Source organism: Helicoverpa zea, chromosome 23 (genome assembly GCF_022581195.2).
Source record: "Helicoverpa zea isolate HzStark_Cry1AcR chromosome 23, ilHelZeax1.1, whole genome shotgun sequence".
Taxonomy (NCBI): Eukaryota; Metazoa; Arthropoda; class Insecta; order Lepidoptera; family Noctuidae; genus Helicoverpa; species Helicoverpa zea.
Window position 1 is genome coordinate 7,674,568 of NC_061474.1, and position 144,179 is coordinate 7,818,746.

At 36.6% G+C, this 144,179-nt stretch overlaps 1 protein-coding gene across 1 annotated transcript; it reads right to left on the bottom strand.

The window, feature by feature from the left end:
* Positions 1 to 15,570: 15,570 nt before the first annotated feature.
* On the bottom strand, positions 15,571 to 111,508 carry LOC124641933 (octopamine receptor beta-1R-like). The gene is made up of 5 exons (XM_047180197.1): positions 111,370 to 111,508; positions 56,756 to 57,622; positions 17,456 to 17,653; positions 16,798 to 16,965; positions 15,571 to 16,230 (listed from the first exon to the last, which is right to left on the bottom strand). Exons 2-5 carry the CDS (start codon positions 57,535 to 57,537, stop codon positions 16,050 to 16,052), a joined length of 1,329 nt encoding a protein of 442 aa, XP_047036153.1. The 5' UTR covers positions 57,538 to 57,622; positions 111,370 to 111,508; the 3' UTR covers positions 15,571 to 16,049.
* Between the last annotated feature and the right edge of the window lie 32,671 nt (positions 111,509 to 144,179).

Below are 144,179 nucleotides of genomic sequence, written 5' to 3' on the forward strand. Positions count from 1 at the left end.
AAAGTACTGTCGATGTAAAACTCGGTTGGACGCCATTTCTAATTTCAATCATCGATATCTCTTTTTGCATCTTAGTTTAGATTAATTGTAATTTTGAGCATGAGCTGTAGCTGTGTGTAAAATAATAGGTTTTAGATGAATTTGTTAAGAGTACATTAACCTTTAACTGGTGACAAGCGGTCTCACAGGCCGAGTGACATCACTGAGTCATCGTTTCTCACCCTTCCCCGCACCTCCCGCATTTTAGCGTCTAAGTAGCTTCGAGTTCAGTTGCGTCGGCGCCGTAGAATGGGATAGCTGCGTTAGACAAGCTTAATTCGGTAAGTTATATCGATCTAAAGTTGAGCGGCGGCCTCTCAGACCCCATGTCACCGCTTACGTAACTTTTTTACGTAATTTTGCTAATGGCCAATGGTGATATTTTATCGAATGTTGGACATCAGCACAGTAAACGCACATGTTTTATATCAAGCTGATGGTGCCAACACAATCGAGCGAGGAAACTTCATCAAAATATTGGCTAGAAACACAGTTTTCTTCACATGAAGCGCAGAGTTTACAATACACACGCACCACGCGATGTACGTATCAACTTGGCGCGTATTTTGGGTTCTGATTTACCACCTGAACCACAAAACCTAGAAAACACGCCAAAAATACGGAAAACCTGTGCCAGTTGTCCTCCTAAGTTGAATAGGAAATCAAATTACCAGTGTAATTCATGTAAAAAACATGTTTACATGAATTTCAATTGTGCCCTGAGTGTCTCTAAAATTACCAAAGTTTGACCAATGTCAGTTTTGTTATATCTCATTTGCAGTAAGGTTCCTATTTTTTTTTAAGTTGATTAGTTACTATAGTTTATGAAAAAGAAGTATTTTTGTTTTAATATGTTAATTAAAATTTTTAAGTCACTAATTGTTGATCTCACCTCTAGTTCTTTGATTTTAGAGACTGCAAACTTTATGATGGTAAGTTCTTGATTAAAAATTATATTCAGAGGATACCATTTTGTTTTATTTTATCCTTCAGTGTGTTAATAAACTGTTTTTATACTATGCGGTAAGCTACCATACTTAATTTCAATGCTACAGACTATATTATGGCAGCGGCCTCTCAGACCGCACGTCACCAGTTATGTTACAGAAAAACCATGTCACCAGTCAAAGGTTAAGATAATCTATACTAGTCGTAATAGAGGCAAAATTTTGGTTTGTTTGTGGGGTACAAAACATGCGAAACTACTGATCCGAGTTGAAATATTATTTCACTGTTGCAAAGGTACATTATTTCCGAGTAATATAGGCTACATTTTATCTCGGTATAGTTCTTCCTATACCGAGATACGCGCTTTGCCGCGCCGCTGCCTTGATACGCGTGCAAAAACGCAGGATAACAGCTAGTGCTTGCATTCTACCTATAATTTGAGCTAATTTTTCACAGTTTCTCAAGTTTCTCCCTGTAATTCGAGAGCCACTAGTACTTTGCTTATAGAATGAAAACTACCTTTTCACCAGTTGTTCCTAAGATAACCCTAGCAAAGTCCATTGGCCCAACCTCTTTCGAAAAAGTCACGAAGCCACGAGCCCCTCAATCTAATCTTATAGCTGTTACCACAAGGCAAATTCGCTCACTTGCCTTTTTAATTAAGCCACTCTGACCGTATTTTCCCATAGGCTATTTCCTTCTTGATTAAGAATACGCGCATACGGCAAACTTTTAGTCAGACGATAGTTTTGGGCTCATAAATCAGTATGAAGATGAATGGAAGTATACACGTAACAACAATCAGGTATTTAACCGTTTTTTTATGGGAATTCATCAAATGACCCCTCTCGCTGTGAGTGAGTGTCAGACTCTTCTTACTGACTAAAACCCACCATGTTTCTTCTTAAGCCCTTTATCTACAGAGATGTCAGCAACCCCAGCGGGGCCCAGTAGAGCCAAGGCCTGCCGGGGCTGCGGGTTGTTCGAAAGAGATACCGCGGCCCTGGTACATAAAAGACCTACGACGGAACACGACGGTTTTTAGTTAGTAAGAGTCTGACACTCCCTCACCGCTGCTAACCCACAGCGGGAGGGGCATTTGATGATTTTTGACGTCGTTAAAAAAAAGCCCTTTATGTAATAGGGCCGCCGTAACTCTTACGAACAATCCCGCAGTCCCGGCAGGCCTTGACCCTTGTGGCCCCCGCTGGGCCACCATCAGACCAACTTCCAATTTAATTGAATTCACGGTTTTCTAAAATATTTTTGTTTCTTTCTACCGGGGCAACAGTCGGCCGACTATTTAGTCTGCAGTATGTGCCTACGTTAAAGGTCAAGGGAACCTTTAAGGCAGTATAAGGCGACCCTATTCAGGCGTATTTGACATAGTATTACTAGTATTGACGTTTATTTCTATTTTTAGGATATTGGATGTTTTAGGGTTTGATATGAAGTGAAGATGTACGGACTTGCGAAGTGTTATGTTAAAAGCTACTTAAGATAGATAGATAATTAGATTTTAAAAGATGGCTAGCTGTGCTACGCGAGATAACGAGGTGTGCAAAGTCTTTGTCTACTAGTGAACAATGTACGCCTAAAGTGAATTGGTCTAATAGCCTCATTTATATCCAAGCTTAAAAACCTCAGTTCGATTCCCAGATTAGGTTATGTATTCATTAAGATATACAGTATCATCATCGTCTGCCTAGCTTTTTTTGAACTATATTGAAGAATGCAGCTTAGTAGTACGTTTTAAACATTATTCAATTAAACATGGATATTTTACTTTCTAGTTAACCAACACTCGTGCATCGGTGAGTGCAGGCAAATTCCAGGAGAGGCAGCAGCCCAGCAGTGAGCACGTTTCGGCTGTCACCACGATAGTACTTGCTATTTTGAATCAACATGTTAAGTTCTTATTTATAAGAACTTGACTCCATTGATATGAATCGTATACTATACAATAATGTACACAAATAAAAAAATGAAAAAAAAAAAAACTCTACAACATTAAATAAACATATGTACAATGTACATATAAAGTTTAAATAAAACTATGTACTTTTTCGGATTTTATCGCGGCTATATTAAATTATATAATCCCGACGTTTCGGATCCTTTACAGCATCCACAGCCACCGGCAGACTAAGGTGTAGGTCCTCTTAATAGTACAGTTACAAACAACTACTCTACATTTTGTAAATATTCACAGGTTCAGAAATCAACCGTTCAAACATTTTAAATACTGAACACAAAATATAAATACCGGCGCAACATACTCAGCGCTTTCAGCATAACTTTGCTAGCTATCTGATTATTTACGAGTTCCTTTAGAACTCCAATATAGCGGGTGGAATGTTTGTATGGAGAACAAAATGACTAGCAGAGATGTCATACCGCAATATCTCTTAAGAAAGTATCGCTCTAAAATGCGGGGCACGAGGAACGTTACTAACACCACCCTTACGCCTTCTATTTTCAAATTAAGATCACCAATCAATCAGGGCCACTCTTTGACAGACATGACAAGGAAACCAAACATCTTGTTAGTTCTAGTAACTGATCACGCCTACCGTACGTTACCCGACCTACAAGAATGCGCCTGACCTACCTTCCTTAGGCCTCGAATCTCGCGGGCAGCGGGGCGGCGGCGGCGGCGGCGGCGCGGGAGCAGCAGGATCTTACGCGTATAAGCAAATGGACCGGGCCTCGAATACAGCGGTGCAGGAGCGGCGCGGGAGCGGGCAACGAGCGGTGCACTCCAGTCAAGCGGTGACCGCCCGGGCCGCCGCCGCTGCCGCCCCGCTGCCCGCAAAATTCGAGGCAGAGGCCTTATGGCATCTCCGCTATCTTTTCTTCCTCCGTGAATGTTTGCATTAACACGTTCGCTTCGCTTTATAGTGGATTATTATGTAAGCGATGCAGCGGCTGGAAAATCATTTACGCTTGATACAGAGATTGGAATTTGTAGGTCTGTGTGCTTAGTTGAGATTACGGTGTGTGTTACCTTTATATTGGACTATGTTTCGTCATTACGTTAAGTTTATTACTTACTTGCCTACTAGATTACCGAGCGCCGAGGAAAGTATTTCAATACAGAAAAGTATGTTCCTGTCCAAGGCATCTAATGTCCATTAAAATGCATCAAAATCAGTTCTGCAGTTTCATCGTACAAGCGAAGCAAATAAAAATAAAAATCTCAGTTTAGCATTTTTTAAGAATAAGGATGTATGGTTATTGGTTACAACTTCTTATGGAATTTCAAAATTGAGGAATCCCTTGAGAAGTCTTTTGTGTCTACTATACAGTATTACGAGTATTTATAAGCAAGTTTTGATTCATTACGGATCGATCCAGAGATTTCCCTAGCTAGCTTTTAACAAGACTTATGATGATTTTTGTGTGACCTTAGTTTATACAAACCTCAGTCAAGATAATATTTTTTGTAGTATAATACCATACCTACTGAACAAAAAATAAGCGATTTTCTTTTAAATTTTATACTACTCTGTCTCTTATTACTCTTCCTACTTCAAATAAAATTTTAGTTGTTGATATCATACCAAAATGAAAATATAAAACGTCGACCATTTCAAGCACCATTTTGCAAGCAAAACTATTCAACTGCGTAACGTTGAAAGTCAATATTGTCGAATATTTTCAGGAAAATGTTCAGGTATTTTCAATCAGTTTGGGAACAGGCGCGTATACAATTAATCTTTCGAGTAATGAACGAAGCAATAATGTTTAATGAAATTGTGAAAATCAATTTTACATTACCTTTAATTGTATTCGGATTGGGATGTAATAGTTCAGATTACATAAAACTGTTATTGGCTTTGTTTTTGTAAAAGTTTTTCTGCAGATTTTATGCCAGGTTACATTATAGATGTAATTTTGAAATCACTTACTACATATTTGCTTGAAACTTTGACTCGAGATTGCTTATGATGACTCCTAATTACTTAGGTACGCTTTCTGGTTAGATAACCGTGCGTAGGCATATAACTTGGTTGCTGTTTTAATACTTAACACTGCTTTTTGAAGTAGGTAACAAATAGTGATATATTCATCATACAAACATCCGAATTTAGCACCTTCTCTTATTTTGATGTCGGTTAGTAGATAAAGACTGTTTAATGTTATTGAGATATAGTGGAGATAAATAAATGTTTATATTACAAAAGTTCCAAGTGCCCACAGACTCTTTCGAGAAATCAGTAAGCGATTAGTGGAGTCCACTCGTGACCAAAGGGCTGGCCTATACTTCGGCCAAAGGATATGCATTGCCATCCAGCGTGGCAATGCAGCCAGCCTTTTGGGCACGATCCCAGCTGACAGCGATGCGGATAAATATTTTGATACTTAGTTTTAATATTTCCCTATCATAAGATCATTTGTAAAACTATTATATAACTTACCTCACACTTCGCTCTGAAAGTCGATGCTCGTTTTTTTCATAAAGAGAATAATAATAAATCCTGACCATGAAGGTCATTCGTTATTATCATACGACCTTAATTACTTTTTGATTGAGCCATGTACCTACAATATATCGTATTCGTTCATTAGTTATCCACCTTGGTATTTTTTATTCCATTTGTAATATAATATAAGCGTCCTTATCCTGTCCTAGAATATTATCGGCCACGGCGGCTATTCTCGTATAAGGAGATCAGCCAACTGCGCAGGATATATTGTAGTGCACAAGCATTTGCACAGACACAGATGCACTCACTATTCCTTCACTCTCATAGCCCGATGGAACGGCATTCCGACACGACCGGAGAGAGATCGGACGCAGGACCGACGTGGCATAAATTGAAACAGAGATTCACGCATATAATGAATTTATTTTGCTAATACAATCCTTACAGTTTATTATTTACACTTTTCGTTTATTAAACTAATAATTCTATACTTAATACCCGTGACATGGAATGTAAAACATTACAAGATTTATTTACAGTATAGTGATGTTCTGCGCGTGATGATCTTGTATCGATATTTTTGTTTATCGATAAAAAATATTAGGCTTGTATTTTTTTTTAATATTAATAATACTTTTTTGAAAAATATTTTGAATGATGAAAAAAATGTAAAAGATATTATTACGGCAAAATCATCACGTTCAAAAATTACTTTATTTATAATATTAGTTACACTGATTCTTTGTTTCTAAAACATACACTACTTGACAGCGTTGTACATACAAAGATCACAAAATAGGGGTCTATATGATAGAATATAAACACTCAAGGTACTATGTACAAGGAACGTGAAGCCATTTTTTCTAAATTATATTATAATATTTATAATTTATTTTTGGCACTTTATTGCCGTTTTACTTAGGGATATGTTATAATTTTAAATTCACATTTTATGTCAATTTTATAATTTTGAAGGGTGATATTTTTTACTTGTAAGTATAAAAATACAAATAAATATACTTTTCTTTTTCAAATATTTTCACAAATGTAGTCGTTCAAATATAAATCAAACAATATATAAGTTTGTACAATAAATGAGATACGGTTGTTACCACCCTTCATTTTTTAAATTTTAAGTCTAAGTACAATACAAACATTTAAATACATAAAATTCTTTACAGTTATATATTTTTAATCTTATTTTAATAAATATCTTTTTATAATAATTTATATTTATTATTTTCATAATTGCTCGATTTTATTAACATTCATTTAAGTATTAACATATACATATAATTTTAAATTACATACCAGTTTATTAACGTAAAAAATAAAATAAATATACAATTCGGTTTTACAAATATTGTCTATTTTTGTTGTACTTTTTCATGTTACTGCATATATCTTTAAATCTTTTGTGCTCATGACAGCAAAATAAAAATTAATGATTTTAAACATATTTTCACTATACTTTACATACTGATGACTAATCACTTCGATTGAGACAGTTGCTTACACAATATTTAACAATACAAATACAAAATAAAAATAGAGTTTCCAAATCCCTGAAAGGAAAAATGCATTTTGCTTGACCTGGAAATGAATCTAAAACTTTGTATTCAATAATCGCGCTTATGATCACGAAACCAATGGGTATGGCAGTTTTTTGACGATTAAAACAGTAGATATTGCGTGGATCCGTAATTTTATAATACTGAAATTTATATTCTTAGAGAAGCAACGACTATAGAAAAAGCATTGTTAATGACGTGCTCATGATATGAGTCATACTATTCAATACACATTTTTAACACTTAAAGTGGCGTATTACGCCAGATTTCAAAAGGTTGGTAAAAGAAACTTCATAACTTATTGTTCGGTCGATTTCCCGCAGCGAACTCAGTATAATAACACGGTAGCTACCAGGTGTAATTTACTAGCACGGACTAAGGAAAGAACGGAGATGCCATAAGGCAGTTAGGTCAGGCGCCTTCTTCTAGCTCAAATACGTACGACAGGGAAAAAAAACGATCAGTTACGAGTAAACTAACGTAGCGTTTGGGTTCATTGAGACATCTGTCAACGATTTTTTGGAGATGCCATAATGTAGGTAGGTCAGGCAACTTCTTCTACGTCAAATATGTACGATGGGCGTCACTAATATGACCAGTTGGGAGTAAACTAACGTGGCGTTCGGATTCTTTGAGACATCTATCAAAGATTTTTGTAACACCAAGAGACGAGCTAGTATCGTTGTTCGTCCTCCGAACACCCGCATTTTGGCGTGCTACTTTCTTAAGAGATTTTGCGTTATGACATCTCCGCTTATTATTTTGTTCTCCATGTTTACTAGCGATTTAGGCAAGCTGCCTCATTGCGGTAAATTAGAAACTGTTTGACTTATTACATGGACATAATTATATAGTCTAGTGGTTCAAGGGCTCGGTGTTAATGTTGAAATACAGAAATTGATGGTAAAAGGTCATATGGCAGAGGTGAACGCTTTATTGTTTGGGAAATTAGGTACTTTCTAGAACAAGATTTTGGATTTTTATTTTAGAATAAACTGTTTATAGAATTGCTAGCTGTATTTTGGTATTGCAATTTAATCAAGTCACAAAAAAAATAAAACTGCTTGACATAAAAGTCAAGAGGCTGTATTTTAAACGTATCTTCACTATATTGTCTTTAAATAAATTCCATTTAAAATAGAAGGAGGTAAAATATCGAGCATCAAAATATTTCTCGTAGCAAGCTATCTGCTACGAAGATGTAGCTCGTAGCACGCGTAGTAAAACTCGTCGCGACAATTGAATATTAAACGTAGCATTTGAAACTTGAAGACACTTTTCTTGAAGAATAAAAATATCGTTTTAGGTAGAAAATATTTATGTCTATGATATAGCAGTTCTATGTAGGGACCTTTAAGGCTAGTGCACGTTATTTTGGCCTTAAGTTAATGTTAAAATGTGGCTTATTTCTTTGTAAAATCTGACGTCATGATAGCTTTTCACAAAATCCAGTGTTACACATTATAATTTTAGATGTATCCTCACCGACCCGATAAATCACCCTGTATGTAAAAATAGGTATTGATTTTGTAATTTTATTCGCCCCGTCTGGCTAAGTATAGAATGTTTTTTTTTTTGTTTAAAGTGAATTCTCCTGAAATTACCCCGCTTCAATATGTTGAACCAGAAAAATAAAATTGGATTCGATCTAAATAAAATTAAAGTGAAACATGAATTATAGAGTAATTAATACAATACATCGTTCGTTATTCGTTAATTTCTATGAGAGCTAAAACTTACAAAAAAAGATCTTGTCTTTGGCCCGAAAACTCCACCTTCTATAAAGTATCTCTGTCTCATCTCATTCAAATACTAAGTATATTATAGTAACATTCATACTCCTAAATTATAAAGACAACTCATATAATAAACAATCAATTTACCAAATTAAACAGAGGTTCCTTTGTAACTGTCCCACCAATCTTTTAACTAAACAAAAGCAAATTGGGGCGGTAATCCAAAACAGCCAGATATCAACCACAAAGGTACTGATTGCTAACGATTACGACTGGCCAATACGAAGTATTTTGCCTAAATAAACTCAATTATTACAACCAAAGGATTCACAATAGGAGCATAAGCACACTGCAAACTTTCAGTCGGCTGATAGTTTATTTAGGCTCATAAATCAGTATGAAGATGAATGGTAGTACGCACATTATAAAAACCAGATATTTAGCCGGTATCAGACCGACTTAAAACTTTGATTCGAGTCAAGATTTTCTTTAAAAAAAATGACAATTATCGGATCAACAGTCAGCCGACTATTAAGTCTGCATTGCGCGTAGGCTTACTGAACAAAAAAGCAATTTGTGTAATCCAAAATAGCTACACTCGCGAGCAAAAAAAATGGAATCACCCCCTTGCGCTATACAAATTCAACGATTGCCAATGACACAATATTTATTTACATTTAAATGTTTATGGTCTCCTTTGGATTCCATTTTTTGCTCGGGAGTGTATAGTGTGTACTGATTGCTAACAATTACGACTGGCCAATCCGAAGTATTTTGACTAAATAAACTCAATCGTTATAACCAAAGGTTTCACAATGAACCTTTCTCTGTAATCGTCGGAGGTTTTATTTCAATTATCATGCCTTTTTGGGCGGTTTTTGTTGTTATTTGTTAGGTGTTTTTGGAAAGAAAAGTGTTAAATTGGTAGTATTTTTTTAGTAATTGTACAAAAACAGGAGAGGTTGACGATCTGCTGGATTTTAAGAGATTCGCGTACTGTGTGAACTTTTAGTTGAAAAATTCTTACTAAATATATTAAATCCTGTTGACAGTTGAGAAAAAAATAATAGAGTAAGTTCTCTTAATTAATTGAGTATTATGAGAAAAAAACATACTTCACAACTAACAGCCGAATTTTAAGAAACGTCACCCAATTTCAGGGACTTTTCAAACATCACTTTATTATCGGTCAATGTATTTGCTTTTTTCCCTTTTTGTATTGGCCTCAGTGGCCTAAAAAGCAAAAAAAAAGCAGAGGCGCAAATACTGTGGAACTTAAAGAATTTAAAGTTAACTAACTTTTGAGTGTTTCAAGGTAAACACGCCAAAGTTGATAGAGCTACCTACAAAATCTAAAAAGGAAAATAAACCGGAACAAAATGCCATGCTATTTACATACAGACGGTTCCAGCACTCTTAGTGAACCGGAATCGTGCCGGATGCCTGCCGGAACTTGCACGCCGAATGGAAATAAGGAAACACCCTATATTTCGTTTTGCACACTTCAAAAAATGTGAAACAAAAATTTTGTATTCGGTTTGTGCATTTCAAATTGTTTGTGTAAACCATTTTTATTGTTGTTGTTGAAATCGGTTTTCGATTGACAGTTTAGTAGTGAAAACTTTAGGATTTATTGATAAAGTGGTATACCTATCAAAAATCAAACTAATTTTTTTATTGAATTATGTTTTAAACTTTTAGGTATTGATGCAGATGTTCCGTATTCCACCCTTTTTCGTGAGACTATGCAAATGGATTCTAATCTATTCATGAATTTTTCATCCAATCTGCATTTAGGCATCATTAACGGTAATTGTTGTTTTTCTTGTTTATGATACCTAATCATTTGGAACCAATATGGTACTGCAATACCACTTCTGGATACCATTTTTATTATTTAAGTAACAAAACCGTTTTTATATTATTTTTTTACTTTTGTCCATTTGTGATACAATTATTACTAGACTTTAGACCTACTCTGAGACTAGAGTTTGTTTCGATGGTTTTTCTCAACAAACTAAATAAGTATCACGCTCATGTGTTAACCGAAAAACCTAAGAGAAACAATAGGGAACCTAACCAAATAAAACAATAGGGAAAGCTATAATGACCCCTTCGTACCCATCATTATTAAAACAATATTAGTACAAAGTGCATACCCCCGGGGAATTTTCATTAAACCACTCAAGCGTCAACATAAATTTTGAAACGCAACATGACACAGTCTCATAAATACGGTATTCCAATTAAATTGATAATGCCTTCCTCGGTAAATTATATCCGATTACTTGGTAATTGTTTTAATGGGATCTTAATGAGATTCTTGTTAATTTGCGGATTTCCTAATAAGGTATACGGAATTCGAGTTTACGTCAATTATACTTCGGCCGTTCAGAGAATGCGTTCCTGACACCTATCAGTTAGTCACGACTAGTGATGGGCACAACATAACACTGAGTTCGTTACCGTTCCTTCAAAATGAACCGCCGCATTATTTTAAGATTATTTTCGTTTTAAATTGGCGGAATCATTTGTTTTATATTTTAGTTATTTAAGTGGAAACCAAAAAAAGGTAATATTCATATAATAAAATTGTTTTATTTATTCTTTGTTACAAGTACATTGAATTGAATGTGCGAACAGAATATTAATCAGACTCCGATTTGCTTGAGGAGGTGGTGTCTTCATCATCATCTTCGCCTACATGTATAATTATATTATTATCAATAACAGAATCAATCCTGATATCTCGGTCTAACAAAAGCCGGGTAATCAAATAAAAACAGATCGAAAACACTTGAAAAACGTGGTCTATGCGCACGAAACGACAACGGACGACTGTTTTAGCGTCACAAAATGGCGGCCCATAACGCCATTTGGGGTTACCATTTTTAATCTAAGTATAAAAATGCGGTTTGGTCATAGTTTTATTTTTATATTTCATAAACGTTATAATTAAGTCTTATAGTCCATTATTTTCCAATTCTTAAAAAGAAAATCAAAACGTATTATTTTATATTATAACTGTATAAGAACAGATTACGATACTTGCCTGTTATTTTTAGCACAGCACTACAAAATATAAACCGCTGACATAACCTTGTAATAGCGCAGTATAGATTTAGAAAAATATTGTTTACCAAGTTATTTGACACTCAGTTTGGCACAAAATTATAACATTCATTGATTATTGATATAATAATGTTGTTTTAATGCTCCTCAATTGTTAAAACGGTAAACAACCAGCAAAAATATTTTTATCGTAACTGCAACGCCATTGCAAAGTTACGTCGTCAGTTCAATCGCGACGTGTCAGGAACGCATTCTCTGAATGGCCGAACTATAATGTAAATTATTCAGTGAAGTATAAGCAGCTTGCAATAAGTACTTGGAATGCTTGAATTTTGATTCATTTCCATGTTTCAATCTATTGTAAACAATTGTTTTTTTTTAAAGACAACCTAATATTTTTATTTAGGTAACTCCATAAACACGAAGGGCCTTACTACAAAAACCTTAAACCCTGTTTTACACTTGTCTAATAAAATTTTGGCTGCAAAATGAACCATATGTCAACGTCATAATTTGACATTTTTTTAGACAAGGCATAAACTGACGTTTAAAAGTTTTTGTGGAAAGACGGATAGGGTTTCTTGCCGGTTCTTCTCCACGAGACATACTTTTGGAACCATGCAACTAGCTGGAAATTTCTAAATAGCTTTCATAAGCCTATTTGAAAAATAATATTGACTTTGACTTTGAAAATGTGTATTTTTTATACATGCCTCCTTTTAAATCGATATGTATATTTGACCGCAAAATAGAAAAACAAAAATATTTTTTATATCATAAGTAGGTGCAGATATTCTTTTGTTTTTTATTTAAGAATACAGCTCCAATTGCAAGAAAATTACGTATGTCTTGTTTAAGTCCATCTCCTTCTTTATTCATGTAATACGCTCATAGTTACGGTCTACAACACTATTAGCGTACAGATCAATACATTCATGAATAACTACCTCAATTTCTAATACCAACTGACCAAGTAATACTTACGTAAGAAGCAAAGATCGCTCCAATAATGCCTCCTACTAAATATTTCGTGAAGGTATTTTATGCTATAGTAAACCCAACTAGTGTTGGCAACGCTCCCATTTCCCCGGGACGCTTTTTATAACCCCGGGATTGATTCCCGCTATTGCATTGATCAGTCGACTCAATATTCTGTGAATAGCCCATTCTTTAGTTCGAAAGCTAGTTCATTTGTTTTCGGAGAATCCATTGAAATTTTCTATTTGTTCTTTATTTTTGGTAGTGACGGTGAAAGTTTTTGTTTTTGACAAAGGAGGTCGTCTGTCCTTTGAGTTTTGGCGTTACAATGAAGATTGATTGATAAAGGTTAAATTGAACACTGTCTGGAGTTTTTAAGAGATCATGAACCTCTGTTGGGCACTTCAAAATCCCAAGTTTGTTTGAAATCCTTCAGGGCAAAAACATGTCTTTACCAGATGAATTATAAAATTGTGTGCTTTTATTAGCATTATAATTAATGAATATTTCATTTCATTCAAAAGAACACAATCAAATTTATTGAAAAATAATCCATCTTGATCAGACATTTCAAAGTTTAATTACAATATCTCAATAACCAAAGTACTTTTTTGGGTCTATCAAATTATACTGCAGTAAAAAAAAATATCATAAATTGACAGAATGTGTCTCAATCAATCAATTATACATAAAAAACCAACATACGAAAAATACCTTAAACTAAACTAAAATCACCACCAATAGTCCCGCAATTTAGATTTCAAATCCCGCATTTCGCCCACACACGACATCACTATTCTACTTTATTGAGATACCTCGAAGGGGAAAAATGCCATTCGGAATATGAAAGTGATTACGTCATGCTGACATGAAATATTGAAGGTAGAAGCATGAGGAAGAATTCTTATGAGTATAAAGTTACTCTACCGTCTGAGAAAAGTTCGTAAACTTAAAAGATTCATGTAATTTTGCAGCGTTTAAGAAGATTGTGAATTATTTTGGGTTTGATTTTACCGTTTAAAGCAAAGTTCAAAAGTGCGAGTCTACTAAAATCCACTTAGAACCTGTTTAATAAAAGAAATGTTCACAGTAGAGAATTTCACCTTCATCTATAAACATTCATTTAAGGCGGGAAGATAATAATGCTTTTAAAATGGTCTTTAAAAAAAAATAGAACAGAATATGGGATTTCAGGCATTTCGTCTATCTCATAGGCCTCGTGGTCATTAGCGCTAATAAATACATTCAACTCGAGTAAACAAAGATTTCATTAAACAATGTCCATTTAAAGAACCTGGGGTTTTTTAATTACACTGCCTCTTCGCGATAAATACAGTTTAAACTGAGAATTATGACTTCTTACATTTAAAGTTTAAAACAAAAGAAAGTATAGTTCTAATGTCACATTTACGATCACACACATAGAACATTGATGAACATTCGAAAAATATTATGGTTTTCAACCATTCACTTTAAACTAGGTGTTTAAGCGTTTTCTGCTTATTATTTAAATAATCTAGAGCCCAAATACTTACAATGCCATATAAAGGTATTTTTATCATAATCAAAACATCGAGACAAAATATGCTAAACAAAAAAATTTCTTGTTGCCAAATCTATCTATATCTTCATAAATCTGTGGCAAAAATATGATCATGTTGTGATACCGATCAATAAAACTACTAGACTTGACAATTACTGCCGCCATAATGGTTTTATATTTCTCTTTTTATGCGTAATTTACGGTTGAATATACATAACTGTTCGTGTCGTCTCTTTCTTTTGTTTTTATACTATACTTACGCAAGTGATAACAGAATGAAAGACAAAGACAGCATGATATTCAGAGTTGCGTTTAAGTGACATTTCAGTATTTGGGCATTAATAATAAATTTTTCTTTGGTTTTTTACTATATAACTTAAAATCTATGGAACATAAATAAACAAAAATATCTTTTCACAACCATTCTAATCTATAAACCATCTTCACAACCAACTATTAATAAACAAAAATATTCGAATTTTTTGAAAAATATTTTTTATATAATTTATACTTTCTACTTTTACTCTGATTTATAAACGTACTTAGTACGTTTCTATTACATAGACACCTAGAAATACAATTGATTTACACACATAAATAAGATTAAGGCTAATTAATGATTTTTTTGAAAAATAAGTAATATTATTTATATAGGTAATTTTACAAAATAATACATAGTTCTTACATTCTTTCAGACATTGTTAATGTAGCATTCAAAAACAAATTGGACTTAATTAATTACGCCAATGCTTCTTATTAGTTGTTATTACTTAAATCAGTCAAACAGAAGAGACGCAAATACTTATCAAAGATCAAAGCCCGATTAGAGAAATCAAATAAATCAACGTTTCTATTGCAAACTCATTCATCCTCCGAGCCTTTTCCCAAACTATGTTGGGGTCGGCTTCCAGTCTAACCGGATTCAGCTGAGTACCAGTGCTTTACAAGAAGCGACTGCCTATCTGACCTCCTCAACCCAGTTACCCGGGCAACCCGATACCCCTTGGTTAGACTGGTGTCAGACTTACTGGCTTCTGACTACCCGTAACGACTGCCAAGGATGTTCAATGACAGCCGGGACCTACAGTTTAACGTGCCATCCGAAACACAGTCATTGGTGTCTAAGATATACTTAGAAAGTACATACAAACTTAGAAAAGTTGCATTGGTACTTGCCTGACCTGGAATCGAACCCGCGCCCTCATACTCGAGAGGTTGGTTCTTTGCCCACTAGGCCACCACGACTTATTGCAAACTCATTATTAGCAATAATTAACCGATAATTAGTTGAAACGGTATCTCCGGCTTAGAAGAATATAGGCTTTATTATATTTCTAGTGTACTCTTAACACACAATGATACTATTTTAATGAGCTCATCAATACTTAATTCAATATAAAAAAATGTAACTAGTAATTCCATACTTGGCAACAACCAGCTATATAAAAACGTAAATAATGATTTGCAATTAAAATCTTTCATTTAAAAATAAACCTAATCTCTATAAACATATTGTAGCAATAAACACGAAAATAAGACTTTATATTGCATAAAATATCTTAACAATTGCTTTACAAAAAACAATCTTATTCTGTTGAACATAACGACTATTACGACAAACTCAACATTTGAGACCTAACATGGCATAAATTAGATCATCAGCAGTCATTCAAAAATAAACCTAATGGTTATAAAATATTATGGTTATAAATAAACATAGGTCTCTAACAGATTACGTCGCGAACACAATCTCCTCGGGTCGCGAACACGACGCGTGATGGGCGCGTAACACATCAGCTGATGTGGACTTGACGCAATTGTTCATGTGTATGTCTGATGAGGCGTTCGAGTGATGCTGTTCACGGCGCGTGCGTTGACAACAGTAGCGACGGGCAATGTCACCGCAAAGTGACCTGGGTTAGAAAAAAAAGGGTTATTATGTATTGGTTGAAAAGTTCTTAAATACAGCTGGGTTGTTCTAGCTGATATTTGTGATAGGTATGCTGACTAAAAGATCAGTGTATGCCCAATTAAATCTACTGTTGTGTTTAAAAATTAGGTCGTTCATCACAACGGTATCCACTGCTGGAGAAAGGACTCCGCCAAGCTGAGAAGCATGTGTATTGGTGAGAGAAAAAATTAGGCACCTATCAGATTTAAGTCTATGTTTCGAATGTGATCATCGTCACAGCCGTATCCACTGCTTCATAAATGCATGCCAAGCTGAGTAGCATGTGTATTGGTGACAGAAGAAATTATATACCGATCAGATCTATGTTTGGAATGTTGCAGTAGTAGTTAATATCTACGTCTAGTAACCTAAATAGTCCCCTCCTTAGATCTTGAAGGATCCCTGTAAGATTATGATCCTATCAGACTTTGATGGTGCTATGATTTGACCTGCTAAAATTGAAAGTATCGTCTGCAATGACCACTTCAATTTGTTATTAGTTTATACGCGTTACCCTAGAAATTCATACCTGCAACAAGAATCCAGAGTTTTCCTAAAAGCTGCCCTGAAGTCCCTGTTGAAGTACGCGTAGATGAGCGGGTTCAGCGCCGAGTTGAAGTAGCCCACCCAGAAGACTGCCGCCACGACCGGCGGGGGGGAGGGGCACGCGTCGCCGCAGAGAGCTGTGATTATGTACCTGGGGGAGGTGAAAAGTATAAGGGACCTCGTTGACTGTGTAGTTTTTCGCTAATCATGATCACTTGCCTAGTCTCTCCCGATTATGTAGGGGTCTTTGTTTGGCCACACCGGATGCAACTGAGTAGCAGTGTTTCACATAGAGAGTCTGCCTGTCTGACCACTTTTACCTGTTTACCTATCTGGGCATCATTTCTTTTATACACTTTGATGACTGGATGTCGAACTTTCTGGTTTCTGCATACCCGTATCAACTGCCAGAGATGTTTAAATGACAGCCCGGATCCACCAACTTATCGTGCCTTCCAAAATACGGAAGAACTCGTTGCTTTATCTATTATGCTCGATCAACCCGCGCGGCTATGACTTACGAGCTCTGACGTAAGTGGAACTTTAAATATCTTTTGCAAGGAATCCATATAAGACTGCTAATGGTAAAAAGTAAAACTTTTAGATTAATGTCCTAATCAACCTTGCTAGTTTAAACATACCATAAAAAGAACGGCAGCCAACACGCCAAGAAGGCAGACATGATAATCCCCAAAGTCCTGGCAGCTTTCCTCTCCCTCTTCATCTTGCTGCTCGCCATGGGCTGCATCTGTATGCTCTGCCTCTCCCTCATGACTTCGCCCATGGAGATCCCGTTGATTTGTAGGTGCTTGTCCAGGAGTAGTGCTGCTACTTTACTCCTGGGGACAAAAGGAGGGTCATGGGTTATTTTTTGCAAGGAATATTTTATGTGTGCGAAGAAAAGAAGAATGGTTTACACTAAGATACCAAATTCCTAAATTGACTATTAGGTGTGTAGACGCTATACACTATTAGGTAATAACTGCACTGAATCGTCATGGTTTTCTTTCGAAACTGTTGATGTAATAGAAAGGTACATTTGGTACAAGGTACTTTTGAATATTCAATTTATCTGTTGTTTGCGTCCTATTTATGGAGTTTAACATTACATGTGTGGGACTAATGACAAAATTCTATCTCTCGTAAGCAACTCAACAGACAGATAGAATATTGGGGATGGCATACTTAATTAAAATTGAACAACTATTTTTATGGTCCTTAAAATGAAGATCCTCATTAGTGTCCTTTCTTGCAAAGTAGTTTATTTGGTTTTGAGCATTTTTTTATGTGTACTTTTTTAATTGAAAGGTAACTTAATTATATTTTATACAATGTACACACTATACATATATACAAACTTAAACTACTTATCTTTATACAAAACTAAAAATAAAATACTATATACAAAATATATATAAACATAAAACATAATATAAAAGAGCATCGATCAGGCGTCGAAGTATTCCTCCGCATCACTGTCCTCCGGAAACGTGCCCAGAAGACTGGCTGCATTGCCACGTTGAATGGCAATGCTAATTCTTTGTCCAAAGAATAAGCCAGCCCTCTGGTCACGCGAAGCGTCAACAGGCCTTTTGAGCATTACATTCGTACCATTTTTTAAGACGTTGCAAACATTTTTCAAAGCTGTATTATACTGGTGTGAATGTATCGCCGATGACTTGTTAAAGCTTTTTGGGGGTTACCCCTTGAGTTCGGTTCGAGTGCTCGTTTCCTTTTTGAGGATTTTTCACATCGAGGCCACTCCATGTCCCGGGGCAAGGTGTGATTCAAGTCTTAGATTTAAGGAGGCATTGTTCAATAGGTTCCGGTGTGAAAGTAAATATATTTTCGGAATATTACTGGGTAGCTTGTACATAAATGCGCTTTTCTGATTATTTTCTTTCTTTTGGCAAGTTTGTTATACAGGGTTACTTGTAAGTAGACCGCATCCTTTCATGAGGTGATAGTATAGGTCAATACGGACAAATTTGACCATGGCATACATTGGGCAAAAGTTAACCCGTTTCAAGATAATCGAATTTCAAGATCAGTCGTCTAGGTACACGTATATTTTTTTTATTATTAGTCAAAAGTTTCGTTTTTGTGGATTTTTGTGTGTTTATGGATAGAAGATGAATCACTTCATAATAACAAACCATAAAACTGTACAAATCACAGAGGAAATTATAGCGAACAGCAATTACTTTTTTAGTAGCTATTTTCCCAAAAATATTAACTCTTCATTTTTTTGTGCAGAATACTTAAAAAACATCTACATTTATTTAGCTATCTAAAAGGCACAAAACACACACAAATCCGCAAAAACGAGACTTAACTAATAATAAAAATGTATACGTGTACCTAAGACGACTTGTTAAGAAAAGATCTTGAAATTCGATTATCTTGAAACGGGTTAACTTTTGCCCAGTGTATGCCATGGTCAAATTTGTCCGTATTAACCTATACTATCACCTCATGAAAGGATGCGGTCTACTTACCAGTAACCCTGTATATTGTTCAGGGTTAAAATTGTACTGAACCAAAACACTACGTTTCTTTAGGTACTTTTAAATAAGTTTCTGGGAGATAGTGCTTTAAGTTTCTTTCATTCATCATTTCTGCTTTTTTTCTTTTTCTTTCATTCATCATTTCTGCTTTGCAAACAAATATTCTAAGTATTTTTTCGTATGATCTAAAGACTTCCAGATCACATACTAGAATAAAACAAAAACTCAATAGAAGTACCTAAGTATTAGCTAGGCAATCAAAGTTTTCACAGGCCCAGTCAATAATTTATCGCTAAAGTAGCAAAAAACATATTCAATCAAATCAATTTATATTGAAAGCTTATCTTATCAGAAAAATGCCAACCAAAAGACAAATCTCGAGATCCGTTCATTCGATATCTCGCAAATAATAATCAAAACGATCATTCGTTCCTTTCATTCGTTCATTTGGCACCGTAAGCACTATTCGAGTGAACGACAAGAAAAGCCCACTCGGATTGATAACTGGATCACGGAGGAAGGAATGATAGCGGAGATCCCATAAGGAAGGTAGGTCAGACGCCTTCTTGTAGGTCAAGTAACGTACAGTACGCGTGATCAGTTACTAGAACTAAAGAGGCGTTTGTGTTCCTAGTCAAATCACAACAAATCTGTCTTGATTGATTGGAGATATTATTTTGTAAATAATGAGCGAGTTCCATAGAAGGCGTGTAGGGCGTTCCTCATCCCCTGAACATTTTGTTTTGGCGCACTGTTATCCTGGGAGATATTGCGTTATGACATCTCTGCTAGACATTTTTTTCTCCACGAACTGGATCGATTCGAGTGTCCGATAGATTTTATCGATATCACAAACTCGATGCTACAGTCATTCGGATCGACCTTTGGGGAAAACTGATCTGTTTAAGCACTGAGAGTAACCGTTTAAATAAAAATGGCCTACTGTCTTATCTTGAGTTTAAATCTTATATGGACGATAATAAAAGGTTGTAGGAAGAAATATAAATGGGTTTGGTATTTACATCGATATATTTACATAATATTTACAAGATAAATTGAGACAATAAAAATATACATTTTCTTCCTACCAAAGAGAAAAAACCGACTGCCGACTGGTTTGACAAGTCTTCATTTTTACGAACGTAGCTGCCAAACCAGCCGGCCAGTACCAATAAGTGGCGAAAGAGGTAGGTCACCACATCACCCCCCCCCAGAGACCTTCAAGGGCGATAATAAGCTGGGAAGTGGACGCGACGTCCTGACCGCGTCGTTCTGATGACGCCATCGTCAGCCGAAGGTAAGCCTCGGTTATCCGCGTCAGGTGAGTAGTGATGAGTGTTATTGTCGAGTGGTGACTGTGGTGAGTTATGTGCGATAGTGTTGTGTGGTGAGTGTGCTGTGGTGTCAGGGTCACGCAGTATGAAGGCCGGCTTGATGCGGTCTATCGATACTGTGACCTGTTTACCGTTCACCAGTAGTTTGAACACCTTGTCACCTCGTTCGAGCACCTTGTGAGGTCCAGAGTATGCCGGTTTCAGACCACCACCAGCAGTGCAGTCCCTAAGGAACACGTGCGTGGCTGTAGCCAGCTCCTTGAAGACAAATGTCTTGAAGCGGCTGTTGTGTCTGACTGCTGGTGCTGGCTGCAAACTCCGGACAATACTCCGAAGCCTAGAAAGGTAATCGGTCATGTCGACCGTTTCCTCGACCTGCGGGTCGAAGAACTCGCCTGGAAGGCGCAGTGGCTGGCCGAACACTAACTCGGCAGCGGAAGCCTGTACGTCTTCCTTGAAGGCACTGCGCACTCCTAACAGCACAAGTGGAAGAGATTCCACCCAACTGCTGCCTGCGTGGCAGGTGATTGTAGCCTTCAGTTGACGGTGGAATCGCTCCACCAGTCCGTTGCAGGCTGGATGGTAGGCAGTGGTCCTACGATGCTGAAAGCCAGCAATGCCGGATAGGCACTTAAAGAGGGCCGATTCGAACTGCCTACCTCTATCGGTAACGATATCCGATGGGCAGCCGAATCGGGCAATCCATCCACCCAGTAAGGCCTTTGCCACGGTTTCTGCAGTGATGTCTGCCAGGGGTATTGCCTCAGGCCATCGCGTAAAGCGATCGACGGCGGTGAGACAATACCGGAAACCTTGACACAGCGGCAAAGGTCCTATGAGGTCAATGTGGATGAAGGCAAATCTCGCCTGGGGCAACTTAAAGGTCTGCAGTGGTGCAGAGACGTGCCGTGTGGTTTTAGAGCGCTGGCAAGCCAGACAACTCTGAGCCCAGTTACGACAGTCCTTCCTAACCCCAGGCCACACATAGCGGGCTGCAATCAGCCTGGCAGACGCCTTAGTACCAGGGTGACTCAAGGAGTGCAGGCTGAGAAAAATTGACCTGCGCAGCTCCTTGGGTACAAAAGGTCTAGGCGTGCCGCTGCTGAGGTCGCAGTACAGCTGCTGTTGTGAACCTGGGACGCTAACCAACTGCAGACGCAGTGAGTTGTCCCCGGCGAGCAGCTGCTGCAGCTCCTGGTCATCTTCTTGTGCTGCAGCGATCCTCTCGACGGGCACAGGTTGAGTAATCTCCTCAACCCGCGAAAGGGTATCCGCCACGACATTATCCTTCCCGGAGATGTGCCTGATGTCAGTAGTGAACTGAGCAATCAGGTCCAGGTGACGGAACTGTCGTGGGGAACAGTTTTCTTTACGAGAGGTGAAGGCGAATGTGAGAGGTTTGTGGTCCGTGTAGATCACGAAGTCACGAGCCTCCAGCATATGCCTGAAATACTTCACGCTCTCGTAAATAGCGAGCAGTTCACGGTCGTAAGGAGAGTACTTAACCTGCGCGTCGCTCAGCTTCCTGGAAAAGAATGCCAGAGGCTCCCATGCTCCTCCGGTACGCTGCTGTAGAACTGCACCTATAGCCTTGTCAGACGCATCCGTGACCAGCGCCATCTTGGCGGTGCAGTCAGGATGCGCCAACAGTGCTGCTCGACACAGACTGTCCTTGCAGCCCTGGAACGCCTCACGTTGGTCCGCTGTGAAATTGACAGGGTGCGAACCCTTCACGGAGTCGGAGAGCAGGCTGTTGAGAGGTGCTTGACAGGCTGCGGCATTCGGGATGAACCTGCGGTAGAAATTTAGCATCCCGAGGAATCTGCGCAGCTCCCTGACCGTTTTTGGCTCAGGAAAATTCTGGACAGCCTCAACTTTGGCAGGCAACGGTCTCGTCCCTTTGGAAGAGATGTGATACCCTAAAAAATTAACCTCCGACGCACCAAAGACGCACTTAGCACTGTTGATGACCATACCATACTCTCGCAGTCTGGTGAACAGCTGACGCAGGTGCAGCTCGTGCGTCTTTTGGTCTTTCGAGAACACCAAAAAATCGTCAAGATATGCGTATGTAAAGTCCAAACCCCTGAGCATCTCATCCACGAAGCGCTGAAACGTCTGTGCGGCATTTCGAAGCCCGAACGTCATGAACGGAAATTCGAAAAGCCCGAACGGAGTCGTGATCGCAGTCTTCGGGATGTCATCCGGATGCACTGGAATCTGGTTATAAGCCTTAACTAGGTCAATCTGCGAGAAGATGGTACAGCCAGACAAGCTGTGCGCGAAGTCCTGGATGTGCCGGATAGGGTATTGATCCGGGACAGTGCGTGCGTTCAGCATCCTGTAGTCGCCACAAGGGCGCCATCTATTGCCCTTTTTAGGAACGAGGTGAAGAGGCGACGACCACGGTGACTCGGATAAACGGCAGATACCGGACCGCAACATGTCATCAAACTCAGCCTTCGCAATTTTTAATTTGTCCGGTGCTAATCTGCGTGGGGATGAAGATACTGGTGGCCCTGGCGTAGTACGAATGTGGTGTACTGTATTGTGTTTGGATGTGTCGTGTATGCCGCGAGGTCGAGTGATGTCGGGATATTCCCGCAGTATGTGTGTAAACGCGGAATCACCGAGACTCACCCTCACCGAAGACACATCATCAGAGCGGCGGACAGGCGACGCCGGGGTGGAGAGCGTAGTATGGTTGTCGATGAGGCGTTGGTTCCTGCAATCGACAACCAAATTATAATAAGACAAAAAATCCACACCTATTATCGCCCTTGTAACGTCTGCAACAATAAATCGCCAGGCGAAGTCGCGGCGCAACCCTAGGTTTAATGTTAAGCTCACAAAACCGTAAGTGTTTATCACAGTGCCGTTTGCTGCACGCAGTTCATACTCTGTTTTTCCTAATCGTCGCGGAATCGCCGACCGGGGGTATACACTGAGGTCGCTGCCGGTGTCAACCAAAAACTGTATCTTCAACCTTTGGTCGGTGACGAAGAGGCGACCAGCGCTCGGACAATCATCGGCCGCCATCACAGATTGCCCCGCGCATTTCCCGACGTTGTGTAGTCGCACGGTTTAATACACTTCTTAGCGTTATCACCGAACCGCTGGTGGTACCAGCACTGCGATCTTCTGGAGCTGGACCGGTGACGTGAGCGACTACGGGAACGGCTTCTGTTGCGGGATAACCTCTCGAGCTTGAGCGCCATCTTCTGCATCTGCCGGTTTAGCGCGGCGATCTCGGCGTGCAGACCGCTGGTGGACGACGACGGTGCAGTGGCGACGGCAGCTGTTGATGCCACCTGCGCGGGACCGGTGATGACGTGGATACGGTCCGCTAACTCGGCCAGCTCGGCCAAGTCCAGCTTGGATTGCGACGCCACTATGGTCTGCGTACCTGCTGGCAGACGGCTCGTCCACATCGTCCGCAGAAACTCCTCGGGAACACCTGGACCGGCGAGGTTGAGGAGGTGCCGGTAAAACTGCGACGGCTTCCGGTCGCCGAGCTCCTCGTGCATGAGAAGCTGCTTCACCTTCTCCTCGCGTGAAGCTGACTGCCTCTTGATGAGCTCGGCCTTGAGCTTTTCATACTTATCGCTGGCGGGCGGGTTGGCGATTATGTCTTCGACGACGTCGGCGTATTTCGGGTCGAGGTGACCCGTGACGTAGAAGTATTTCGTCTCGTCGGTTTTGATGTTCGCCAGCGCGAATTGCGCGTCCATCTGCGCGAACCAAAGCGCCGGCTTCTCAGGGTAAAACGGTGGAACTCGCACGCCCACGCGGCATGCCTCCGCAGCGTCGATGCCGACTTTGCTAGTCTCAGCACCGTCAACGTCGGCTTTGCTGATCGACATTGTTGTCGTGCTCAGACGGGGTCACCAAATGTAGGAAGAAATATAAATGGGTTTGGTATTTACATCGATATATTTACATAATATTTACAAGATAAATTGAGACAATAAAAATATACATTTTCTTCCTACCAAAGAGAAAAAACCGACTGCCGACTGGTTTGACAAGTCTTCATTTTTACGAACGTAGCTGCCAAACCAGCCGGCCAGTACCAATAAGTGGCGAAAGAGGTAGGTCACCACAAGGTGTTATAGACTTTGCTAAAGCTAGCACCTTTAGTTCCTAACCTTTTAATAATACCTGTAATCCTAGGTGTGGAATAATCTGGCTTTTTTGGGATTGTGCGAAAAAGTTATCCTGGCACAAAAGTATGGAATGAGTAATGTGGGCAGTCAAAATTTAGAGGTCTATTCATTCGCCATTTTTGGAAATTTTATTTGCTGATTAAGTACACAATTTTTTTTTGAACGGAAATATCAACAAGAACAACTTAATAATCTCTAGTGAAACAATTAACATCAGTAGTTAAAAAATTGACTTAAAAAAGTCTTTAAAAACAAGCTTTTATTTAAATGCGCTAAAAATAAAAAAATAAACTTTTACTGTAACTTTACTGATTTATGTTTTAAAAGCTTGTCGCGAGATTTAAGTACTCGTATTTACTTTCTTAGTAAAATCGCGACAAGCTTTTAAAATAGAAATCAGTAAAGTTACAGTAAAAGTTTATTTTTTTATTTTTAGCGCATTTAAATAAAAGCTTGTTTTTAAAGACTTTTTTACCTCAATTTATTTTATACTTTTTAGTTTTGATTTGGTAAAGTGCACTTTATTCTACTTGCCTGTCAGTGGATACCCATATGGATGGGATTGAAAAAAATAGGTTATTCACCATTTTGTAGCGGCGGCTATCTTGGATTTTTATTTCGTAAAGTGCAATGTGTTCTACTAGTCAATCCCTTTCATTTGATACCCATATTGTATCATCATCATCATCAGCCTATCGCAGTCCACTGCTTCCCATATTGTATAGGTACTTTAAAAATAACTAGTCCGCCATCTTGTATATTTAGCCATGTTGGATTTAGGATGACGTCACATAGCTTAACATGCATTGTCATCCAAACTAAACATGTATGCAAAATTGCAGCTCAATCGGTTGAGGGCAAGTGCCTTAAAATTGAGTTGTAAAATTCCACCCGAACACACATAGTTACATACATACATACATACATACATACATTGCAAGTTAAATAAAAGCTTGTAATAATAAAAGCTTGTAATAAAAGCTTGTAAAAAACACAACATTCGAAATGAGAACCTAGTCATTTTTGGGAAGTCGGTCGGTTAAAAATCACTTCAAACTAAAAAAAGTACCGCAAAAATAGTACATTCTCTAACCACGTAGTCTCAGCCACAAGTGGTTCTAACGTACATAAAAAAGAAAATCCGTATTGTATTTTGTAGGCCTTCTATATCGAGTACTTGACCCGCCTAACGAGAGCTCTTAACATGTTGGCCGAGGTTCTTGCCTATTAATATTAATTGTTTGACGCATCTTAAAACTGGCTTCAACTGTATAAAAAGGGAATAATGAGGAAAGGTTTTGTGTAATACAATTTAAAATAAGTTGCTTATGCCCTAGAAAGTCAGGTTTTAAGATGCTCTAGATTGATCTTTCTTAAATCCGTACTTGTTTACTATAATTCTAGATGCGTAAGTAACTCTCTCTATATGTAAATAAATCACTCATCAAAAGGGCTAAATATATTAAGATAACTTTTCTTACAGATGATGGAAGTAGTTCATCCTAGAAGCGAGTGAGACCTGGGGTGTATAGTATAGATATAATAATAAAACGTGTATTATCTTTCGTATTACAGCTATTAGCAATTTTAACATAAGTCGTGTGTTTTGTAGAACAGGGCAAAAACTACACAAAACAGCTAAAAAATAATGCCCTCGGTAAAAGAAACATCGTAAACGTTTTATATGTCTGACATAAACGTGAGGAAATACATCTTGGTATTTTATATACAGAATAACATACACAATTCTTCCTCACAGTTCACTTGGAAATATGAACCACAAGATGAATACTTCAATAAACTTGAACGTTTCAAGAAATGTGATGTGAAAGATATTGACAGTTTGACACCAACATAAATGTATATTTTTAATTGTAAAAGATATTTTGTATGCAAACCAACTAAACAAATACTTTATATAGTAAAAACAGCACCCGAAATTTCCATAATGCGCCCTGGAAAAGTTTCTGGTGTCCATTTTTTGTAAAAAAAAAAAACATTTTTTTTGTGATGTTTGGCTATTTTCTGAGCCTCTTTAGATGACAATTCTTAAACTAATACTCCCCTTTATTTTACGAATATTAGAATTAAAACAAAATGTAATCATTCTAGGTTCAATGAGAAGCTTTTGACACGCTTTAATATTGAAAAAACTTTTTTTAAAATTGGATGAAATAAATATTGTTGTAATAAAAAGACGACGTAATGTTGTAGATAAAACCTTATTTATTTTAAGTTAAAGTACAATTAAAACAATAACAATTCTACTTGAAAAACAAGGATTACAGAATGTATTGTACTTATAATCTTTTGTTTAACATACATGTATTATACTCTTGGATTACATACAAAACAATTGTTGGTTTCTTTTGTAAATATTGTGTTAATCCCCTTTTAATTATGTTGAATTTCATAAAGTTTCATTTAAGTAGGTTATAATCCATCCAAATGAATGTTCTTTTGAACTTTAACTTTTATTAAAATCTATACATATAATAAATCTGTAAAAAAACTGTGTCTGTACATTGAATATATTAAAAAAATAGTAATTGGGTGGGGTTTAGAAACAGTAATGGAGCACAAATCCAAAAAAAAAATTCTGTCTGTATGTCTGTTTGTTTGTACACGCTAATCTTCCGAACTACTGAACGGATTTCAATGATTTTTTCTTTGTTGTATCAGTATTAGGCCTGGTCAACATATAGGCTATAATTTATCTTCGAAACTTGAAGACCTGATGCGGAACTCCAACAGACCAATAAAACTATAAGAGATACAAATATGGTGCTGTGGCAAAAATTGTTTCATTTGATGAGCATTTTCAGCTGAGATAATAAATTTTAAGATCTGGAACACCTGATGTGGAACCCCAAGAGCCCAGCTTCTCTGTACCATATACAGGTATGCCGTTTTAGCAAAAGTTGTTCAATTTGATATGCACTTTCTATTGACTTATACAAATTGAAGATCTTAAACACCTGATGTGGAACTCCAGGGGCCCAGCTAGACTATAGCATATAGAGGTATGACGTTTTAGCAAAAGTTGTTCAATCTGATAAGCACTCTCTATTGACGTATAAACATCAAAGATCTGGAACACCTGATGTGGAACTTCAAGAGCAATACTACACTAGAAATGTATAGAAATGAATGTTATGAAATAGGTATCAAAAAAAGAAATTAGTCCGTCTTTTAGATAACCCTAAAATAATGGACACGTATTTTTCTTTTCTCTCTCTCACAAACAAATAATAACGAAGATACAACATGCTTGAATTTCGTGTTAAGTCACTGCTTAGTACAAATTTTACATACCTAGACGTGGCGTCACGAGCCCCCACTCTCCGACTTTGTTGCGTTATATCTCATTATTATTTTGTATGTCTCTTCCAGACCTCGGGACTACAGAGTTCCGAATTTTGGGAGGCAAACGTGGGGCCGAAGCCAACACGCTGAAGCCCTTTTGAGACAACTTTAATGAAATGGTGACACGAAACCGATGATTATCCCTTTATACACTATAGAAATGAACCAAAGGACAATCCCCGGTGGACATCGTTAAAAAAAAGACAATCCCCGGTTCTGTGCTAAACTATTGCTAACTATGGAGGAAAACTACTTGGGCTATTGTGATGGGATGTTAGTGAATGACAATGTATTGGGTACCTACATATAAAAATGGCAGTTGGAGAGTCGCCACCTCACTTACTGGGCCCCCGGGAACCAGTCACTGAATAGCAACAAGAGGGCAACAGGGACATGAGCGGCTGAAGGGTGAGGATACCTCGGCGAATTTTAAACGCAGATTACGCGCTCCCTGTGCTTACCATGAGGCACCTACCCTCCGAGCAGGGCTACTAATCATGCTCCTGCGACTCCACTCTGGACGGCAAAGCCAAGCCAGACGTGTGAGACCTACCCCCGTCATGGTTCACTCCGACCGGCCGGAGATGGGGGACAGTATACTCTCCCTGGAGAACTCAGTATATATAGCCCCGCGGGGTCGCTACTCCCCGTCATCAGCCTCAGATGTCCTGCGGTGCCTATATCTCATTATTATTGTCGTTATTATCTCAAGAGCCTTTGTCCCAATTATGTTAGGGTCGACTTCCAGTCACGATGCAACTGAGTACCAGTGTTTTACAAGGAGCGACTGCCTATCTGACCTCCACAACCCGGTTAACCGCTCAACCCAACACCCCTTGGTAAGACTTACTGGCTTCTGACTACGACTGCTAACGACTGCCAAGAATGTTCAATGACAGCCGGAACCTACAGTTTAAAATCCCCTCCAAATAACGGTCATTGGTATCCAAAATATTCGTAGAAAGTACATACGAACTTAGAAAAGCATTGGCAGGCACTTGCAAGACCTGGAATCAAAGACGCACGTTCATACTTGAGAGATTGGTTCTCTACCCACTAAACCACCACGACTTCCACTAGGTCACCACGACATTGTCATCTATTTAATCTTTTTTTACGTAATAATACGTGTAATATTTTTGCCACACACAACTTAAATGCGGACTAATTAGAATCTTAAAAACTTTTATCCCTATGGTCACGTCTATTGCGGTTCAGTTCTCAGCGTTTTGTTTAGTCTGCTGTGCTTTTGCCGTTAAAGTACAAAAATTAAATATATGGAACGTTTCTAATGGTTATGCGTATTCCGTTGTTTTCAAGTCAACGGGCCCTTAAAATTCAATATCAGACTATTCAGATCTTCGATTTTGCTGACCCCGTAGTCGCTGGCATAAGGGACAGGATCCGCGTACGAAGTCGTGGGCAGAAGCTAGTTTATCAATAATTCTCTCCTGATTCTCTTTTCTGAGAAAGTATTATTAGAAATTTAATAACTTAAAGGTTACTTTATTGGACTAATTCTTACGATCAATCTTTACCACAGAATTTATGACTGTTAAATACTCGCTTTTGCTAGCGGTTTTACCGGCTGTGTGCATATGGCGCTGCGCACTTGGATAAAAACTAGATCGAAACGCCAAAATAATTTCCGTCCTGAAATAAATATAGGTAATTAATATAAGCGCGTTTAAGCAAACAAACTTTTCCCGTCTTACCACTAATAATTTTAAACGTCAGTTTAAGACTTGTCTAAAAAAATGTCAGATTATGACGTTGACATACGGTTCATTTTGCAGCCACAATTTTTTTAAACAAGTGTAAAGCAGACGTTTAAGTTTTTGTAGTAAGGCCATTCATGTCTATCCTATGTACGAGAATAGACATAATGGCTGCTTTTACAACCTCAACTTCTATAATTAGGTATATGTATTATCATTACTTATTGTTCGTAGTACAGAATAAGTATTAGCAACAAGCTACCCAGCAACACATCTATTACAAAAAATAGTATGATCCAAAAACTCAAAAGTCCCTATTTTTAGACCTACAAGAAATTATGCCTACTTACAAAATATTCCTTAGAAATGAAAAATTAAATTATCTGAGCAAAAGACAGTTATTATTGGACACGACAAAACTTTATGAAGACCTTGTAATTCTGCAAATTACGAGAGATTTTCTTACAACGTGGGCATTCTGTTTGTACCATGGAGAACAAAATGATGAATGGAGATGTCATAATGGAAAATCTCCTAAGTATTGTCGCCAAAATGCGGGTGTTTGGGGAACGAGGAACGTTACTAACTTCATCTTCATACGCTATGTTTGCTTAAAACCTGCCCATTTTTTTTCAACCAAATCACCAATCCAACCTTTGCCAGATGTCTCAAGGAACCCAACATCTCTTTAGTTTACTAGTAACCGATCCTTTTGATCACGCCCACCATACGTAGGTGACCCAGAAGAAGACGCCTGACCTACCTGCAATATGGTATCTCCGCTCATCTTTCCTTCCTCCGCAATTTTTACATTGGAAATCAAGATAAAGATTTATTGAAGTCTGTAATGGATTTAATTTAAAAATTATGATGAATTGATTGAATCTTATTTTCTATGAAGAGGATATTCTGTGCAGTAAGATAAAATTGATATAATTTACTTTTATAAAATTGATATAAAATCTCTAATACCTATTTTTAACTCTGTTTCAAAATTATAGTATATAATAATACTAGCTTCTGCCAGCGGTTTCAGTCACGTCCCGTGGGAATTTCTCCGCATACTCAGATTAATCATAACCTATACATATAGCCCACCTATAAATATTTAGTAGCACATAAATAAATCGGGCTAGTAGTTCCTGAGATTAGCACATTCAATCCAAAAAACATACTCGTCAGCTTAAAATAGATAAAAATCTCACCAGAAGATTGAAAACACAATGTCTTTAAAACTTAAATGAAAATGATAAGAAAACTCAATTAAGGAAGAATGGACCTTACTCTCGAAATTTCTTGAAGCGCATAAAACTTTCAACTATTTTATAATTGCGGAGATAAAGACGTCAAGTCATTTTGATCCATCAATAAAGTTCTTAGTAGGCCAAACTTAGAAGAGATTAAATTATGAGATCTACCTATTACTTAATGAATGGAAAAGGTTATAAGATCTTTTATTTTCTTAGTTATTGTAACATTTTTCCATATCATTATACTCACGACTTTTTCAATTTTAGAATGTAACTATGCTAAATACTAAAAGTTCTGGATTGGAGACCACGGACTAGCAAGCGCAGCGTAGGACGTCCACCAACAAGGTGGACTGACGACCTTATAAAGGTCGCCGGAAGACGCTGGATGCAGGTCGCCTCCAACAGGTATCTGTGGAGATCTAAGGGGGAGGCCTATGTTCAGCAGTGGACGTCCTATGGCTGAGATGATGATGATGAAATACTAATAGAAGTGTTTTCTCTTGAAACGGCCGAAACATGTGTGTTGTTCCACATTATCTTTTTATGTAGTGCTTGAATCGCCAACTTATACAAAGACATTTATCAACACTAATATTATAAAGAGGAAAACTTTGTTTGGTTGTAATGGATAAACTCAAAAACTACTGACGGATTTTAAATATTCTTTCACCATTAGAAAGCTGAAATCTGCGAGTAACATAGGCTATATTTTATCCCAGTGCGGGCAGTAGCTCCCACGGGACGCGGGTGAAACCGTGGGAAAACGGCTAGCTTATTACATTTTAGTAAAGCGGTCAAACATTTATAATACAACACTAAAAAAAATACAGTCCTAAAACAACGAAAAGTGTAATTCCTTCAGAGTTTGACCTCTGTATCGCTATCTAAAATTAAGACATTATTTGACACATTTCAGGCACCAGATGGCTCTGAAATGTGTTAAAGAAAGAACATGTTATTCAACATTAATATCTTGAAAGCTGTGCCACTATAAGTTTGAGTTTCTTTTAGATACATTCGAGCACAAAAGTTTTTGACACACATTTCAGTCAGCATTATGTTAGTGTTTTAAGTATATCTTGGGTATCAATGACTGAGTAAAAGTGAAGGAAAACATCATGAGCAAAAGTGGTGATCAACGCTCATTCCTTCTTTGTATTAAAAGAAGTTTGTACCCTGCAGTGAGACAGTAAAAAGGCTGATGATGATGTTGACAGATATTAAGTGTAAAAACCGCGGTGAATAACCTTGAATTTCGATAGTTCAAATTAGTTTTATGAATTCCGTCTTCATAGAAATCGAAGAGAAATTGGCCATTTCAATTGGCTAATAAAACATTTGTAATGTCCACGAACCGAAGGCCACGACAATTCATTTAACCATTCTTCTGGTAAAATATTGGCACTAATTGACACATAAATTAATATTAGCGCAGAATATTTTATGGACCGCAAATAATTCATTTTAAATTCAATTGGGGCCGAGTGTTGGAATATGAATTTGCATTTTATTTCGAAACTAACTGAATAATAACTTCGTTATTGAGGATAGCTAAATGTTAGGGTTGCGCCGTCCAATATTCTGCAGCTGCTAAATAAAAGGGAAATGTGGTAATCAAACTACTTAGATTTTTTTATTTATATGCAACAGTAGCCGTTTTCCCGCTGTTTCACTTGCGTCCCAGGGGAAGTTTTTTCCATGTCGGTAAAATATAATGTAGCTTATGTCACTCGTGAAGAGTGTAGCTTGCCAACAGTGAGGGGTTTCCAAATCAGTTCACTAGTTTAGAAGCCTTTAGAGTACAAATAAACAAACAAAAAATGTTTCTTCTTTATTCTGTTAGTAGTGATTACTAGGAGAATAACAACCGCTTAAAAATATAGCCTTATTATAGATTCTGATCAGAGTAACGTATATTTTTAAAGGGCTTGATATATTTTAATGTTAATTTAGGACTTGTTAATTGAGTAGACAAACATTTCCAAAACTGACAAACATCGAACTTCAACCGTAAATACATTCATTTATTCCTGTCAAAGTTCTGACAACCCTATATCGAGCCATCTTTGTTAATACAAAACAATTTATGTATCTCTTAGGAATACGAAAGTGGGTACCTTTTGTTTCCTCTCAGTTCAAACAGGTCTTATTGATTGATAACGGCAAAATGGCGACCTCATTTTGTAAGTACGCGTATTGATTTATTTCTGCTTCTGTGTATGAGAAGATGGTGTTCCCATGAATAGATGTAGCTTTTCACTTTCACTAAGTATGTTTAAGTGTCACCGCGTGTTATGTGCAGGTGACAGCTGTCAGTTTTCGTGGAATGGTAGCATTTTAAACTGTTAACTGCACCATTTGTCGATCGTCAAATGTTTATTTTTAAGGAGGAAATAAAATTGGCACTCGAAAAGCTTTTAAAGCAATAATATAATTTAAACTTTAAACCCTACACCCCTTCTCTTTATAAAAGTAAAACTACTTTTTAAACAACTATCACGATTTCAGCAATCATCAAAAACGGCACATAGATACAATACAGAAAAAGTCGTTTATTACTTACTAACTTCACCCTTTCCACTCGATATATAATGAAACAGTAACAGTGGATTCCTATAAACTATCTATCCATTTCTATTAAAAATCGAATTTCGACATTCGCTCCATATATTAGGTATACTTCACAATCTCTAACCCCAAAGCAAAGGGTAGATACGTTATAGAAATCCGCAGTAAGCGAAGCCGTTAAAATATTCAGTGCCCGCATCTGGTCAGTCTGACCTCAATATAGTTGGGTAACTGTGATTGATACCCCTAATGACTTCTCAGCGTTCACGACTTCCAAGGCGAATTTGCAGCCCAGTTGAGATTAACTATAACAGTAATAGTAAACTTATGGTGGGGTTATGCAGTGTGTTGAAATTACACCCTTAATAAAAACGCTTGTTTTAAGGCTAGTTTTTAAGCACCTTTGTCAACTGTTTTTCGCTTCATTTTCACTTAAAAAAGTCAACAAACATGCTTTGATAGTGGCCATGTATTACAGAAAGGAAATGTCTAAAATATATGGTTTAATTTAGAATGCAAAACTACAAGTAGTCTGATGTTCCAAAATAATCATAAATATTGAATTTTGTTACTTTCTCGCATGCAACATTTTAATGTACTCTTACACGTGTTTTCACAAGCATATAAAAAATGTCACCAAAAATAAAGGGTCACCTAGACTCCAAATAACTTTCAATCTACATAAATTCTTTGAACAAACAGTATCTGAAAAAACAATCATAAAATAAACCACAGTGTGATTCTCAAATTAGAATTTGCAGACCAATAAACTCTTGAAAATAATGTTGTTTTCAGGTTGACACTATATTTGTGCGCACTCGTGCATTTTCTTATTTTCACCTTGCTTGAAACTTAATTTCATCAAGGACCGAAGTTTCAATCGTCAGTTAACTTCTATCCGTCAGTTGCACAAAGCTCCATTACAATTACAATTAAAATCCATTATAATCAAAGCTTCTTTTAATCTATTGCTGACTCTTTCTTTGTCAACAAGATAAAAAGTGTCAGCAATAGATTTAATGAAGCTTTAACTCCCGGTATTTTAGGTATAAACACGTTTTCTATACAAAAGCTGTCAAAACGTCAAACATATTCTTCTGATAAAAGTTATCTAGTGATTGAAACGCCTTAATTAGAACTTATTTCATAAACCTACCCTACCCTAGGTAAATCGTACTACCTTCCTTAAACACAAAAGCAAGCTCTCAACCGTGTTGAACTGTGGGTACAAAATTACCTTTTACATCTTTTTTTTTTTTTTTTTTTTTATCGACGTAAAATCATCAAATGACCCCTCCCGCTGTGGGTTAGCAGCGGTGAGGGAGTGTCAGACTCTTACTGACTAAAATCGTCGTGTTCCGTCATAGGCCTTTTATGTACCAGGGCCGCGGTATCTCTTTCGAACAACCCGCAGCCCCGGCAGGCCTTGGCCCTGCTGGGCCCCGCTGGGGTTGCTGACGTCTCTTTGAGGAGCGCGTGGAACAACGCGCGCCGTCGACACGGGTCTGTCGTCTAGGAAGACAGAGGGACGATGAGCCACCCGAACTCACCGCCCACAGACCCACGCCTACGGTGGCCGGGAGTCATCTCGCGACACCCGGCGCCCATGGTGTCTACCTGGTCCAGCGCGGCGGCCGGGATGAGAGGTGCGAACTCTCTGGCGTTCCGCCTCCTCCTTCTCGAGCATGACCGCTTCGCAGAAGGAGGCGACGGCATCCCATTCCCTCTCGCCCCGGACCATGGCCTGAACCAGGGCCGGACGCGAGAGGTCGCCGCCGCCCAAAGCCTCGACGAGGACCCGGCGGTGCCCTTCCCATGCGGGGCACACCTGGACTGTGTGGTCCACCGTGTCCTCGGGGCTGTCCGCACAATGGTGACACCCGGGCGCCTCCTCACGACCGATGCGGTGCAGGTACCTCCCGAAACAACCGTGTCCGGTGAGGACCTGCGTCATGCGGTACGTGAGGGCGCCGTGACTCCTCCCGAGCCACTCCTCAAAGAGGGGACTTACCGCCACGATGGTGGCGTGCCCTGCACTGGGTTGCGATAGTCGCTCCCTCCAGGCCACCATGAGATCGCGCCGGAGCTCCGCCCGCTGCGCGACAACTTGCCGCGGCAACGGGGTTTCTCCCCGGCGCTGAGCCTCCTCGCGCCAGTCGTACAGGCGCAAGAAGACCCTCGCCTCCAGATCCCACGGTGGCAGTCCAGCGAGTAGGCCAGCTGCTTCGCGGGAGATCGTGCGGTACCCCCGGATTAGCCTAATGGCTATCACCCTTTGGGGCACGTTCAGGTAGTGCACAGCCCGCGGCCGTGCCGAACGTGCCCATACCGGGGCCCCGTAAAGGGCCATGGACCGCATGACCCCCGCGTAGAGTTTACGGCAGGGGGCGTTTGGGCCTCCCAGGTTGGGCAGGAGCCGCTTGAATGCAGCACCTGCCTTCTCCAGTTTGGGGCCCAAACGTCGGAAGTGCTCGACGAAGCTCCACCGGCCGTCGAGGACGAGTCCCAGGTACTTCATCGCCCTCTCGACGCCGATGGTAGCCCCCCCCACCGTGACTTGGGAGCCTGAAGGTGGCGCGTTCCGAAGCCCATGAAAGCACATGGCCTCGGATTTGTGCAAGGCCACCTCCAGTCCCAGCAGCTGGATCCTCTCAATGACTATCGCAACCCCGCGCGTCATTATGTCGGCCGCCTCCTGGTGCGACCTCCCTTGTGCCAGAACCAGCGTGTCGTCAGCGTAGCAGACCACGCTGACGCCGCTAGGGAGGTCGGCGCGCAGCACCCAGTCGTAGCCGATGTTCCACAAGAGCGGCCCCAGTACCGACCCCTGCGGAACACCGCACGACATCTCTCGCCGGTTCCATTCCCCGTTGTGACCAGGGTAAATGATGGACCTATCCGACAGATAGGCCTCGACCACGCGACGAAGGTAGGTCGGCACCCGGTGATACCGGAGTGCCTCCCTGATGCAACTCCAGGGAAGGGTGTTGAAGGCGTTGGCGATGTCAAGAGACACCGCCAAGACGACCCCCCCCCCGGGACACAGCATCCCCCGTCGTGAGAGCTCTCACGCGCATGATGGCGTCCACCGTTGAGCGCCCCTTGCGGAAACCGAACTGGTGGTCCGCAAGGTCCGGCCCTATCCCCCCAAGGTGCGCGACGAGGCGGTGTGCGACAACTCGCTCAAAGAGCTTGCCCACCTCGTCGAGCAGCACGATAGGCCGGTATGCGGACGGAGAGTCCGCAGGGCGCCCCGGCTTCCGTATGAGGACCAGTTTCCCTGTCTTCCAACGAAGTGGGAACTGGCCCCTCTCCAAGCATGCGCTGAGAAGCCCCCTAAGTCGAGGCCCGAGAGCCTCAAGGGCCAGGACCCAGGCCTTGCCAGGCAGGCCGTCAGGCCCTGGGGCGGTGTTTTTGGCTTTCAGCCTAGCCACCGCCACTCTCAGGTCCACCCCAGTCACCTCGGGGACATCGTCGTCGTCGGAAGTGTGGTCCGTCGTTGACACCGCGGGTTGCAGAGACATGGGCGGGGGAGAGTGTTCCCCGCGCGAAGGGAACAGAGCGCTCACCACCTCCTCCACCAACTGAGGCCGAAGACTCTGGGTCAGCGGGGGGGCCCATGGGCGGAGCTTGCCCCGCACCATTTTGTACGGGCGCCCCCACGGGTCCCTGTCCAGAGACCCCAGCAGCTCCGCATTGGTACCTTTTACATCTGAAGTGGTCTTTCCTGAGCTTAATCTTAGCGGTGCCTTTAGGCTCATCTTAAAATAAATTGATGTTTTGTGGGTTAATAGATTCTCAAGTGGGTCACGATTCTACCGGGTTGGTAAACTTTTTGGGTGATACTGTATATATTTTAGACAATATTTTTGTGGTGTTAAGTAAGGTATGTTTGTTTGATTAAGAGCTAACGTATACTGTGAATTTTAAGTCGGCTGATAATTAGATCGGGCTCATAAATCACTATGGAGATGGAGATGAATTAAAAAGAAAAACAAAGAAGACTACCATTATCATTACCTTCATATATGATATAATTTCTTAGCCAACTATCGGGCAACTATCGGCTGACTTTAAGTTTGCTGTTTTCTGAGGAACCCAACTAAATACGAATACCCATCTATCATTTCACAAAATCTGATTTTTTTTAAATTACAAACTACTTAATTGCCAAACTTTTTGTTACCTACTGAAATGAGCCGGCACCCCGGGAAACTACATTCTTAAATCATTCATGATACCACCTATCGCCGTACCGATTTTCATCTCAATCGGAGAGGCCGTTTTACCGCGAAAGAGCAACAAATAATTTAGAAGCATAGATTGCTAATCCCCGTAACATTGTGAAGGATTAGCCACTTCCATTGAATTATATCTGCAGTTTGCAGTGATCTTACAACCTCAAGGATTAACCCGAGACGTTACCCTTGTTAGCACAGTCGGTTCCAGGCTAACTGAGTTCTAGGTAGTGTTGTGAAGAGGTAGGTTAGGTTATCGATAGTTCTTGGAAATTGCACAGAATAAGGTGCTCTACATATTGTGTAGACTGTCTCTTATAGTGGATGTATATAACTATGGGGTGTATATAACAAAATGTATACTATGTCGATAAAAATGTTGATATCGATACTCGCATTAATCGACAATGTCATTGTGAGATGTTCATAATTCATATCTGATTTATACTATTAAGGTAAGTTCGCGCTTTCAAAGACAAAGGTGTATCAATCAGTCAGCTTCCATATCCCGGACTGCTTTGTGAAAGTTTCTATAAACACACAAAGAGATTGCGGCCCGACCTGTGAATCAAAGACCCCGTGCAATGTTGTCGCACTATACGATTACTAGACCAACAATACCGTCTAATTTAAATATATACAGGTATAGCACATAAATCTATCGATATGACATCTCAAGTTCGCAATACACAACACTACTTAGTTGAAGACCGTGAATGAATATCTCCACGAGTTGCAATATTGATATTGCTTCCCAATATTGACTTCATCTGAGCAATTTTGTCGAAGCAATATTGTGCTCTTTTTGGGAGACTGCAAATATAAAGATATTGCTTGCGTTAATTACAACTGGTTGTGCCAAATTACATTTATATTTTTTTAAACAACAATTTTTTTTGTGGTTTTTAATGTCATAATTAAAGTCTGATTAAAAAATCACTGTAGGATAGGCCTACAGTGATTTTGATTCCTACGAATCTCTCTAATTTTTTCTGTGAGAGAACCCAACAGCGGGTTAAGCTTGCCTTTGTACATAACCTTTCTGTGTGAGGTAATAAAACATAGGTATTGGAGTGTGCAATAAAGAATAATAATAATTAGGTATGTGCCTAAATGCAGTAATGAATCACTCCAACTATTATTTTAAGCAGCAGCTTATTTGTATATTATTTAGTTTACCCTATTTATATTTGATTCCAGGAAAACCATATCATAAACATAACATAATATGACAGTCATTGTATTGTATGGTTTCCTACCTGATAAATGATATTATACGATTAACATGGTCGCCTATTGTTACAAGCGCACACACCATGATTACTATTGTGGACTGTTACGGGGTGGGTCTGGATAGGCTTTTTAAAAAAGAAAACTTTAAATAGAACTAGAAAAAACTTTAATTAAAAAAAAGGTCTACAAAAGAAAAGCCTATATCCGCGACGACGTTCAATACCACACTGACTAAACCCGGTATAATTCCTAAGTTATTCCAATACGCTGAGTCAGTGGAAAACATGGGAAACAAGTGCTGCAGCGTCAGCTGTTTATTACTGTATTCTTATTAGTGTTATTTAATATATAACAGCCCCCCGGATAAAATGGAGCATCTAGGAGAAAAAGATGCGAAATTGAAATTCACGAGGTAATATCGAACGTCGTTTCAGATTAACAGCCATTACTTAATAATTATAGCGATAGAACATAATGCATATAATCTTAATACAATCTATTAATTCTAGATAAACATAAACAATAACATAAGTATATTATTAGTAGTTAAAAGGAGAATTAAGAACATTATAAGTTCTAGTTTATCTTAGACACTAAAAGGTTACGTTTAATAGGCGTTGGCCTTGACATTGATGAGTAAGTATCATCGGCCACGCTGTTTTCATTCATGACAGATAATTCAACAGAAGGTTGACGAGTTTCAGTAACTTTCTTAGTATTACATTGATTGAATATCTGTATACAATAATGATCCTTTGATTTTGGACAAAAATATCTTCTGATTCTATAAAGTAGGTATACAAAGAATACAATGAAAAGTACATAAGAAAGAGACATGTAATGAATGCCATATTTTTGGAAATGATTAGGACTCTCAAGGCTATCTAATTCCTTTTCGAATGAATCTAAATGTAAACTAGCTTGTAATAGAGAATCCAAATTATTTACATCGTTTAATTTTGAATAAGGCAACCTGGTAAGTGTCTTGTTGACTCTATTTTTATTACAACAGTCATCGTCTACTAGATTAAAGTTAGAAATAATCTGTGAACTTACATTGAGAACAGCGTTTGACTGTGGCACGAACTGTAAGGTTTTAAAGAAAGCTTTACAGGTTTTAGGTATTGACAATAAGCCCGTGCCAAACAGAGTTTCATCAAAATTGTTTCCGTCGTTACTACAGGAAATATGACACTTGCCTGGCTCAGATAAAACAAAAATCCAGTTATTATTATTTATTTTATGAAATACTTGTACTGAGCCCTTTAATAGCTTAATTTCACAAGAACTAGGTAACTTACTTACTACTTCCGTAATTAAGATAGTCTCACAAATTGGGTTAACGACACTTGAAAAAACACTTTCTAACTCACACACATGGAATTTATCCGGAATCACTTTGCACTGATTTACACTACGCAACAGTGAATAGAACATATGATCGACTGTTATTGCTAAGTAAGGATGAGCGGGAGCAATAAGTGCAAACGTATCAGGTTGCGATACGTCATATGGGACAGGCATTGGAATCACGCGGTACAAAGTATATGTTTGCGGAAGTACGAGCGGGATTTTAATGACGATAATTATTTTGTTATTATGAAAATAAGAAATGATTCTAGAAATATCGATTAGTTCATGAACGTTTTGTAACGACAGGGATACCGGGAGTTCGTAATACCTTGGCATATTATTCCTATTTTGTTCAAGTTCGTTATATAATTGATGTGGACTAAGTATAGTTGGATGCAGTACATTCATTTTGCTGAATAAAATCGCATTATTGATATCTTCTATATCAAATGATAGTGAAATAATAATACTTTCAAGAGCACTTAATAGTGAATTAATGTTAGACTTAATTTCCAACTTATCATTAGAGTTGGAAATAAGTTGAAGTCCTTTATCAATGACCTCGAGATTTTTATTTAAACGTTGCTCATTTTCGTTTAATTTAGAGATAGAATTATTGAATGTAGTAATAGTTGACTTAATGACGTGAATATTATCTCTCATTAAATGCGCTAGTTGTTTTTCATCTGTTTCTACCTGATCAATTGCATTAGAGAACTTGAGAGCATCCTCTGCATCCAGAGTGCCGAAAAAAGTTTTAAGTAATGATCCGCCAGCGTCTATGAGACCGCGTTTGTATCTTTTATTACTATTAACTAAATACGAGACAGAGGAATACTTTTTAACATTGTTATCATGTTGATTTTGTAATGCTGACAACGCATTTAAACAATCTTGTTGGATTTTTGAAGAACTAAAATCTTTGCAATAAGTGTTTACTCTAGAAAATAATGATTCTACAATAGTAAAATGAGAATGTATTCTACTAATGTCTAGATAGGTTATGACGTTCCAGTTATCATTAGTGAATTTTAGATTATTAATTTTGTCGAAGTATAGGCCTGGACTCGTAGTTATTGGCGTGACAATTTGATGACACGAAGTTGATGGACCAAAGTGCCTGTAAAGATAAGTTCAGGTTATACCTTCGTCTATCGCCAGCTTTATTTCGTCATAATGATGACGCACGTGTCTCCGATTTATCAATAAAGTGACGGTGTGATTACCGTTTATTTTAACAATTTTAAAAGGGCCTTTCCACACAGGGGATAAGGCTTTGTTTTGCTTGTGGTGACACTTAAGATAGACTGAGTCACCAACGTTATACGTAACAGGCTTAGCATGAGAATCGTAAAGGCGTTTAGACCTTTCTTTAGATAACTGAATATTTTGTAGTGCTTTTTGCCTACTGTAGTATAATCTATGATTTAGTAATCTGACGTAGTCCGTGTAAGTGTTATTCTCTAGAGTATCAATAGATTTAGGAATATGTGGCTTAAAACCAAATAGCAATTCGAATGGTGAATAATTAGTAGTCGAATGAACATTGGAATTGTAAGAGAACATAGCTGTATTGAGATATAAGTCCCAGGTATGGGCATTTTCGTTCACAAATGGCCTTAAATATTCTTTAAGGGTGGCGTGACTCCTCTCTAGAGCGCCACAAGTTTGAGGATGATAAGGCGAAGCTAGAATGTGTTTTATTCCGAATAATTTTGTTAGCTGTTTGATGACCTCGGAAGTAAAATTAGTGCCTTGGTCAGTGATGATCATTTTAGGAATTCCGAGATGAGATATAAAATGAACTAATTTTTTAGCGGTTTCATCCGCAGAGCAAGTTAACAAGGGATAGGCTTGCGAGTATTTTGTAAGATCATCTTGAATGGTAAGAATGAATTTGTATTTAAATTCGTAGGTCTCTGGAAGAGGACCAACAATGTCAAGGAATATTTTTTCGAGTGGTTTTGTTGCGGTCGAAGTAATGATCATAGGCGCGCGATTAATTTGACGTAAGGGTTTATTAATCTGGCAGGATTTGCAGTTTTTAACGTAATCTTCGATGTCCTGCCGCATATTTTTCCACCAGTACATGGACTTTATCCTTTCGAGCATACGTGATACGCCAGGATGACCAGCCGTCGGTAAATCGTGATTGTCACGGAGTATCTTTTTGACTTCCTCAGGTGTAGGAAATAGAATAGAGTTCCTATAAATATTAACTTTGATGCCAGTGTCATGGAATACGTAGCCTATCATGTTGTAGATTTTTGTATAAGAAAGTTTAGTGAATGGATCAGAGAAATCTGAAATGGCAACTTCCTTCTCCTCTAAATACCAATATTTAACCATATCTCTATATTCGACTAATAGTCTGAAAATATCCTTATACGACATTTCATCATAGTGGTGAACGCGCACAAATAAATGTGTGAACAAATGCTTATCATTGGAAGTGCTGTATAAGGTATAAAGTTCACGTTCAATGTCACGAACGTTAGGTTGACTTGTAGATAAATCTATAATGTCCTTGCAATAAGGGACAGAATCATCTAAATCGACTGAGGTAGGATATGCAATTAATTTGCATTTGGCTTTCAACAATGATTCGTTGTATTCTTGTATAGTCGTATCAAAGCCAAAGTTAGGCTGTTTAGATAGTTTTAAGTATTTTTCATAAGTATCTGACGAGCATGGCGAAGGATTATCAAATGGCGACCTTGGAGAGTTAGAATCTGGAGGATTCGGAACATTTGAGTTCGGTGACTCATCCTCGATAGCGCACACCGGGCGATTTGAATTGTCAGTATCTTGTAACGGGAAACGCGACAGAGCGTCTGCGTTGCAATTTAATTTGCCCTGTTTGTGAACTATTTCATAATCATACTCTTCTAATTTTAGGCGCCAGCGTATTAATCTAGAACCAGGGTCTTTAACATTGAATAGCCAAACTAAGGGCTTGTGATCAGTGACGATTTTGAACCTATAGCCGAATAGATTCCCTATCTATTCGGCTATAGGTTCACGAAACGAAACGTTTTAACACCGAAAAGGATGGCTAAGAGTTCTTTCTCGGTTGTCGAGTAGTTGCCCTCAGCTTTGTTTAATGTTCGCGATGCGTATGCGATAGGCTTATCCTTGCCTATTTCACCTTGAGATAATATGGCGCCTTACGGCGTAGTTAGAAGCATCGGTAGTCAACAGAAACGGTCGCGAGAAATCTGGATATTGTAATAGGGGCGCCGTTGTCAATTTTTGTTTTAGTATATTAAAAGCATTTTCTTGCTCTGATGACCATATAAAAGAAACGTCCTTTTTTAAAAGCGAAGTTAAAGGTTTAGTTATTTTGGAAAAGTTCTCGATGAATCGCCTATAATAGCCGACTAGGCCTAGGAAAGATTTTATATCTTTCGGGTTTTTAGGAGTTGGAAATTGAGTGACGGCCTTGATTTTATCTGGATTAGGACACACACCTTTATCAGTAATTATATGACCTAAATAGGCTACTTCGCGTCGTAAGAATTCGCATTTTGCGGGCTGTAATTTGAGATTGTATTCACGAAACCTATCAAAGATTAGTTTGAGCTTATCAATATGGGATTGGAGATTTTGGCTGTAGATGATACAATCGTCTAGGTAGACATAACAGTGAAGGCCTTGAAGGCCAGATAGCACTGTGTTCATCAGTTTTTGGAACGTAGCCGGTGCATTTTTTAATCCGAAGGGCATTCGTGTGAATTCGTAATGCCCAGATACTTCGTTGCCCACAACGGTGAAGCCGGTTTTAGATGCGTCCTTGGAATTTAGTTTAATTTGGTGGAAGCCGCTGACGAGGTCTAACGTGCTAAAATATTTCGAGTGGCCCAACTGATCCAAGATATCTGTGATCAAAGGGATAGGATAAACTTCGGTGACTGTCACGTCATTTAGTTTCCTATAGTCAATGACCAGCCTCCATTTCTGTTTACCCGTAGCGTCTACTTTCTTGGGCACTACCCAGATTGGGGCGCTCCAAGGTGACTTGGAAGGACGAATGATATTTTGGTCTATCATATTTTTTATTTGGGACTCGACTTCACCTTTGTGACACTCGGGGAAACGATATGACTTTACATGAACCGGAGCAGCGTTACCGGTGTTTATAGAATGCTCAATGGCAGTGGTATGTGTCAAAGGCTCGCCCTCGAGGTAAAAAATATCAGTATATTCTGAACAACACTCTAAGAGCATCTTTGTCTCTTCAGGATTGAGGTGTTCAGTTCGAATGAGATCTAGGACTTGTTGCGATCTATCATTAGAGATATTGAAAAGATTATTTATGTTTTGATAATCGACATTACTAAGAGACGCGGACGAAACGATTTCGGGCTCGTATGGAAGTAAATGTACATAATAATCTTTAAATACGATTTCCGACTCGGTAGTATTGAGCACCGAAATATTGATACAGTGATTAGGTTTAACTGTAACTATACAGTTTGCTAAGTAGACTCCCTCTGAGTATATATGATCAAGGACTAGAGCATCTTTCATGTGCTCTAGTTCATCTAAGGAATTCGAAATAGGACATTCAACTATTATCTCAGAGCGAGGTGGAATGACGTAGACTGGACGATTGAAGTTTAGAGGTATGAGATGGCCTCGAATTAGTAAAGAATTTTGGGAGTATTTGACATCACAATCGAGTTTCCTCAAGAAATCGTTGCCTAGAATACCATCGTAATTAAGTCTAACTCTATCACTAACAGCGTTAAGTGTATAGCTAAAATAAAGTTTAGAATTAGTAGGAAAAGTATACTCAAAATCGATTTGGAATGATCCCAATGTTTCGTAGTGAGAGTCGTCTTCACTCAGACCCTTGAGTTTGATTTTATCGTTTGATAAGTGTGGAGTTATAGTAAAATTTTGTAACTTCACAATGCTAACACTAGCTCCAGTGTCAATTAAGAAGCAGAGAGGCTTGTTCGCGTAATTTGTATTTAGAAATATATAAGGCAATGCTACATTGTAAGTTTTAATTTCATGAATCGGAATGCTCTCAGGCTCTTCCGATTGACTCAACGAAGCAGAGATTCCTTTCGGAATGTGTTGAGATGAATCTAGTTTGTGTTGGCCTTCGTTTCGGGGCTGGTTACCCTGTTGCATGACCACACGAGTTTGTAACGACCGACTTTCGGTTTGGGGCTGGCTACCCTGCTGCATAGTCGGATATAAAAGGGAAGTAGAAAGGTCTCCGTTTCGGGGCTGGCTACCCTGTTGTATGACCTGTGGAAATTGTAATGACCGACCTTCATTTTGGGGCTGGCTACCCTGTCGCATGATCGGATGTAAATGAGAAGTAGAAAGGTCTCCGTTTCGGGGCTGGCTACCCTGTTGTATGACCCGTGGAAATTGTAATGACCGACCTTCATTTTGGGGCTGGCTACCCTGTCGCATGATCGGGTTTAAATTCGATTTTGTAGATTTAGTAAAAGAATTTGTAGAGTTAGTAATTAATGATTTTGTATTACGAAATTGCAAAGTGCCTTTCTCACGGTCGGGCGTTGTGCGGCACGGAAACGACACCCGACTTTTTAGTTTAAATCAGCATTTTCCGCTCCGTCCCACGGTTCGACAGAATCGGGTAACGTTGCGACATTATGTTGAGTTGCAGAATTATTGGAATCGTATTGTTTATTTAAGTTGTTATGTTTTCGTTTGTATCATTGTGAAATATCATGCCCCGGGTATTTGCAATATCTGCATATTATAACGCCCGGTGGCTTATTAACTTGGTGAGGTCCATTTCTTGAGAATTGAGATTGAGGCTGTGGAAAACGTTTTTTATTTAGGCATTCACTCTCTAAGTGGCCTGATTTTTTACAAAATTTGCAATGTTTAGAAATTTTTGCAGAGACGTTAAAGGTAAAATTGCGTATCTTTTCTTCTTCAAGTGCAATGTTTATAGCCTCATTAAGATTTTTAGGGTTACGACACCTCACCATGTTGCTAAGCCCCGGATTTAAGCCGAAGTTGAATGTGTAAAGGGCAAGATCCTCTGTCATAGCAATCCTTCCTGATAGATCTTTCTTAGTAGTCATAGAGTTATGTATCTCTGTTTGCATGTCCGTTAAACAAGTTTCTAAACGTAACGCGAATTGCGATACTGATTCGTTGGGCTGCTGTTTACATGACTGCAGCTCAAAGAATAGGTGGCTATAATGCTTCCTTTCTCCAAAGTTCTGACGCAGGAATGATTGCAATGATTCAAAATCATCAAAGATTTTATTTGAACAAGCTATTTGGGCCTTGTCTCGTAATTTAGACAAAATGTATTTTAAGATTAACTTCTTTTGGCTCTCTGAGGCAAGATTTAGCGCATTTTGGCAATTTGTTAAGAATGCCGGTAAAGTTTCACGATCTCCTCGGTATATATCAATAAAGTCACATAAAATCTTAAGAGGGTTTTATTATGTATTGTTAAGTGTGCAATAAAGAATAAGAATGAGGGTATTGTTCACTGAGAGACACTTCGGGCTTGGACATTTTGAAAAATAGCTTAATCTAGGATTATATAGAAATCACAATTAGAGGTTGTAAGATATTGAACTTTAAAGGAATAAGATTTGGTAAGTTTGTTTAAAATAAATGTTTAGAAATTGTAGGATTTGGTATTATCTGAAATAGAAGTAGGATTAGCAATAACAAGCGATAAGATATTCTACTCACAGCAGCACGGCGAGTAGGAGTGTGGAGTACATCGCAGACTTCGTAGAGATGACCAGGTAAGTTGAACACACCAAACACCAACGACGGCAGCAAGACCAGATGGTAGTGGAGCTTTTGTGGTAAGTAGCTCTAAGCCAGGACGCGCCGCAGCACGTCAGCGAGAGCAGAGAAGGCGTCGGTGACGTGGTAAGTCAGCAATGACGAGCTGACAAGACTCAACTTCCAGGATGGATAAATTCAAGACGCCAGAGTTCAACGTGAAGGAGTCTCTATACGGTTAGCGCTAGAGTTTCAGAGACAGCGCTGTCGATATAATCACTTCACACAAAAGGGGTTGTAGACGCAGAGTCTGACGCACAGAATTTGTAGATACAGAGTTTGTAGACACAGAGCTTGTAGACACAGAGTTTGTAGACACAGAGCTTGTAGACACAGACACAGAGTTTATAGTAGACACATAGTCCAGACTATCACTCGCGTAACGCGTAATGGAATACCAGCACGATCGATACTGGTATCCCACTTCTGACACCACTGTTACGGGGTGGGTCTGGATAGGCTTTTTAAAAAAGAAAACTTTAAATAGAACTAGAAAAAACTTTAATTAAAAAAAAGGTCTACAAAAGAAAAGCCTATATCCGCGACGACGTTCAATACCACACTGACTAAACCCGGTATAATTCCTAAGTTATTCCAATACGCTGAGTCAGTGGAAAACATGGGAAACAAGTGCTGCAGCGTCAGCTGTTTATTACTGTATTCTTATTAGTGTTATTTAATATATAACAGGACCCTCTGTTAACCATCCAAAAAAATAAAATACATAACAACATTCCATGAAAACTTCTCATAAAATAATATTTTGATTAAAATTAAACACGACCTCGAAAACCTAGTTTACAAATGTTCCAGAACAATCTATTCGCAAATGACAATAAACTGTAAGTTCCAGCGGAAAGGCCCGAGTTCGAAGCTCGATAGTTGCTCAACTTTGTTGCGTTATGAAATTAGGTTTGTTTTAAAATTGTTGGACTTTTGTTCTGTGCTGTTAATGTTCAACAGTGTGCTCAACAATGTTGGAAGTGGAGGTATAGTGACGTTATTTTGTTGTTAATTAGTTTTAAACTGCAGATATTTAATTTAGATGCCATATTTAAGATTCTCTGTTCGATGCATTCAGAGGTCGCAATTTTTCAATTTATTATGTAGCTCTTTGCTTTTATTTTATTTTTTTGTAAAAAAATCTGCACGAGTATAAAATGTTTAAGTACTAATAAACTGTTCTAGCTTATAAAAACAAAAAAAAAACTATTATATATTGCACAGACGAAAGAGACTGGCCCCACGAGACAGGGTATCCCAGAGTGGGGTTCAGTGTCATCTATATGATAGATGTACTTGTTTAGAAAAATAAAGCAGTTTTTTTTTTCTTAGTCATCATTCCTATACCCAACATCAAAAAATCTATTGAAAACCTCGGATACCTAGCGTTACCCCTTCTCAGACCGACCGCACCAAGCGTTGCGTAACCTTATCATGCAACCCGTGCGGCTGTCACCAAAAGGGATATTGATTATGATATTTTCCCCTATTGATATAAAAAAAATCTTAATTGTTAATTTCAGAGAAACAGAAAAGTATTAATTTAATACTATGCAAATACTTTGTGCACTTTCTCAGTGTTTTGTTTGAGCATTAATAAGTGCTCGGCGACCGTCTATTGAATTTGCTTATAAACTTTTACTTGAGAGTTTCATACTGTTTTGCATGTTCTGTTAAATTAAATTGTATATAATGTGGCAGTTGTAAGCGGAATGAGGAGTTTAAGTATGGTAAAATATCTGAAATAACATTGAAATTGATAACTTGACATAGGTAATAACTCGTTAGTACCTATATCAGTCTTCTTGTCGTTCTTACTATCAACTGAGCTGCAGGTTTGATTACCTAACAAGCGTTACAGTTTAGTTTCGTGTCCCGCTTGTGATCTATCCGTCGTGTCGGATGGCCGTCCCATCAGGCTATGAGAGTGAAGGATTATAGTTCGGCCATTCAGAGAATGCGTTCCTGACACGTCGCGATTGAACTGACGACGTAACTTTGCAATGGCGTTGCAGTTACGATAAAAATATTTTTGCTGGTTGTTTACCGTTTTAACAATTGAGGAGCATTAAAACAACATTATTATATCAATAATCAATGAATGTAGTTACGTCGTCAGTTCAATCGCGACGTGTCAGGAACGCATTCTCTGAATGGCCGAACTATAGTGAGTGCACATGTGTCCAAGCAAATGCTCGTGAACTATAATAAGTATGTACTGCGCAGCTGGCTAATCTGTGAATGTCGAAATCGGCCTAGGGTGTCTTTATAAATTGATTTTTTCAAGGTTGTCTTCTAAATCATAGCAAAACGAGCAACGTCAGGGGCAAAGTATTTGTTGTAAGCTACATGCTTGTTTATATATATACTATTGCTTTATATGAAAAGTAATAAAAGTATCAAGATTCCTCTTTGAAAAACAAGTTAACGTCTGAGTACTAATATTTTTTCGCTCAAACGACTTTGTGACTACTAATAAAAATTATTGGTTTGTTTGTGTATGTTAATCTCAAGAAGTAGACCTAGAAGGGGAAATAAATTCTTTTTGTAGCCTTATTGACTTATCATAGCAATAAACTGACTAGAGATCAATCAAGGCAAAGCAAAGTAGAAAAGTAGATAATTTCGGTTGCTTATATTTTTCTATCCTCAAAAGAAACAAAAAAAATCCAAAAAAAAAATATGCCCATGGTGTCATCCTCGTTCCAAAGGAACTACTTAGGACTCCCGAAAGTCAGTAAATTACCTTGATAAATAATTTAATTGAAGAAAAAGTCACTTAACAACAAAACGGTGCAAGATATAGTCACCTTATGCAATCGATAAAAAAATCTCAGATACGTACAACAAACCAAGTGCAAGAAAGTTAGCAAATAAAATAAATCAATTCATTATAACTCGTTCAGCATCGAGGCATAAAGAAAATTAAATCCACATCTATATTTCATTAACAGCTAAATGACACGTGTAGTTTTCCTAACACGTGTATCATGTATGACTAACTAATTAATAATTCTTAACGACTTCAGACTTATTGTTCATGAAGGTTTCTCACCACAGTGCCATAGATAAACTATACTAATATTATAAAGCTAAAGAGTTCATTTGTTTGAATGCTCAATCAGAGCACAAGAACTATTAGTATAATATACTATATACTATACATATTATGTAAATTAGTATAGTATATGTATAAAGTTAGGATATGGATAATTTTATGTATTAGTTTATAAGTATTGTTACGAATGATACATGTGTACCTATTTGTATTTCCAAGGGCCCTAGTTGCCTAAAATAAAGGAAATAAATAAATAAATTAGATACCTACTGATTTTTAAGCAAGCGTGTAGGGACTTTATTCACATGGTGACATCTGGGGGAAATTCTCTCAACGTTACACAGCCGATTTATTCAGAAGGAAGACTTTTTATCGGGTAAGCGGAGTACTTCCCTGGCGACGTGTTTGAAGCATTGGGTGGAAGGTATTAAACGCATGAAAAAATCAAAGAAGTGCTTGTTAGATCTATCTAACAATAGATACTAACAAAATCCCATCAAATAGATCAAATTATCCACCATTCACGAACAAAGACAGCACAATTTAGTCAGTCAATATCCCAAAATACATTGCATTTAAATCCTCTATTCAATTCACTAACTTCAGTCTACTCGTGTCCATAAGGCTTAAACACTTAGAGGACCCGCATACGACAAACTTTTAGTCGGCCGATAGTTTGTTTGGGCTCATAAATCAAAATGAAGATGAATGGTAGTACACACATTACAAAGAAAGGGTATTTAGTCGGTATCAGACCAACTGAAAACTTTGATTGGCATCAATATTTCCTTTAAACAAAATGATTCCAATCATTTTTTTTGATGGGATATGATGAAATTACCCCTCCCGCTGTGGTTGCAGCGTGAGGGAGTGTCAGACTCTTACTGACTAAAACCCACCATGTTCCTTCTTAAGCCCTTTATGTACCGTAGCCACGGTAACTCTTTAGAACAATCCCGCAACCCCAGCAGATTGTCAACCATCAGGTCAACCATCGGCCGACTATTAAGTCTTTTGTGTGCTACTCCTAAACTAGGACATTGAAGCATTTAGAAAGTTTGTACCGAACTGTTTTCACAGGTGGTCCTTTCAATTTATGTAAGCGCCATCTATTGGTGAGAAACTGTACTAATCCATGCAAGCGTAGAACTTCGTGTTTAATCCGACGGAATGGTGATAGTTGGAACTTCGCAAGTTTATTTTGTAGCTGAAGGTTTGTCTTTCATAGAGTAAGCTTATTAAAAGTTATGCGGAATCTTGTAATTTTATGCTATGGTGAGTTTGGATTAAAATATTTATTGTAATAATAGTAGCTTTAACCTTTATCTGCGTTCCAAGGGAACTTCTTCCTTCACCAGGATAAAAAAGTAGCTTATGTACTTTTCCAGGGTACTTCCTATCTCTGCACTGTTCTGGTTCAGCCTTTTCATCGTAATTTCGTTACACAAAGACAGAATTACTGTCACATTTTTAATATGAATAAGGATTACACGGAAGCAGAACTCCAAACAGCTAATTAATCAATACTGTTACAGCCTTTTTTATCGTTCCACTGCTGGGCAAAGGCCTCCTCTCACACGAAGAAGGTCTGAGCATTAAAATCACCACGCTTGCTCAATGCGGGTTGGTGATTTCAGACTATATCAATACATCTTGGACTAATTAGTAACTTAATGCTCCTCAATTATTTCCGTGTAAACAGTATTAATGCGAAAATCGATATTTCCATTAAAGGTTTAATACTGAATTCAAAGGTATGACGATATTGAAGCGGTACGAAGTGGGTCAGTACCTTTATCAAAATGGGGTCGGTTATTTATAAAAGCTATTTTCAGAATTGGTCTTTCATGGTACGTGGTGTTTTCAATTTTGCAACTTTAAAATACTTGGTTGTATGTAATGGATTGTACTTGGTTGTTGTATGTAATTTGCCCCAAAGAATCTTACTAGATTCTTTGGGGCAAAGCTTACGGCTTGCTCACCATGTGGTAAGATAAGAAAGGGTGAAAAATTAAAAAAAAATCGTTTTTGAGTTACTTTTGGTTTCAACCAGTAAAATCATTTTAATTTGTGTAGCCATTGAGAATTTGAAAAGTGTGATATTACTAGCCACTGAATTTCTTGCATATTTTTTTTAATACTAAGTATTTCTTTTTCAAATAAAAAAATACAATTTATGAAAACACCTATTTATATTGAAACGCATATACAAAAAGTTCATTTCTTTGTCTAGCCACAAGATAGCAAAGAAAAACAAAACACGAGTGTTCCATTTTTAAAACTAAAATATTCTTTATAAGATCTGTCGCAGTTTTAAAAATAAACGTTAGACCTTCTTTTGTTTATAGAACTAAAAAAAAAAGAAAACAGGTGAGTTCCATTTGTTTTCTCATAAAAAAATATAACTAAGATAGAATTTTAGAGAAAAATTGTATCGGATAAATAATTTACACGCTCTATTAAGCTTATTGATTGAATTTGAAAGTAATTAACTTGGCGAGGATTACGGAAAATAGCAATTCAATTGTGTAACGGAGAGGAATAAAATAATTGACCAACACAATATTGTATTAAATCTGTACCTATTAATATATTAAGATAAATGTTTTGATTGTTTGTTTGTACCCTAAAGGCTCCAAAAAACTGAACCGATTTGAAAAATTCTTTCAGAGTTCGAAAGCTACACTCTTCCTGAGTAACACAGGTAATATTTTATCCCATTATGGACAGTAGTTTCCACGGAACGCGAGTGAAAACGCTGAAAAATGGCTAGTATTTAATATAAAAACGGTAAATACTGGTGCAAGAAAATGAACCCCTATGTAGTATAAAAAATAGGTAATCTTTTTTCAGGGGCTTAAGTAATAAAATGCGAACAGCACACCTGGTTTTGGCCTGAACAAAATCTAGTCTGGCAGCTAGCCAAAGTCTAGCCTGGATATAGTGGTGCTTCTTATATAAGAGGGATTTTTACCTCTACTTAGTTGTTGAAGATTTTGTTAAAGGATTGCATATTGCTTGGCTAAGTTTATATTAAACTTTGAACATGAACTGAATAATAATTACGGTAAGCAAGTTATTTTATTAGTGCATAATTCCTTATTTCACTTACAACCAGTTTCTTCATCAAAAGTTAAAGCCAAAGTAAAAGTCAAAGTAACGTCTAAAGTAAAAGTAACGGTCAAATTCAATTTTTCTATTAGTTTTGCTGTCACTTTAGCCTTGAAAAATCGTATTTGACCGTTACTTTTACTTTAGACATTACTTTAACTTTTGATGAAGAAACTGGCCGTTAATCTTGTGTATCTCTTTGAAAAATGTAAATATCACAATTCCAAACAAACATAAGAATCCTTGAATTATTTCTTCATCAAAAAAGACTAAAAATAAATGTTTGGCAATGACCCTCCAATTAGGCTACAACGTGTGTCTTGAGGGTCCCAGTTGAAACCGAATTGAAACCTAACCTATTGTAAACATGCCTAAAAAGCCACAAACTGAAAAAGTAGTCAAAAATTCCATTAACCAGTTAACCGTTAACCGACCAATTAAATTAACTGCGAAAAATGTAATCAGCGGTCACCGGGTTAGGGAATTAAGAATTCACTGGGCGGTCAACCTTTTGACGTGATCAACGACCCAACTCAGGTTATTTCGAAAAGCGGTCAAATTTACCAGTTTCTGCGTGATTAAAATTTAATTTTGTTCTGTAATGGACGGCCTACCTTCTAACTAGTTACTCTTGTGGTTTGGTTAAGTTTACCATGTGTTTAGTTAGTTAAAATAAGGTTTGTAAATGAGGTTATTTTGAATAATGATTGGTACATATAAACATGTTTACTTGGCTGGTGGGGCTAACTGAACGTGTATAAAAGGTGTCTAGATATTACTATATACCTACTCATTTATCTGGTTCAATAAAGAAAACTTTAGTATTTAAAAATAGGCCATGAAACAATTGACGTTATGAAATAAGTAAAATAAAGTCTTCCTGGGATTTCCAAAAGGATGGAAAAATTTATATATGACAAAAATACGGCCAAATGTAAAGGTGAACAAAAGATGGCCATGTCATACAACTTTTCCGCAGATTTTTTTGTTTTTAATTACGAAAAGAAAAACAGATGATCCGTAATTTTGCAAGAATTTCCCAAAGAATTTAATATTCCCATCTTTTATATCACAGCAGTACAACAGACACGAGCCCACCTTAATCCTAAGATTTTAATATAAACAAACAAACCGTCAGTATTTAATGTAACCCCGGCTCTCTCATTAACTCGAGGATAGACATTAGCTTCATTCAGGCGGCTCTCGATACGGTAAAGCTCGAGGGAGCCTGTTGCCTTCATTTGTTATTTAGCCTTTTGATCTGGGCGAATCAGTGGTGACAGTTCTTTGTGATGTATTTTTAGGTTAATTAACTAATTAGTGTAGTAAATTGGTTCCAGATACTGTTCAAAGCTGCTTTGACGTACACTTATTAACAAGGCGTAGGTAAGGCAAAATTATCATGGGAGATTTTTTAATTCTGAGCTGATAAATCAAACTGCAAAAATATTTACTATGTAAATGAATTTTAAATATGGGCATTTCACTCTGGTGATATAAAAGACTCACATATGCACCATATTGAAACTAAGAGGTTATTTGCGCGATGTAACGCGGCAATGGTTCACAAAGAGCTCCAAAAGGAACAAATGGGGTTTTCAAGATCTCTTAAATAGAAAGAAAAATGCTTAATATCCGATAAATAATAGCTAAAAGATATTTTTTTATTCTTAACATCAAATAATTATATACAAGCTGTTGATTTGCATCCGTGCCATATTCAAGGAGGTAATTATGCTAATGATTCTCGACCCAAATCAACAAAAAAATTGGTACGTAATTTTTGTATTTAATTTTTTTTTTGGAATTCCGTAAATGTCATCTAGCCTTATTTAAACTTGGCGCGTGTGTTACTGGCCTTAAAACCGTGCTGCGCCCTCACACAAACGCAAACACAAAGCATACGTAACGGTCATTCATAAATTTCATTCATAAAATTGGATTACTTCTGAAATACCACGACATTACAATGACAAAAAAAGCAGTGCATATTAGCTATTTCCCGTCTACTGTAATTCCAATCGATTATTTACGTATTTTATGTCCTCCTCCTGAACTATGGCACAAATGCAAATCAACACCTTGTATATTATAAATTATTAATATTGTAAAATAAGATCTAATACACATACTTATACTACGTACTATGTAATCAAAATTGTGTTTCTCATACAATACCTGCAACAAAGTTATCTCAGTACTTATCTAAAGTAGTATCATATTGTTTCCTTATCGTTTGCATTAGATAGTACGTTCACGTGTAGTGTTATCAATAAATATCGGATTTTCCGAGAAAACGCGGAATAATTTAATATTCATAAAGTACTTTCAGTTGGCTCGGTTCTGTAGTATTTTCGTAGTATTGCATTTTTATTTTTTCTGTTACGTATTCGTGGAAATTATTGAAACTATTTCGTATGTACGCGTTATTAATAAATACTAATAATGTTGTTTAAATTTGTCCCTAAAAATGATATTTTTTTACCATCTAGACATATTTGGCTAAGTATTAACATAAAAAAGAAAACTATTAAAGAGCACCAATAAGTTACTCCCCATAGCTTCTAGTTAAGTCTCATTATGAAATTATTTTACACTCCACTTAAAACAGAACCAACTTGGTGATAAACCATAACAAAAACAGCCTCTATAGAGAAAATTACTCAAATATTCACTTCCTGGATTTTACCTTGTATTTTGGATATCTCACTTTTGAACTCCGAATGACATTTAAAAGGACGGGGGCGTCTCATTTTTGATTCACCTTCACCAAACAAATGACGATTCGGTTTGTCGTTTCGTTCTGAACTATTGTTGAGTGAATGTGAACTGAACACAGCTTTATTATTTTTTTTAAAGCACTATTGGAAACTCTTTGACATATTGCATGTTTTTTTTAGAACTGTTATTTCCTGTGTCATGAATGAGATTGTATATTTTGCAAAATGTTTGCAAATATCAGATTCAAAAGCTTTTGTCAAAGGTCAGAGAGTATTTGCTGTGGTTTAACTAATAAATAAGCTTTGTAGATATCCATTATGAAGACCTATTCATATTTTATTAAAGTAAATATGGAAGAAAAATCCTACCCAAATACACATTTTCAGGTACTTCTTAAAACTTTATCTTTCATGCATTCACACTTGACATTTATTTTAGACTTTATGTGACCCCTATTTACTGAGTGTATACTTATCTAAAAATTAAAAAAATATTATTCATTTCTCACCTGTACAACATCCTCTCCTGCCTTTCAGCTTCCAAATAGATCCTGTAGTACATATACAGCATGATGACTCCAGGTATCCAAAAACTAACACTACTCGAAATCACAGCGTACACTTTATTCACGGTAAAACTGCACACATTTGGGAACCTCTTTCTAAAGTTCAAGTGGTCTTCTGTCGTGTACCAACCCATGAAGATTGGGAGAAAGGAGACCAGAGCTGGACTGCACCAGACTACTGCTAACATGATCCCAAGTTTCGCTGTCGTCATTATCAAAGGGTAGTCCAAAGGTTGGACTATTGCGTAGTATCGATCCACACTGATGCAACAAAGGTGCAATATCGAAGCTGACGAAAAATATACATCCAAAGAGTTCCATACATCGCACATGAAATAACCAAATAGCCATTCCCCGTTGGTGATTTCCACACTGAAGTTAAAACACATTGCCCATATAGCTACTAGCATATCAGCCAATGCTAGGGATACTACGAAGTAGTTCGTTATCACTCGTAACTTTCTGTGCCTCATTACTGAAACTATGACTAACAAATTCCCAAATATTGCCGCTAATATAATAAAGAGCATTATAAGACATTTTAGTATGACCAAAAACACTATTAGCGGGTCATCTTCGAATTGATTTGAGTACACTAAGTCATTGGTCGTTTCGTTCACTTCCAAAGTCTTGTTGACGTAAATGTCAGTGAGATACATGGATGTTGATAAGTCGGCTATGTCCAAAGTAAAATTGTCTGGTTCGAAGACGATATCCACTTTCATGTTTCACATATTTTCAGGTCATGTTTGCTTGTAGTTCGGGAGTTCTTCTGTGTAGTTCCGGAGTTGTAATTTTCATTGTTGGCTCCTGAAAAAGAAATGGTATTTTAGTTGGTTTTGTCCTTGAATATTGGAAAAGGTCGCAAGGGATTATTGTTAGGAGTTTTACGCCGTTTTGACATCAAACAGTCGCCTGTTTTTGATCAAAGGTAAATCCGCAGTTTTTCTTTTGAAAGGAACTGTAGTACTTTTCTATTGTTCACGTGAACGTGAGAAAGGTACAAGATTATTTTGTATGTTTTCTTAAAATGTTACCGTTTTTGTTTTTAGGTCGCTTTTCCTTGTGTTTTTTGTAATCATGGAAATTGTATGAATGAATAAATTCGATGATAAGTCAAATTGTGAATATTATAAGCTTTCTCCTAAAATTTTATTTTGAACTGTTTCTAATTTTTGTACCTCGTAGATCAACGCAGTCTAGACTTTAAGTATAAGGGTGGATGCAGCAACAAAATTACAGCCTTTACACAGGAGAGCAAACATGAATAATTTTAAAATATTTTTCCTACATTATGAATGCAAAATCTTGTTAAAAGTAATTAACTTATATCACAATACAGTACATTAACAGTTACATACATCAACTTACACTACCTTTTTCAATATAATTAAGTTTCCATAAAAATATAACGTACATACGTACTTAAAAAGCTCAAAAGCTTTTCACGCTACGCCACATACTACGCCGCTACGGTGCTACGGTGCTACGCCGTAGCCATACAAAATTTCTATAGGTATAATGCCGTATAGAGATTATGAAATGCGAATGTAGGTATTACCGGTGAGGTCCGATAAGCAAATAAAGCCTTTTTTGAAAAGCCTCGGTTTTATGGTTATTGTTAAATGAGGCTAAAGAACTTCAGATTTCAAGGGGATTTATAAGTTAATATTTTTTGTATGTAATTTTATTTTTATTTAAAGTGTTTGGGCGTTAAATGAAACCGACCTTTTGTGATTTAACGTTTGTATTTTGACAATAGTTACAAAAAGAACAATATTTCGGAAAATAACAATGTTACGATGCGTTTCGTACGGGAGAAAAAATGGCAGCGTAGTTCACCGGAACCCCCCCGCACACGTCGCCCCGCGTAGCCGTTCCGTTTCACGGGTTGCGTTCCGGCGTAGACATAGTTATCTAATTAATTATGGTTATTATGGTTAATATTTTTTGTATGTAATTTTATTTTTATTTAAAGATATCTAAAAATACCTATGTGTTTTATTTTCTCTTAGCTTTTATTTTCTGTCTTGATTGTGAAAGTTATAGAAATATTTTAAAAAATTTAAGCAAATCAATTTTTATTTTAGGTATAAAATAAACTCAAACCGATCGAAAATTTAATTTTCTATTCATATAAAGACTTGAGAAGATCCAAATATTCCAAAGGTCACATAATAACCAGCCATACATTTTTTGTTACCTCTACAATATTAATAAAGATAGATCATAACATTACAAGCCCCAAATGGACTATAACCTCTTTTTTAAAAAAATCGAGGCCATAAGGCGGGACCCACATGGAACATTAAATACTAATAGCATACTCTAATTTTATGGAAATAGATTTTACTAACCTTTACCTAAGGCTGCCTACACACGTCCGATAAATCGGAGACCGATTTTTTGTAGGAGGAAAATAGAACATATTGATAGCAATAATAGAGCAACGTACACGTTTCACAGAAAGTCAGTTAGAAAATCCTACTTAGATCGTCCTACAAAAAATCGGGCCGATTAGCTGTCCTAAACAATGTTTGACGTAGCGGGCGGCCTAAGAGATCCGTTCTCTATAGACTAAACAGTCTGCCGATAGTTGATCCGATGGTTGGCGAAAACATTTTTTAAAAGAAAATCTTGATTTCAGTTAGTCTGATACCGACTAAATACCTGATCTTTGTAATGTGTGTACTTGCAGTCATGTTCATACTGATTTATGAGCCCAAACAAATTACTCAGCGGGGCCCACCAGGTCCAAGGCCTGCCGGGGCTGAGAGATTGTTCGAAAGAGTTACCGCGACATGAAAGGCCTACGAAGGTACGATGGATTTTTAGTCAGTAAGGGTCTGACACTGGGGGTCCCTGATGCTGCTTACCCACAGCCGGCGGAGTCATTTGAGGATACCCTATCAAAATTAAAAAAGCCCTATCAAACTATCGGCCGACTAAAAGTTTGCAGTGTGTATTTGCGGTAAATGATAGCAAAAGGGTCAACATAGTATTATGATCTTGGGTCTAAAATTTTGTAGCTTTATAAAAGAGTTGGAAGGTAGACAGATTATTATAGGGTGACGACATAATGTTATGTAATTGATAGCCTTATGACTCTAGCGAACGTGAGGGTCGCATGATAGTAGGTATGTGTCCCCGAGTCTGCAAAAAAATATTTTGAATAATATATTAACCCTTAACTATCCAGAATGCTTTTGTGACGTAACTGACCAGTAGTGTCCAACAGACACTTTATAAATGTAGGTAAATTATGACAAAGCAAAAGAAAGTTATTTTGAATTTAAAAAACAGTATAATGTATTTCAGTAATGTTTTGTTACACTTATTCATTTACAGCTATTTCAATTAGTTTTTTTTTCAGAATTTTCAGAGCAAACATTTTGATTGCATTTGTCACAACACTGTTTAGAAGCCCTTGATAATTTCGAAGGGCAAATAAAACAACGCTTCTTTCTTTTCGCAGCAGGTTCAGATGATTGAGTAGCCTCCCGATTTTACCCTGCCACATCTTGCATGGCACTCGACACCATAAGATTATTATAAGTAAATATAAATAAAAAACAATCTACCTTTACACTCGAATCAAACAAAATTTTACTGTGTCTGTTGGACACTTGTGGGTTGATTAAGTACTATTTTCGTTTATTAACCAAAAATAATAAACTATTCATGAAACAAATATTTTCATTACACATTTAGATTCGTAAAACATTGGAGATAAATTAGATAAAAGGCCGATTCGTAAAAATAAATACTTTCGTTTTTATGAAAACATAAACGCAAAAATGTGTCCGCGAGACACTTGTGGGTTGTTAAGGGTTAAAAGGGGTTCAAATTGTCCAGTGTGTATAAAAACTAGGCTGACGATACCGTTACTTTTTTTAAATCTCTATCACAGATTTTTAGGTTACCTTATGTTTAATTACATATAAGGTTAGCGACTTTAAGGGTCATTTAGATAATTTAAAAAACTGATACACACTGTCATTTTAAATCAAAACATTTCAATACCGAATAACAATTACAAAAACATTTACCTAATCGTTTTAATAAAAACTCCTATCAAATTGCTCGTATACGTAATCATATATGAAGAACATCAAAACAAAATATACCTACCTACATATTAAAAAGGTATAAGTACCTCCATGTAGGGTGAGATAAACAAAATTGGCCCATTTTTAGGGTTCCATACCCAAAGAGTAAAACGGGACCCTATTGTTTTCGCTCCTCTGACCGTCCGTCCGTCTGTCTGTCAACAGGCTGTATCTCATTAACCGTGATAGTTAGAGAGCTGAAATTTTCACAGATGATGTATTTCTGTTGCCGCTATAACAAAAATAAAATGAAAACTAGAATAAAATAAATATTTCGGGGGCTCCCATACTCATTTTTGCTCGATATCTATAAATATATGTATGTATATAGAATAATAGTTTGGATGGTACGGAACCCTACGTGCGCGAGTCCGACTCGCACTTGGCCGGTTTTTCTTATTTTCCGTGTATTCCTCATCTCGTTTGCGAACACACAATGTCTCTCAGTTTGCAGCCGGTAAATAAGGTTACAAATAATCTCGTATCTTATGTTTACTGATGTTTATTAAATAACTAACGACCTGTCTTCACTTTACAGGAGAACATTTTCATGTGACGTCATAGGTACTGATCTGATTAACGGCCAGTTTTTTCATCAAAAGTTAAAGTTAAAGTAATGTCTAAAGTTAAAGTAACGGTCAAATTTGTTTTTCAAGGCTAAAGTGACAGCAAAATTCATAGAAAAATTGAATTTAACCGTTACTTTAACTTTAGTCATTACTTTGACTTTTACTTTGGCTTTAACTTTTGATGAAGAAACTGGCTGTAAAACAGTTACAAGACCATGTTTAAAATAAAATCAACATCATCAGTTTCAAATGTCCAAGTTCCATCCAATCTTTTCTTTCACCGTTACGTACACAGCACGGAGTAGGTAATCAGTCATTGGTATCCAATATATACTTAGAAAGTACATACAACTTAGAAAATATAACTCAGAAATGTAACTAGCGATGCAATAAATAACATCCCGCTTAGGAAAAATCTTCAAAAATCGCCGTTAGCGTATTATCTTTAAATTAATTACAGAATTAAAATTACATTAAGCTTTTTCTATCGTTACTATTTAATTAATGTGTACAGTAAATAACCACTAATTAAATCAAATCCAGTAGCTAGGAATAATCGCATTCGCTCAACCATTAAATCAAAGTATCAATTACATGTAAATAATTTTAATGATCCGATTAAAAAGTATTTAGTAGGTAGGTAAATATCATTGGAAATATTATACACACTTAATTCCCTAATACATGAATTTCATTCGAAATCGTGTTCAGTTAAAAACATTTTTATTGCGAAATACATAAATGCGTTACATTTCATTCCATGTTTTATTTGTTTCATCTGAATTGTATTTATTCCTGAAATTCATAATTGTTTCAGTTGAAAACATATACTGAGAGTTCATTGTTAACATTTACGTCCATGTTTCGAAAAATTATTGTACATTAATTTTTCATTTCTCAGAAATAATAATAATTGTGTCATCATTGCTCATTTCTAACGTAGATTGCCAGACAATATACTGTAATACTCTACTAGACCCCGACAGCCACCATCCTCCTTTCTGTACATTGACTAGTCTAGGAATGCTATTTGCTCCCATGAAATATCACTCCGTCCAAAGATACAATTTCCATAAAGCAAATATTGATGAAATAAAGCTTGAGCTAGATAAAATCAACTGGGTTAAAACACTTTCCCACCTATCCTCTGAGGAAGCTGTCAATACCTTTTATGAAACAGTATACGGCATTATAAGACTGCACGTTCCGTTAACTCGCATTAAAAACGCTAACTATCCTGAGTGCCTAGTGCGAGTTTTGCAAGTTAACTTTTTCGATGCGAAGAGTATCATACCATTGAATCACGTAGCACTTATCTTAGAATAGGCATGATGACAGTAATCAAAAATCATTAAAATAATATATTTATTAAATTAAACTTGAAGCTTGGAATATAAAACGCGCATTGTTTTCTTTATTAATAATGTGATTAATATGTATTTTTATAAAATAAAATTACGAAATAAGGCAATCCGCCATGATATCTTGAACACCAATCAGAGCTCGTGACGTCATTTCTCAAAACAACTCGCGCGAAAGCGCGCGAACGTCACATTTCGTTATTGTGAACTTCCACTGCGATCTTTGTTTTTAATTAATTAATTGTTTATAACACGAGTTATGGAGCCCGGATTTATCAAGGCAAACAGCGCTAATTTGCCTAGAATTGATATCATAATGCTGGGAAAGTTTTTGGCATCAAATAAAGTTTTTGTTCAGCTGAATTTAGAAATGTTAAAACTTCCATGTAAGTATACTAGTTTAATTAAAAAACAATGAGAGATGAAACCTAACCTCGAAATAGTTATTTACATTATAAACTATGCTAGAATCTAGAGAACTATGTAATAACTTACATCAAAGTGATCTTCACAAAAATAAAGTTGTACCCTGGGCAATATTGCTTTTGAATCTCGCCTTGCTTGCACTTGTTTCGTATTTTTTTATTGTGAGGAACGTACACAAATAACTCATCAGGAGTTGTTTTGGATGTGTTCTTACACTGGGGGACCCCACAACACCTATGCACTTTCGAATTCATATTTAATAACACAAAAAACTTAATTATTGCACGAGCGTTGTTTACTTGCGTCTTGTAATTTCAGTTGTGACGTCACAAGTGACGACATGACACTGACAAGCGTTTTCGCGCCGGATTCAAAGTGAACAGAGAAAAATGCAATTATTTGATAAAAAAAACTTCGCATTTTCTTAAAATTAATGATACCTACATCATACAAAGGAATTTAAAAATTTGTCATCATGCCTATTGTTTATTTAATAAAGACTGTCATCAGTACTTGGTCGTATTACACTTGAGCTCACTTTTGCGAGTGTAATCATTATTAACCGTCAAAATGAATGAAGATGTCATATCTAAATCATGTGACGTAGCATACGACTCTTCATTTCAATAGACTTATAATTACGTATCGAGTTGCGAAAGCTGTCAAAACTCGGAATCAGCACTCTGTATGGTTCTCTCCATCTTTGATACGTATTTTAAAGAAAAAAGAACGTGCATGGGTCAGATGGAAGATCTATAATAATCTCTCAGACTATTTAACCTTCTCCAACTACCGCAATTTGTTCCACAATCATTGTGCTAGATGCTACCGGAACTATATGGAATCTGTTGAAAACAACATTCCCAAAAATGTTAAATACTTCTGGTCTTTTATATCGGCTAGAAAGTGCAAGGCCAAACTACCCTCTAATATGTGCTTTAGAAATATTACCTCCGACGACCCCACTAATATCTGCAACTTATTCTCAACCTACTTCTGTTCCGTCTACGAACCCTCTTCTTTTAATCCAAATACCTGGCAACCACCCACTGCGTGCTCGGAACATGTATCAAGCATGTCAGACATTTACTTGACTGAAGATGCCATAAGTAAGTCTTTAAAGTCGCTAGATCCTTCCAAAGGAGCTGGGCCTGATGGATTGCCACCTAGTTTCTTCATTAAACTATATGAAAGCCTCTGTACACCCCTGTACATAATATTTAATAAATGTCTACGAGAAGGTGTTTTTCCCGCTGTCTGGAAAAAAGCCTTTATTACTCCAGTCTACAAAAGTGGCGATAAAAGTAATGTGGAGAATTACCGCCCTATCTCAATACTTTCTACCTTGTCTAAGGTTTTTGAAAGACTGGTGCACGGATCATTATATCCTCACATTCATCAACATATTATCCTTGAACAACATGGATTTGTTAAACGTCGTTCCACCACAACAAACCTCATGGTTTTCACTAATTATTTATTTGAACACATGGATCAACGAATTCAAGTAGACGCCGTGTACACAGACTTTCAGAAGGCTTTCGATAAGGTGGATCATAAAATACTAATGGATAAAATAGCCTTCAACAGTATACGCGGTAACTTATTGCGCTGGTTTATGTCTTATATTTCTAACAGAACCCAGAAAGTCGTCGTTAATGGGTATGAATCCGAGGTTGTAACTGTTACATCTGGAGTTCCACAAGGATCCATTTTGGGTCCTCTTCTCTTTATCTTATTTATAAATGACATTAAACAATGTTTCATCAACTCTCGTTTTCTAATGTACGCAGATGACATTAAAATCTATTCTCCTTGTAAAACCATAAAAGATTGCTTACTACTTCAAGATGACCTAAACAGGCTGCACACTTATTGTACTATTAATAAGCTCTTTCTTAGTCTTCCAAAATGTCATGCTATTTCCTTCACCAAGAACAAAAATAAAATCAACCACATTTATTCCATTAACGACGTACCCCTAAAGACTGTGCGATCTGTACGTGATTTGGGTGTAATACTTGATTCCTGTCTACACTTTGACGCTCACCATGATGCAATAATAAATAAAGCATTTCAAATGTTCGGTTTCGTTATGAGATCCTCTCGTGACTTTGTGCGTCCCTCTACGTTCTTACTGCTTTACAAAACATTAATTAGATCTCAGTTAGAATACGCTTCTCCCATCTGGAATCCTTTGTATGAAAAGTATATTTCTGATTTAGAAATGGTACAGAAAAAGTTTCTGCGTTCTATGAACTATAGGTGTTATCACTCAAAAATTCCATACACACAATTATTAGAAAAATATAATATTTTGAGCCTACAGCACAGGCGAATGTTTTTGTCTGTTATGCTGCTACATGGTTTGTGTAACAATAGATTTGACTGTACTGATTTAACCAATAAATTATGTTATACGGTACCCAGAACTGTCATCCGGCGAAGAGTGCGCGTCTCTCATCTGTTTTATCTTGAGTCCTGCAAAACGAATGCCGGAGTGCGTGTGCCTCTTCGCCGTCTTGCGGACATATATAACTCGCATTTCACACAACTTGACATATTTAATCTAGCTCATAATCAGTTTAAAATTAAAGCTGTTAAACTTTTGTCTGAAATATAATTATAGGCTAATCAACCGCGAATCTACTAAGTACTTTTTTCATATTTAATTATTATTATTTTATTTTTTCAGTGTAATGAGTTTTCATACCTTCTTTTTCTTTTCTTTTGTTAACTTGTGGATAATAGTATGGGTTGCATGATTGTAAACTTAGTTTTAATACTTTATTTGATAAGTTTTATTATGTAACTGTTTTTTGTCCCTTAATAAATAAATAAATAAATAAATCATCTGCCTAGCCTTTTCCCAACTATGTTGGGGTCGGCTTTCAGTTTAAACAGATGCAGCTGAGTACTGTGACGTAGTTAGAAACTTTTTCATTTATAAGGTTTTATTCATCACAAATTGATACTGACCGGGCAATCATTTTAAATGTATTCGATTTGTTCCATAGAATAAGTTTGTTATATTGAAGTGTGTCACTTCACCTCTCGAGCCCAAGCAATAAACGTCGTGATATCGAATCAGTTTTTCATTTTGTGCAAGATAATTATTTCCCGGTCCTACAAATTGGTGGAGGCGCCGGGTAATTATTTCCCGGTCCTACAGTACCTACCTATCTACATAGTGACTTTTATATGTAGCTACTGCCTATCTGACCTCCTCCATCCACCCAGTTATCTGAGCAACACGATACGCCTTGGTAAGAGTCGAGCACTCCCTTCTTCTTCGTTCAGAAAGAATAAATTATCTTTTATTGATTACATATTACAACAATCACCCTACCACTATTACAAAGGTCAAGTGACGGTCACTAAAGAATAACACGTTAAATCCCTAAAGTAAATATATTATATAACTAAAAGTCCCTGAGAAACTTCAGTAAAGACAAATCATTGCCAAAGAGTATGTCAAAGACAAACATATAAACTTAACCAATCAACGAAGCTTTAATTAAACAAGTTTTCAGAATGTAATCACGATCTGTACACGGGGTATTAATATGACAAAGTTACGAATGCACCTTGTATCAAATGCTTATCTTCACTTGATATTTGATTCATACTTGTTACAGTCAGTTGGCTTCATTATCATCATTTGCCTACCCATTTCCTAAGTATGTTCAGGAAGGACCTCAAAGGGTTGCAGTTGGGCACAAGTTTTTTACATGGAGCAACTGTCACCTCTACAACTCAGCAACTCAGCTACCCAGGCAACAAGAAAATCATCGATTAGGCTAGTTATCAGGGCCATAACGGCTGCCAAAGATAGGTATAAATGATGAGTCTGATATGTATTTTTATTATTTTTTATCACAAGCAAACAAACATTGAAAGAATAATAAAAATTAACGAAGAATGGGAACCTATTAGCAACTGTTGTAGCTAAGAAGCTATAGCTGGAAGTAACAACTGGATAAAGAATGTCATACTTCGTCTAATTCATACGCATTGTACAGACAATTTAAGTTGATAATACCTTCATGTTTACATACATTATAAGTCATTAAATATTATCAGATTATCTTGAAATTACAGTGCTTACATGCTTAAGTAGTTAAAACTAGTTAAGCAACAGTAATAACATATCTTAGGACTTAAGTTTGCACGTTTCTAAGATCATAAACGTATCATAACCGGGTTTTATACGGTAGTAAAATGTAGGAGCCTTGAGAATGACTTACCAAGTTTAAATATGGAATTACAGTATTGTATGGTAGAGTTACCTTTTTTTATTTTTAACGACGTCAAAAATCATCATATGACCCCTCCCGCTGTGGGTTAGCAGCGGTGAGGGAGTGTCAGACTCTTACTGACTAAAAACCATCGTGTTCCGTCGTAGGCCTTTTATGTACCAGGGCCGCAGTAACCCTTTCGAACAATCGAGCAGCCCCGGCAGACCTTGGCCCTACTGGGCCCCGCTGGGGTTGCTGACATCTCTTTGAGGAGCGCGTGGAACAACGCGCGCCGCCGACACGGGTATGTTGTCTATTAACTAGACATGAGCGATTCGCCATCCGAACTCACCGCCCATGTTAGAGTTACCTTGGCCCTGAAATACAAAAGGCTCAAAAAACAAAACACGATTCACAATGCGATGAATTCTAGACAAAAAACAAATGAAATTGAAACCTGAGATAGTTTGACAATATGTTGTTACATTGTTTTCATGCTTTGGTACGTATGACGTAGTGGTGGATTGTGTCGGTTGCTAGCTGGGTGTTCGATTCCCGGAAGGGACAACTATAATACTTCAAGGTGTAGGTGTTGTATGTACCTATATGTGATGTACTCACATATAAATATGTTTTCAAATGCGCATATGATACTGTAAAAATCTTAGTGTAGGCAAAAGTTTTCTCGAAAGTAATAAAAATAAAAGAAAAATTATTATGGCAACAAAAAGTAACATCGTCACTAAAATTATAATTTCAAGTTATCTGTCTATAATAGTCAATTTTTAAGAGCTTCATAGTTCTTTTGTATTCTCTTCTCAAAAATGGTAAAATAATATAAAAACCTACGTACTCGAGACAATATAATAAAATTTAAAAGATTCTAGATAACCAAAATTAATGAAATCAAAATTAAATGCCAAGTCTAAAGGAATTTCAATCTAATTTTTTGTCTTTTCTTAATAATTGAAACTTCAAAGCGTTTTGATAAATTAATAAGTTTTTGAACTCGTGTAGCGAAGATGGTAAGGTACCCATTTTGGAAATTCTTTGTAAGGTCTTATAAGATTGAAACATAATGGAATCATGATCAAAGGGTTTGTCGTATGTGTTTATGATGATAGTTATATTTTGCAGGATCAATGATCTTTTACAATAGGTATGAAAAGTCACATTGCTATACGTATCACATATTTACCTATACTCCATTTAGGCACTTAACTATAGGTAAAAAATCTTTATCGAGATTTTTTACCTATAGTTACGCAACTTTTTACGCAATTAAATAATATATTAAACGAATAAACGACTCCAAAAAGTAATTATTCAAGTGATTAAGTAATTTTTAGCCGTATTTTGTTTTTAAACATAATTTATTAATAAAAATTAATATAAAGTTATTTACCTTTAAATATCTTTTAATGGGATTCGAGGCAATTTATTGCGGTGGTTTGCCTCCTATGTTTTGAATCGCTGTCAAAGAGTAGTAATCAATGGACATGCTTCAAGGGTCATCGAGGTCACATCAGGCGTCCCACAAGGCTCTATCCTTGGGCCATTATTATTTAACATTTTCGTTAACGATATTGGTCAAAGTTTCCATCATACAAAGTTTCTAATGTACGCTGACGATCTGAAGGTCTATAATTCCATCCAAAGTGTTGACGATTCTACTTTATTCCAACAAGACCTGGACAGACTAACAGATTACTGCTATAGAAACAAACTTAAGCTAAGTTTACCCAAATGCAACTTCCTCACATTTACTAAAAATAAACACATAATTAAGTACTCTTACAACCTTTGTCATGAGCCTCTATCTCAACTGAAATCAGTCCGCGACCTTGGTGTTATACTCGACACCAAACTATGCCTAGACTTACACATCAATAAAATAGTCAGCAAAGCTTTTCAACTTTTCGGATTTGTCATGCGGTCTACTCTTGACTTCAAAAAAACCACATCGTATTTACGTTTGTACAAAGCCCTTGTTCGTTTGCAACTAGAGTACGCAGTTTCGGTATGGAATCCATTCTACATAAAATACGCTTAGATGGTAGAGAATGTCCAGTACAAAATTTTGCGTGCAATGCATTATAGATGTCATAAAGCTTACCTGCCGTATCCTACTTTACTGAGCAAATACAAACTCCTTCCCCTTAGCTCTCGAAGAAAGTACATTGAGGCAACTGTCTAGTATAATATAGTCAGAAATAAATTTAACTGTACCAACCTAAATAATATGTTCTTTTATGCTGTACCAAGAACCATTCACAGGCGACAGGTGCGCCCGGGCACTCTTTTTGCGCTGAACACCTGTCGTACTAATTCGGGCCTGCGCTCACCTATCCGCCGTATGGTTGACACTTATAACGTCACCTTTATATTTATGCTACAATTGAAAATATCATTGATATTTTCAATTGTAGCATAAATAAGTTTAAAAGCCTCCTTCATAGTTCCCTACTTAAAACCCAAACCTCTTAATAACAAACATTTTAATTTTGTCATCGTATCTTTAAACTCCTCTTTCTTTTTTATGAATATATTTTGCTAAAAATCATGTTTACACTACTATACTCTCCCTATTTGTTATTTGTTACGCGTACTGCTATTAATGTTCCTAGCGATTACAATTTCTGCTCTAAATTTTTATGTTTACCTGTGGATAGCGTTGTGGGTTACATTATGACCTCAACAAGTCATTTTTATATTATTTGTAAGTTTATATAATGTAACTGTTTGCTGTTCCTTAAAAGATAAAAAAATAAAAATAAAAGTGCATACACAAATGGAGTGTTTGTATTTTTTCATACTAAAAACGCTCTCACAGATACCACGATATCTACCCAATATGATGAAATAATTGTTAATGGAATTAGAGCACAAGCAAACAAAATAAACAAACTAGTCAGATAAATATTAATCAGTAGTCAGTAATACTTTAAGTCAAGGGTTTTTATTTCACACGTATTACAGGTTATTACGAAACTTCAATAGCTGGGTGCACGCCAAACGCAACCTACAGACCAAATCATACCTAACTTACATACATTGTAATTATAATATACTGAAAATTACATAATACAAAAGGCCCTAAATAAATGACGTAAATATCCATTATGTTTGAGTATCCGAGAAAAATATAACAGACCTTTGAAAAAGGGATCCTCAAAAATAATAAAAGTCAACAGTGAGGTCACATATTTTATTAAAATGGGTCAATTTTTAAGGAATTATTTAGATTTTTTCTCTTTCATTTTATCCGGAATTAGGGACCCTTCAAACATTATTTGAACAGTGGAGTTAGGTTCAACATTCAACACTTTACTGCTGAATGTCAGAAAATTTATAGCAAACATGTTTTTAAAAATATGTTTACCTATAATATTTGTTACTTACAAAAATTGGAATATACCTACTAACATTCACTGGTGCTATCTATACATTGACTTAATTTTTAAAGAAAAATGGTGTCATTACAAAGAAGTAGAATCAAACTTTTGATATTTCCTTATACAAAATCATCAGTCAAACGTTAGGTTAACTTTTTTATAATACCACCATAAAATTTGTTTTCTTCTTAACAGATACAGAGCAGAGCTCAAAGCTAAAACAAAACCTGGACTATCTAAGCACATAAGCGTTAAACAGTAGCGTCTGCATGATAACATGTCTCGCGGCGACTAACTTCGTGTTCGGACGTGTGAGCTACACTGACAGATATACTCAAGGCTGTCACTTTAAGGAAATTCCTTGCTTATATTATTCTTCTTGTATAAAATATCAATGATATTTTCAATTGTAGCATAAATAAGTTTAAAAGCCTCCTTCATAGTTCCCTACTTAAAACCCAAACCTCTTAATAACAAACATTTTAATTTTGTCATCGTATCTTTAAACTCCTCTTTCTTTTTTATGAATATATTTTGCTAAAAATCATGTTTACACTACTATACTCTCCCTATTTGTTATTTGTTACGCGTACTGCTATTAATGTTCCTAGCGATTACAATTTCTGCTCTAAATTTTTATGTTTACCTGTGGATAGCGTTGTGGGTTACATTATGACCTCAACAAGTCATTTTTATATTATTTGTAAGTTTATATAATGTAACTGTTTGCTGTTCCTTAAAAGATAAAAAAATAAAAATAAAAGTGCATACACAAATGGAGTGTTTGTATTTTTTCATACTAAAAACGCTCTCACAGATACCACGATATCTACCCAATATGATGAAATAATTGTTAATGGAATTAGAGCACAAGCAAACAAAATAAACAAACTATATAGTCAGATAAATATTAATCAGTAGTCAGTAATACTTTAAGTCAAGGGTTTTTATTTCAAACCTATTACAGGTTATTAAGAAACTTCAATAGCTGGGTGCACGCCAAACGCAACCTACAGACCAAATCATACCTAACTTACATACATTGTAATTATAATATACTGAAAATTACATAATACAAAAGGCCCTAAATAAATGACGTAAATATCCATTATGTTTGAGTATCCGAGAAAAATATAACAGACCTTTGAAAAAGGCATCCTCAAAAATAATAAAAGTCAACAGTGAGGTCACATATTTTATTAAAATGGGTCAATTTTTAAGGAATTATTTAGATTTTTTCTCTTTCATTTTATCCGGAATTAGGGACCCTTCAAACATTATTTGAACAGTGGAGTTAGGTTCAACATTCAACACTTTACTGCTGAATGTCAGAAAATTTATAGCAAACATGTTTTTAAAAATATGTTTACCTATAATATTTGTTACTTACAAAAATTGGAATATACCTACTAACATTCACTGGTGCTATCTATACATTGACTTAATTTTTAAAGAAAAATGGTGTTATTACAAAGAAGTAGAATCAAACTTTTGATATCATCAACAACATCAACATCAATCATCAACAGTCAAACGTTAGGTTAACTTTTTTATAATACCACCATAAAATTTGTTTTCTTCTTAACAGATACAGAGCAGAGCTCAAAACTAAAACAAAACCTGGACTATCTAAGCACATAAGTGGTACACAGTAGCGTCTGCATGATAACATGTCTCGCGGCGACTAACTTCGTGTTCGGACGTGTGAGCTACACTGACAGATATACTCAGGGCTGTCACTTTAAGGAAATTCCTTGCTTATATTATAAAAGTGTAAGTTTGTATGTAGGGATGTTTTGTATCTCTTTGACGCTAAACTATTGAACCGTTTAAAATGAAGGTAGGTACACATAATCTACACTTGTAGGTATACCCTGAGAAACGAGAATAAAATCAGTCTTTAAATTATCTAGGAATGTGATTACATTTAATTCAGTAGTTTGGCGTAAAAGCGAAATATTGAGATAGAGTTACGTTCATTTATAATATTAGTAAGGATTTACTCGTTAACCGTCGCACCAATTCAGTTAATGGTGTTCAGATGCCTAGTTCATAAAAATATCTTCCTAATAAGTCTTTGGTTAAAACTGACCCCACCAGGCACGCGATTAAAATCTTTGATCACACAAGGTTTTTAAAATCTAAATAACAAAGCAATATTACATTACAAATTCAATATGTTGACTATGCTATGCAACCCCGATAATTGCCATTCATGAAACGGGGACGCTCAGAGAAAAGAGATCAATGGCATTTTAATATAGTCTTAGTTATATACCATACTAGCGACCCGCCCCGGCTTCGCACGGGATAACAGTATTAAATGAATGTTCCCCACTATTTAATGAATGCCTTCCTCTTTCATCACTCTATATATTGAAAAAAACCGCATGAAAATCGGTTGCGTTGTTTCGAAGATTTAAGCGTACAAAGGGACATAGGGACAGAAAAAGCGACTTTGTTTTATAATATGAAGTGATTTGCATTATCAAACACGAAAAGCTAAAGGTGAAATTCCACTAGTGTTTGGCACTGTAACACACAAATATTTCTTCTGGTCCATTCGCAAACAAAAACAAAACAAATTCTCGGCATATTCGCTTTTTATCTTGGTGCGCGAAATGATTGCCACGGGACATGGGTGAAACTCTTGGCGGAAGCTAGTGCATTTACCTATATCTGCAAAACAGTAGTGTTGCCTAGTTACTCATACGTATGAATTAAATTGAAACAAACTTCATACATAAAAGCCAATTAAAATATTGTCACAAAAGAATAACATTTAAAACATCAAAACTAAATGAGTACTGAATAAAAACCGTTTCAAAAAGTTTTTATTTGATTTTTACTAACCAATTAGCGTCACTTTATCATTTTATGCATTTTGCTTTGATGAAAATAGTAATTGAATATCAAAAACTCCATTCAATGAACAATTTATTTTTATACGATTTTAATTTGTTAAACGTTATTTTTTGTTTATTTTTTATAGTCAGTTTTGATCACAGATAAATCCAATAATAAAATGTAGCTGAACCGATACTTACATAAATAAATAGTTGTTTCGAACTACCTCCCACAGGCAGGTAAATACATTGAATCAGTAGGTTCGACGTGAAAGCGCAAGACACAGTCAGACAGAATTACTTCCGCGTTTACAACATTGAAGTGAGGATAAAAATATCCTTGATAAACGAGCTCAAAATCAAATAACAGCATGTATAATAAAAACAAATATTTCATTTCTAAACAAAGCGACAACCCTACAGTTTCTCCAAGTGGCAGCTTAAGTACGTAAACTCAATATTAATAAATTCCCCGGCGTATTCACTCCTTAAACTTTGGCCAAGTTTTGACAACTTTTTGATATGCGTACAACTTGCCTCAGAAAAGATAAAGATTGGCGTTTAAAAGGAAAGGAAAAGAAAAAAGATTATTGCCGTTATGTTAGGATGAAGGTTTGTATTGTGTGAAGATGATCTTTTGTTGGGATATCTTTTTATTATGTAAGTATTCGAGGATTTTTTTTTTTTCATTTTTACGGCTTCGTGGAAATATGTGAATTTTCCTTGACACAATTTACTTAATATTTCAAAGATTTCTTTGTATGCGAAAAAGTAGAAGTAAAATATTCTGTTGTATTATGTTCAAGTGCTTTATAAGGGAATTGATACTCATAGGTTATCGTGATTATGCACTGAAGCAGGAAAACTGAAGATCTAGCTCAATATTAAGACATAGGAACAGCTGTCTAAAGCCCAGTATCGAACACTCGTAAGTATACCAACATAATGCTCGGATCAAGCCATCGTTCGCGGCGGTGTCTGGATACGGCTTTAAACGATTTGTTTTGCTCAAGGACGGTAACTTTCAATATTTCTTCTTTAAGACTTATGTAAAAAACTACCATTCGTAAGCAAACTGAATGTTTTTTTTTTTGTATTGATAATTGGCTGCGTCAGCCGCCACCCACGGAATTCTACCTTAAGTGCTGTAATGGGTATTATATGGGTTTTCTGACTGACTTTTTGTAAGACGTATGTGTTGCTCTATTGCTTTCAGTTTGTACTATTTTACTCCTAAAAAAATCGGTCTCCAATAATATGACGTAGTCGGACAGCTTATAACTGATTGAACACAGATTTTAAATAACACAATATTATTTCTGCGCAATTAAGTAAGTTAAAACATTAATTTATTATAAAACCTCCACAATAAAATTAATTAAACAAAGACAGCTTTCACAAACCAAAACAATCATACACCTAATTAAACAATTTTACCCCAATTATTTATATCCGTTTGATTTTTAGCTTTGCATGATACAAAGTTTAAGTAAATTAACTTGATAACCTTTCCCAGTATTTCTCTTGCGTGGGCAATAAAAAATAAAAGTACCCATTATTATTTTTGAGTGTTGCCACACTTTCTACCCACAGTGTTGCCAACGTTTCCATTGGGACTTATTAAAGTCAGAGCAACCTCTATTTACAGTTTTTATATTTCGAAATTAGAATGGAAAACGCTGGGGAAGCACGTTTGGGGCCATAAAGTTAGCGACCAACAATGTTCTTATAATAATAATTACATATATACTTCCCTGCCGATTTCGGCTATGGTGACTGCTTTCAGTTATCATTGAGAGAAGAACTAGGATGATCAGCTCTTCTATGCGCCCTTTGATGGCTGCAGTACCCTATTTTATGTGTAAACGTGCGCGAGCATTGGCTGCACGTTAGGATACCGTCCACGTAGTTATAATGAATGGCTACTGGTGTTTTAGCCTTAAGAGCATCACACTTCACATCCAGTGTGGATTTCCTTTGCTCTTCGAAATCTTTGATCGCATTTTTAAGTAGGCCTCTCAATTCAGGGCGGGAAATGGCTTTTGTCTCCCAGTTCTGAGAATCAATGTTGCACCTTTTCATGTGTCTTTTCTGAACATCCTTGAAGCGTAAGAACTGGCCACCTTGTTTCCGTCTGCCGTTCTGGAGTTCAGAAAAGAAGATGCGCTTGGCCACCCTATCATCATGCATGCGTAAAACATGACCGCACCATCTGAGCTGTCGCCGCATCAGGTACGCTTCTATGCCGCAGACATTCGCGCGTCGTAGCACTTCGGTATTTCTAATCCGATCCGACCATTTGATTTTCAGAATGTCTCTTATGCACTTTAGATGAAATCGGTCCAGCGCCCGTATATGTTTCCGATAGAGGACCCATGTTTCAGCCGAGTATAAAAGATTTGGGAGGACTATGGCCTTGTAAACGGAGATTTTTGTCGAAAGCTTCAAATCATGTGTGTGTAAGACCTTGGCTCGTAATTTATCGAAAGCAGCTGATGCAGCGCCAATGCGATGGTTTATTTCGGTATCAAGGTCACACTTGGATGTAATTGTGCTGCCCAGATATTTGAAGGTATTCACTTGCTTCAGCTCAGTATCGCCAATGTTTACCTTGACAGGTTCTGTAGCTCCTTGAGAGTCGCTTGCCATTACCTCAGTTTTCTTAACACTGATTTTTAGACCGAAACGACAACAGACTCCCTGAAGGTTAGTCATCAGGTTCTGGAGCTCTTGTGCAGAGTTGGTAACAAAACACAGATCATCAGCGTACATGATCTCCGTTATAAGAGCATGAGATACTTTAGTATATGCTTTTAATCTGGCCAGGTTAATAATTATGATGATGGTCTTAATAATTATGATTCCTGTGTTTGAATAGGTCTGATAGCTTTACTGGCATAGATCATCTATGCCTAATATTATCAAGGTTGAAAGCTATTTTACCTCTACGCGCTTATCTCAAAAACTACTAGTCCGATAAAAAAAAACCGTGTTAGATAGCTCATTTATTAGTAACAGCAGTGGTAAACAAATAGCAAAACTAACATATATATATAGATATCCATTTCATTTTAATAAATGAGCTATGTAAAACTGAAATATGTTTTCAAATCTTACTTCCTAAAATATGTTCATTCAACCAACGAAATAAATAACTGAACTCGTGTACTATAAATCACGCATCGTCTGAATCCCGCTTAAATTCCCCGCTACTCTCATGGCTCAAGGAAACAGCGGCGAGTGCAAAAAGTTTTAATGAACAAAGGATAATGGCAGCCAGTACTGAAACACCGCTTATTTTGTTCTCGCCTTATTCATATAGAAACATTTATTTACCACCAAATATACGACCCTGGGCATTATACTTTTATTTCGAAAGAAAAAACATTTATTTGAACGATTATTATTGGAGATTCTTTAACCATGAAAACAATGGGAAATACGAGATATTCATCATGATAAAAGCTTGGGGCGGTTTGTCACCTTCGCAGGATTTTACTTCGAAAACAACCTTACTTCAAAAAGTATGAATAGAACTAACTGCCATCAGCGGTTTCACCCATTTCCCGAGTCTACTACTTCCTGCACCCAGATGAAGAGAAGCTAATAAATATGCTGATATAGGAGGTATATTATTGTCAAGCTTCATCATAATCCATTCGGAAGTTTTAAACCAATAGGTAGCAAACATACACACATACACGAAAGTTTGTACGGTGTATGATACACCGTATAAACTTTCAAATTAAAAGTATTAGGAGAATTTACTGTACAACAAAATGTAACCTTTAATCTTTCTCAACTTTAATAAAAATTAATTAACAGAAACAATACTCCAACCAACTCAATACAAACCGTCCACAATTGAATTGTATCACCAACATCTTATCTGCATACATTAATATTCAACTATCTAACACTAAGGACGACCGCTCTCGGGCACGTCTGAGCTGTTAATGACGTTATCTCTCCCCACCCGTGTCCTAACGAGAGCGCGACCTACCCACATAATGGTAAAGCTATTTACTTATTTATCTTCGAACCATGGAGTAAGGAAATACACACACGGCATCAATGTTTTCCCGCCAAAAGATCCCAATATCAAAATTTTGGACTACTTTCTTTCAACATGTAACAAATTATAGCTACGATTTCACCCCATGCATGATGTAAATACACGGAGTCAACAAGAGCGGAGATGCCACAATGCAGGTAGGACAGGCGCCTGCTTCTAGGTCAAAAACGTACGGTGGGCATTATCGAAACGAGAACTAATGAGGCGTTCGGGTTCTTTGTGACATCTATCAACGATTTTAGTATTACAAAAAATGATCGTGACCAAAGAAGGCGTATAAGGGCGAAGACAGTAACGTTCCTCGTCCTTACACACCCGCATTTTGGCGCGCTACTTTCTTAGGAGATTTTTCATTATGGCACCTCCGCTAGTCATTTTGTTCTCCATGCTTCAAGCCGAAACTCAGGGGAACATGTTTGTACATGGATTCCCTTTTATTGGCTTCTATTACGAGGTATATAGGCATATTATGTACTATATAATCTAGTAGACTGTTACTAATATTACACTAGTTTACAAAATCAAACTTTTTGCCTGTTGCCGTGGATTTAATGGCTGGTAACATTCACTTATGTTTAGTTTTTATTAATTACACCCGCAAAAATTTTTTTGTAGCTCGACTTTACTTGTTATTGACTTTCTCTTTTCTGAACCTTTTTCAGTCGCTAAAGTACGTATTTTATTGTAATTATACAAATATGTGAAGTTTTTACAACACGAGTAGTTCAAGGAGGCGTTGTTTGAACAATCCAAACCATGTTTGTTACTTATGTGGAGAATATGTGTTTGAGAAGAGTAGAAATGTCATCAGAGACGCTTAAAAATACTTATTTTTTATATTTTGGAATGTTGTTAGATAAAAATGAAAAATCTTGGGCTCCTGATTGTGTTTGTAAATCGTGCGTTGAATAATTAAGATTATGGAAAAGTGGTAAAAGAAGTACTTTTAAACTTAAAACACCAACTATTTGGAAAGAATCGAAAAATCATCTCGAAGACTCTTACTTTTGTAGCGTGAACATAAACAGCTTAAACACCAAAAATCGAGCTAAATGGCAAAACCGAAGTAGTACATGTGTTCAGCGTCCAGTGCAGCATTCACCTGAACTTTCAGAGAATAAAAATTATATTGAATTTTGAAAAAATATAATGAAAATTATGTTGATCTTGTCGAAGAACTGCTTTTACAATTAAGAGATATGGGATGCAATTTCAGCATAAACTCACTTCGTCTTCAGTCATCTGGACAGATTTCCGGAAAATTTAGGAGATATGAGCGAAGAGCAGGGAGAACGTATGCATCAAGATTAACGTGTCATGGAAGAACGTTATCAGGGTTTCTGGGATGTAAATATTATGTCTGACTATTGCTGGTCTCTGATACGCCATTTCCCAAAGTCTACACATAAGAGAAGAGCTTTAAAGCCAAGTTTTTTGGAACTTAACAATTAATATAATTTTTAAACAAATATTCTTTAAGGTAAATACACGGTTTTTCTCTTTAAACCGCACTTAGCTGAATCTCAAAAACTAGAGCTGATAAAAAAAAACTACTAATAGTTTTAAATATGGTTAAATATGAGTAGTCAACAACAGCTTAAAAAATCCCGGCAACAAATGTACTGTAAACTAGTGTTATTAATGTGTCTGTTTGTTTTCTTTTTGGGGATAGATATAACTGGATTTGGGTGTTTGCAATCTTCGGTACCTACAAGCGGAAATATGCCTGCTGGTAGTCTAAATCCAGGTTGTAGGCAAAAATTGGAGTAGTCCAGCTTTGAATCTGTCCATGCACATATTTCTGGGGCGTATCTATCTAGCTAGATAATATGTTTTAGGTTCGTTGGTAAAAGGTACCTATATCGAAAATATAAAGGAAATAATGTTGACTAACTATAATCTTAAAAAGGCCATTATACAAACAGCTAACAGCTAAATCTACAAACACAACAGCTAAATACCGATGATTATCTAGTCACATTACAGTAATACCCACCCATTATATGTATAGTTGTATATTCGACACTTCACAGTATAATATTATAAACGTGTTTGTTCTCTTATTCAATTCAGTCGCTTCTTGTAAAGCACTGGTACTCAGCTGAATCCGGTTAGACTGGAAGCCGACCCCAACATAGTTTGGGAAAAGGCTCGGAGGATGATGATGTTCTCTTATTCAAAAGAATTTGTTAACAATAAGAAGCAATAGATATAGTTTACCAATCATCAGAATAACAGATAGGTTACTTTTTTAAAGGATTCCTTTCAAGACAGGGTTAAAATCGCAAACAACTGCTAGTACATACAGTACATGCATCAGTTAATTTTTCAACATTATATAAAGAAAATGATTGAATGTTTCCTCGTCTACATTCCTTGTATTTCTAGAGCAAACAAATATTCGCTTAAATAAATGTTTTAACTGAAAGCGATATCGGAGCAAACGTTTTTAATGGTCTTTATAGTTGTTTGTGAAGACTATTTTACTATGAGAAAGCAAGGTTGGTTGTTCTGTAAATATGTATGCATGTGTGTTTGATTTTCTGTGTCTGGGTAAAGGATTTTGTGTTTTGATTTTAGAGGAAAATTTTACTCTGCTTTAGTAGATAACTTATATTAACATAACATTATTAATTAATTTTAACATTTATCAATTTACCATTTTACAATTAGCTTATTTCATTAATAAGTATTTTTTGGAAGTAGGTTTTTTGTTGTTATTGTTTGTATTATATGATAAGAAAAATATTTTGCGTTAATTCCGCGACACAAAAAAATGTGATATAGTACCAACATATCATCCACGATAAATTCGATTACCTGAACTAGTTAATCCAATAATCTATATCAATTTGAATTTACCATTTTAAACCGTTTATTTTACCTTCACTATTAATTTGATATGGAATCGATCAATCATGTAGTTTTAGCGTCCGGTACAAGTAATTGATATTGATTAACATCGATACAGTAATGGGCTGACCAAACACTCCATTAATAATGCACAATAATCAATCACTGGACTTTACAAATATTAATAACAAAATGCAATTAATGACTCAGAGTCGTTAATCCATTAATTCGGACGTACAATTAGATACTTTCATTAAGTTAATGGTTGTTTTATTTTCGTGGTTCATTTTTAGTTTAAATCACCACCAAAAACGGACGGACAAAAAAAAAGTTTTTTCACATTTAATCCTTCGCTTTAAAACAACAGTATAGCAATGAAAGCCCGTTATTCAGTTCAGCGTTAATCCGGGATATGTAGGTAGGTATGTATTTACTTAAAATACTCGTAAGTGTAGGTATGTATTTATTTTTTAAAACTTTGTTTAGTTTAACGCTTAATTCTAACTTGTGCAATATTGTGCATGTACTAGAAATACGAATGGGTACTCGGTCTGTCTATCTTTACTCGTGCTTTCACGCAAAAAATATTAAAAGTACCTAAACTGTTAAAGAAAAACTGGTACCTACACTGAGAAGTGTCATAGGCTACTCATTATCCGCATACAGGAATTAGTAGCTTGAGAGGCGTTTGAAACCGCAAGGAACAGTTTAGTAGAATTTTAAATTATCCAATTATAAATTACCTAGTATCAAACCCACAATAGTATTATTAGATTTAATTTCTCATGATCTAGGTAAATAGATCTTGCCAATTACTTAGCATAGAGCTTCTAGAATGCTGTTTGCTAGTTAATTATCAACAAACTGAATATAATGTGCAATGTCCATACACAAACATACCTACAAGATTTCGTAATACACACGGAGTAAGGGAAAATGAGCGGAGATGCCGTAATAAAGATGCAGGTAGGTCAGGCGCCTTCTTCTAGCTCAAATGGGTACGGTGCGCCTGACCAAAACGATAAGTTACGAGTGAACTAGCGAGGTGTTCAAGTTCTTCGAGATATTTGTCAACAATTTTTGTTATTACAAAAAATGGTCGGGTCCAAAGAAGGCGTGTCAGGGCGAAGACAGTAACGTTTCTCGTCCCCCGCACACTCGTATTTTGGCGCGCTACTTTCTTAGGTGATGTTCCGTTAAGACACCTCCGCTAGTCATTTTGTTCTCCTTGGTAATTCACGACATTTATGCAGTAATTACCTGGGTGGCAGATTGTAGGCACAAAAGCGACCCATTTCGCTCCAGCTTATGCCTAAATGTCCAACTAATCTATGAATGTTACGTTATTAATATTACGTTATCTTCAGTGCTTTAATTTAAAATGTTCAGTTTGAGGTGTAAAACGCTGTTTCATCTGCGGCCTTAGGAAACTACTCATTGAAATAGGATAGAAAGTGACCTTTACTTTATCATTATAATTAGTATATAAGCTCTTTTACTGTCAAGTTAGTTTCATCATAATCAGTTCAATAGTTTATGTCCTTAAACAATAACAAACACCTACAAATCTATGTATACCTACCTACTTTCACGCTAGTAATAAACTAGTATGACATATTACGTATCATCATCCTCCGAGCCTTTTCCCAAACTATGTTGGGGTCGGCTTCCAGTCTAACCGGATTCAGCTGAGTACCAGTGCTTTACAAGAAGCGACTGCCTATCTGACCTCCTCAACCCAGTTACCCGGGCAACCCGATACCCCTTGGTTAGACTGGTGTCAGACTTACTGGCTTCTGACTACCCGTAACGACTGCCACGGATGTTCAATGACAGCCGGGACCTACAGTTTAACGTGCCATCCGAAACACAGTCATTGGTGTCTAAGATCTACTTAGAAAGTACATACAAACTTAGAAAAGTTGCATTGGTACTTGCCTGACCTGGAATCGAACCCGCGCCCTCATACTCGAGAGGTTGGTTCTTTGCCCACTAGGCCACCACGACATAACGTATATGTTATATGATTTTTTGTTTGTTTCAATTTCACGCTGATCCCTCTGTAGACCTATCTAAATCAGTAGGCACATAAACTGAGATTAGAATGTTGACAAGGATAAGGAAAGGTTTTTATCCCGGTACGCAAAATAGAAAACGGAAAACAACCCCTAAGGCTGTAGCCGAAATACTTACGAAATAGTATTCCAATCGCTAAAGTTGTTTAACTAAAAAGCATTGACAAAACACACAAGTTAATTACTCATTTCTACAATTCAATAAATAACGATTAACTAATTTACAACTAAGTAAATAAAATCGCCTCAAAACTAACTTACCAACCGAAATCCTATTACAAAACTTTAGCACGCCAACAAAATCTTGTTAGGTTATACCCGTTTGACGAAATTATCGGTCCACCGACTCTGATATTTTCCCAGCACTTTTTTCTTAACGCTCCGATAGTGGCAAGAGCTTAATTTTATGTGCGCTGTTAAAACAGTCGGGTATAACATACGGTGAAAATTCATTTTACCGAGTGTTTATTTTAATGGTCCCAGTCATGGAGAAAAAATGACTAGCGGAGGTGCCATAACGGAAAATCTCTTAGGAAAGTAACGCGTCAAAGTACGAGGGACGAGGAACGTTACTGTCTTCGCCCATGATATAAGCCTTCTTTGGACCCGGCCAATTTTTGTGATACGAAAAATGGTTGACAGATGTCTTAAAGAACCGGAACTCCTAGTTAAATCACTCATAACTTATCTTTTCGGAGATGCCCATTATACGTATTTGACCTATATGAAGGCGCCTGACCTACCTGCATTATCGCATCTCCACTCATTTTCCCTATTCCGTGGTCCCATTTTCCAGTGACATAATTTGTGAAAATATTTCATGAAAACAAACACTTTGTGAGTGTATGAAAAGGTGATATTTTCCCGGCCATTGGTTTTATGTCGTGTTTTTATTGTTTGCAGTGTTCCAGTGAGGATTCGGCGAAATGATGCATGGATGTTTTCGGCAAACGAGTGGACGTTTATGAGAATGGCATCGACATTTGATATGGGTTCCGTGAATTGCAATGACAAGAAGCGTACAGCTGTGTTGTATGTGTTTGTAGGTACTTAGATTAGTAACACGATGGATTATACCTACGTTTTAATATAGCTTTATGTCGTAATTCTATGTAAACTGAATTTCTGAATATTATAAATAAGTTTAAGTGTACTGTAATTTTTTATACGGCACAAACTGGGATTCTGTACCTCCTTTCTATGAGCCACGCCTATGCAATGTATTACAATTATCTAAAGCTTAAGCTCGCATGTACAGCATCTTTTAAATATGTATGCAAAAGTGTCTCTTAGTGCAATAAAGTATAGATTAATAAAAAAAATCATCGTCATCCTATCGTTATCCCAATTTTCAAATAAGAGTCAAGTCGAGAGTTAGAGTCAGACACGCATGTCTTCTTTTTCCATTCCTTATTTGTCTGACATCATCTCACAAGTCCCAACCTTTTCATGCATATCGTCTTTCCATCCTCTCTATATCAAAAGTTATATAAAGCTAATATGTACACGAACCGCAGTTTAGTTTTAAATCACGCAAGGGCATCCCCTGGGTAAATGAACGAATTGATTCGTGAAAAATCGCTTACAGAGGGTACACTGAATATTTTTACCCTTTTTTGGTACATTGGACCGATATTTTTAGTTAAGACAGGCTATGTATTATCTCTTGGAAGTGTTGGCTAATTTTGTATGTTGGATAAATGCTAAATTAAGCTGAGGATTTACGTAATTGGTTATTTATAGGTGTCCTGTGTTAAGACGGGGTCACTAGGGTCATAATCTTAGGATGGTTGCAGACAGGATTCAAGTGTGATAAGAAAGGAGTCGAAGGTTTAGTAATTTATTTATGTAAGTCTTTACAGGCCCTTATATGTACATGTCAAACATGTTAATAGAATACATTTCAGTTGCCCATTTAAAAAAAACCTGCACCAAAAGCGTACCTTTGTGTTTTAGGTCTTAAATGGTCAACATTAATAAACTAAACAAACATAGTGCATCTAATATAAAGAACCTCTCATTGAATAAACAGTGAGCCATTTTAATTCTCCACCACTTTAATCTAAGCGTAATACTAGACCATAAAATAGAACACTAACTTCTCAACTCTCAATTCTATTTCCCACATCGATTTCACGGAAATGTCACTAACACACGTCAGACGCTTAAAAATTTATAGTATTGAATGAGCTAGACGTTCAAGCGGTATAAATATAGCTTGCCTATAAACTGTATCCCTTGGGGCAGTCAATGACATTTAGAGTATCTGCAATATGCATTTGTGATGAAAATGGCATCATTCGTTATGGTTTTATTTCAAAGGGCTATCGGATTTGTTGATCTTTATTTAAATGTCTATATGTGTATGTATTCTGTGTCTTTTAGCCCATTAATCTTTGTTTGACTGTGTTGTCCGGGTAACTGGAGTGTGGAGGTCAGATAGGCAGTCACTCCTTGTAAAATACTGGCACTCAGCCGCATCCAGTTAGACTGGAAGCCGACCCCAACATAGTTGGGAAAAGTTCTATTAGCTGTGATTAGTCATTATGATCAGCCTCGTGTCTCGCATGGGTAGATCGATAGTCAGGTAAAGCACTTTTGGAGCGATCCGTCCATGGATGGATTACCTCATGACGAGTTCCTCAATGTTGCGGATGGAAGCCTAAATTGGTGGCAATGGCAAAGATGTTCAAATGACAGCCAGACCTTACGGGCTGTCAAAATTTCAGAAAGTCTGACAACCAGTCTTATCAAGGAGCATCGGACTATCCGGGTAACACGTTTCAGATCAAGTAGGCAGTCGCTCCATTGGAACTGGAAGACTGTAAACCGACTCCAACATAGTACAGAAAACGCTAGACAGGTGTAAATCTGTTTTTCAGCTAAGAGTAAGTGAGGCTCAGACAGACTCTCATACATTTAAGCATCCCCACTCAAGATTTCACACTCAAGTACCTATAATTCAAAACAGTAAGCCACCAAAAGATCTTTGCTCTCCATTCCCACAAAACCGAGCGTCATTTGTTTGTGACAGAGCGATTTTGCGAAAAACACCGCGACATAAGCCCTTTTGGGGATCAGCTGGGGATTAGTGTAATGCCTTCTATGACCCTCGGTTTAAGCCCGCCTTTCAACCGGGCCTAGCTTCATCGTTCCTCTCATCTTTTGTTGTGGGTATAAACAATTCTTTATTGTACTTTGTCTGTCTTCTGTTTCATTTTAAGGGTATCGATGGTCTTGTTTTAGCTTTTTGTTGGCGATAATCTTTATTGATTTATTGGTTTGTATGTTGAAGTTGATGATTTGAATGGTGAGCTTGGATTTTGGTTCAGAAATAGACCGAAATACTTTTAGTACAAAGTGGTCTCAAGCACTTTTATTACCGACTTTTTCCTGCGGTATCTGTTTTTCAAGAGGATTCTTCTTCATGCACAAAATCTTTTCCCAAAACTCAATCTACTCCCATCCCAATTTTTATCAAAGTCGATTCAGCGTTTTCTGCATTAAAGACCTACACATAAATAACAATCAAGGTCCTCCGAAAAATAAAAATCTTGGCAATGTCATCGAAATGTGTGTATCTGTGCCTAAATTGTACTAAAGCGTGTATTTAATCGCCCAACATGGACATAAAATTGGGCAGAAAGCATTAAATTGACACTTACAAATTGGCTAGAGCAATAAACACCAACGGAATGTGCTGTTTATTGCTGGATTAGTATGTCCCTTGTATATTTCGTATAGTATGGCTTTATAGTGGAGTATGGCTCTTGATTTTAACCTTCAACAGAAAAAAAAAATCTACGATTGATTTAGTTTAATTTAACCTATGTAATCTATCGTCGTGGCCTAGTGGGTAAAGAACCAACCTCTCGAGTTTGAGGGTGTGGGTTCGATTCCAGGTCAGGCAAGTACCGATGCAACTTTTCCAAGTTTGTACGTACTTTCTAAGTATATCTTAGACACCAATGGCTGACAAAAAAAGGTGAAGAAAAACATGTTGAGGAAACCTGGACTATTAAGTCTGAAATCACCAACCCGCATTGAGCAAGCGTGGTGATTAATGCTCAATCCTTCTCCATGTGAGAGGAGGCCGCAGCCCAGCAGTGGGACGATAAAAAGGCTGTAACAGTAACAGTAATCTATGTAAATATGTCATCAACTTGTCTCGCCTAACCATGATAAAATAAAGGCTAAACTACCAAATCACATCATCATCTTCCGAGCTTTTCCCCAAATCTACGAAACATTTTTTAGTTGTCTCTAAAGTTGAATTTCATGTTTTAAATAATGTAGTTAGATTATTTTCAAAATAAACAACATTTTTCTACACTCTTAACCGTATTAATTATGGCAAACAAGGGAAAAAGTAAGACTAATTAGTCCAAAAACTAAGCATAAAAAGTCTGGCAGCTATCCACCAAGTTCCAATGGGGCTATTCCCAAGAGTCAGATATATCAGCCTAACTTCGGTGTTAAATTATGGCAGTTACGAAATATGACAGTTATCAAATTTAGCTAATTATGGTTATAGCAATACATAAATGTTCAAGTGAAAGCCGGGACTGACTTTAATATCCTAAACACGAAAATCGTCATGAAAAGTTAGTCACCCATCCTTGGACCGATCGTAAGACTAATTAGTCCAAAAACTAAGCATAAAAAGTCTGGCAGCTATCCACCAAGTTCCAATGGGGCTATTCCCAAGAGTCAGATATATCAGCCTAACTTCGGTGTTAAATTATGGCAGTTACGAAATATGACAGTTATCAAATTTAGCTAATTATGGTTATAGCAATACATAAATGTTCAAGTGAAAGCCGGGACTGACTTTAATACCCTAAACACGAAAATCGTCATGAAAAGTTAGTCACCCATCCTTGGACCGATCGCACCAAGCGTTGCTTCCTTTACTAAGGTACTTCTTTCTTCCTTAATTTAAGAGTCTAGCGTGAATTGAACATGTTTTCAACTGTCATCAAAGACAATAATTTGCATGCCGGAAGGCGAAATGTATTGGAACGCCAAACATTTATATACCATCATTTTTGTAACATACATTTTAGGCAAATACATGATTTATATTCTATTATATTCTAGCTCTTATTACTTCTTCTATTTTCGTAAATCGTGCCAATTCCTTAACACCCTTATATACCTACCTCACAGCTTACTCCTTCCTTTTAATAATTAATGTCTTAAGAGAAAGGGATCGACCAAAGTTCAGCTATATTAGTCAAATTAAAATTACTATCTTTCAAACTTAGAAAAACAAATACAAATCAGTTATTTCTCCGTATTATAAGCACCTACAGTGAATCCGTTGTCGTATATCCCACGCAATTCATAACAAGCAATTGAAGTAAATAGCTCTATAATAACAGTGTTTGTCCGTCCGTGGGTGTCTGTGATTATCTACTTGGTAATGTAATTGGGACAAAATGTGCTGATTTTAAGTACCTACAGTTGGTTTTTACTTTGAATGGAGAATACCTGTCAAATTAACTAAGATGGAGATAAATAATTATTACATACAAAATATAGGTACATACTAATATTTACAGAACATACCAGTTTTACACTAGATGATTTTTGTCACTCGTAGCAAAACAGAGCGTAAACGCACAACACATTTCAAGCGGTTAAATCTTCTATACCGCAAAATCCACTAGCGCGAAAGCGCTGTAAAGTATTATTAGAGTTCATCATACCTTGTAAAGCAAAAGTAGTACCTTTTTCAATAGGCATGATGACAAATTTTTAAATTCCTTTGTATGATGTAGGTATACGTCTATTTTATATGAAAAATTATTAATTTTAAGAAAATGCGAAGATTTTTTATCAAATAATTGCATTTTTCTCTGTCCACTTTGAATCCGGCGCGAAAACGCTTGTCAGTGTCATGGTGTCACTTGTGACGTCACGACTGAAATTACAAGACGCAAGTAAACAACGCTCGTGCAATAATTAAGTTTTTTGTGTTATTAAATATGAATTCGAAAGGGCATAGGTGTTGTGGGGTCACTGGGGGACCAAGTAAGAACACATCCAAAACAACTCCTGATAAGTTATTTGTGTACGTTCCTCACAATAAAAAAATACGAAACAAGTGGCTTAAACTTGCAAGGCGAGATTCAAAAGCAATATTGCCCAGGGTACAACTTTATTTTTGAGAAGATCACTTTGATGTAAGTTATTACGTAGTTCTCTAGATTCTAGCATAGTTTATAATGTAAATAACTATTTCGAGGTTAGGTTTCATCTCTCATTGTGTTTTAATTAAACTAGTATACTTACATGGAAGTTTTTACATTTCTAAATTCAGCTGAACAAAAATCTTGATTTGATGCCAAAAACTTTCCCAGCATTATGATATCAATTCTAGGCAAATTAGCGCTGTTTGCCTTGATAAATCCGGGCTCCATAACTCGTGTTATAAACAATTAATTAATTAAAAACAAAGATCGCAGTGGAAGTTCACAATAACGAAATGTGACGTTCGCGCGCTTTCGCGCGAGTTGTTTTGAGAAATGACGTCACGAGCTCTGATTGGTGTTCAAGATATCATGGCGGATTGCCTTATTTCGTAATTTTATTTTATAAAAATACATATTAATCACATTATTAATAAAGAAAACAATGCGCGTTTTATATTCCAAGCTTCAAGTTTAATTTAATAAATATATTATTTTAATGATTTTTGATTACTGTCATCATGCCTATTCCCGGTTAATATCAACTGAACACAACACATTAATTACAATTCGAAATTCCTATTTTTTTTTCAAAAACAGGCCACATTTTAGCCAAGTTCGCGATGGTACTAAGCCTACCTATGTGCTTCTGTTATCAAAACATAACATGTACAAACCTACACATTTACCTACTAATCCTTTGAGAAAACCAGACGTCACGTAATAATGACCATAAAAAAATCCTTTTGCAAAAATAATATATTCTGCTGAAATTCTCATGTTGTGTTTTTTACTCTCGTCTATACGAAAAGTTTAGCGTTCATACCGTTTCTTTTTTATAAAACTCAGTTTAGTAGTTCAGCATTTAGCTAACGAGCGAAATTTTGGACTGTAGGTAGGTCAAGTTTGAAAAAGACATTATTTTGGCTCACAGCCTTAAATTAGGTTGGACTTTTTAAGGCCCAAAAGTTTGTTTAGGCTATTTTCTGTAATATGAGGGTATATTTCATATTTTCTAAACAGGATTCGTGTTTGGTGGATCTAGTTTAAGCTGCAGCGTCTACGATCAAAATATGGATAGGTTCAGTAAAGGGCTTATTACACTTTACTAAATTCAGTCATCTAAATGATTTAGTCACTAAATTCAGAAAAATGTAATCGCATTCAGGAAGGTAGGTTTCTAAATTTAGGAAAAAGTACGGCTACTGACTCACTAAATCATTTAGAAATCTAATTAGAGTCGAATTTAGGAAAGTATGATCGCATTTAGTCGATTTAGTCGGTGTGCAGCACTTTCGGCGAGTGGATGTGTCAACATGTCGCATGCCGTTTGTTATTTGAAAAATTGAGAATGGCGACGAAAGAAAAAGACGTTTTAGGTCATATAATCGAACTTTATAAGGACATGCCATATCTATGGAACAAAAACGATAAAAATTACATGAATAAAAGTATTCGATGTGAAGATTTCGAAGTGCTTCTCAGCATATACAAAAATGTCGATAAGAATGCCACAATAAAAACGTTAAAGAGGAAAATAGATAATTTAAAAACAAATTTCCTTTATTTTGATGGACCCAACGGCCACAGCCACGGCGAGGCCAATTTTTTGATTTTTGGACAGCACTAGAGCCATTTTATTTATAAACGTCCGCCTTTGTTGCGTTTCAGCAGGCAACTGATTTAGTAACTATATTTAGAACAGTGTGATTAGAAGCTTCTAATTTCGTTCTTTTTCTGAATCCTAATTAGGCTACTAAATTTAGTAAAGTGTAATAAGCCCTTAAATCGGCTGTCATTGAACATCTTTGGCAGTCGTTACGGGTAGTCAGAAGCCAGTAAGTATGACAACCAGTGTTACCAAGGAGTATTGGGTGGCCCGGGTAACTGGATTAAGGAGGTCAGATAGGCAGTCTCTCCTTGTAGAACACTGATACTCAGCTACAACCGGTTAGACATGAAGACGACCCCAACATGGTTGGGAAAAAGGCTCATATCTGGGTTCCGCAAAATTATTCTTTTCTTTTAAACAAGCCTTAAATAACGAGTTCTAAATATACAAAACTATAGTTTATTCTGTTTGTCAGTTTATAAAAAGATTTCCACGTTATGCAATACTAATACTTCGCTTCATGAATGAATTAAATCTAGACCAGATTATTTTAGTTCTAGATCAATACTGCCTCTATTCTGCGGTATTTTAAGATGTTTCTTGTATTTATTTCTGGCCTGTGAAGTTTTGTATGTGAGAATGACTGACCATCTTTCCACTGATGAATTTAAAAAGAAAATCTTTAGGTGCTGTTAAGTGCAAAAAATATGTCCCAATTGCAACACTCCGTATTCTAAACTCGGTAATAAAATAATAGTTAAATATTTACTATGCTTCAGAATAAATGATTAAATTACACCACTTAGAGCACCTAGATAAAAATCTTTGAGTAATTTTACGGGTCTGTCAATTTTTAATTTAAAAAATATTAATAATTAAATCGATTTTGAGCATTTTTTTGTAACAAAACTAATTCTGAATTCTGATACAATGTAAAAAATATATATCGTGCAAAAAAGAAATGTAAATATCTGCAAAACGAATAAACCACAACAAGGAAAATAACTCGCGAACTGATTATTAAAATAATAAAAAAAAAACAACTCGTGTAAAATAAAATGAGAAACACCATTTGTACATTAAAGTCTCTGAGGAAATCTAATTTCTATTCACTTTTCTTCACGAAACCAATTTACCTTTATTTTGATATAATTTTCCGATGCTGCTCCGGCCAATCGGTTGATGTCAAGATTATTAAAATAAATATTTATTTATTAAAAAAAAAAAAAAAAAAAAAAAAACACAGGAAATAACCACCTTTTGTCAGATATTTCAATCATATGCCTAGCCTATACCTAACTACGTTGGGGTCGATTTCAAGTTTCACCAGATGCAGCCGAGTACTAGAGTTTAACATGGAGCGACTGCCTATCTGACCTCCTCAACTAGCAACCTTTGTAGTTAATACTAGTTGTCATACTAACTGGCCACTGAATACTGGTAAAAAAATAAAAAATGATCTAATGACAGCCGGGTTCTTATACGTCAAAAATTGACATTGTTAACACTTAATTATAACAGATAGGAGCATTTTTAGATCCACGGTTCTGATTAACATGAAAAATCTGAATTTTAAAAATAACAATGACCTCATTAAAGGTTCTATTTCTGAAAGCCACTTTGGGGATTTGGTTCACGGTTGTTTTTGCAGCCGGAGGACCTAAAAAAAGACAGCTGACCTGATTTTTTTCTGCTTACAATAATTACTCGACGTAATTAATTAGTATGTAATTGTATTTTTTTACGTATAAAAATTATTTTGTTGGCAGTTTTGTTTATGGTCAGTGTAAATGGTTTTTTAAAAGATATTTATCATCCCACTTATTTTAAACTACGGTTGTTTAAAACTACATTAACTCTTGCGAAGCAAAACTTATTTATGTAAGAACTCATTTTTTTTTCGGATAAGTAATAAATATACCTAACATGTTTTCCATTAACTATCCAGAAAACTTCCCTGGCCCTTGAAATTAAACCGAAAAATATATAAAAAAATATCATCATCAGCTCAGCATGTTTTCTCCTTCCATACTCTTCTATCTGCCATCATCTCACAAGTAACATTCTTTCAATACCAACTATAAAAATCATTTATATAAAATCTATAAAAAACATATTATATTTAGGTAGTTTTACCCATAAAGCTATAGTACCCGTTTAAGCACCATCGTAATCGCATTTGGCCCAACGCGAGCGCCACGTTTTGCACATAACTCACTTGGTACGGGCCACACACCCCTTTGCGATATATTATTTATATTTAGGGTATACCTTAATATATTTTCTTGTATCGAAAATAGCTGGAGCTTTAAATTTTTAAGGGATAAACAATGCAATTGGTCGTAAAAGCCTGGTTTATAATGTAGGAGTGATGTTTTATACACGCCACTACTTTTATTATTATTACTTAACATTGAAAGTTCGCCACGTACCCAGATAAATACAAGATCAAAATAACTACACATCTAACTAGCAGTTTTCCCGCGATTTCACCCGCGTCCCGTGAGAACTACTGTCCGTACCGGGATAAAATATAGTCTGTGTTACTCGGTGATAGTTTAGCTTCCCAACAGTGAAAGAATTTAATTTACTAATATTATTATTTTGTATGTCTCTACCAGACCTCGGGACTATAGAGTCCCGGATTTTTGGGAGGCGAACGTGGGGCCGAAGCCAACACGCTGAAGCCCTTTTGAGACAACTTTAATGAAATGGTGACACAAAACCGACGATTATCCCTGTATACACTATAGAAATGTACCCAAGAACAATCCCCGATTCTGTGTTAAACTATTGCTAACTATGGATGAAAACTACTGGGGCTATTGTGATGGGATGCTAGTGGACTAGCAATGGGGAAACTACGGGAACTATGGCACCTGCCGATAACAATGTAATAAATACACGTAAAAATGGCAGGTGGAGACTCGCCAACTCACTTACTGGGCCCCCGGGAATCAGTCGCTAAATCGCAACAAGGGGGCAACAGGTACATGAGCGGCTGAAGGGTGAGGATACCTCGGCGGACTTTAAACGCAGATCACGCGCTCCCTGTGGGTCCAGCATCACCGGCCCACTCGTCACTTACCACGAGGCACCTACCCTCCAAGCGGGCTGCTAACCCTACTCTAGCGACTCCACTCTGACCGGCCGATGAAGGCAAGCCAAGAGGCGGGAGACCTATCCCCCGTCATGCTTCACTCCGGCAGGCCGGAGATGGGGGACAGTATACTCTCCCTGGAGCACTCGGATATATAGCCCCGCGGGGTCGCTACTCCCCGTCATCCGCCTCAGATGCCCTGCGGGGCATATAATTATTATTATTTTTCTAATATGCTCAGTAGATTCGGAGCCTTTAGAGCACTAATAAAAAAAGTTTTTGCCCTACACTAACGATATTAGTCACTTCCTATCTAAATACATGTCCAAATTAACGAAATATGTGCCTAATTTTATCCAAAGCAGTTAAGACCGGTTTACCGTGAAAGCGAACTTTCTTCCTACCCATTTGCCAGAGTTTCGTAAAGATAATCAAGGGGTGAGTCGAGATCGGGTTTTCTTCATAAACATATAAACGAGTATATGTTTATTTTTTAACCGTATTCATCCCGTATCTCTTAGTTATAAGTCTGTCCGTTTTTTACAAAGCTTGGGTCCTTAATTCTTGGAGAAAAATCGTGCGGGTTCCTATATAAATTGGACGACCGAGAAAAAATGTTCACTATACCCAGCAAGGGTTGTCGATTTAACGGGCAGGGTTTTGTTATGTATTTTATTTTTTAGGGTAATTTAGTATAATGGTTTTTTATGCTTCAATGGCCATTATATGTATATTTTTTGCGAAGTCAATACATTTTCTTTTATCGCGTTAAAGACGGTAAATAACATTCACACAAATTGTCTATTTATTTAGTAGATATTTATCAATTGCTTACATACAGAGGCGTTAGAAAGAAATCAGTCATGACAGCCAGTATTGTTACACACAGGCATATATTTACTTGTATCACTTTTCCAGCAAGAATTTAATTTGTAAAAATTGAACACAATCCATCCCAACAGACCTGTCTAAAGGCAACATTCACGTCGGTGCGTTACTGTGTCTCACACAAATGTTTCTTCTGGTCTACTCGCTCTAGCAAACAGTAACAAATTGCGTGCGAACATTTCTAAAATGTCCGCGAAATTGCAACCATTGTGCGCGAACACATGCTAGCAGTAGACTCACGACCCGTGCATATTTGTTCGCGAACAATTTCAGTGAAATCCCGCTGTAGGAATATCAGAAACAATTGTCTGGATAGAATAATTATTTTCCTATCAAATAATAGTACGGTAGACCGCACATCAGTGGTAACTGTCATGCACCTTAACTCAATAGTAATAAGTAGGATTTTCCTATAAAACTGTTACCACTGACCTGAAGTTGACTGCACAGCAGAGGAAATAATACCGACTATCGACAAAACTAGCAAATAATAAGATATCATAATACTCCAAAGTATCGATACGTGAAGAGCTCTCGAAGGCACTCCACCTAGTTTTCAGCGGAATATTTTGAAATACCCCGTTTATTTTGATGAAGGTAGAGTATAATCTAGTTTAATACTTATACAGAGAATTTGGTCATCAAGTAAAATATTTGGATAAATATTTAGATTTTACCGAAATTTTCTTAGCCTTTTTTTCTGGTTGGTACATGATACCATTATTCTTTGTACTGATTATATTTTTAGCATATCGAGTATCTAAAATTCATGTTAGGACAACATAGTATAAAATGTTGAAATTGAAAAAATGCTAAAGTAAATAAATAAGCTACCTGATGGATCTTTAACCATGTTCTCACGAAATTCATATATCGGGTGAGTAGTACCTTGATCAGCACACCAGTGAAGGTATATTATCCACCTAAAAATATCTAACATCATCAATCTACAGGTAAAAACCGTAAGAAAATCTGTGCAGTAGATTTGCATTTCAGTGTCAAAAAATATTTAAACTAAAGTTTTTTTTAACGATTCCGATTTTAAGAAAAGTCCTCTCTTAAAAATGGTCACTATAGAATAACATCATCTTTTTTCTAACATACAAAAACCCAAACCTACGCAAAAATCCTTGACAAACAAGATATAACATTTATACAGTTTTCCAGCTTGATACAGCAAACCCGTTTTCCATATAAAAAGATATACCGAAAATAGAAAATTGGTTTTGTTACTGTCAGTCCTACGTTACCTTAAGTGACGTATGTTTGTATGTATGGGTACGGAATATATACGACTTTGAATATGGCTTGATATATTAGAAGATAAATCTAATATGATTTTCGAAAATAATCAATATAAAAAATAAAAAATAATAAAGTCGTGGTGGCCTAGTGGGTGGGTAAAGGATCAACCTCTCAAGTATGAGGGCGCGGGTTCGATCCCAGGTCAGGCAAGTACCAATGCAACTTTTCTAAGTTTGTATGTACTTTCTAAGTATATCTTAGACACCATTGGCTGTGTTTCGGATGGCACGTTAAACTGTAGGTCCCGGCTGTCATTGAACATCCTTGGCAGTCGTTACGGGTAGTCAGAAGCCAGTAAGTCTGACACCAGTCTAACCAAGGGGTATCGGGTTGCCCGGGTAACTGGGTTGAGGAGGTCAGATAGGCAGTCGCTTCTTGTAAAGCACTGGTACTCAGCTGAATCCGGTTAGACTGGAAGCCGACCCCAACGTGATTAGGAAAAGGTTCGGAGGATATATGTATTTTCGAAAATAATGAATAGAAAGAAGGTGGGTTTATGTAAGTCGTGGTGGCCTTGTTATTAAAGATACTGTCGCTCAGTAGTGTAGTAGTAGTGTGTAGGTAGAAATAAATATTTTTCTGGATAAATCAAAAGCATAACGTGAGTAAAGCACCAACCTCTCAAGTATGAGTGTGGGTTCGATTCCAGGTTAGGCAAGTAACAATACAACATTTCTAAGTTAGTACATAGTTTTGTAGAATATCTTGATCACCACGACTTTACTTAGTCTGTACGTGGGTACTTTTGAAGGATATCTACATATATACCAATGACTGATTGAGGGTGAAGAAAAACATCTCAAGGAAAGCTGGACTATAGTCTGAAATCGCCAACCGCATTGAACAAGCGTAGTGATTAACGCTCCTCATCCGCAGCCCAGCAGTGGGATGATAAAAAGGCTGATGACGATGATGACAAACATGGATAAAATCTTGAAGTAAGTAAAACACAAATGAAGTTATGTCTAGAATTATTTTATATTGAGATGGAATTTTTATTCATCTATTCTTCAGTATTTCGCCCTCCAACAAATTCTATTGCACATTAAGTTATTTATCCATTTTGTTATCTCTATCCCCTTACAAAGACTTTAATCGTACATTTTACACAAATATTGTTATTTACTCGTCAAAGAAACCTTGTTTTTATTCCATTTCAGTAACTAGTTTATTCAAGATGGTGAACCAAATTAATGACAAAGACTGTTCGTATTTTTGTAAATCTTTTTAACGAAGATGCTCGTTACAAATTCCAAAAGAATTGTTTGAAAGAAAATAAAGTTACATATACAACAAACAAATAGATCTTATTGTAAAAATTCCATCGCTTGAGTAATAAAGTTAATATATACAAATGTCATAAAGATTTGGTTTTTGTAGCCTAAAAGACTCCTAGACCGTTTCAAATAATTATTTCTGTTGGAATGCTACACTATTCCTAAGTAAAATAGACTATTTTTTTATCCCGTTATGGGAACAAGTTCTCCCGGGACGCTGGTGAAACCGCGGGTAAACGGCTTGTATTTAATAATCTTACAGCCTTTTTACCGTCCCACTGCTGGGCTGCGGCCTCCTCTCACACGGAGAAGGATTGAGCATTAATCACCACGCTTGCTCAATGCGGTTTGGTGATTTCAGACTTTAATAATTATCTTGTAAAATAAATTAGGTGTACATATATATTTTTGTACGGTGTACTTGGTACTAGAGGATAATAAATTGAATAAAAACATCGTTAACATAAGTAAACCGAAGAACTTCAATATGTTTAGAATATATTAGCAATCGATCACGTGTAGTTTATATATTGTAATAGAAAGAATATACCTCTCTTTGATAACCACTTTATTTCTCTTTAGTGAAATATATTGTTTCTCTTAGGTTTTGTTGGGGATAGTATAAAATAATTAGGTACAGTCTAGACTAGTAATAAGTTTTCGGCATAAATATAATACATATGTAGGTAACAAATAAATTTCATCTTTTTTAATAATGTTTAATAAAAATACTGATAAAAAAATCTAACGGGTGACTTTTCCTAGTACAAATAGTTATACTTCTGTGCCAAATTTTTAAATAACATTGATAATATAAATCAGCCTCCAAAATACACCCTTATTCGCTGAAAAACCCTGAAAAAGAACATTAATTTCGTATTTTCTACACATTTTTGACACATGTCATGTTTTATAGCTTACGACAAAAAATAAACACTTTTGTACTAAAAGAAAACTATTAATCAAATAATGATGTTAAAAGCCAAAAGAAAAATATTTTCTCGAACAAAAACCCGACGGTATAGTTTTGTGCGTCCGCTAAGATTAATGTGCTAACTAATTATGTCCGCGACTGTACTATACTGGGCTAACACTTGTGTGCCGAACTGTACAAAAACGACCATTTATTACTGTTGCGAAAAAGAGATGGAGAGATACGATACTTATGAAATAGAAAGAGAAAAGTGAAATAGAAAAATGTCGTGCCTTTTTCTAATTAAGTGAAAAGGTTTGAATAATGAAGATTTTGGATACAAAGTGAAATAAGATTACCTACAGATTGTTATTAAGTTTTTGAAGGGACTTAACGAGGCACAAATCTTTTGTAAAATGTACATTGACCTTTACAAGTTTGAAATAAAATAATGAAGGCGGTTTTATTTTTGGATTTTAAAAATAGCCGTTAATTTATAACAATTCGCGGAATCTTTTTATTCGGCGTTCACTGACTGAATATTTAAACACCACTTAATGTTGTATTAAATTTTTCTTTGTTGGTAAAATAGTTTTCTCGGGGATAACATTTTACTTTTTCATTTTTATATAACGTAAGGCTTAGCAAGCTTCGGAGGAGCTTGAAATCAAGAAATATTTTTCTCAAAAAAATATAAATCTCAATCCCTATACCCTACGTTGTAAGAAGATTCTGAACGAAGGTTTAATACGTTAAGGCAGAAATATAAAATTCTAAAGCTGCGTACGTACTATTAAGCGTTCTTAGTACGCGTACTCCGAACTTTGGCGGTGTTACACCCCCGTGCCTGGGAGGGCAAGTAAAGCCGGCGTGCCCCCTAATGCTAGTCAGTAGTAGTCGTTGTTACAATTCCACGTCAGAGGCCTGACACTAGGACATGTTAAGTTATTAAAAATCTACAGCTCACTCGTTATGAAAAAGAAGCGAATATTTTATTTATTTATTTAAATCAGGCATCAAGGCCCATAGAAAACACTATACATAAATATTATAACATTAAATCATATCATATTTTATATAAACTACTTAAAACTAATGCACACAAAGTGTCGGCGTCGTGTTACGCTGCGAGGTGTCGCGTAGCCATCCTCGGAACCTCCGATATACGACACCCTTCGGCCAAAACTCTTCCTTGAGGAATGTCTCGACATGATGAGTTGGAACTCGCACCATGAACGAATTGAAGTTCGTATTGTGGCGCGACTCCAACTTCGCCACCCTCAAGGCCCAGTTAGTTTTGGATCGGACATACTCCACGATCTGCTCCACCGTCGTGGTGTGATGTAGTCGGGACACGTACAACTGCGTCGTAGGTACTGCAGGACGCAGCTGGATGTTGGGTCCAGTTTGTGCGGTACCGCACTGATTCCTACAAGGTGGCCTCTTTTTTCTCCTTTCTATATAGCTCAATACTTAAGCTGTGCTTAAACCAAACTGACTGTCAACCGTCGAATGTGAGCGAACGTTACGCATTTTATTGTATTTCCATACATATTCACTTTTTCGTAACTACACATCTAACCTACGATACGTTGTGTGTATTATGCATAGATGCGGACATTCGGCGACTGACACTCAGTATCGAAGCCTTATATTCTACGTATATGTACTTTAGCACTTTACGAAAATGTGTGTACTACTGGGTACTCGTATGTACGTCTGTACGTAACTTAACATCATGAATAAATTAATGGCCGTCTCCCAGCCAAGACAATTAATCTGGCAACCCAAGTAGGTGGAACATGTCATTCGTTCCGTTCCACGCATCTAACGTTACTTAGTTGCGTGTATTTCTGAAAGGCGAAACTTGAGCGTGAAATGGAACGACGCGTCTCAAGATTACAGTAAAGTTTCATGTGTTTTTGGAAGATTATAATATAATGTTTGTAAGGGGTTTTTCAGAGATACTATATGTTATGGTAACCAAGACTTTACCAGCATATTATGTTACAAACTGTAACTCCATAATTTACACTGGCGATCTCATTCCGGTCCCGAGGGAGCTACTTCTGTACCAGATAAAATATAGTCTCTATATCATTTGAACTGTAATACTATACAGTACTTAGCTACTTCCAGCTTAAACTGAAAGCTGACTACTAGTTGGGAAAAGGCTGGGTAGATTTGCAGGTAGATATTTACTATAAGGGTGCTTTCAAATATGCTTTGTTGTTTATGCATGAAGTAGTAACAATCATTCACATATTCAGATTCATACACTACACTGAAAGTTTAATTAAATAATAACAAAAAAAATTATCGTCAAAGTCATAAGAATGAGACAAAAGCACTTGAAAATCCAACTAATGTTTAACAAGATGTTATGATGAACCTATTCTACGCATTTATTCGTAACCAACATACGCCAACCAACTTTCATACGCTTTTAAAATAAATATCATTAAAACTGCTTGAATTTCCGATAACATTACAATATTCCAAGTTATTAATTAAGCCGTCGGAAATAATACAATCAGCTCCCATCGTGACGACACGATGATTTGCGATGAAAAATGAACGAAAATTCGGCAAAATCCGCAAAAAATACGCTGACAATGTGATTGTTTTTGAAACCGTCTTTTCGAACTGACGTAATTAATCCATGATTTTTTGCTAACAAAGGTTTTTATCAATTTATCTGTAGGTACTTTGTAGAATTATGTTAACCACGCATTTTTCGGAATAGTTAGGAAAGGTATTTAAAACCTATACATATTTTTACTTGGTTAGTACTATGTATGTAGTTAGGTATGTTTGTGTTAGCATTTTAGATGTCAGATAAGCACTCATTCTATGAGCATTGTAACTCAGTGGAATCCGTACCTATGCACTGAAAGTGAACATAGGAAACGCATAGATATGTAGAATATATACAATTTCCAATACCGGGTTAAACTCCAGAATCTCCGTTAAAGTACCTATATGATTGTTTACAAAACTTATCATTTATTTATACGCAGTATAAAAATCCGGCTTGTAATAATCCTTCAAGCATTTCCCACTGAACATGATATAACTTACCGGTTTACAAAATGACTTACAAAAAAATCGCCTGTTGAAAATTCAATAAAAACATTTTGGGCAAACAAATGAACATCTCTATCACCCGCAACGCTGACAGCGACGAAATATATCGATTGTAGGTAAACAGATACCAACAAATGGCCGGTTTTCGACAAGCGAGTTATGGGTTTAAAGCTTCGTTCACATTGTAATAGCACGTAGAGAGAAAAGCACGTATCGTGGCAGATATGAGTCTTCACATAATAAAGCTGGAGCACCCAGCACGAACACATGCCGACAGGCGAGTTAGTAGAAAAGACGTAAAAAGGTAATCAAAGATCTAGTTTTTGACTGTCTGTCACAGATTTTTAAATTATTTCGGAGAATGCTAGATGCGAATATGTGTAGGTACAGTATATGAAAGAATGGCTAAATAACAGCCGCGCGGGTTGGTTGATCTTGGCGCAATCCGGGGATGAGTGAAAATCCTCTTCAACTGTCTCGAACAAAAATTTTCTGCGTGTTTCGAAAAGTACGTTGCTAATTAGCTACGACCTGACAGGCAGACAGACACCAGCTAGAAGGTATCACGATATCCGGGTAACTGGGTGGTGGAGGACACATAGATCAGTCGCCCCATGTAAAACACTGGTTTCATATCATACTCGTAAGTTAATTAAAGTAAGTAAATGATGATAATAATGGCAAAAATATATATTTTGACGGCAACGCTCGTGGCTGATACCTCGGTATATAGATGTGAACAAACCTTTATCCTCTCGCGAGTGCAATTAATAACGTCCCTGTGCGGTTGTTATAAATTCTGTGCGTATCAGAATTCAATAGTCTGCTGAAAGTATCCGTGAAGCCTTGTTGTTGAATGGACAATTGACACTGCATGAAATGACTGCTTTACGACTCATTTGCCGAGTCTTTTCCCAACTATGTGGGGTCGGTTCCCAGTCTAACTTCTTTGTCTTGTAACGACTGCCAAAGATGTTCAAATGATAACCTATACATAAAAGTAGAGATAAAAATTACAGATAGTAGAAACCCCGTCACAGTTAGGAAAAGGCTACACAGATGATGAGCGGAAAACCTGAGTTCTTTACTTTCATATTTAATTCAACTGTTTCTATAATTCTACAATCCTCAATCGATGCAGCCATCTTCCACTTCAATAATCTCGGTAGTTCCGATTATGTTAATTGGTATCAATGCGAGATGCGTATCGATTTCAATGGCAATTGATGTTTGCTTCATTGAATATTGAGATCTTGATATAAGATGGGAAATAGAACTTTATACTTGTGTTGGTCATCTTAAAACCACTTGTCATAAAACCATTTAGCTAACCTTCTGTAAGACCTACTGAAAAATGAATATCCATGAATGAATGTCCATAAATATAATTCTGTTTACTGGGTCTGTAGTTTTTAACCCATGTGGCAAGGTTATTACTTCCTGCACTCGGATAAAAGTAGCCGATGTCTTTTCTCAAGCCTGAAAGCCCAACAGATAGATATGACTGATGTTACTTTCACATTGATATTAGTCAGAATGTGTTCGCTAAATCCTATCCTAACTCCCTAAAACTGACATGAAAATACCTATTTAATTTATTAATTGAATAAATATACCTATTTAATTTTCTTTTTCCTCTATACACACATGGCATGGACTTCTCATAAGACAAGACCATGCCGACATTATTTTTGTGGTACCAGAATAGCAAAAACTCCTTTGTAGTTGGTCGATATCAGGAACCGTCAGCTATCGAATACGTTTGATGTCTCACAATGATTGATGTCCACTATCTATTCCTGATCTGTGTTCCATTTGATCACATACTACTATTTCGATAAGACTGTATGTGTGTAAGTCTTAAAGGTTAAACCAGCGGGGCCTAGCAGGGCCAAGGCCTGCCGGGGTTGCGGGATTCTTCGAAAGAGTTACCGCGGCCCTGGTACATAAAAGGCCTACGACGGAAGAAGAAGGAGTCTGACACTCCCTCACCGCTGCTAACACAGCGGGAGGGTTCATTTGATGATTTTTGACATCGTTAAAAAAAGTCTTAAAGGTTAAACCACAATAAGTATATCATAAAAGATCTTTCTTAAGAGTAAAAGCTTTTTTATTGATTTTTCATAATCTGCCTAACTTTTTCCTAATTGCGTTGGCCAATAGATTTTCAGTTTTTAACAAGAAACAACTACCTATCTGATCTCCACATTCGGTAAGACTTGTTAGAATTCAAGGCAACGACTTCCCGTAACGACTGCCAAAGATGTAAATGTCACAGACGTTACAGTCAAAACGCAAAATATGTCTTCCGAAATAAGAACTGGTGTTATTTTATTTTATATCCAGTACGTATTAAAAAAAAATACCAAACTTAAACTTATACCTACCTGAAAATTATTTCAGTCAAACGTGAGGTAATTGCGTACAAACGTATATACAAACAGGACATACAGGTCAAACTGAGAACCTAATTTTTGAAGTCGGTTGAAAACAAAGATATATCATAAAAAATTCCTACCAATTAACTCTTATTTCCTACTTGTACCTAATAAAATACAAATTCCTTACAAGATATGAACCAGTACATTTATTGTATACTTAGTCTACACTATCTAGTACAAATATTGTCTTACAAGATTATTAACATAACCTTTTATTAAGGAAAATTACATGAGTAATTTTGTTAATGTTTTGTAGGTACAGAGTTTTTAAAATGTCGAATGAGATTTACTTGTGTTTATTTAACAATATATTCTATTTTAATAATTATATTATGAAGTGTGATAATGGCTGGCAGTTGAAAGATAGGAATGAGTGTAATCTTAGCTTGTTTGCGTGGTATAATATTTTATATAAAGAAAGATGATTTAGTAATCTAGAAATTAAGTTAAATAACTAAAAAGATGTTGGATAGATTAGATAGTTTTTGCCTATCATGTCATGTCTACTGGCATGTCTACTAGCGGTTTGGCTCTTTCTCAATAATTGGGCTACCAAACACTCATTAGTTCCTTAAATTAAGAAGCCTTTGTAAACAAACAAAAATCTCTTTATCTCTAGAATGTCTGGATGATGTTCATCAAAACGAACTTTTAAAATATCGTGGTATTAAAATACAGTTATTATTTCAGCTACAAAATTTAATACAATAATATCCACAAATGTAATCATTAGATATATTAAAACAAATAATTTGAAACCATTAATATTACAAAAAAAAAACATTTTTAACGAAATCCAACATTCTATCAAAAACGAAGATAATAAATTAAAATGAATTCAGTAATAAAATCATGCGTAACATGTAGCTTTATTTGTTTTCGAAGAAAAACAATATGGTGATGAATTTCAATTAAAAATTCAGAAAAAAAGTTGAAAAACTATGAATAATGAAATCCTAGAATCTACATTTTATTTCAATAATTAAACAAGAAAATACATCTTTTAAATTAAGAACAGTTTTTTATTTTATTTTATGAAACCGTTTGAAAAGTTTTATTTGCTTCAAAATCAAATAAAGTTTGTATTGATCAGTTTATCTTTATTTTCTGAGTAGCACATGTTTGGAATAAAAATTCAGCTAAAATCTGTATTGGAAAAATAAAATAGTAGCTATATTATTGAAGTCGATTATTTTTTTGTGATTAAAACTAGGATATCCTTCACATATATAAGGATGACTTGCATACATATTGATGTATACTTATTTGTTTTTCAAATCTGATATCTTATAAAGCTGAAATGTTTGCTGTCTTGAACGCCTTAATCTTAGGAACTCGGATTGAACAATTCTTTCAGACAGACTGTAGGTACAGCTTTTTTCCGAGTGCGTCAAGTCGTTCCCAAAACATGCGGGTGAAAAATGCTATATTTTCTTAAACACGTGTCAAAAGTCTGTTACTTGTACTTGTAAACTTATTTGTAATGACACTATAAATATTTTGTATAAACGTTAATCTCTACGACAAAACAAACTTATCAAAAGCAGTAAAAACAAATATCTTAACTTCTCGAGAAGTTTTGTTGCTGACTCAAATTCATTGATCCCAAGTGTAATTACACATTCTCTTCGTGAAAACAAAAGGCGGCCTAGCAAAACTATGGTTATCAAAAAATAATTTTCGAATAATATGTAGTTTTAAGTAATACAGCAGTACGAAATGTATTAATTATATGAACATATGTGGGTTCTTTATTTTAATAATTTTATATTGCCATTTATTGAGGAACACGCTATTCGGGTGCGCGCAGTAAAATCCGCTGGTGGAAGCTGCGCAATATTGAAACCTTGCAGAATTAGATTCTTGTGTGTCTTTATGTTATTTCGAATGTTAGACAAAGGCCTCCCCAAAACTGTGGAAATATGTACTACGCTGGGCATGTGTTTTGGTGAGCGCAGTAGATACTTATGGGATATTTTTTAGCTTACGAGATGCGGCAGCCATATTACATTTGAGATATAAAGAAATACTGCCAACATAAAAGCTTACAAAAACGAATATTGTACTCCTAACAATAGCTTTTTTAAAAGGCTTCTTTCAAAGTGTTACCTACCTAAATTCAATAAAACCATAACAAGGCCTCTCTCTTGGTTCTCTAAAAAACAGGAAACACTGCATTTACAAAAAATATTGTTTTATCTTAGGAATTTATTTACGTCCCGAACATCCACATTTTAGCGCGCTACTTTCCTAGGAGATTTTGCGTTATGACTTCACCGCTAGTCATTTTGTTCTCCATTATACGAACCTTCACAAGGCTCTGTTCTTCAAAAAACCAGGAAATTCGACAGTATTTACAAAATAAATAGTAGGTAAATAGTACCTTTTTACGAAGAAAACCAACTTGACTGCGTAAATAAAAGGGCTTTATCGTTTTATTTGTTTTTGTCTTACAGGTAATGAGACTACGATTCTTTTAATCAGTAATGAGGTTAGTCGTTAATTGTATGATACAGTTTCCTTACACATAATTTTGTTTTTTTTCTGGGTAATTATTATCAAAATCATTTGTATGTCTCTACCAGACCTCGGGACTATAGAGTCCCGGATTTTTGGGAGGCGAACGTGGGGCCGAAGCCAACACGCTGAAGCCCTTTTGAGACAACTTTAATGAAATGGTGACACAAAACCGACGATTATCCCTGTATACACTATAGAAATGTACCCAAGGACAATCCCCGGTTCTGTGCTAAACTATTGCTAACTATGGATGAAAACTACTTGGGCTATTGTGATGGGATGCTAGTGGACTAGGAATGAGGAAACTACGGGAACTATGGCACCTGCCGATAACAATGTAATAAATACACGTAAAAATGGCAGGTGGAGACTCGCCAACTCACTTACTGGGCCCCCGGGAATCAGTCGCTAAATCGCAACAAGGGGGCAACAGGTACATGAGCGGCTGAAGGGTGAGGATACCTCGGCGGACTTTAAACGCAGATCACGCGCTCCCTGTGGGTCCAGCATCACCGGCCCACTCGCCACTTACCACGAGGCACCTACCCTCCGAGTGGGCTGTTAACCCTGCTCTAGCGACTCCACTCTGACCGGCCGATGAAGGCAAGCCAAGAGGCGGGAGACCTATCCCCCGTCATGCTTCACTCCGGCAGGCCGGAGATGGGGGACAGTATACTCTCCCTGGAGCACTCGGATATATTGCCCCACGGGGTCGCTACTCCCCGTCATCCGCCTCAGATGCCCTGCCAATATTAGCGTTGATTATAAAACAATTTGAAATGGAAGGTGAAAGTATATCAGTGTTAGTTATGCACTTTTGTTTATGCTTGTTCCTGTGCTAACTGCGACTGCAAGTTTTTTGATTAATGCAAGTAATATCCTGGCAAAAGAATAACATATAGGTAACTTTTTATCCATGAGCAGGAAGTTATTACCTCAGGAACATCATCATCCTCCGACCCTTTTTCCCAACTATGTTAGAGCCGGCTTCCAGTCTAACCGGATGTAGCTGAGTACCAGTGCTTGACAAGAAGCGACTGCCCTGCCTGACCTCCTCAATCCAGTTACCCGGGCAACCCAATACCCCTTGTTTAGACTGGTGTCAGACTTACTGGCTTCTGACTACCCGTAACGACTACCAAGGATGTTCAATGACAGCCGGACCTACAGTTTAACATGCCATCCGAACATAACTTGACAAAAACAGTCAATGAGTAACGCTCTCATCAAATTATTTGCATTATCTATAAGTATTCTGCTCATTTAATACATATCCAAATCAAAATATTAATTAGATAAACATTTCGTTCTAATTAAACTTCCTTATCGCAGTCATACTTTTCAAATGAGATAAAGCCTTTCATAATAAAACTGTCATTTGATCCACTCTGAATATTTTTATCTACAAGGATACAATAAATCTTCTCATAAAATAAATTGGATTATCTGAAAAATCGTTTTTCATTATTTTTGCGTAATATGAAATAAATAGAGGCTTTTTATGTGAATATCTGAGTCGTGGTGGCCTAGTGGGTAAAGAACCAACCTCTCGAGTATAAGGGTGTGGGTTCGATTCCAGGTCAGGCAAGTACCAATGCAACTTTTCTAAGTTTGTATGTACTTTCTAAGTATATCTTGTACACCAATGGCTGATAAAAAGGTGAAGGAAAACATCTTGAGGAAACCTGGACTATATAGTCTGAAATCACCAACCCGCATTGAGCAAGCGTGGTGATTAATGCTTTATCCTTCTCCACGTGAGAGGAGGCCTGTGCCCAGCAGCGGGACATAAATAGGCTGTAACAGTAACAGTATGTGAATATAATTTTGATTTTTTGAACCCAGTTAGATAATTAATGTAAAGGATTATGTGAATTGCTAGGGCCAAAGTTTTTTACCTAATAAAATATCATTAGAGCTATCATCATCATCCAGCCTTTTCCCAATCATGTTGGGGTCGGCTTGTAGTCTAACCGGATTCAGCTGAGTACCAGTGCTTTACAAGAAGCGACTGCCTATCTGACTTCCTCAACCCAGTTACCCGGGCAACCCGATACCCCTTGGTTAGACTGGTGTCAGACTTACTAGCTTCTGACTACCCGTAACGACTGCCAAGGATGTTCATTAGAGCTATATTATGGTTTAAAATGCCGTTAACCTTTAGTTATAGTATTTTTATGATAATGTCTCCAGGTTTAGGTTATAAATATACCAACAAGACATTGTGACAGTTTTGAAACCTGTATGAGTAGTTGTAGAAATTGACTTCACGTTCATTGATGGGCACGAATTGTATTTCCATGTAAGAAGTCATAATCTTCAGACTATTGAGAAAATCCTTAGGTAGGCTAACCTAACTTGAAAACCACTTAAATATCATTGAAACATGAAACAACTTGAGATCATAGTCACAATCATCCATTAAATTATCTCAACCATAGTTGCTTGACTGTATAAGTAGTTTTTGATACAATTTAACAACAAAACACATAAAACCATACCATTTATACCTAAACATTTTGTAATTAACAGCCAGTTTCTTCATCAAAAGTTAAAGCCAAAGTAAAAGTCAAAGTAATGTCTAAAGTAAAAGTAACGGTCAAATTCAATTTTTCTATTAGTTTTGCTGTCACTTTAGCCTTGAAAAAACGAATTTGACCGTTACTTTTACTTTAGACATTACTTTAACTTTAACTTTTGATGAAGAAACTGGCCGTAAGTAGGTATATATAAATACAGTTCTAAAACGTTCTAGTAAACAACTTGAAACTGATCGACGAAGTAATTAAATCGTTTAAATATTTGTAAGGAGTTTCTATTGGTACTACATAAGGTACTAACCTCTTTAACACTTTTCATTTCGGTCTTAGAACATCTTGATTGATTTGAAATGATAGTGGGCGGAGAACTTGGTACTTTAATGTTTTATTGATGGTAAAGTTTAAAAAAAAATACTTAATAAATAATACGATTTCCTTAAGGGAAGTTTGAAGGGCCAAGATTTTTAAGAAGAATATACGTGATATTAAAAGAATTTTCGAGGGGTTGTCTGCCACTGTTACGTTATTTTTATATTTTACGAGTATATTGATTTCCGACACTTATGCGAATATTAGACATTTAAATAAAATTACTTTTACGGATTTTATCGGGATTAAATAATCCGTAAAAGTAGTTTTATTTTACGAGTGTGTTTAGTTACACACTATTTTAATATCATCATCCTCCGAGCCTTTTCCCAATCACGTTGGGGTCGGCTTCCAGTCTAACCGGATTCAGCTGAGTACCAGTGCTTTACAAGAAGCGACTGCCTATCTGACCTCCTCAACCCAGTTGCCCGGGCAACCCGATACCCCTTGGTTAGACTGGTGTCAGACTTACTGGCTTCTGACTACCCGTAACGACTGCCAAGGATGTTTAATGACAGCCACTAATGACACACTAGTTTAATATAAATATACGTAATATTTTTCTTTAAGCTCAGAAGCCAAATATGATGGAGTTTCACCCATTGTATTTATACCAACCTGCATAATCAAAAAATATCTTAAATACGTAGATCTGTGTGACAGAACGCATCGTTAGTGTAAAATTCCTTTTGTGCTAAAATTTTCGCGTAGCCATAACTAGTAACAGTAGATAACTTAGGTATAAGGTTATTTTCCAACGTTATGATCTAAATGATTGCATTTCTGATTACAATACAAAAAAAATAGGTTTATATATCCTAAGTAGTTCTAACAAAGCTCAATCGTTACCTACTCAACTACGAATCGCTTGCATACTACATAAGTACTTGGCAAGTTTTATTATACCACTAGCTTCCGCCAGCGGCTTCGCCCTCGTGGTGTATTGATAAAAAGTAGCCTATGTGTTAATCGAGGGTATCACCTATCTACATACCAAATTTCAATCAAATCGGTCCAGCCGTTTTTGCGTGATTGAATAACAAACATACATCCATACATTCTCACAAACTTTCACATTTATAATATATATATATATATATATATATAAGTAGGATATAAGTAGGATTAAAACATGAAAGATTGACTTAATGCTACTCCATACTACACATAAGACTCAGGATGCATTTGAATAGCTCATTATTTTAACATATCAACAACTATATGAATAGGCAAATATATTTGGGTGGGTGCAGCGTGAGGGAGTTTCAGACTCTTACTGTCTAAAACCCACCATGTTCCTTCTTAAGCCCTTTATGTACCAGGGCCGCGGTAACTCTTTCGAACAATCCTGCCGCAGGCATATTTCTGACAAACATGAAGAAAATCGATCTCAGTGGCGTGCACTTGGAGAGGCCTATGTCCAGCAGTGGACTGCGATAGGCTGATGATGATGATGAAGAAATGAAATAACTCAATTTGGCACCTTTTCATCTCCCACTGTAGGGTACAGGCCTATTTAACATTTATAATTACCCCATTATTCGGACCTTAAAAGAAGGAAAGTTTAGTGTGTATGTAAACTCAGAAACTATTGGTCTGCTTTCAGCATTAGAATGCTTCATCCTCTCCGATTAGCATGGGGTGTAAATATCCAGGTACACTAAGAAGTTTCCTAGGGTTGTGGCTAAAACCGCTGGGATAGCTAGCCGTTATGTTTTAATGTGGCGTGCACTTGGAGAGGCCTATGTCCAGCAGTGGACTGCGATAGGCTGATGATGATGATGATGATGATGTTTTAATGATTTAAAAGTGACATGTAAGAGCATACTAATGTATAGCAGCATAAACGATATACATACATGTAGGTAATTTAATATGTGTGTGTGTTTCAGCCGTTAAATAATTTTTAAGTGGTTGGTACTTAAAAATAATTGTTTCAGCCTACAGCGGTTTGGTTCAAAGGTTGTATTTCATGACGTCGATAATAACTGGCCGTTTATATTTTTATAATAATGTAAGGGTAACTTTTTTTGGTGGGTTTCAATTAAACATAATAATGGTTTGTCATTTTAGTACAATGTTTTGATTAAAAACACGGTCTTAAATATAAAAATAGGAATGCTGCATTTACAATTTAAAAAAAATTTGACTTTTTTAATTATTTATTAAATTAATAATCGTGTCTATTAATTAAGTATATTTATCTACATTGGGATATTTATTTATTTCTAACTTTACTTATAAAAATACAACTGTTATTTTAAAAAGAGTAAGAAAACGTAAAACTATGTAATTATTTTTTAAATCCAACAATAATCCCTTCCGAAAAAAACTTTAAATAAACAATTTAAAAAAAGAACTTACCACAATACCGAAAAAAAAATCCACACACACACTCAAAGAAACTCACACATACACACTTATAATAAACAAACAAAAAATATTTATGACAACGCACGTTCACACAAAGGATCACTTTCGAATTTCGAATTTGGTTCGCGATTAAGGCGGGGACAGACGTGCGCCCACCGCACGATGCGACGCTAGACTGACGGGAGTCGGGAACTGAAAGAGCTGCAGTGTATTATTTGCTCATAGCGCAGGTTTGTCCGTAAGCCGCACGTATGTACACGGTCTTAGTGCAGTCTAGTTTCTTGGAAAACGATGCGGTTTCAATGTGTGATTACAGTTTTTAAGTTCTTTGAGACATTTGAGTAGGATTTGATTTAGTTTTGGTATAAGAATTACTTCTGTAATATCGCGGAACATTACTATGAAAAAGCACAAGTTGAGTATGATATTTTACTGGTATTTTCTACTCATGAAAAGCCGAAAACTATTAAAACTTTAAACGATACAAAACACACGGTCCCATCTGCGTCCTGAATGAACAACTTTCTTCATCCGGATAAGTAGTAGTCTATGTCCTTTCATAAGTCTTTCTGTGTAATAAAATTAAAATCGATTCAGTAATTTTGGCGTGAAAACGCGACAGATAGACACAATTACTTTCACAATTTATAAGTAAGAAAGAATGATTATACCTATTGTATCCATTAGCAGCATAACATGATAATGGACAACAGTAATTCACTCGTTTTTGTGAAAAGACAAACAAAGTTCTGGCAAAGATAAAAAGGGCTATCTTTCAGTTTTGAGTTTTCGCCCGTATTTCATAATTTTATCTCGGGTTCAAAGGACAAGATTTTAACTTCCGATAAAAAATAAACGTATAGTATAAAGTTAATCACAATTTATTCGTAATATAAGTCGTGGTCTTGGAGAGGCCTATGTCCAGCAGTGGACTGCGATAGGCTGATGATGATGATGATGATGATGATGATAAGTCGTGGTGGCCTAGCAGATAAAGTACCAATGCTTTTCTAAGCTTGTTTGCACTTTATAAGTATATTTTGAAGAACAATGAACGTGTTTCTATTTCTTCTTACTAGCGTTAGTTCTCGGGGTCCGGTTTCCATATCCTCTTCTTGTATTCCACTTAAGGCTCAACACACACCAAAAGAGCGGCGAAGGGCAGCGAAGCGAAGCGCGGTTTGAGTGTCATTTGAATTTTTACTTTATTCCCATTACTATAATGTATATTTTCGCATGAGAAACTCGAACGAGTCGCGCCGCGGGAAGTCCCGCGGCGCCGCGGGCATGCTTGCCCTTCGCCGCTCTTTTGGTGTGTGTTGAGCCTAAGATACAAAAACCTGGGCTGCGGCATTGTTCGAAAGAGTTACCGCGGCCCTGGTACATAAAAGGCCTACGGAAAATCATGATGGGTTTTAGTCAGTAAGAGTCTGACACTTCCTCACGCTGCTAAAGCCGTCAGTGGAAAAAAAATAGGAACTGTTAACGTAAATAGGTAACATAAACTATACCATCACATTATACACTGTCGTTCCTTCAATAATTAGGAACAATTACTAAATAAAACAAGTTACGCCCACGCGTAATTGTACCCTGTCAATTACGGCCACTAACATCTTCCAGTGGGCCACACTCATTAGCTATTTAAAAGAAACTCTTCATTAATAGCTAACTAAGGAAAATACCCAATTGTATGCCACAAGTTATGTGGTCAGTATAAACTGTTTCTCTCGGGTTCAACCGCGTGCCGTGGATATTCGTTCTAGTTCCCGAAAAAACTAGTTTTTATAAAAGATTTTTTTTTAATCGTTTCCGTCTTTAGGATGCAAACTTGTAAATAGTTACGCTTTATTATATTTAAAATAAAAACGATAGTGCAAAATTCAAAGTAGCAAAGTTCTATCTCTCTACATATCAATACTAACTTCTGCCAACGGTTTCACCCGCATCCCATGGGAACTTCTCCACGAACCCGGATAATGGCCTACAGCCTTCGTCGATAAATTATGGGCTATCCAACAATGAAATCATTTTTCAAATCGTACAAGTACATCCTAAAATCACCATTCTCAATCAAAAAAACAAACTCTTCAGCTTTATAATATTAATTTACATAGATTTCCTACGCATTACAAAATTTAAAATTCATCTATATCCACTAATCCAAAAAGCAATTACTACTAACTCCATCCGTATCACTTCCACCAATGAATACTATACCCTAAATGTTAGGTAAAGTACGTAGCAAAAGTTAATTTATTCAATTTTGGCTTACACAGGCTTTTATGAACCCTTAGTAATCTTGGGGTCTTAGGATGTGGGTTAGGGGTAGATAGAGCGAGAAAACATTATTTAGTAGAGAGGCTAAATATACCCAGATTTAATATAAATATAAATATCACGACACCTTCACACACGGTCGGTTAGCCCCATGGTAAGCTATTTATTAGCTTGTGTTATGGGTGCCAACACAACTGATAAATTACATATATACATAGTTATAAATACATATTATAACACCCAGACCACGGCCAACAAGCATGCTCATCACACAAATGTCGACCGAACCGGGAATCGAACCCGGGACCTCAGGTCCGGCAGTCCGGCATGGTAACCATTGCGCCATCGAGGTCGTCTTGGTCGATTTGGTAGGTATTGGTACTTTTAGGTACTAACCCGCATCGAGCAAGCGTGGTGATTAACGCTCAATCCTTCTCTGTGTGAGAGGAGGCCGCAGCCCAGCAGTGGGACGATAAAGGCTGATGATGATGATGATACTTTTGGTACACAAATAATGATGAGCAGGTTCTTGGACAAAACATCGATAAGTTGGAAAGTAACAACACTAACTTTCTCTGACTTAACTTTTTTGGTTTTAGTACAGTCGCCGACACGTAACATTGGCCTGTATTGAGATTTTTTGATCAACGTTAGATAGTTCGCCTATTCTTAAAATCAGCGATTGGACAAACGAAAATCGTTCGGTTATCTTTATAATTAAAAGGTATTTTTCACCGTAAGTATAACACATTTTACTTAAACACGTTTCTATATATTCTTTTCATCAATAAATTCTAAATGACACTAAAAAGCCGATGAAACCCGAACACAGCCGAACGTTAACGAAGCATACCAAAATAAATTACGTTTTACCTCAATATCAGATGACAATATTAATTAATTTATCGGTTGGCCACAAACGACCATTGGTATATTTTCCTCTGTTTATGAAAGTAACAATTTTTTGGGTTCTTTGTTTGAGTGCGTTCAATGTGTTCTTGTTTGTGTTTCATTTTGGATATATTGATTAATATTTACACTTAAAACAATGTTGTAAAGGAGGTTAGTGAGGAATTTACCTCAAACCCAAGTTCAACGACATAAAACATCGGTTTTTTAACAACTATCTACTTTGAAAATTAAACGTGAAAATAGTGAAAAGTTGCTTTAAAAAAACTGAAGTTTGTGTTATCGAGGAACTTGGGCCATTTTCCTGCTAGTCCTTAACAGGACTAACGTTACTAACTCTGACTAACTATGGTTAACACCATACTTATTTACACGATTAAATAAATCGTCACATAGTATTTATAATAGAAAGTTTTCCACCACGTCCGTCTGTCTGTTCACGATAAACTCAAACACTACGGCACGGATTTTTATGCAGTTTTCACTAATCGGACTATTACCTTCACTGCGAAGATAAATCATCTAACGCATTTAAATACACCGTGTTACACGTAATTACCACACGACACGATTATTAATTTTATAGCCTTACTTAATTAAGATATATAGGTAGCAAAGAAAAATACTGAAAAAAAAATGTTTACGTATCAAACGGTAGAAAGTAGGTACCTTCCCAACGCGCCGCGCTCCATTGATACAAGATTCGGGCAGCGCTCACAACAGGGCCTGTTGCGAGCCGAATCTTGTATCATCCCTGTTGAACAGGGTGTTCTTATAATCTACGTCATGCATCATAATAATGTTTTTTTTTTTTAAATTATTAAAATCTCATAAATATATATTTTTTTAATATGAACGTTTACTAGTCATTGGATACATGAAGTGGGCTGCCGTTGTAAGAGGACTAAAAAGTCACGGTGCATAAACGTTGATTATCTAACTGTCGCGTAAATATGCAAATGCTTTTAACCTTTATTGGATAAATACATATACATACCTACCCATTGTTTTATACCCTGTTTCCCATTTCCCGATAAACCTTCCAATAAAAAAAGCAATATAAAATTATGCGGAACATAAATATATGAACGCACGTAAATATAAAAGTATGTTGTAAAATTACTTGCGTGTTGATGCAAACATACAAAAATATTATAAAAATGACTGCCAATTTCAGTAAACAAGCGTATCGTATACCTAACCTATTATTATCATTTTGAAGTATTTTTTTTTCTCATTTAAAATATACTTTAATCATTAAAGCTGTAACCGCTATTTTCAGAACAAGCTTCCGCCAGCGATATTACATTCCTTAATAAATGGACTATCCAACTGCATCGAATGCATCTTTCTAATCGGTCGAGTAGTTCCTGAGATTAGCTCGTGCAAACAAGCAAACTCTTCAGCTTTATAATATGAGTAGAAATAACACATGAAGGTACCACTTTTTAAAAGGATTCTGTATGTTCTTTTGAGACGCGGGTTTAACCATGAGAAACAGCAAATAAATTGATTTAGTTCTTACGCTTTACACAATATGAATATCCTTGTTATCCTGCACCAAGTTTCATCAAACCAGGACACATCAGTTTATCTCAAGGCCTTAACTAAGAGAAATGGATCTCCTTAACCCTGCAAATGGCGAGGGCATCTGTCACCGGTATTGGGGGGGTTGAGAGTGACCTTGTAGCTTTATGGTGTTGTTTTTACAGGGTTATGTTATGATATTGTTAGTAAACAGGTGTAGGTAAGTTTGTTAAATGAGGGCGGTTTGTTTCAAAAGTTTTTTGGGAACTACCTATATTCTTCCTCGTGGATTAATCTGATTCGGTGCAACTGTCACATCAAAATTGATAAAATAAGAGTTTCGGGGAAATTCAATGTTGACGATCTTTCTGCATTAAAAATCTCCCATGTGTTGATAAATAAATTAGAAAGTCAAACATTTAGGTATAAAATGAAAAAAAAAATGCAAAAAAAATGGGCACCTATGAGAATTTTGGTTTTAAGGACTTTATGATGCTAGTAAAATAACACAGTCATTAAAAAGTTTTTGAAACATACATAAAGTCAAATTTCTTATTAGGAGCCCGTTTTTTGCAATATATGTAGGTAGGTCGTGATTTTTTTCTAAGTTTTTTTTTTTCAAAACATCTTCAGAGCAACACTTTTTGCACAAACATGCGATACTTTGTTTGTTTTGTTTTGTTTCACTATCACCTACCTACTGAATAGATACTGTATCAAAGTACCAATTTCAAACTCCGGCTCAACCGTAAAGCACCTTCATACACTTACACCACACACCCGGTTATGAAAACATCCAAGACCTTCATATGAATATATTTCATCCTTAAATACCAATGAACCGGGTAATAAGGAAGTGACCCAGTAAACATGGCCTTTGTTTCAGTCCTTAGGCCTTGGGACGGGCCTATGATGGGGACAGAGTTATAGACAATGTTTATGGGTATCTCTTGTTGTTTTAGAACTTTTAGTAAAGTTTTGATAGTTTAGAGGTTCAAATGATGCATGTAAAATGAATATGAATGTGTGATTTTGCTTTCAAATACTTGCTCAAGTAAACCCTCCCAGATTTAATCATCGACATTTTTCCATCCGTTTATGTCCCAATTAGCATCTAGTCTAACCGGGATCAACTGAGTACCAGTGTTTTACATTGACTGTCTATTAGATGTCCCCAACTCAGTTAAATTTTAGGCAACTCTTAGTTAGACTGGTTACACTTTCTAGCATTCTATTACCTACTCACATTGACCACGGCCGAGACCCACAATTTCAGAGAGAGCTTCAAAAATAGTCATAAATGAAAAAGCCAAAAAACTCAGTACATTTACACTTAAGATAAGAACTTAAAATTACACCAACAAACACTGTAACACAGAACTAAACTTATTACTTGAAAGGCCATCCATAATTGTAACACACTTTCAAGCCTCGTAATACAAAACAAAAGCCAATGTTAGCTAGGTCACTTCCTGCAACATAGTTCCACGGCTCTAGGGAACAATTACTACGTACAGCCAAAGTTTGTTTTGTCTAGGAAAATTGTTATTGGTTTTATTTCTAGGTTTGTTTTCCGTGGTTTTACTATGGTCATGTGGGAATTAACTACTTCATGGGGATGAAATGCCTGTAATCCCCAGACTCCGGTTAGTACTTATACAAATTTATTTCTGCCTAAATAGGTTCAGAGTTTATATAGCTGTAATTTCAGTTTATTATATAACTGTAAGGTCTCCATGCTCTTACCCATATTTGCAAAAAAATAAATTAATTTGTTTTTTCCTTCAAATCTTCCGCTAAGCGACTCATACAGCATAAGGCAGAAAAGTATATACTTATAGCCTCCCCCGATAAATTAACTATCAAACATTAAAACAATTGTTCAAATCGGACCACTCATTCCTGAGAAAAGCGCCTTCAAACAAACAAAATCTTCAGCCTTACAACATCAGTATAGATAACCTTCTACAGTACCAAACATGAAAATATTTCTATTTAGATCTATTCTCGTCCTTTAAATTCACGCTCAATGTCGACAATTTCATTCATCAGGATATGACCTAGGGAAGGCTTGCTATCCTCGCGGCTACAGGCGTCAAACGAGATTATATTCAAAGAACAACCATGAAATATAAAAGCTCATACTTTAAAGAGCAATCTTGAGATTCTTTTTAGTGTCCTTCTGCGTATTTATAAATAGCAGGATAAGAGTTTTTTTTAACTTATTTCTGCCCACACTTTCGCTTGAAGCCTTCTCCGAATCAATTTTTCAAATCTTTAGTAGTTAGGCAATAGTCCAATAGTTTCTAAGAAGAATGAAAAGATTTTTAAGTTTAATCAACTAAATAACTCTTTAGCTTTGTAATATTATATCAATAGATTAGTCAAGTAAATCGATATAAGGAAGAAATAAAAATCTATTTTCCTCCAGAATTCACACTCAATGTCGACTCTTCATTCATCAGGATATGACCTGGGAAAGGCTTTTCTATCCTCGAGGCTGAAGGCAAGGAACGAGATTGTATTCAAAGAATAACCAAGAAATACACTTTAAAGAGCAATCTTGAGATTCTTCTAACTGTCCTTCTGAGTATTTATAAATATCATCATCCTCCGAGCCTTTTTCCCAATCATGTTGGGGTCGGCTTCCAGTCTAACCGGATTCTGCTGAGTACCAGTGCTTTATAAGAAGCGACTGCCTATCTGACCTCCTCAACCCAGTTACCCGGGCAACCCGATACCCCTTGGTTAGACTGGTGTCAGACTTACTGGCTTCTGACTACCCGTAACGACTGCCAAGGATGTTCAATGACAGCCGGGACCTACAGTTTAACGTGCCATCCGAAACACAGCCAATGGTGTCTAAGATATACTTAGAAAGTACATACAGACTTAGAAAAGTTGCATTGGTACTTGCCTGACCTGGGATCGAACCCGCGCCCTCATACTTGAGAGATTGGTCCTTTACCCACTAGGCCACCACGACTTCTCTGAGTATTTATAAATAGCAAGATATAAAATTGCTTAGGTACTTTCCGCCCATGCTCCTGCATAAAAAGGTTATACATAGCCTTTTATAAATCAGTTTTTTCAAATCTGTAGTAGCAGTCCAGAAGTTCCTTAGATTAGAGCGTTTAATCAAACTAACTCTGCAGCTGTATACAGGTATAAAACTCTAAACTTAGGGTGCTTACATTAAGAAACAGGTTGTTTACCTGTTTCTTTATGTAAGCACCCTAATGGTATAAAACTCTAAAAATAGTCATTCTTTGTTTCCATAAACTACCATGTGAAAAACAAATGGTGTTATAACAAAAAAATTAAACAGATATTTGACAGCTATTTAAACAGAAACTCGAATACAACTTTTTTAAAACAACGCCATAAATGTCCAGTCCAGCTTCTACCTTCATCGTTATATTTTTATGCCAACTTGTAGTCTTCGATTATCGCGACATAAACTAGCAAAGTGCTCAGACACAGGTGCACTCACTATTCCTTCACTCTCGCAGTCCGATGGGACGGCAATCCGTCACGGAGAGAGATCAGGTGTTACAAGATGCTTTCAATTCATTATTGCATTTCTTTTAGAAGACATTAAAAAGTATATACTACTGTATTTTATGCTGTATATAAGAAAAAAAATACAGTGTTCTTAGGAAAGGGTCTTAAATTCTCAAAGTATCAACGGTAAGCGAGAGTAACTACGCAAATATTTCTATTTACATCTGGCTGTCGCCCGCGGTTTCAATCGCGTTTCGCGAAAACTACTTACCGCATCCGGATAAAAAATGGTCAATGTTCTTTTTCTAGCGCTTTAGTATCTGTGTACCAAATTCCGTTGAAATCGGTTCAGCAGTTTTGGTGGCAAAACACGATAGCTACTTTGGCATTGGTGTCATATTTTATCCTAGTAGGTACCTACTGGAAGTAGGTAGCTCCCTTTGAACACGGATGAAACCGTATAAGTCTGTATTAATATTTTTTCGACAAGGATTTACGTATTTATTTTCGCAAACGTCCACAAATAAGTAATTGGTAGGAGATTATAGATTTACTACTACCCATAATCCTATTCTAGTCTACTAGACAGAGCAAATCCAATTCTTTCATGTTCACTGAGATTTCGCTTAATCTAGTTTACTAGTAATCATTAATTATCTATCTGTAAATATAATATTATATCTTTGTTATAATATAATGTGGAATTATTTATTGTTTTGTTATAATAATCGCATTGTTTTTGTTTCAGTTGAATGGAATAGAAGAATATATTTTTGAGTATGAAAAGTTGTCTAGTTTATGAGTATTGTTAATTTATGTAGGTAGGTAATAAAGTTCGTGATTATAATTATTCTGAGTAGCAGAGAGTAATTTACAAAATTAAATATAATTATTTTACTATGAATGTCTGGCTACGGTTTATATTTGTGGTTTTAAAAAGTTATTAGTTAAACTAAATTATTATTTTTAATAACTAGCTATTCCTCGCAGTTTCGCCTACGTACTTTCTCATACTCTGGCTAGACTATGCGTTGTAGTAAACTTCATTTTAATCGGTTGTGTAGTTTTGGTGTGAAAGCGCGACAGACAGTCAAACATGTAGAGTTACTTTCGCATTCTTAATATAAGTAAATAGATTTAAATGTTTTATGATGACTTTTTTTGTTTTTTAACGACGTCAAAAATCATCAAATGAACTCGCTGTGGGTTAGCAGCGGTGAGAGAGTGTCAGACTCTTACTGACTAAAAACCGTCGTAGGCCTTTTATGTACCAGGGCCGCGGTAACTGTTTCGAACAATCCCGCAGCCCATGTTTTATGATGACTCAAAATAGAAATATGACGCTTCACAGTACAAATTGTCGCAAGTAAATTGTCTCACTTCAAGATAAGTAAACCTTGAAGTGTTTAAAATGCCTTTTAGTTTTAATCCTTTCTTCACTTATCTTTTGTTTTTGTTTAGTCAAGTTTTATCTTCGTTGAATGAAGATTTATTGTTTCTTCCTAGAAACCACATATTTCTCTCCGTTTATTTTTTAAGTGGTAGCTTTTAAAGATGGCTGTGCTCACGGAGGAAGGAAAGATAGCGGAGATGACTAATGGAAGGTAGGTCAGGCGCCTTCTTGTAGGTCATGTAGGCGTGATCATTTAATAGATTCAACGAGGTGTTCAAGTTCCTTGTCAAATCAAAACCAATGTGTCAAAGATTGGTCTTAATTTTGCAATTTTATTTTGAAAATAATGGCGTGTTCTATAGAAGGCGTGTAAGGACGGAGTTAGTAACGTTCCTCCTCCCCCCGAACACCCGCATTTTGGCGAGGCTGCTTTCTTAGGAGATTTTGCGTTATGACATCTCCGCTAGTCATTTTGTTCTCCGTGACTGCGCTCTATAAAATGGCGGATGGTTTACCGTCTAAAGTGCACATTTTTCTAAGTTGACTGTTAATAATATAATTGTTCAGGGAAATATAAAGATGAGCTTCTAGTTGGATATTTTATAAAAGCTTCTAGAGAAAACAATTTTCTTTATTTACTGAGAATTGAGTTTAAAAAATAGGTCATTGAAGCGTGGCGAATCATTGGTGTTTTTATAAGTTTTCCGATTGCAAATTCTTAGTAGTAACTGATTAGATATGTTTAATAGAACCATTGGGTTATTGCTGATTTTGTCATGAGTTTAATTGGTGAGTGTCGTGTCAACTGAAATGGTTAACTTTAGCACTAAGGTTCAACTTACTAAAAAAGCACCGGAGTAAAAAACTCCAAAAGATCCGATAGGGCTAAACCATTCTATTTATAGAACTTTATAAAGACGGACGGAACCCAAAGAAAACAAAGAAGTGGCAACCATAGCCCTTCACACGTCCGACTTGTGAGGACCCGGGCGTAGGGCTGTCACGCACCATAAAAAAATATGAAAAAATCACAAAAGGTAACAGTTTAAGGAAGTCAGATTAAACTTTAAAATTACCAACAATATATAATGTGCAAAATGTGAACATGGAGTTCCTGACTAGCTACCATCCATCATGAGGTTAAGCAATGCGTGGCAAGTTCGGTCAGTAGATAGGTGTCCAACTATATCGAGAGTTCCTTAATGTTTCGGAAGGTACGTTAAAAACTGAAGAAGAAAAGAATGCTAGAATTCCACGAAAGTATGTGCTCGCTCTTTGTTCTGTGTATATAGTTAAAAGTATGCAAGAAACGATTGCTCTTGCTTGCTTGCGGCTAGATTTTTCTCATAAACACTACGAGATTTATGTCATCCGTAATTTTCCATACAGCTATCCTTCTAACTTATAAAACTACAGCCTGTACCGGCAGCCCTATTTCTGTAGCACCCTGTATGCGGGTCAAGTGCGCGCCCCTCGCGTGTAGTGGCCACAGGGCGCACGTATATTTTGTAATGCAATAGCTTCTTTTATCTTAACCCTCTTTCATATCATTCACGAAATTTGTTCAGGTCTTAACCTTTTCCAGGTTTGGGAAGAAAAATAATGGGTTTTAAATTTTTGATTATGTGCATGAACGGATAATGGCGTCTTTTATATGCTCTTCTGAAACTATACTAATATTATAAAGCTGAAGAATTTGGTTGTATGTTTGCTTGAACGCTTCAATCTCAAGCTCTCAGGAACAAGCGGTCCGATTTAAAAAAATATTTGAGTGTTAGATAGACTACGGGATTGTTCAGAAGACTTACCGCGGCCCTGGTACATACATAAAAGGCCTACGAATGAACATGATGGGTTTTACTCAGTACGAGTCATTTGATGATTTCTCATAAAAAAGTAAATCTATGTTGGTACTTCCAATTTTAAGTAGATCCGGTTTTGACGTGAAAGCGCGACAGAGAAAACTAGCTACTTTTGCATTAACAACATACAGGAATAAATTTTATCCAGTGCGCAAACTTTATCAACCTATAGTTAAATAAGTTTTGTAATTATAGATACGTACATATAGATACGTATATTTTTATTTTGTAGTGTTTTAGTACAAAAAAGAAAAGTTATTGACATCGAAAGATGTTTATTTTGTAACCGATAGTACGGTCACAGTCGTCGCAGTATGCACGGCGGCAACGCGAAACCGGTTTACTGACGGAGCTCCGATCGGCGCGCGTTAGAATAGTTGGTATCCATATTTTGCTGATTTTAGGGCGGACAAAAGAATTAAAAATTTTTTTTTACTGATGCTGCAGATGAGTTCTGTTAACGATTCTGGACCACCAGTTTTTTTTTTGCGCACTGCTTAAAATTCATTCCTGTATAGTAAGAATTTTATGCAAAGTTCAAGTCGCTTGCATACTCACACGACGAAATATCACAGAGTTTCTTACTAACTTTAAAACTAACACGTGCATGTTTGTTCAGTAACTTCGAATCTTCTAAAATTCCAACTAATTACGAAAGCAGAAACTTAAACTTATATGCATGCAAAGGTGAAACTCAATTCAGTAATATCATGCGGTTAGTTATAAAATAAGTTCTGAGTTTCCAAGTGAAGTTATGTTAGTCGCAACTCATATAAAACTGGTTAGAAGTTTTGCCAACTAACTTAGGAGATTTTATTGTTCTTCTTAGAGTAGGTACACTGTAGACTAAATAGTTGGCCGACAATTGATTGGCATATTCCATATTACCTCTGCATCACCCTATGATTGCCTGGAGAGAATGCCTGTGGCATTAAGTCCGCCTGTGTAATGTAAAGTTGCTTAAAGTTAAATAAATACCATTTCGGTAGGTACCTAGTTTTTTATTTGATCGAACCGCGGAAAATGGACTGAAAAAATAAAATCATTGTTTTATTCGAGTGTGAGTGTAGTGGATCTAACTTCACTTTTTCTCACTATAGCATTGTGAACACCCCAAACTTTCAAATGTTTAAATTACTAATTTGTTACACCAAAACCAATAAATAACTTACATTTCCCAACGAATTTTCACACAATGACGATAAAATTCAAAGTACCCCGCGCGTCAGGAGGCCATCTTGATTTCCAAGGGGAGCGCATTCTATTGAAAGATGGATCTTCTTTCCTTTTATTTTAAAATAGACGGAACACCCGGGGGATATGAATAAGTTTTAGATGCAATATTGAGGCTGATCTACTCAATATTCTAGCTTTTTAACGTGTTATATTTATTTTGAAATATTTATTTATAGTTGAAAAGTTCACCACGCTTTGTTCTTGAGACAAAATTATATTTAAACTCAGACAGACAGCAGACACAGACTGATTATTACTATCTAGGTAAACAAACACAACGATAGAAATTAGAAACATTTCTCTGTGAAAGTTTGTTGTTCTTTCACGTAAAAACTGCTGAATGGATTTTGATGTAGGGAAGGATACAGATACAGGTTACAATAACACGACTTTTGTCTGGTGAAAGTTGAGGCAGTTCAAATATAAACTACGTGATAATACCAAGGTATTACTAATTAAATAAACCGGTTAGTAAAAGTCTTATCTGATAGAATTTAGAAACTCATTTTTAATAAACCTGTAGATCCTAAAAAAGTTTCGCAATTCAGCCGTCAACAACCTCTTTAGTAAAATTTTGTCATGAAAAGAAAAAGTTCTTGTCTATGTCATAAAATAATCTGTCCTGAAGAAAACTTTCAAGTCACATTATTTTGTCCGTCTGTCGTGTTTAAAATATAATAAAGTTTATGCATGAATAAAAATATTTTAATTTAGTTAGAAGACTGACCAGATGTTTTTTATTTTTAAGATGCGGTTAAGTTGCATCTTGAATTAAATAAAAATAAAATAAAATAAACCTCCTCCAGTAATCCTGTAACTGGATTTAAAATAATATTCCTCAATAATAAGCTCTCTAACACTGAAAATATACTTTTTAATCAGTACAGTATTTCCTGAGATTAAGACGTTCAAGTAAACAAACAAACTTTAGAAAAGATTCCAGAAGAGATTCTGTAAGCTATTTATAACTACATAGATCTTTTTGGATCTAAGGTATTCCAAAAAATCTGCCCAATAAAACTATGTTACAAACTTACAACGAAACGTGATCGCGTTAATCCATGTATTGTAAAACTAACAAATTGAATTCCTAACTTCAGATGTAACTCAAAGTTGAAATTATTTAATAGTTCCAAGCTGTGATCTGGTTTAACGCTCAAATTATGCTTAATCTTAGTAGTTTGATACTTTTATTACTTTCTTAAGTATAGTTAAATTATTTTTAACCGACATTCAAAAAAGGACGTAATTTTCTATTATATGCCATACTAGCCGTTTACCCGCGGTTTCACCCGCGTCCCGTGGGAGCTACTGCCCGCACCGGGATAAAATATAGCCTATATTACTCGCAGGTAATATAGCTTTCTAATGGTGAAAGAATATTTAAAATCGGTCCAGTAATTTTTGAGTTTATTCGTTAAAACCCAACTAAACAACAGACGTTTACATAATATACACTCCAAGTGCTAAATCTCACTGTGAAATTTGAGAAGTAAACATAAGTGCACAGTGCATACAAAAACACGTGTCGCCTAACTCAACATCTTAAGATCATTTTGTATGCGAAGGACTATCTGGATTGCATCATAGCCTGTTTGCACTGTGACACCCGCTGTCTTCTGTCATATATTTCTACATAATAACTGAGATTTATGCTGAATAGGATATAATTTTGTTTGCTTGTTTATCTCAAAGATAGTTAGGTTTTAGTAGCTTCTTGAAGGAAATTTTCTTGAAGGAATCTTTATTATGTTTTGCTGGCATTCAAATGTTTTTATTTCTTTTTTTTTCAAAGTCTAGATATTTTATATTTCCTGTTGCACGCACTCTTCAAATAACGCACTGTGAAATATGGTCGACTCAGTTCACTAAACTGGCAAATTGTAGGTTCCTAAATTCAGGCCTGTTATCGCATCCTATAAATCACTTGTGATTATGTTTTCCTTTAAAGGTCCAATGAGGACTTGTGAAGTGAGAAACTCTCTATAGAACGAATGAACTTTTTAGGCGAAGCAAAAAAGGGCAAAAGTATTATTTCTAGGCCTTGACAAAAATATTATCTCTTAACAAAAGAATTAAGCACAATATCCTCTTTAATTTCCAAAATCCTCCTGGGTACTACGACAATGATGTTAAATACTTACTTAATATTTATTTCCCCATCCGCCAAATTAGTCTGACTTTTCTTAAAGATAATCACATATACACATACAGGAAAATCGTCTTATTACATACCTTTTCATTCCCAGAGGACTTTAACGAGAAAGTAGTTTAATTATGCTGAAATCCTTATGTAAGTAATAAGACAATGTATTTTATTGATGCCACGCAACAGGTTTTTGTAAATTTTCTGTTGGCTTGTCCTACACAAAATGGTCTTTCACAATAGCACATTTTTCAAATGTTTTTCAGTCTTCATGTTTGAAACGATTGACATCTACTGGTTCAAGTGCTGCTCTCAAAAACCGCGAGACAGATTTGCCGCTCGGAATAGTGACGGGTAAAACTGAACGTAATATCCGCTTGTGTGAAAACGTTCTTAGTTGTTAATTTTCTTAGTTGTTGTCGCAGAGCGTTCTTTTTTGTAGTAGTAGTAACTAAAGGAGAAATAGTAGGTAAGTATACAAAGAAAGTTTACTTACTTGGTTTAAACACACCGTAAAATCTATAAAAGTACGCAAAAACACAAGCATTTTTGTGGACTTCACAATCGGGTAAAAGTCAAAGGTTTCAGACCAAACCCACTAAAAGCGAGTTCCTACAAACATTCAATACGTTTCACCCACCCGTATTTATAAAGAGACATGGAAAAACTTTCATTCACTACAATACATCTCACTTATTCAACTTGTCGAAGAAAGCATTTGTATTTTAGGCAGCCTAGAATACTGAGTAGGTGAAAACACTAAGTCCAAGTACAAGTCTAAGTAAAAACTTAGACTATGTTACTAACTGGAAATGAGGTCGATATGTGTTCCCTCTATCGTAGACACATGAGTTACAATAAGACTGATGTATACTATCATCTACAAGGACATAATCACATCCTTAAATATCCATTGCTGAATATCCATTGACAAAGGCCTAACCTGATTTGGGGGGATTTGCTCATACTCACCGCGCTGATCAGGTGAGCGCATTTAGTAACTTTTCATACAGAAAATCAAATAAAAAATAAGACCTGTATTCGGCATGCTCTGTAAAGTCAAATTATTTTTAGTCTAAGTGGGTCATACATATTATTGGTTGATGCTTGCGTGTTTGTCAATTTAGTTGTGTGCTATTTGTTGCGATGTTTTTGTTTGTTGGCATACCTTGATTTGTGCCCAAAGCGGTTCCTCTTCGTTAAATGCTCTTATATATAGTTATACTGCACTTGACATTTGATTGAAACTGGCAATTCCATCGTGTTGAATTACTAGTAATTTTTGAGTTTATTCGTTAAAACCCAACTAAACAACAGACGTTTACATAATATACACTCCAAGTGCTAAATCTCACTGTGAAATTTGAGAAGTAAACATAAGTGCACAGTGCATACAAAAACACGTGTCGCCTAACTCAACATCTTAAGATCATTTTGTATGCGAAGGACTATCTGGATTGCATCATAGCCTGTTTGCACTGTGACACCCGCTGTCTTCTGTCATATATTTCTACATAATAACTGAGATTTATGCTGAATAGGATATAATTTTGTTTGCTTGTTTATCTCAAAGATAGTTAGGTTTTAGTAGCTTCTTGAAGGAAATTTTCTTGAAGGAATCTTTATTATGTTTTGCTGGCATTCAAATGTTTTTATTTCTTTTTTTTTCAAAGTCTAGATATTTTATATTTCCTGTTGCACGCACTCTTCAAATAACGCACTGTGAAATATGGTCGACTCAGTTCACTAAACTGGCAAATTGTAGGTTCCTAAATTCAGGCCTGTTATCGCATCCTATAAATCACTTGTGATTATGTTTTCCTTTAAAGGTCCAATGAGGACTTGTGAAGTGAGAAACTCTCTATAGAACGAATGAACTTTTTAGGCGAAGCAAAAAAGGGCAAAAGTATTATTTCTAGGCCTTGACAAAAATATTATCTCTTAACAAAAGAATTAAGCACAATATCCTCTTTAATTTCCAAAATCCTCCTGGGTACTACGACAATGATGTTAAATACTTACTTAATATTTATTTCCCCATCCGCCAAATTAGTCTGACTTTTCTTAAAGATAATCACATATACACATACAGGAAAATCGTCTTATTACATACCTTTTCATTCCCAGAGGACTTTAACGAGAAAGTAGTTTAATTATGCTGAAATCCTTATGTAAGTAATAAGACAATGTATTTTATTGATGCCACGCAACAGGTTTTTGTAAATTTTCTGTTGGCTTGTCCTACACAAAATGGTCTTTCACAATAGCACATTTTTCAAATGTTTTTCAGTCTTCATGTTTGAAACGATTGACATCTACTGGTTCAAGTGCTGCTCTCAAAAACCGCGAGACAGATTTGCCGCTCGGAATAGTGACGGGTAAAACTGAACGTAATATCCGCTTGTGTGAAAACGTTCTTAGTTGTTAATTTTCTTAGTTGTTGTCGCAGAGCGTTCTTTTTTGTAGTAGTAGTAACTAAAGGAGAAATAGTAGGTAAGTATACAAAGAAAGTTTACTTACTTGGTTTAAACACACCGTAAAATCTATAAAAGTACGCAAAAACACAAGCATTTTTGTGGACTTCACAATCGGGTAAAAGTCAAAGGTTTCAGACCAAACCCACTAAAAGCGAGTTCCTACAAACATTCAATACGTTTCACCCACCCGTATTTATAAAGAGACATGGAAAAACTTTCATTCACTACAATACATCTCACTTATTCAACTTGTCGAAGAAAGCATTTGTATTTTAGGCAGCCTAGAATACTGAGTAGGTGTTTTACTTAGACTATGTTACTAACTGGAAATGAGGTCGATATGTGTTCCCTCTATCGTAGACACATGAGTTACAATAAGACTGATGTATACTATCATCTACAAGGACATAATCACATCCTTAAATATCCATTGCTGAATATCCATTGACAAAGGCCTAACCTGATTTGGGGGGATTTGCTCATACTCACCGCGCTGATCAGGTGAGCGCATTTAGTAACTTTTCATACAGAAAATCAAATAAAAAATAAGACCTGTATTCGGCATGCTCTGTAAAGTCAAATTATTTTTAGTCTAAGTGGGTCATACATATTATTGGTTAATGCTTGCGTGTTTGTCAATTTAGTTGTGTGCTATTTGTTGCGATGTTTTTGTTTGTTTGTTGGCATACCTTGATTTGTGCCCAAACCGGTTCCTCTTCGTTAAATGCTCTTAGTTATACTGCACTTGACATTTGATTGAAACTGGCAATTCCATCGTGTTGAATTACTAGTAGATTGTTAGCTTCTCTAACTAATCTAAATATGATTATATTGATTATAACTAGGGTTCATGTCAATATTGCGATGGGTGGAAACCGAACACAGCACCTCTCCATTACCGACGAGCCTTAACTATTGGTCTATTGGGTACTTGCGTATATTAAAAAGAAAATAAAAATATATTCAATTTCTGAACGTATTTTGTGAAAAGTATGTGCCCATAATTTCCCTACGGAGCAATGTTTATTCATTGCCTGTAGTTTTTTTCTGCATAAGCATTTACGCCTGTTGATTCTACGAGTAAGTATAGTGTACAATTATGATTAGTGATCTTCGTTATTCTGGTTATCTGAAATGATTTTTTTTTTTATTTCAAGTGCACTTATCTATTACGTTAAAATCTTATGATATGTCAAAAGCTCAAGTTTAGGTGATCCATGCATAATTATAATAAAATTATGTTAGACATTTCAAATATTGTTATATTCTGGCAACATTTTCATTTCTGGCAATTTCATTCCGATCTCGTGACAAGTGTCAAAGTCGTTTGTCAAGCGTGATCACTCAACCGCGACGAAAAAGCGCGCGCTCGAGGGATCAGGCGGTGGGGCGGTTCGGCTTTCGAACGCGAACCACGGAGTCGACAACACCTCTCGGTGGTAACTTAGAAGAAAACTTACTGTAAGTGTTTTGATTTGTTATGGATTTGATCTCTAAATACTATACTGCTTACTTATTGAACTGTGGCTGTTATTTTACTTTAAGGTGGTTATTATATTATTGGTGTATATTATTTAATTTGTGTCATGTTATTATATTAACGGTTAAGCACGTGTTAGTTGATTATACTTTACATACTACTACTATGTTTCATCGGTTATAAGTTCCAAAATATAACCGAATATTTGAATGACCTAATTGTTTTATTGTTCTACCCGTAAGATTGTAGTTACTTTAAAAACATTGGAAATCTAGCTTCTGGTATTGTACTGAACTTCTTACAATTCAGAAGTGGGATATATCAATGCCCACCTTTAAATTAACATTACCTATGCTTCTATTTTTTTTCTCTGTATTTACCAACCACTTAAGTTAAATAACGGCCACAGTCTACATTTTTTTTTTGAAAATATTTCGCTGTGTGCATTATTTTTTTACGTAAATTGGCTACTATTGTGATATCTACGTATATTTTCATACCGGTACGTGAAGTGGGGGTGGGTTACGAACAAGTTGTGAGGTGTTTTTGCGCATGCTTTGCCATGGCTACTCTATGGAGGTATGCGCAGATACATCGCAGTGATCCGTACAAATCTCGCTGAAGTTACCACTTCCTGGATGGGTGCGGTCTTTAGTGGGTCACTCACACACGTGCCGTACCCGAGTGTATTTTACTATTATAAACCATTTGTTCGCTTATATATTATTGTTTCGTGATTTACTAGATACATATTAGTTTATAATTAGATACAAGTTATTTATGCTCACGAAGCAGCACACATTTTAATGCCACACAGCGAATGAAAACTGACAATCTTATTATTTGCAATATGTACAAATAGAATCCTTGTGTATGGTATTCAGATGACACCTGATTGAATAATATGTTACTTTATTTTATTCTGTGCTATGCCAGGACCAGATATACAACAATTTGAATTCTATTATAGTCCCGTTACATTTTAGTTACCTGATATTGCATATCTTTTTTTACCTACCATATTTTTATATTGAAACCTGATGTGTTACATTTGTACACGTTCACTAATTACTTCGTTATCTCCTTACCCTACCCCCTTGACTTGACTTCTACCTTTTTTACTGACGTGACTTTAGACGTTACAATAACACGACTGGACTATAGTGATGTCTGATAGGGAAACCTATACACCCCCACGGGCAGATGGGCGTCGGAGTAGGTCTAGGAAAAGGAAGACTCAGAGTCGTTCTCGAAGAGCCAAACGTGCTCGTGCACACACACGGTCTACAACACGTTGTGACACTAGTGATAGCCCAACATCGGTCCCCTCTGAAACATTCTATTCACGAAACAGGCACGTTTCGCGAAAATCTCGTTATCGACGTTCACCATCTATTAGGCAGGCACGCAGTACAGATTCACACTCTTCTGGGTCATACAAAAGACGATCGCGTTCACGTCTTCGTAGGCACAAGAGGCGTTATCGGCGAGAATGGACGCCGCGAAACAATAGAAGACATGATAGCCGAAGTTCTGTCAGAAGTTCTGTCACAACTAGTACAACAGCGTCCAGCTCACCTAGGTCGAATAGAAATAGGGATAGATCACACCGACGCAGTGTACGACGAGCACGAAATGCCGATCAAAGTAAAACAAAGGAAGTCGATGTCATGGTAAAATTAATTGACGCAATTAACAAACGCGATCAGAATTCATTCTTAGGCGCTAAGGATGTTATACCTAACTTTGATCCCGGACAAAAGAACCAAACAATGATATCCTGGATAAAAAAGGTTAATGAGACTGCTCAAATATATAACTGGAGTGATAAGGAAATTATATATAATGCATTACCTAAACTTGCTGGTCTTGCACGCAAATGGTACGAGGGCTTATCATCTGTTAAACTAAATTGGAGGGAATGGCAGGCTAAGCTATTAAAAAGTTTCCCGGATAACCGAAATTATGCAGACAAACTAACCGAAATGCTAGACAGGAAAAGTAGAAGGGACGAGACTCTAGAAGAATACTTTTATGATAAAGCTAAGCTAGTTAACCATTGCGAAATTAAGGGTAAAAATGCAGTAGACTGTATTGTGCAGGGTATATATGATAATAATATTCGCCTTAATGCGTTAGGTGCTGATTTTAAACGACCGAGTAGACTCCTTAAGTATTTGCGAAGTATTTCAAGTAAAAATGTAAGAGAAGTTAAAAAAATCCCTGCACAATCAAAAGAGAATACACGGATTATTAGAAATTCTTCGTTTAAAATAAACTGCTATAATTGCTCCGAACCTGGGCATACTGTACCAAAATGTACGAAACCTTTACAAAAATGTGCAAAATGTAATAGAATGGGGCATTTAACAGAGTACTGTAAGCGTGATTCAGAGAAGGACAAGGATAATAAAAGCACCCCTAACGTAAACAAGGTACAGCTGATTGAGTCAAGTAAACGTAGTAAAAATATTTATAATAAGAAAATTATGTTAAATGGCACACAAAAAACTGCATTTGTTGATTTTGGTAGCGAATGCACGCTTATAAAACAGAGTACAGCAATAGAGTTGAGACTAGATATGTTGACAGAGGGATTACCTCTATTAAAAGGTTTTGCAGCAGGTGCGATATTTCCATTAGGTAAAGTATCTGTTGAGATAAGCGTGGATTTTGTTACTGCTGTAGTAGAAGCATTTATTGTAAGCGACGAGTTTATTAATACTGATGTACTTATTGGTCAAAGTCTTACCGAGTTGCCCGAAGTAAAGGCTTACAAAACTAGTAATACCTTGATGCTGTATTCAGAGACGGCCGAAACAAAGAAATCGGGGGTCTATGTGGAGTCTGATATAGAGATTAGCGGAGTAGTAAGCGTTAACGTTTGTTTAGGGAACAACCATACAGGTTTAATATATTTAACAGGTAACACCAGTTTCAAAACTGACGAAGAGATAATAATTCCCCAAGGTCTGTTTTCAGTTACAAAGGGTTTAGGGAAAATATTAGCTATTAATCTTTCGGGAAATAAACATCTATTGAATAAGGGGAAGCTTATAGCTAGAGCCAATTTACTTCCAATTTCGCTTGACATGTATGGTGATTTCCAAAAGACTGAAAAGTTAGGGATTCACAAACTGACTATTGAGACACCAATAAAAGACAGTCCTACCCCTCTGACACTAGATATGCTAAAAATTGGCTCTGAGACTACAAGCGAGCAAAAACAACGACTATTAATCCTCTTAAATGAATATCGCGACTGTTTTGCTTTGAATGTTGGTGAACTAGGGACATCCACTATTTCGGAGATGCACATTACACTTAACGATGACTCACCAGTCTCATATAAGCCTTATAGGTTACCATATAGTGAACGAATTGTAGTTCAGAAACTAGTTAACGAGCTTCTTGATAATAAAATTGTTAAAGAGTCTAATTCTTCTTATGCGAGTCCGATTGTTTTGGTTAAAAAGAAAAACAACGACTATCGCTTATGTGTAGACTATAGGGCGCTTAATAAAAAGACTATCAGAGATTCTTACCCTATGCCAGTTATAGATGACCAATTGGATAGACTTAACGGTAAAAGACTATTTACAAGTTTAGACCTAAAATCAGGCTACTATCAAATCCCGATGGCAGAAGACTCTATGCATTTGACAGCTTTTGTAACTCCAGACGGACATTTCGAATACACACGAATGCCGTTTGGTTTGGTTAATGCACCAGCAGTTTTTCAGCATATGATCAATAAAGCTTTGGGGAAGGATAGATTTGACTTAGCCCTACCTTACATGGACGACATACTATCTGCCGCAACCGATGTAGACGAAGGTTTGGAAAAATTATCGAAAATCTTAGACTGCCTTCGTAAAGCCGGTCTAACCTTGAACATTGAAAAATGTTATTTTTTTGAAACCAAGCTAGACTATTTAGGCTATGAGATTTCTAAAGATGGCCTCAGGCCTGGTAGTAGGAAAACCGAAGCTGTGACACTATTTCCGACACCTAGTAACGTTCACCAAGTCCGACAATTTGTCGGTCTTGCTAGTTTTTTCAGACGATTTGTCCCTAACTTTGCTAGTATCGCCAAGCCCTTGACTTACCTGACGAAAGCAAATGCCCCTTGGGTTTGGGGTAGCCCTCAAGAAGAAGCCTTTAATATAATTAAAACTAAACTTACCGAACGTCCCATATTGGCACTGTACGACCCAACCTACATAACGGAGGTGCATTGCGATGCCAGCAAGTTAGGAGTAGGCGGCATTCTGTTACAAAGACCAGATGAACGGTCTTTACCTAAACCTGTAGCATACTTCAGCAAACAGACCTCTAAAGATGAAGAATACTTACATTCCTATGAATTAGAGACTCTGGCTGTTGTTTTATCTCTAAAAAAATTTCGTATATATCTGATTGGCATACCCTTCAAAGTTTACACAGACTGTAATGCTCTTAGAACCACCCTAACTAAACGAGATCTCGTACCTCGCATAGCGCGGTGGTGGTTACTCTTGCAGGAGTATGACTACACTATAGAATATAGGCCAGGCGACAATATGAGACATGTCGACGCACTTAGTCGTAACCCTGTCAATAAACCAGATTCTCAGGAACTCTTAGACGCTCGGGAATACGAAATAATGAATATTAGTACGATTGATTGGCTACAAACAGTTCAAATGTCAGACCCAAAGCTGCAACATATCAAGCTGATCTTGCAGAGTAACCAAAAGGAGATCAAAGACATCTTTACGAACTTTATCCTCCAGGATGATAAAGTTTATAGAGTCGTAGGAGATCAAAAGAAATGGGTGGTGCCAAATGGGGCTAGATGGCGTATTTGCCAGTTATGCCATGACGAGATGGGTCACTTCGGGGTGGAGAAGACGCTTGATAAAGTAAAACAAGATTACTGGTTTCCAAAAATGAAACGTTTCGTTCGTAAATATGTGGAAGCATGTATCAATTGTGCTTACAATAAAGCATCGTCTAATAAACCTACCGGCTATCTACACCCAATACCTAAAGGAAATATCCCATTCCACACTCTCCATATGGATCACCTAGGGCCATTTGTGAGAAGTAAGAAGGGAAATTCGTATATACTCGGCATAATCGATGGCTTCAGTAAATTTATTTTTATTCGACCTGTAAAAGATGTAAAGACTAAAACTACTATTAAAATGCTACAAGAAATATTTGATATAATAGGAAGTCCTAGTGTTATCATTACCGATCGAGGCACTAGTTTTACTTCTTCGGCATTCACTAATTTTGTTAAAGCGATAGGTGCTAGACACATACTGAATGCGGTGGCAACACCGCGAGCCAACGGGCAGATTGAACGATATAATCGTACAATCCTTGACTCGTTGGCTGCAACTAATTTTGACCAAGATGAACGTGATTGGGATGTTAGAGTAGGTAAACTGCAGTGGAGCTTAAATAATACTGTCAATAAAACCACGGGCAAATCTCCCTCTGAAATAATATTCGGGCGTCGTACGATATCTCCCGAGGAAGGTCCTATCTTAGTAGAACTAACTGACTCTAGAGATACACCTGAACTGAGCTCGTCCCGAGATGAAATACGGACGACAGCCGCAGAAAACACAGAAAAGAGTCAGGAATACATGAAAAGACGATTTGACAGTAACAGGGCTCCTACGAAATATTTTGTACTAGGTGATTTAGTGATGATACCAAACCATCACAATCCCGCTGACGGCAAAAGTAAAAAGTTATGTCCAAAATTTAGGGGTCCCCTAAAAATTACGGCAGTATTAGACAATGATCGTTACGAGGTATCTAGCATTGATGGTCACTCAAAACGGAAATACAAAAGTATTTATCCAGCAGACCAGCTAAAGCGTTGGATAACTTTTGCACCTGGTAAAGACACTGACGGTGAAGACGATGACGTTCCATTTAATACTAATAAGGATTCTGACGACGAAGGACATGACATTATGAATAACGACTCAGTAAACAGAAATGACTCTAATGACTTAAATTAAATATATTGCAATGACTTAAATTAATTATATTATTATATACTTTTTAAATACCTACATACGATCAATGATCATACGATTCAGGTTATAGGTATATGGACTTCATCATTTAAACAGTTTAGGCAATCCATTAGACTTGTGAAATTGACAATCCTTATCCTCCTTCCCGTACCTCTCCCAGTTTTCATTACAGATCCGACTTGGCATGACTGTCGAGCCGTATCTGAACGTTCTGGACATTATCCGCCAGTAAGTGATCTTATAATATGAACCGAGACCGAAGTGCAAACGGTAGCCAGTAACAGTGGCAGATTCCGGAGTACAAGCGGTGTTCTTACGTTTTTTCTAACTAAGTGAACCGAGACCGAAGTACAAGCGGTAGTCAGTAACAATGACGGATTCCGAAGTACAAGCGGTGTTCACACCTCTTCTATAAAAGTGAACCGAGACCGGAGTGCAAACGGTAGTCAGTAACAGTGACAGATTCCGGAGCACAAACGGTGTTCACCCTTTTCTTTCACTAAGCAATGCTCTAATAGTACATAATAGCGGTTTTGAACTGAATCCCACATTGTCACAGTATTAACTAACATTACAGTTAACTATCTTAAAACGAAAACTTTAATCTTCGCTAATCTTTATATACCTACTGACTATTAGATGATTCTCTTTATCATTTATTTACACTTTAGATTCGTAAATGTGTCTAGGTATAACCTCTTCTTGGAAGCACAAAACAACTTAGTTAATCATGTATTGTGTATGTTTCAGGTCCCTGTGGCAACCATGTAACCACGTCAACTTGCTAATCAAAATAATTCTAAATTAATCTTATTTGAATCGGAATATAATTAAGTTATAGTCTAAGTCACCTTCATTACAAAAAAGAATTGTAATTTCATTCTAATTTATAAATTAATTTAGTATGTACATTAAGAATTAGATTAATAATGAATGTTACTAGCTTACGACTCCATGGTTTTGTATAGGGGCATACAAACGCGTTCGAATGGCCGGAAAGAAATGAGGTCATTTCTTTCTCAGGACGGCCGTCTGTTAGACATTTCAAATATTGTTATATTCTGGCAACATTTTCATTTCTGGCAATTTCATTCCGATCTCGTGACAAGTGTCAAAGTCGTTTGTCAAGTGTGATCACTCAACCGCGACGAAAAAGCGCGCGCTCGAGGGATCAGGCGGTGGGGCGGTTCGGCTTTCGAACGCGAACCACGGAGTCGACAACACCTCTCGGTGGTAACTTAGAAGAAAACTTACTGTAAGTGTTTTGATTTGTTATGGATTTGATCTCTAAATACTATACTGCTTACTTATTGAACTGTGGCTGTTATTTTACTTTAAGGTGGTTATTATATTATTGGTGTATATTATTTAATTTGTGTCATGTTATTATATTAACGGTTAAGCACGTGTTAGTTGATTATACTTTACATACTACTACTATGTTTCATCGGTTATAAGTTCCAAAATATAACCGAATATTTGAATGACCTAATTGTTTTATTGTTCTACCCGTAAGATTGTAGTTACTTTAAAAACATTGGAAATCTAGCTTCTGGTATTGTACTGAACTTCTTACAATTATTTCTTCTGTACTTATTGAACATTCAATTCAATGGATCCTACGTTTTCTAAACATCCATATAAATATAAATAATTTACTTGTGAGATAACCTCAGGCTCAAGCTGAAAAATATGGAAGAAGAAGACATGCTACGCTATAAACAAAATTGGAGTAAGCTCTAAAATTCATTATACAGGAAAATCTAATAGTCACTGGCACGTCATTTGCCTAGCCTTTTCCCAACTATGTTGGAGTCGGCTTATAGTCTAACTAGATGCAGCTGACTATCAGTGTCCTACATTGAGCAACTGCCTATCAGACCTCTTCAACCCAGTTCCCTGCGCTAATCCGATACCCCTTGGTAAGACTGGTTATAATCACTGGAACAGTCTTCTTTTAATTACAGCACTACCATCAACCCAATAATTAAAACTGTGCCAACACTAACGAGTCTTATTACTTGCGCTTTGAATGCAGATCTATCGATATGTAGGTACAACACTATGCTCGATGAAAGACCGCTAGTTTTAATGAGGAGTCGGCTTGATTGCTATCTGAGGTTGGTATTAACTTATAGGGTTATGATGAAGTGGGGTTTTAGATTTTGAGGTAGAATGTTATGGTGTTTACATTCGTGAATGCTTTAGATTATAATACATGTACCTATGTACCTACATCCTACTTATATTATAAATGTGAAAGTTTGTGAGAATGTATGGATGTATGTTTGTTATTCAATCACGCAAAAACGGCTGGACTGATTTGATTGAAATTTGGTATGTAGATAGATGATACCCTTTATCAACATCTTACTTTTTATCAACACACCACGCGGGCGAAGCCGCTGGCGGAAGCTGGTTATGTAATAAATAATACATACAAAATACTATATAAAATCAAAATAAAAAGATTAGGGGGACATAGGTACCTATGTTTTTTTCCGCAGGCTGCGGAACGGGATACTACTAAAACCGAAATAAAGTCGAGCAGGTCAAACCTACTAACTGGCATGTATATACATGCGTTGTAAGGGTGTTTTCTAATTTATATACAAATTATCACAAACCAGCAGATCAACGCGTTCAAGCAAGCAAAATCTAAAAAATAATATTAGTTTAGATATCTATCAAATTAATTCCTCTTCATAGGAATTCGTGAAATCTATACATATAATAAATCTGTAAAAAAACTGTGTCTGTACATTGAAAATATTAAAAAAATAATTATTGGGTGGGGTTTAGAAACAGTAATGGAGCACAAATCCAAAAAAAAAATCTGTCTGTTTGTCTGTATGTCTGTTTGTTTGTACACGCTAATCTTCCGAACTACTGAACGGATTTCAATTATTTTTTCTTTGTTGTTTCAGTATTAAGCCTGGTCAACATACATAACTTGCCATTATGCTTAGCGTTTGTGGACTATGAGAAAGCCTTCGATTCGGTGGAAACATGGGCGGTACTTGAGTCACTCCAACGATGCCATATTGACTATCGGTACATCGAGGTGTTGAAGTGTTTGTATGATAACGCCACCATGTCGGTCCGAGTACAGGAGTATAGCACGAAGCCGATTCCATTGAGAAGAGGCGTAAGACAGGGGGACGTTATCTCCCCGAAACTGTTTACCGCCGCAATGGAAGAGGGAAGCCTTCAAGCTCCTGGAATGGCAAGGACTTAGCATCAACATCAACGGCGAATACATCACTCACCTTCCGTTTGCCGACGACATCGTAGTCATGGCAAAGTCGATGGAGGAACTCAGTATGATGCTCGAGGGTCTCGACCGAGTTTCACAACGGGTGGGGCTGAAAATGAACATGGACAAGACGAAAATTATGACAAATGTCCATGTTGAGCCCACCCCAGTCTCTGTTGGAAGCTCGGTACTCGAAGTTGTTGACTCATATATCTACCTAGGACAAGTAGTCCAATTAGGTAGGTCCAACTTCGAGAAAGAGGTCAACCGCCGAATCCAACTCGGCTGGGCAGCGTTCGGGAAACTACGCAATGTCTTTTCGTCCGACATACCTCAGTGCCTCAAGACGAAAGTCTTCAACCAATGTGTGTTGCCAGTGATGACTTACTCGTGGTGTTTCTCTACGTGATCGAATCCGAAACGAGGAGATCCGTAGACGAACCAAAGTCACCGATATAGCCCACCGGATTAGCAAGTTGAAGTGGCAATGGGCAGGCCATATTGCTCGCAGAGCAGATGGCCGATGGGGCCGAAAAGTGCTGGAGTGGAGACCACGGACTAGCAAGCGCAGCGTAGGACGTCCACCAACGAGGTGGACAGACGACCTTATAAAGGTCGCCGGAAGACGCTGGATGCAGGTCGCTTCCAACAGGTATCTGTGGAGATCAAAGGGGGAGGCCTATGTTCAGTAGTGGACGTCCTATGGCTGAGATGATGACATACATGCTATAATTTATCTTCGAAACTTGAAGACCTGATGCAGAACTCCAACAGACCAACAAAACTATAAGAGATACAAAAATGGTGCCATGGCAAAAATTGTTTCATGTGATGAGCATTTTCAGATGAGATAATAAATTTGAAGATCTGGAACACCTGATGTGGAACCACAAGAGCCCAGCTTCTCTGTACCATATACAGGTATGCCGTTTTAGCAAAAGTTGTTCAATTTGATAAGCACTTTCTATTGACTTATACAAATTGAAGATCTAAAACACCTGATGTGGAACTCCAGGGGCCCAGCTAGACTATAGCATATAGAGGTATGACGTTTTAGCAAAAGTTGTTCAATCTGATAAGCACTCTCTGTTGACTTATAAAAATTGAAGATGTAAAACATCTGATGTGGAATCCCAGGAGCCCAGCAAGACTATAGCTTATAAAGATATGACGTTATAGCAAAAGTGCTTCAATCTGATAAGCACTCTCTATTTTGACGTATAAACATCGAAGATCTGGAACACCTGATGTGGAACTTCAAGAGCAATACTACACTTGAAATGTATAGAAATGAATGTTATGAAATAGGTATGGTGAATCAAAAAAAGTAATTATTCCGTCTTTTAGATAACCCTAAAATAATGGACACGTATTTTTTCTTTTCTCCTTCTCACAAACAAATAATAACGAAGATATAACACGCTTGAATTTTGTGTTAAGTCACTGCTTAGTACAAATTTTACATACCTAGACGTGGCGTCACGAGCCCCCACTCTCCGAATTTGTTGCGTTATATATGTCACCGTAAGATTACAAACATCGTTAGATTACAATCTATCTCGAGAGATTGTAAACTGTCGAATTATTGTAAACCGTAACACCTGATTGCAATTTAACGCATTATTTTTCGCTATATTATAATCTATCGATGAGAAATTGTCAAATTGTCAACTGTCCGAAAGCTCTCCCTGATTGGTCAGTCTTTTTGTAAGATCGAGAGCGATGTAGAGCGGTCAAATTGTCAACTGGCGTAGAACGGAATGCATCTTGCGCGCTGATTGGTAGAACGTCAAAAAAGACAATGTTCTTTGCAACTCCCGGTGTCACAGCTCTTTGACGTGCAAAAATAAGTGACGGTTTAATTTTTTATAAAATCAAAAATTGTACTTAATTTTTAAGACTCAAATTACACACAATTAAAAATTGTATTAAAAATTGAAGTTATACTTCGGCCGTTCAGAGAATGCGTTCCTGACACCTATCAGTTAGTCACGACTAGTGATGGGCACAACATAACACTGAGTTCGTTACCGTTCCTTCAAAATGAACCGCCGCATTATTTTAAGATTATTTTCGTTTTAAATTGGCGGAATCATTTGTTTTATATTTTAGTTATTTAAGTGGAAACCAAAAAAAGGTAATATTCATATAATAAAATTGTTTTATTTATTCTTTGTTACAAGTACATTGAATTGAATGTGCGAACAGAATATTAATCAGACTCCGATTTGCTTGAGGAGGTGGTGTCTTCATCATCATCTTCGCCTACATGTATAATTATATTATTATCAATAACAGAATCAATCCTGATATCTCGGTCTAACAAAAGCCGGGTAATCAAATAAAAACAGATCGAAAACACTTGAAAAACGTGGTCTATGCGCACGAAACGACAACGGACGACTGTTTTAGCGTCACAAAATGGCGGCCCATAACGCCATTTGGGGTTACCATTTTTAATCTAAGTATAAAAATGCGGTTTGGTCATAGTTTTATTTTTATATTTCATAAACGTTATAATTAAGTCTTATAGTCCATTATTTTCCAATTCTTAAAAAGAAAATCAAAACGTATTATTTTATATTATAACTGTATAAGAACAGATTACGATACTTGCCTGTTATTTTTAGCACAGCACTACAAAATACAAGCTGTTGATTTGCATCCGTGCCATATTCAAGGACGTAATTATGCTAATGATTCTCGACCCAAATCAAGAAAAAATTGGTACGTATTTTTTTTTTTTTTTCGGAATTCCGTCAATGTCATCTAGCCGTATTTAGACTTGGCGCATGTATTACTGGTCTTAAAACCGTGCTGCGCCCTCACACAAACGCAAACACAAAGCATACGCAACAATCATTCATAATTTTCATTCATATAATTGGATTACTTCTGAAATACTACGACATTACAATGACAAAAAAAGCAGTGCATATTAGCTATTTCCCGTCTAATGTAATTCCAATCGATTATTTATGTATTTTATGTCCTCCTCCTGAAGTATGGCACAAATGCAAATCAACACCTTGTATAAACCGCTGACATAACCTTGTAATAGCGCAGTATAGATTTAGAAAAATATTGTTTACCAAGTTATTTGACACTCAGTTTGGCACAAAATTATAACATTCATTGATTATTGATATAATAATGTTGTTTTAATGCTCCTCAATTGTTAAAACGGTAAACAACCAGCAAAAATATTTTTATCGTAACTGCAACGCCATTGCAAAGTTACGTCGTCAGTTCAATCGCGACGTGTCAGGAACGCATTCTCTGAATGGCCGAACTATAGTGACGAAAACGAATCGCTGCAAAACCGACTCCACGTAGTCTTGTCTGCCCTACCCCTAGAGTGCAATTCAAAACCGCGTAGGCGCGGAGGGGCGAGGCGGCCTGCGAGCTGAGGCGCAGGTAGTGTCAGCGCTCGCCGCCGCGGCTGAGGCTGGCCGGCTCCGCCGGCCAGCAAGCCGAAGCTGCGGTGGTGAGCGTGAAAACCATCTGCGACGATTAGCTCGCATGGGACCGCCGGAGCCCCGCAGCGCCGGAGCCGTGACAGAAGTTATGCTTGCTGCATGTTGCATGCTTACTTCCATGCTGGGTCAATTAATATGGGATGTGTTATATTTTAAACAAAAAACTCAGTAGGTACGAGTTAAAAAATTAGAAGGTAAATAAATATTTTTATGATGTCATTTAATAGTATTTAAGAAGTTTACTGTTAGAATGCATGCTACAAATTTAGATGCAAAAAAATAACCATCATGCTGAGTTGTATTTAGAGTGGAAGATAACTCGTGGCTAAGATAGTATTATTTAGATGCTCGACGCTTTATTAATTGTGGCTGACTTAGTAATTTAGAAGGCAACATACATTTTTGGGGGCGAATAATGATATGAAAAAGAAGCCTGTTTAATTAGCACCCCTTTTATTTTATTTTAAAATATTAGTTTGTATTTGAAGACAAAATACCTAACTGTATTTTTATAAGAGTTATTTTTATATAAATTTAATACTTGAAGAATTTTTGAAGAGCATTTATTTTATTTAACTGACACCTCTATTTCATTCCTAACTCTACGGGAACTCCATGGGAACAGAACGGCTGGTCGTGATTGGTCGATCTTACAAAAAGACTGACCAATCAGAGAGAGCTTTCGGACAGTTGACAATTTGACAATTTCTCATCGATAGATTATAATATAGCGAAAAATAATGCGTTAAATTGCAATCAGATATTACGGTTCACAATAATTCGACAGTTTACAATCTCTCGAGATAGATTGTAATCTAACGATGTTTGTAATCTTACGGTAACATATATATCTCATTATTATTTTGTATGTCTCTTCCAGACGTCGGGACTACAGAGTTCCGAATTTTTGGGAGGCAAACGTGAGGCCGAAGCCAACACGCTGAAGCCCTTTTGAGACAACTTTAATTAAATAATGACACAAAACCGACAATTATCCCTTTATACACTATAGAAATGAACCCAAGGACAATCCCCGGTGGACATCATTAAAAAAAAGATAATCTATGCTATGCCATTGCTAACTGTGGATGAATACTACTTGGGCTATTGTGATGGGATGCTAATGGACTAGGAATGGGGAAACTACGGGAACTATGGCACCTGCCGATGACAATGTATTAGATACATGTAAAAATGGCAGGTGGAGACTC

Bases quoted from the DNA above. Each gene is read 5' to 3' on its own strand.
- LOC124641933 (XM_047180197.1), bottom strand. From the start codon at position 57,537: ATGAAAGTGGATATCGTCTTCGAACCAGACAATTTTACTTTGGACATA. The intron at 17,654-56,755 runs GTGAGAAATGAA...TTTTGTCCCCAG, and splicing joins CAGGAGAGGATGTTGTACAG to GAGTAAAGTAGCAGCACTAC. The intron at 16,231-16,797 runs GTATGAATTTCT...TTTCTAACCCAG, and splicing joins ACTCTGGATTCTTGTTGCAG to GTCACTTTGCGGTGACATTG.